Below are 133,790 nucleotides of genomic sequence, written 5' to 3'. Positions count from 1 at the left end.
TATCTATACCATAATTACTAAACACGCTGTTTAGACAGATTTAATAAACAGAAGTGAGTTTGATTCATTTACGCTGGACTTGTACTAGACAAATGATCAGTATTTGATCAGTTATTTATATCATACGTATTTACTGACCACGTCATTGAAGACCGATTTAATAAACAAAGCTTAGTTCGATTCATTCATACGAACTCATACTAAATGGATGATTAGTAATGTGATCAATAAATGTTCTCCATATAACACCAGTCGTGTGAAAATTATGTCAAAATGATGGTTTGTAGTTAATTCAAGGTCTTTAAGGAAAAGAGGAAAAGCAAAAGAGTAATGCGAGAGAAATTAAATTTATAAATTAAATAATGTGTCACTAATAGAAAATAAGCACGTTTATCAATGTTTAAGTAATAATCCACTTATCAACTTTTATTTAGTTTACAAATTTTAATCTATAAATTTAATTTCCCTAGCATCTCTCAAAGAAAAAGACAGTACATAAATTGAAAGCTAGATGCAATGCATGCATAGAGGAAGGTTTAGCTAAATGTGCAGAAAAGTTGATGAACAAGAGTCATATAGATGGGACTTGTTGCATGTGGTGGTTGACTGCAAATGCTTTTAATGAATCGCTTGAGACTCAGATTTCCGAATTGCTTTACGATTTAATTTTTTTTTTTTTGGTAATTTGCTTTATGATTTATTATCACCATTGCGCTTGGCAGTTGGCAGGTTAAAGCCTGCCTGTTGCAGCTACAACATCTCTTTATTTGCTTTATTTAAAAATAAAATAAAAACACTAAGAAATTCATATGAATGAAATATTGGAAGAAAATGTTATTGCTGCAAATGCAGGCATACCTGATGGAGGAGAAATTTTTCAGTATAATCGGTACATGAGATGGTACATCACGTATTATTATACAAACAGTAAAATATATGTGCTAAAAGTTAATAACTTAAAAAATAAAATTTTCTACCATTTCTATTAAAACACGTTATATACTACTTGTGTTCCTGTCACAATTAAAAATTTCTCCTGTTGAAGACCATTGTGTTAATTGTCATTGGGTGACTGTGATTTAATTTTTTACGAGACATTTTAGAATTTAAACTTATCATCACTAAAATGCTCTGAGGAATAAGACTGATTTACCTGATTTACCTGTATCGGACACTGTGGTATTTCGAACGGACCACAAGATGCCATGTGTTTCAATTTTCACTGGGCATCGCCAATGGTTACATAAGGGTGGAGTGTCAGATGGACAGGTCTCTCTTTAGAGACGTACAACAATATCAAATGAATGATAGCAGGGGAGAATCTTATTAAGGGCAAGTGCCCCTTCAAGTTTTTGTCCTCGAACAAATAGTGGTCTGAGCAGAAATCAGGATCTTGCTTAAATTGCAATCATTTTTTGTCACTCAATATAACGTTGAATCGGATTACGGAGAACAATAATCAACTTACTATCACCACCAACTTCACCACTGGCTCCTCGTCCAAAACCACTAGGAGGTAGATATAACAAAAAGTTTAGTTGTATAGTTGATTTTGGCAGCTCAAGAAGAAGAATTCCCTTCTTCCATATGTCTACTAAATTTGACCTTCCAGCCCTATGTATATATATAATTTATCTGTTTGTTTATTATATATTCTATTAAGAGAAGAGGGCTTGTCAACTTTTTGTCCCTTGTTTTCCAATTTTGCCTACACTTTTGAATACACAATGTTGACATGAGGAGGGCAAAATAGTAATTTTGTACCTTTTGACAAAATAACAATCATATCCCAATTTTTCCTAGTTTGACCTCACTTTTGATACACAATATTTACATAAGGAGGGCAAAATGGTAATTTTGTATCAAAATATTTACATAAGATAAAAATATGCACTTATTAAGAAAAATTGTACCACCATCATTTTTTCATACAGGTAAGTGAAATCATGATGTTTTTTGGATAGTTTGAATGAACTGAAGCAGTTGCGCTTGAGGAGAACATGAGAGGAGGTGGGTGGTTGTTCACACACACAAGTTGTTCACACACACAAAGTGTGTGCTATTTGCTAGTAATAATAATAATAATAATAATGCTAAAGATACAATTAAAATGAAAGGGATCCTCTTCGGATCCTCTTTGTGGGGATCCGGGAGATCCATCAATCACGGTGGTTCATTGTACATCGTGCGGTCAAAAATCATTTTAAATTTAAAATTTAAAATTGAATATAATAGTATATAACGAAAACTGACCGCACGATGTACGATGAACGGTTGTGATTGATGGATCCCTAAATCCCCATAAAGGAGCTGGATCCCCTCTGGACCCAAATGAACTTAGCCCACTTATCAAATGATCCAGACCATTGAAATTTGATTCAACGACTACAAACATGGGGGCTTCTAAAAGTTATAATAATTGTAGCCGTTGGTTTAAATTTCAATGGCCCGGATCATTTGATCTTTGGGCTTAGTTCATTTGGGTTCAGATGAAAAGTTATAATAATTGTAGCCGTCGGATCAAACTTCAATGACTCAAATCATTTGATCCTTGAGCTCAATTTCTTTGGGTTTGAAGGGAATCCGGTTCCACAAAGAAGATCCAGAGAGAGGATCATTTTCCCAATTAAAAGAGCACAACTGGTGAGAATGTACACCAAGTGTACACTAAGCACAATGAACATGAGTTAATCAAGTGCTCAATAAAGTGCCTCTTTTTAGAATTGTACAATAACCTGCACCTGTCATTACCGTTGTGCCGCATGAATTGTATTTCTAGCTTCGCTCCGGAATGATAGAGCCTAGCTAGTGGAAGGGAGAAAAAGCCTGCATGGTTTGATCCCATTTCAAAGTTCAAACACCACCTTCCATGTTCTATAGGACACTGTGTCCAACTCCAGCAGTGAATCTTACTCTGCAAGGACCACCACTGGGACAGTTGATTAGCACTACATTCAATTAATTAATTAACCATTGCATAAACAAAGATCAATTAGGGCTTTGCAGTCGCAGGAGCAATTTATATATAATAATCAATGGGTTTATTCTACAAATATAGAATGCTGAGAGGGCGTGAAGGTGGGTGTTGTGGTTTCCGACTAAAAGCAAATCTTTGGTCTGCATCAGAGAGATCTCTGTTGCACACCAAAAAAGAAAAAACTTATCATTTTATATCTTAGGGTAAGTGAATAAATTTCTTGTTTAATTAAACCATTAAGTATAAAACCTAAAGCAAGTTCGAGTGGGAATTGTTGAGACGTGGACTGTAGTATTTTTTACTGAAAATATGACTTTAGCCCCTGAAACTCAAGTTTCTTTACATAAAACCCGACATAGTCTTTTTATCTGAATAAAACCCAATGACTAGGCTCCACATAAGCAAATTCATTAATTTTGTTTGCCTTTACACATTTTACATTTTGCAGATGCCTAAAATACCCCTAATTACCGTTTTAATGTAAACATTTAATTCTATGCAAATTTGAAAGGAGAGATTAATGGAAAAAAATGCATTAATGTTTAAAATAATAATATGTCATAACAAATTGTATGTTAAGGAAAAAAAGAACTAATAATGTTATACTTTCCTTAAGATTTCGTAATTGTTTTTCAAATTTGCATAAAATTAGACAATTTTAATTTAATCTTGTCATTTTCTTACCAAATGAAAATATGAAAGAGCACTATAAAATAATTTAGCTATATTTAAAAAATATAGGTAAATTATTTGGACATGTGTATTAGTAATAAATTTGCCCTGTATATGTAATGATACATGTAAAATAATTTACTTATAAAATAAAAAATGTTATTTGATTTCAAAATAAATTTATCTATATTTTATATAATAATATAGGTAAATTATTGCACACATATATATTAGTAGTAAAATGTGGCCAATATATATAATAATGCATGAAAATAATTCACCTACAAATAAAGGAAATTTGATTAAAAAATAATATATCTACTACTTTTTGTTTATAAATTTCAATTTCTTTTTTTTATATTACAAACATAATGTACCTACAATATAATTCACCTACAAATAAAGGAAATTTGATTAAAAAATAATATATCTACTACTTTTTGTTTATAAATTTCAATTTCTTTTTTTTATATTACAAGCATAATGTACCTACAATATAATTTACCTATTGTTTAATCTTATAAGAAAATAATGTATCTACAGTTTTATTTTTTATTTATTTTTTGTCGAATATCTACTGTTTTATTTTAGTAGAGATAATTTGTCTTGGTTTAATTCTTACGAAATAATTTAGGCACTGTTTAACTTTACCAAAATAATGGAACTACTATTTTAATTTACCTACAAAATAAATGTTATTTGATTCAAAATTAATTTACTTATATTTTACATACAAATATAGATAAATTATTTTTAACAAGCATATATGATAACAAACAAAAAATGCCTAACGTATGTAATAATCTAGGTAAAATAATTTACCTACAACATAAAAGAATATTAATTGGTTCTTTATTGTTTTTTATCCAACAATATTATTTGATGCAAAATAACTGATTGTACAAGGATTTTTTTTTTCATATGAAAAATGTGCCCATAATTGTTTATGAACATGGTTAAATTAATATATATATATATATATATATATATATTCCTAATATTTACCATACAAGAAAGGTGAAATTTTCCATATGGGGTTAATTACTAATCATAATTAGGGTAAGTAATAATATTTATTGACATAATTAGGGTTTTGTGGCATAAGTTGTAAATATGTGATAATAATTGGTTACATATTTGTCTACATGGTACTCTATTTGAAATTTGGGGTTTATTTGGATATTTAATATTAGGTGGGTTTTTGTTTGGAAAATAAGAGTTTCAAGGGCCATTTTCTAAAGAACCCTATTTTTTATTTGTATTATAAAGAGCTTAAGCTATAACATATATAAATTTTACTGCAAAAACTACAGGTCTTTCATTTGAACTCGCTTATAAGAGGCTGGATATCAATAACCAATTTTCAAGTTTTGTGGTTAACGTTGATGGATATATATACCGCCTTACTATTTCTCTATGAGTAAAATCTGCAATGAATATTTTGTTTATTGGAATTTAATTATTTACCTTAACTAGTACAATCTTAGGTTATCACCAACGCACATAAAATGTTGAAGTTAAATATAACCTTTGACTCTATTTCCCTCAAACACATTAGAAAAGTTAGAATTACATATGACCTTAGAGTTAAGTGCAAAGTCATATTTGATTTGGCATTTGACTTAAATAATCAAATATGACATTTGACTTCAAACGTTTCTTACTTTTAACTGATTATATAATATTTAGAATAAAATTTGACTCCAAAATTAACTCCATGAATTTTAATTTTTACCTATTAGATTGGGGATAACCTTAGGTGCACTGTTATGCTTGTGATTACTACTTTATCTTTGCTTAATTATGTGGTGTTAGAGTGGTACCACTTATTAATGAGTTAAATTTAGTGGAAATGTCTTAACTAATCCCAAGAAAAAAATATAACATGAGAAATTATGGTAGGTAATGCTATGAAGACCAAATTTGTCACATCCCGGCCTAGGGCGTACCACTTCCCGGGCCCGCTCCACCACCGTAGTATGATATTGTCCGCTTTGGGCCCCGATCACGCCCTCATGGTTTTGTTTCTGGAAACTCACGAGCAACTTCCCAGTGGATCACCCATCATGGGAGTGCTTTTGCCCCCTTCTCGCTTAACTTCGGAGTTCCGACGAAACCCGAAGCCAGTGAGCTCCCAAAATGCCTCGTGCTAGGTAGGAATGAGAATATACATTAAGGATCACTCCCCTTGGGTGATGTGGGATGCTACAAAATTTTTAAACCAATTTGCAAATCAAATGATGTGGTTGTAGATTATTGGATTATGAATTAAGTGTCAATTAACATGCTTATTTCTTATTGGTGACACATCATTGGGTTTGCAAGGTTTAAAAATTTAGTCTCCCAAGCATTATTCGAGAAATTAATTATGTCGAAACAAAGTAAAATATACCCTTGGAGTTTTGTGGGATGAATGCAATGTGGAATAAATAAAAAATTGGACAAAAAATGGTAAGCCACTGGGATTTGTCCAGTGATGGGGATGTAAAAACGAGTAGACTAAATTCAGTGTTCAAAATTCTTCGACGTAATCAAATAAATAAATAAATAATAGATAAATATTCCTTTGAAATCCATCACTAGCTCACAACCATTCGCTGGAATAAAATTCCAGTCCCCACTTCCCTCCATTCTAAATTGAACAGTATAGCACATCGGAGGTCGCCATCTTTGGTTGCTTGTGCTCCAAGAGACTTGTATAAATAATGGGAATGAATCGAATGATTGAGTATTTCAACCTAAAGAGGTCTCACTTGAAACTGGAAAGGACATTCAGGACAAAGTATGATGAGTGCATTAGTGGGGAACCTTCCACCGCCCTTTGCATGGAGGAACAATCCAGTGTCTAGCTTTAGCGCACATATACATTTACCTGATGTTGATGTGTTACAGCTTATATATATTTCTATAATATCGAAGCATGCAGAAGTGGTGGCGACCCACTTGCCCAATATACAAAAACTCCGGTGGAAAGAAGTGGACTTTCCATCAAATTGACATCCCATCGATGTGCGACTCGAGGCCCCAATGCACCATCATTTGGTCAAGCTTTGCAGGTCTTGTGGTTTCCTTCAAAAGTTTTGTGGATTGGCCACTTAAACCTTATGATCTTTTGAGAAAATTACGCGTGTGCCAATCTAGCCCAATAATGTGTGCACTAAATCATAATTAAAGAGTTCATTTGTAATTAATTAGATTCTCAATAAAAAATGGTTAGAAAGGCAAAGCAAAAAACACGCTTCAATTTTTTCTCTTTGCTTCCTGTTTCTCTCCATCATCTCTTCCTTGATTCTCAACAAAGTAAGCACTTCGAGTCTTCGACTCCACTGTGAAAGATAAACAATTTTCTTTCCTTCTCTCTTTGTATGTAACGATTTATGAACTCATTGATTTAACTTCATATTGGAATTTCAACTTAGGGTTCTGCTTAAGGTTTTTAAAAATCAAAACCCTATGAAAGGAGCAAGACTTTTCATAGCATGGACTGTTATAGCACTTTCTACAACGCTATTGTAGGCCACTATAGCATTTTTGAAGTCCTATAAAAACCTAATTTGTGGTGCAGTGACATGATCTTTTACTCATACATATTCTTAATTCACATAATTTCTCGATACACTAGACTGCCCTGTATATTGTCAATGAGGCATAAAATGAAAGTTTAGATCATTTTATGGTACAAAAATTTGTCTTAGAAAGTGTGTGTAGATAAAGTAATAATGATGGATTCTCAAAAACATAGTTTGGAAATATCCCTATTTCTATATATATCAAAAAATTTGGTAGTTGCACTATTAGGGTAGCTCTTACACCTAGATTTCTCAATTAGATTTCGTAAGATCAAGTGAGACCAAATAGAATCACATAATTCTGTAAGAAGTATTATGAATGACGTGATTGGATTTCCTTTTAAGTTTTTCTCCAAGAGGAATTTGTTTTTTCGTTCTGCACTTCTACTTAAAGGGAATAAAGATTGAAAGAGAGAAGGGTGACCAATGTAGAAGATGGGGTTGACTAACCATGAAAGGAAGTTGAAAATTCTTTTGTCTTGGCAAAGGGTTGCTTTAGAGCAAAGGTTTGACGTACGCCATTATCAAAGTGAAGGAGTTGGGAAGATAGCGTGGAGAAGGGGGTACTTCTAAGGACGGAAGGAGTTCTAATTATTCAACCTCACACACAACTGCCCATTGTCTCATGTCTGCACCTATATTTCCTCGCATTGGTGTTCTTGTCCTCTTCTAGTTGGCTCCTTCACATACCTGTCATAAGGCTTGTAACATAATGTTTATAAAATGAAACATAATGTATTTGGTAGGGATTAAATTAGAAATTTCTAAGATTATGTGATGAGGTTATATATATTTAAAACCACATTACAAACGATTTTCATCCTTTACAATTGGATTCATATGATAATAAGTGATGTATGATAAAACCCAATTTTTCAAATGATATTTAGGAGTAGGACCATGCTGTGAGTACAGTGGGAAGAGTACTTCTTGGATTATGCTGTTTGATCCTACGTGAACGTTGAAAAACATTATTAATGATGTTGAACTATTCAAAGGTCAACACTTACGTATAATGAAAACATGCATGTTAATCTACTAGTAAATGAATGACATTCCAAATGCTCTGTTGTGATTATGCATTACTATAATTGCTATCAATTTCCAATCATCATCAGTTGCTAATTCTTACCCTTTAATTGGACAAGGGCATCCACACTTTTTCGTTCCAGAATTCTTTCTATCCTCATCTTTTGTCATTTTTGCAAACTAGGCTTATATATTGTCCATTTATTTCACAACCCCATGTAAGTCTAGAACTTATGTTACATTTTCGAGCCCAAGCTATTATTATTATATATCTTTTAAGATTTTTATTGGTCCCCTTATAAATAGGCAAATATGTAATTAAACTTTTTATTAAAAAGTGAGGTGAGAAAAATAGCACTCTTTGTTTTTTATAAGGTTTACTAGCAAGTTTGAAGATGTGATAAGATACGTAATACATTATAAAAGCATTGTGGTGCTAAGGTTATTATCATTCCATGATAAATTTTGAGATTTTCAATTTTTAGTGGATTCGAAATTGCTACTGATTTCTGACTTACATTTATAGGTTCGATTTGTCTATATATCTCGATGAGAGCATCACCGTGTTCCCAATCGCTTGTATGAAAGGCCAGGACTAAATTAAATGCAAGAATGAGGCAGGAGCTAGGAGGACCAGCAGCTGATCGTCTTTCCTCGGTCAATTGAGGGGGTCCCCTGCATCCCCAGAAAAATTGGATTTGTTGGGGATAGACAAGGAGACAGCACAAGAGAAACCAAGCCCACTGGTCTAATTTGGCATTTTTTTTTTTCAAACGATAGATTTGTTAGTTTAGATGTTAAATTAGAGAATTGACGGAGTTCGAATTCACACGGTGGTGCAGGGGCAACACTACGTACATCTAATAGAGGCTGCAATTGCAAGAGGTTTGTCAGTGGTGTCTTGATAATTTCTTACATAAGTAGACTGTAGAGACTACACCTTCTGCCATCACTTGCAGCTTGGAACCCTAATTTCACCGACACCAATTTCTGCCCTAGAGGATCAGCTTTCTGCAGATGTTGACATCCCTGTCCAGGTTTAGTTTAGAACACCTCATTTAAGTGCTGCCCAAACACGCCCTATCTTAATCACGTCAACGCCCTAAAATCAAAATAATTGTGTTTTAAATTTCTAGACAAGTTACCCCTTATAAAAGATATCAAACAGGTTCTACGCCATTTTAAATTCTTCCATTCATTCACCTGTCAATATCGACCTAGAACTAACTGTGATATACAATCTGGCCTTGTAATATGCAGTAAAACGGTGGTACTACTGCGCAACGTACATATTGGTGTACTATAACATAAATCAATCGTTTATTAACGAAAATTATTGAATGTATTATTATGGCCTTGTGCTCCACAACCATTGTCTTCTTTCTTCGTATAACAATAAGTAGAGGTATTAAACGGGTGGGCCAGCACGAGCACAGCACATGCCCACTTAAACCAGGCACAACACTATCATGTTCACTTAAATAAGGCATGACACAACACGATTCGTAAGAAATGGGTAGACCAAACCTAAGATTTAGACCCAATGGGCCGAGCACGGCTCGCTGCCCTGACCCATTATGAACAATCTCATTTCTTCATTATTTTTGAATTGCAAACATACATTTTAGGGTTAGTAAGAATTAATGTTAGTGATATTTAGCTTAATAACATGTTCAAATAAGTTTTTTTTTTAATTAAAACTAGCATATGGGCACACACAAAGTGTGTGAGAAATTTTTTTATTTTTGTTTTTGAAATAGAATGAGTGAGGAAGAGAGTGATAGAGAATATGGGAGTGAGAAGTTTTTTATTTTATTTTTTTATTTTTTTAATTAGAGATATGTTAGAATTACATGTAGGTGATGCTTTGAAAAAAAAAACAAAATTTGGTTGTGTGAAATTACATTTCTGCCCCATATTTCTAATTTATGTTCTGTTTTAATTAGAAGGTTAAATTAGTAATTTCATAATATTTTAGTTTGTTTTATTAATTAGTAGAGATAAAATAACTAAACTTTGTTTTGTCGAAGTTAGCCTGTTTGGAAGACCCGGCCCAAGTCTTAATCGGCTAGGGCTAGAACTGAGCTGGACTTAATATTTTATTAGGTAAGTCGGCCGATTTGTTTATTAAGTGGGCCGTTCCAAGCACTGCTCAAGCCCATATGGGCCGACTTTACGGTTCTGCCAGGCCCGTTTGATACCTCTAGGTATAGGTATACAATGAGGCTACAATCATCACATCATTGAAATCATATCACACGGTATCGGTTGTTCTCTAATATACTAATATATTAGATAATCATTGATATCAAGGCATGCCTTCTGTAACGATGCAAAGGTAGTCTCACATTGGTAAAATGAGAAATTTTGCAAGAGCTTCTAAGATGTTGGGTTACTTTTCATATTGCCAATTTGTTTTATGGTGAAACCTCAATTTTTTTAATGATATCAAAACCAGGTTGGCCTATGTGTGAAGTCCAACGGCCACATGTGTTCCACGTCACTCAATTTGAAAATTTGCCACACGCGAGAGGATATGCGAGGATGTGAAGGTAAAAGAGTCTCACAATGGTGTAAGAAGAAACCTTGTAAGGATTTATAAGAGGTTGGACTACTCACCAAACCATTTTCAATCTAGACAACATGTAATGTGCATGCAGCTTCTCCACTATAGATATACAAACTCAGGACCACCATCACCATGCATGTTGGCGTCGTCACTTTCCTATCTACTTTTCAGTACATGTACATGGCATGGATATATATCATAATCAAGGCTTCAAAGTACCATCTTGGAGGCAAGTTTAGATCGTGATCCGTGCTTGCCGATCAGCAAATATTAATTGGGACCAGTAGCACCACCACCACCACCACAGAAAACCACTTTTAACCTCTTTCATGCATTCGTAACCTCATTAACGTATTCTAACAACAATTCGCGATGTTTCATGTCGGGACTAACATTGATATTTTTGGAATGCCACGATACAAGAGTTAGCGTGTCATGTGATGTATATTTTTCTAACACTTTGACATGCTATCCCTCGCATCATGGCACGCCAAAAACATCGTTGTTAGCCCCGACACTAGCCTCGCTTCTAAATTATTCCGAAATAGTGGGCAAAATGTTGGCAAAATGCATGTAAAAAATGAGGATATAGGAAAGAGTAGACCCCGAAACCTTAAATTACTTTTTTGGAAATTACTACAACAAAGTAGGCAATTATGTAGGAAGGTTAGTGATGCATCTGAAAGCTTACAAAGGTTATTACCGGTAAGATCATGTAGAAATTTTCAACTCTACTAATGAACGTGTTGTTACCGGTAATAACACGTTCATATATGACTACCATCCTATTTTGTACAAATTTCTATAAAAATAATTTAGGCCCCAAGATCTACTCTTTCCTAGATCTTTTTTTTTTTAATTATCCGAAATAGTAGGCAAAGTGTTAGAAAAATGCATGTCATAACAAGTCTCGCGAGTTGTTGCCAGAATGCAAGGCATGACTTGTCTTAACACCCTAACCCTCCTATCGTGGCATGTCATAACAAGTCTTGCAAATTTTTGAGAGAATGCATAGCGTAGCATGACATGCATTATGCTGACAATTCACGACGCTTGTCATGTGGGGGCCAATATCAATGTTTTGGCGTGTCACGATGCAAGAGTTAGCATGTCATGCCATGCATTTTTCTAATACTTTGACACACTAACCCTTACATCGTGACACGCCAAAACATCGATGTTGGCATGCGATGGCATGTCACATGTCTTGACAAGCCATGATTTGTCTAACCCTCTCAGCGTGGCACACCATAAAAAACATCGCGAATTGTCGACGTAAACAAATGCACGTATATAAAAATGAAGAGAAATGGTAAGAAGAATCTCTAAAAAATGAGACTCTTCATGACCTCTCATGTTTTTGACACAATATTTTATAATGTTGGCACGAAAATTAATATCAAACTATAAGGTGCTAGAGAATCCATAGGGACTCTGATCAATTTGAGAGAGTCTTCTTATAGCATTTTTTTATAAATTAAAGTGAGACAAGCCGAATTTCATCCTACTCGTCAGTTATGTGATGTACTAAAATCCCAAAACCCTAAACCAAGAACCCTAGAACTCGGAGAAAATTTTGCAAAGTAGCCAAATTTTGAATATCTTAAAGAATTTTAGTAATTCTTTTCAACTTTTAGAGCTTGACCACTTAATGTGAGTTCAAACATTGTTCGAGAGGCCTCAACACTGAACATATTTCTGAATCTTAGAAAAGGGAGCTAAAAGCCCTTAATGTGCTTAAAAAAGCTAGTTTTCCAAATTGCCCCTAGATAATTAACAGCACCCAGTTTCTCATATCCCGTCATAAAATAAGAAATTAGCAAGTCCATTTTCCATCTTAATTTCGCTCTCATCAGATTTGAATATATACCAAAGGGAAAGCTGGCGAAGATGTACATCATGAATTGGCCAGCTTTTGAAGGAGTGCGATACCAGTTGTCTGCCACTAAAGTCTAGAATATCATATCTACAGATACTGAATATTACGGTGACAACAACATAAATTTCATGTAATTATTAGCTAGCTAGTTTAACAGCATATTTCAAATTAACAAGACGAATTTTCAAACTTAGTTAATTATCTGCATATACAACATGCACGCATAAAGTCAAAGAATCTCTCCACTGATCTCTCAGAGGTAGATATGCTAGTTAGAGAGAGAGAGAGAGAGAGAGAGAGAGAGATTAATATGAACTAGCGCATTTTATTTCTACGGCTTGGTCAATTCAATACACATTCATTCACCTTATCTTAGTTATTCGCATGTGAAATCTTCATCACGGACGTACGTGCGTAAAGAATCTCCACTACCTCTCTCTCTCTCTCTCTCTCTCTCTCTCTCTCCCATCCAAGTAGTACTATATATATATATATTGGGAGAATAAACAGTTCCGCTACAGCCAGCATACTATAGTCCAAGGGCATAAATCCCACGTACCTTCAAATCCATATAATTGTTGTCTCCCGTAGAATAATTTCAAGATATGAAAACTATGGTTTTGATCACTCGACCCATCTACTTTTCTTGGGGTTCACATTAGTTTCCACAAAACCTTACTCAATCTCAATGGTAGCTAGCCTAAATGCATGCTCACTACAACAACAACAACTGAGAATATATAGTTACTGAAATTAGTTGTTTAGGGCATATCAATAGCTAATGAGGTTATTGGCCACGATATTAGGCGTTTTACCCACCCCATACTCTGTACAGCTAACCTTATCCTTAGTAGCTATCGTGAAACATCATGTCAAACAGTATCATGTCATACAGTATAGATTCAGATTTTAATGTGAATGGTTTGAAAATATCAGCATTCTTCCAAAACATAATTTCAAATTCAAAACCAGCTAATGATATCATCAACTACAAAGTACAAATTAAGTTGAAACGTACATCATATAAATGAAAAACCAACATATATTACCCACCTTGCAACAACAATTGTCTCCCATCTCTTGTATACCATTATACCAAATTAACCCCATGTTTCCCCTCTAAACACACCATCCCCATGAACAAAAGAAGAAAAACAAAATTAGTTCCTTCTGATCATAGATAAAGTAAACCCACCAACCCCAACCTAGCTAATTATAACCAATACATATGAGATTTAGGAAACATTGTCATGCACATATATACACATACCAAATAAACACACCAACTTACTGGACTAGAGAGGGAGGTGTTTGCACCAATGGAGGAGACTTCAGCTCTGTGTAGAAGATGTTGATTACGATTATGATCATGATGATCGTTGATAGTACTCGAGGCAGTGAGACGAAGAAGATCCGAGGTTCCTCTCAGCGCAATTTACGGGGGATTCTCAACCCTTGATTAATAAAACTTATCAAGAAGCTGATTCTCTTATTGCTGCTGACATGATCACTCCGATCCCAGCTCCTGCCATCTTCTTTCCAATACTGTACCCTTGAACTTTCTTTTACAAGTTTTTCCAATTTTTTTCTAGTTTTTTTTTTTTCTTGAGCTTTCTAAAACCACACACCAATTCACTAAAAACCAATAACCAACCAACTAATAAAAACCTAAAAATGACTCTAATTAAGGAAAAAGGAGGTTTTGAGATCGAAAAATAAAGTTGACGATAAAGTTGGGTTTTGCTAGATCAGTGAAGAGACTGAGGACCCAAGATTTGCCGGATCATGCCAAGTAGAACCGAGAGTCGATGAGTTCCAGTAAAGAGTAGGATCTGAGAGCCCCATCTCCGTGATCTGATTCTGGCAATTCATATTACCATTCACATTACTGCTGCCATTGTTATTATTCCACTCTAACCTGTTTTGGCCACCATGATCTTCTACTTTCACGTCTTTCGAGGCACTACCAGCCTCACCGTTGCTTCCGGCCGCTATTTGAAGATCTTCAAATGGTAGCAAGGACTGGAAGTATTGATTATGCTGATGAGGCCCTCTAGTTTGAATATCTTTGAAAGCACCGCCATTGATGAATTTAGAAGCAAGCACAGAAGCCACAGTTGGAGCTGTGGTGGATGGGGAAGTACTAAACATGGAACTATAATTGGAAGGAAGCGATGAATTTGAAGCGGGATTAAACCGGTTTCGATAATTATCACTGGACATCATATTAGTACCTGAGGATGATGAAAACCCTAATCCCAGCTGAGCCTGATGATTCAACTGATGAAGATCAAACCCTGAAGCAGTATCCATAAAAGGGTTACTAGACAACCCATAAAAGAGCGGATTGATTTGATCGATGTGGGACGGGTGTGAATTAGGGTTTGAATTATTATTATTAACAGCAACAGTAGTGCTAGGAACTGAAGAGGAAGAAGACGGAGTTCCACCATCCATGGCTGATGATGTTGAAGATGTTGAGCCAGGCCTCTTCACGCGCTTGTTCTTTCGGCACCCTCCACCGACTGGAACGTTGCGGAGGGTCCCACCTCGGGTCCAGTAGCGCTTGCAGGCCTTGCAGAAGTGCCTCGGCTGAGACAAGCTGTAGTTGTTGTAGTAACAGAACTTGGTGTTTGACGAATCGCAGCGAGGGCACTTTAGGGCTTGCTGTTGGAGCTGGAGTTGTTCTTGACCTGGTTTCTCCATTATCCGATTCGCCGGCGACGACGTCGATGAAGACATAGCGTTATTGTTGTTGTTCAAGCCCCTTTGATGATCTATATCATCGATTTGAATATCCTGCTGCATCTACAAAGATCGAAAGGAAAGGAAGGAAAAGGGAAAGAAAGAAAGAAGGTTAAGGCGGTGGTGCTAGGGTAAAAATAACTACATCACAGGAGAAATATTCTGTTCCAAGAGCTAAGCAACAAAAGTTGTGTCATGGTTTGTCTAATAATTGAAATCTAGAGAGAGAGAGAGAGAGAAGGGAACCTGTGGCCATTCGTTAGTAGTTGAAGAGATGAGTAGAGCCATCTTCTCATGATCACAGTTGCTCAACATGCTTTTTTCTCTTTGAGAAGGGAATCGTTGAAACGATGAGTAAGAGGACAAAGAGCAGGTGGCGACATGAGTCTTTCTTGATGGAGTTGAAATATTATGACTATGAGAGAGAGGGAGAAGGAAGGGAGGGAATGTAATTCATACCATGTTTTTGTACAACATTTTCATACCATGACATTTGATGTAGACAACCACATCATTTGAATTAATCAGATTTTTAATTTAGTTTATTATTTAATAAACTAATAATTAAGAAAAACTAGTTAATTAAATGATGATTATGGTATACGAGGAGTCTTTCTCCTTCATTTCTTTGGGTTTTGTAAATTTTTCAAATGATGTGGCTGTCCATATTAGATGTTACCTAAGATGCTAAAAAAATATGATATGAATAGCATTACTCGATTAATATTAGATGAGAATTGGTTAAATAATTGTAATTAGTTATTAAGGGTTAATTACTTTGAATCTAATTTCACGTGATGGTTGTGGTATAAAATCGGTTTTGAATATTATAATTGGAATTAAAGGATGGGAAAGAATATTGAGGACATTCGAAATCCGAGAAGCGGACAGGAAGGTAATGTGACATTGGAGATGAATATTTGGGAGGTTCAAGAAAGAGAGAGAATTTTACTAAGGAATTGAAGCTAATCACGGTTAAATACCACATTCCTATGATTAACAACATACATTCCTTTAATTTGCATAGAGATAGCAGCAAACTAGATAAATAGTAGAGGGAGTCCCTAGAGCTCCAGTATCCGATGCGGTCTTCGTAGCAAAATCTCACTTCCTCTTTCTTGCTTTTCTTTTACTTTGTTTATTTGATAAAGTTAAGTATGAATATGTATACTATAGTACAAACGAGAAATGCTAAGGAGATGGTCTTAAAAGTGAGACTTTCATGCATCTTCTGTCATCTTACAATTTAACAATTTTCATGTTAACATTATAAAATATTATATTAAAAATATAAATTAACATAGAGTTCCACTTTTAAACGAATCCCCTTAACATTTCTCAGCTACATTTATGACCCTCAGCTCCCATGTATCAACATATTACTTTCCACAACAATAATCTAATAATAATCCAAACTGAGTTGTGTAATTATTAATTTGATGGGACATCATATTGTGGAAAATGATTTCTCTTCAATAGCAGCTTATAAAAAGTGGATGAAAACGAGCTTACAAATATGTTAATCATCTCGCTAATTATGGAAAGTAGCAAGTGGTATTTGTACTAGTAATGCTAGATAGTCTAAACTTGTAGATTAAATTTGCAAACAAAATGATGGGTCACCAATAGGAATGAGCACGTTTATTAACACTTAAGTAATAATTCAATTATCAACTTCTATGTAATTTAGTTTACAAAATTTAGTTTATAAATTAAGTAGCCCTAGCATTACCTTTATATTAATTGTATTTTTTTTCTTCAATTTATAGGTCTTTCTGCATGAATAAATTGTTGACCATAATCCGTAAATTGCGCTGTAAAAATCAACATAATCAGTTGTTCGGATTAACAGTCTAACAACCCTAACTAATATCCTATGTTGTCTTCTCTAACTTGTGGAGGCATGTAGTGAACTAATGGTAGGTAGGGTTGGAGATTATATGCAATATAAAGGAGGATTATATAATAAGCACAACATATGTATAGGAGGAGAAATTTTTAGTTGTGATGGGAACACGGATGGTACACCACGTGTTTTTATGTAAGTGATGAAATTTTTTAATTTTTAAGTTATTAACCTTTTAACACACATAACCCACCATTTATATAAGGACACATGGTGTACCACTTCGTGTGACGGTTACATTGAAAAATCTCTCGTATAGGAGGGAAATATTCATACCAAATAGGAATTAGTGGAAACTCCAAAAATAAAAAGACAGGAGGGCACCATGTGGCGGTCTACATCCCAGAGACTACTGAAAACACAGACCAAAGACCACCACGCTTTATTACCGAGAAAAATAAAAACAGAAATAAAAAAGCAAAGAAAAACCGTTAATGGTGTCACAAAGAAAGAGAAGGGAGAGATATAACTGTGGAAATCAAACCAAAGCTAGCATACAGAGCTGCAGTTTCAATCAAAAAAGAAAGAAAAAAAATAGAGAGCTGCAGAAGCAGAAGTGAATTGCATGTGGAGGGCAGCTCATCGGCTCCTAAAAAGAAAAGGCATTCGGAGGAGGGAACAAACGGATTTTGTAGTCTCCCAAGGGATCTTCTCCTCCTTCCTTACAACCCATCATTATTCTTCTCCCAGTGAGCACCTCTCTCTCTCTCTCTCTCTCTCTCTCTTACAGGATACACCGTTACTTAATTACACCTTTAATTGGTAACTAAACTAGTACTATTATGCATGTTGCTGCTCTTTACTAGATTGAGATCATGTATATTCTATCATCTGGTGTAAGACTTTTTTACTACAGAATTAAAGTAGCTAGTGGCATGTTAGGGCAATTTAGATCCTACAACTACAACTTGGTTAATTTAATTGTGCAACACCCAATTTACTATTAACCAAAATTGAAGCCACCCACCTCATGAACAATAGTTATCCAAAACATGGATATTATCTTAATCTACTTTGGTTGGTGTTTGCTAATAGTTTTTTTGGGTTTGAATTATGACGATAATGCTGGTAGCTGTTGCTCATGGACAAATGTACTACATTGGAGGTCCACTGATAGGCCTGGTGGGCACCCATATGTATATAGGTGGTCAATTGTGAATTAATATGCACTCTCTAATATATTGTAATGGTACGTACTTATTAGTACAAGAAATTGTTTCTTGTAAAACTTGAGTAAGAGTATCCTATCACATCATGACAATTTGTATTTTGAATTTAGTTAACTTTAGTGGCGGAGACGGAGTTTTATAACAATAGGGTCATAATTTTGGTAAAAAAACAAACTTCATGGAATCATTTCGTCGAGCTTCTGGTGGGTACCCTTTGAGTTATGCTGCGTTCTTCTGAGGCCTATCAAGTGAGGTTTTTTTTATCAAACGTTGTTGCACATCATAAGGTCGCATACAAAAAATAGAAAAAGAATGACAAAAGAAAGAAAGAAGAAAATCTACAACTATACATAAGAAGCCGCAGCTGTATATATGGGTCATACACAAATATATATATATATATATATATATATATATATATATATATGTAAATATATAATGGATGTATTACGCTATTTACCTATGATCCCATACTCCGCCACTGATTAACTCTATTATGATTTCTTTCGGTGTGAGAATTGCGCTAGTTAATAACCTTAGCTAACCAAATTTGTTTCCTACAACAATGTGTAGGAATTTTCATTTTATGTATCTTACATGTAAGTGATGTACAGTAATTAAACAAAAGAAACATTCACACAGTTGTGAGTGTGAGGGAAAACAAGATGACAGGAATGGAGACTGGTTTGAGTAGTCAAGGTAGGGATAGGTGGCGAGTGGGTCCCACTCACCCACACCAATTGTCACAGACCAGTGATGAGGCAGTGACCACACCCAGCAGGCCACAGCCCACCCCCACCACCATCGGACAACACAAGAGATTCCAGTTTGAAAGAACATGAAGGAAACCCAAAGCGCACTAAAGGCTTAAAGCTTAGAGAGAAAGAAGCCTCCTCCACCTGTTTCCATTTTAGAGAGAGAGAGAGAGGATTATGGGGACCAGCTGAGCATCAAATCCAAGCCAACTGTATCCATCACAGGCTGACCACCGTTGCAATTCATGCAATTTGCAGTCGACAGACAAAGATCTCACTCCCCATTTCCATCGTCTTGCAATGGATTTTCTCTCTATTTAGTTAATTTATAAAATCATTTATATGAGCACCTATTTCGATTGAGGGTATGCCTCAAAAACTTAATTAGTGAAGAGACAAATATATAAGGGTTTTTTTTTTTTTTTTTTTGGACGGAAAATATATAAGGATTTCGGGACTCAGAATTTTTTGAAACATATTCTAATACCATATTAGACAACCCTTACTAAAAAATGTACAACAACATGTATATATCAAGCTAATATCTCGACTTAAACCTCAAAAAAAAATGTTCCATATAATTCTAGGGCATATTAACTTTGGTTGCTTCGATTTTGTGCTGTTCATACACGGAAAGGGGTGCGGATCGAATCAGTACCCTCCTTTTGGAATTTAATTTTTGATCTTTAAATATACCATACATGGAATTTATAAATACAGATAATGATGTGGAAGGAAGAATGCGAATGGAGTCTTTCTAGAACTATATATTCCATTTGACGACTGCAGATATATATCCATCATGTACCTGCAGCTGTACTGATATATTGTGTAATGCAACGATAATGTGGCCACTTTTTTACACAGAAGTAAGAAGATTAGGACATCCTCATCGACATGGAGTCATGGACTCGTGTGGAACAATTACAAAAACACATGATGATGACCGACGACCCAAGTAGGGCTAGCTTGGGCATATTCTGCTGGGAGATCGATGACCTAATCACGTCACAATTCCATTTCCACTAACCGATAATACAGATGAGTGCCAAATTAATTAGTACTCAACTGCATGCAATTGCAGCATGTGATTCTATTTCTATATTGTATGCCATTTAAAGGTGCAGTAGTCAAACAACTCTCTCTGCTGCCTAATAAAGTGATTATGGGATTTAAAAAGTATTAAATTCCAATAAGACGTTGGTTTCAAGCATATAATCTCATTCAGCTCGGCTTTACGCATCAATCTGTGGATTTGATCTAATCTTTTACATCACATTCCCTTATTTTTGCTTCAATATGTGTCATTGATTTATATTATTAGAGAATTTTAATTATGAGACTTTTTTTTTGGGTAAGATGATATTCTTTCTTCTAATTTATTAGGGTATGAATTCCAAGTGGAATGTAAGGGGATGGATAAGCATGCTGATTTAGAGATTTAACCATAAAATCAATTGGCAAAATGGAAAATAGTCAAACTACTCATAAACTCATGCAAGGTTCATTCTTTCTTCGATGTGTTCATACTCTCAACATGCCCCCTCATGTATGGCGAATTTTCTAGCTTAACATATGGACACCACAAATCGGTGATGCGGAGCACGTATGGCCGTTGGGCTTTACACATGAGACAACCTGCTTTGATACCACGAATGAAGTTGAGATTCCACCATAAAACCAACTAGTAATATGAAGAATAACCTAACTACTTATAAGCACATGCAACTTCCATTCTTTCTACACGTGAGATTCAAGCTGCAGAAACATGGAAAATTTTGGCCGAACTTACATGGCCTTTACTTGTAGGTCATTAGAGAATCTAATTAAATACCTTTTATTATAATGTGATATTGTTTAGGATTAAACTCAGCTGGAAGGACTAGCTAATTGCTATATAGAAAGTTTCAAGTGCCGCCGGTCCCGTGGGACCTGAGAGTTTTCGGGATTAATAAGGACAGTTATCTAATTGGATGTGCCCTTAAACCATTTTCTTTATTTTCTAATTTGTTGATGAGAGAGAGAGAGAGAGAGAGAGAGAGAGAGAAGAGAGAGAGAGAGAGAGTCCACATGTTGCATGTATGTTGGTAGACATGGATTAGGGCAGCGATGTTGATATATGGAGGTTTCTTCTGTGTGAAAATGTAATTTAGTTGATGATTATACTTTATAGTATAACGTTGGATCAAAAAATTGTTAATTAATACCATAATGGTAATGAGAACCGTCAATCGCTCATCCTTAACAAGTTGTCAACAGATCATTCTTTTCCTCTTATATATTATTATAGGAGAATGCACATAAATTAAAGAACATCGAGGGATTTGTAAATCACATATTATCATTCCTTCATAATTTTATATATGGTTTGGTAATCTTACATTGATATGATTACGTTGCTCTTAAACTCTTTTGTCCATTACCAACAGTACTGCTTAAGGAAAATCAACGACAAAACAAAAAAACATTTATTTTGAGTGGGTATGATTAATCAAAACTATAACAATAATAATAGAGAGGTGTTATTCCCACCCCCAATATCTTATCTTCACACCCACCTTTTTATGAATGTTTAAATTACAAATTTGTCCATTTGTAGAATGACTAATAAGGACCTTAGTTACCCTATTTTGCATTACTTTTTTTTTTATATAGAAAAGAAAAAAGAAAAGTTTGGGCGTGATAACTCTCACGCTATGTTTAGAAAATTTGTCTCCCTTAAACCCTAACTCATCCTTCCCCTCTCCTTTCATTCAAAGAAAGTAAAATCATTTAGAGAAAGCAAAAAGAATGAACTTAGAAGATGACGTTTTTAAGGAAGAAGTAGATAATTATGTTTCTGTCAAATATGTAACATCTCACATTGCCCAGGGGAGTGGATCCTATGAGCCTTATATGTATATTCTCATCTTTACCTAGTACGAGGCATTTTGGGAGCTCACTGGCATCGAGTTCCATCGGAACTCCGAAGTTAAGCGAGTTTGCACGAGAGCAATCCCATGGTGGGTGACCCACTGGGAAGTTCTCGTGTGAATTCCCAGAAACAAAACCGTGAGGGCGTGGTTGAGGCCCAAAGCGTACAATATCGTGCTATGGTGGAGTTGAGCCCGGGATGTGGTGGGGGCCTAGGTCGGGATGTGACAATTTGGTATCAGAGCCAATCCCTGGCCTTATATGTATATTCTCATCTCTAATTATATATAGGGTTATTTTAGGAATAATAGTGGGTGGGGAAATAAGACAACGGGGTGGGTCTATGACACACCCCGACCCGGAATGTCCACTAGGACTCCGAATCAAGCTATGCTGGCCGACACCTGGAAGGTGACGAAGCCATAAAGTGTGATGGTATGGAAAATTGTGAATAAATTTAAACCTAAGAGTGCCTAAATGCCAGAATGCATTAGTGAGCGGGAATGAACCCACTTCACATGTGATGTTAGAGTATAAGCAAGAACATAAAAATGATATAAGAATCGTACCCTCGAAATAGTCTCCGATACTAAGAATCGCCGCGAGTCTTTGGTGATAATAAAACTCAGCTAATAATACCTAGAGGGTGAAGACAAGATAAGGGTGAGTGGCCATGTAAGTAAAATACTAATAGAAAACATATAACACATGTAATCCTTCGTTACAACACCTGTATAATTTCCAGAGAAATCATAATGTACCACAACACAACATCTCATCAATAATATCAAATAATCATGCGATTAATAACTCATAATAGTACGCAAGTCGGAGTCACCTCTAGTGACCTATACGACATAATCGTATCTCATCAATCATGGCTAGCATATAAGTTGGAGTCACCTCTAGTGACCTATATGACATATTCATATCTCATCAATCATGGCTAGTATATAAGTCGGAGTCACCTCTAGTGACCTATATGACATATTCATATTGCATCACATATCTCATCAATCATGACTAGCATATAAGTTGGAGTTACATCTAGTGACTTATACGACATAATCATATCTCATCATATATCTCATCAATCATGGCTAGCATATAAGTCAGAGTCACCTCTAATTATATATACGACATATTCATATCTCATCACATATCTCATCAATCATGACTAGCATATAAGTTGGAGTCACCTTTAGTAACCTATATGACATATTCATATCTTATCACATATCTCATCAATCATGGCTAGCATATAAGTCAGAATCACCTCTAATGACCTATACAACATATTCATATCTGATCACATATCTCATCAATCAACTAATACCGTATACTTGCTTGAATTTACTTAAACTTACCTGAACTTACCTGAATGTCCTACGTTCACCTTTGCACTTCAGAGTGCTCACAGCAACACAATTATATATAATGCATCATATGCCAATTCATATTCGAATTATAAACTTATATGCATGGCATTCAAGGCATAGTCTCATTTAAACATATTTCTGGGAAAATATCAAGTATATAAATATATACTGAAAACCAAAAGCCCACACACATTGCTCAATTCCTTAAACAAGGCTATGATCTCGATTATTTAATCTTATTTCTTATATGGCTGCATCTAACGTCTCGTTAGACTGCCTACGTACCCTAAACAGGGATCAAGCCATTTGTAGTTCGCAAAAATCATTTATAGTGATACGCATATGGATAGATCACGAAGAAATCTAACTCAACCATTTCATAGTATTTTATAACATATATATATATATATATATATGTCATGGCATAAATTTCTTAGTTTTATTTAAAAACATTATAGAATTATAAATCATGAAGCATATGATGAGCAAGGAAAGATCCACTCACCTGGAGTCCGTGCTACAACTTCCTAGCACAACCGTCCGAGAGTCCCGAGCGATCGGCGCCTGCGGCCAATTATTAACCACATCTCAGAATCCTCATCACTAGAATACATAATTCACATAAAACACATCCTCAAGGACATTCTAAAATAGTTTGAGACCCATTGACCATAAGTCAATCGTCGATCAAAGATGTCGGGTCTACAACCCTGTATAACTCGATCCGGAAGATTAGGAAATTAGATTTTCAATCCGCAACTTCCAAAGATCCACATTATGCTTCTAGAATAACATACTAAAATTTTATTGCGATCCAACGGTCGGATCTCCATCAATTACCCAAAATCAAATGGCGGTTAACATTTATTTTATAAACTTACACATCCAATTCGGGAAGATCCATACGTCGGATTCCTGGTCTGTAAGTTTCTATGGTCCTCAAATATTACGTACTATAATGTATTAAAGTTTGGTGACTATCCAATGGTCGGATCGTCAATTACTATTCTAATCAAATGGTGGACCTTAATGGGACTTTGCCTGAAATCTGCAGATTTTGCGGATTTCCTGAGCGATCTTTGGAAGTGCATATCTCACTTGTTTTTCAACCAAATTCAACCTATAATATACCAAATATAAGCTAGAGAAATGTAGAATAAAATTATACCAGCTTGGAGTCCAAATGGTGGCCGGAGGTCGTTGGAAAATGGTTTGAAAGACGGCTATCCGCGAGAAAACTGGTAACTTGCCGGAATTTCTGGGCAACATTTCAACGTCCATAACTTTGTCAATACTCAACGAAAACAAGTGATTCAAAAATGAAAATCATAGTTCTTGACGAGACGAAGAAATTGGTACCTTACACGATAGCTATCTAGCCGTGATTTGGCCGAAAAACACCTCGAAAGTGGCGGAGGCAGCCGGAAACTGGGCAAACTTTAAATTGTTATAACTTTCTCATTTCTCCACCAAATCACACGATCCATACATGAAAATTCATCTACACAACATGAGGAATCGATTTATACCGACCAAGGCCAAATAGGCCGGGAAGAGCTCCAATTTCACTCAAACCCGCCGGAACCCTAAGATGGGTGTTCTTCAATTCGACTTCCTCAATGTTCCAACGACCCTACAACTGATTGGGTCTTGTTCTTAGGTCCAGGGGGAGTTGATTAAGGGTGTTGGTGGGTGAAACTCGCCGGAATTTGCTCGTGTGGGTGCGCGGGTGTACAGATGGGAGGGGAGGTTTGTTTCTTCCTTTTCTTTTCTTTTCCTCTTCTTCTTAATTGATTACTTTTCCCCCCTTAAAAATCTGATTGGCCCTCTTTTTAATAAACTAACTTAACTTTTAACCCATATGTGGGAATTAAATAATTCCCACAATCTATAGTTCACAACTTTAAACGTCCGTATCTATACCATTATAATTCGGACTTAGAAATGGTTTTTGCCTATGCGTTCGTACTAACGAATATTACACAATTATGCCAAAAGAATAAGTCATACGTTCCTCTAGACGATGGTCAACAGAAGTCAAAATCCTCGTCTTTAGGGCATATTCGTAATTTCACATTTTAAAATTTATAAAATAATAAAATTTGGGACGAGTTGTCACGGTCTAGCAGCTCTCTTAATTTTTTAACTTTTTATAGTGGATGTAAATATAATGTGGGTGGGAAAATAAGACAACGGGGTAGCTCTAGCAACTCTCTAATAATATAAAGTTATAAACCTACACTCTTCAATTGGACCTTGGTGCTCCTTGATAAGAAATTATAGAAATAGACTTCTCGTTTGAACTTGAAATCTCTTATTAAATTGAGAAGAGAAATTGTGAGATTCCCTTTTTTTTTTATTGTGAATATTATTTTTAACTAGGATAAGTTATTGATGGATGTAAGCATTTTACCAAGGTGGACGTTTTATGCATGTACCTATGCATATTGACAATACTAATCTGTTTTATTTTTTTTTACTAATACTTAACTTTATTAATTATCACAAGGGGCTCTTTATCACAGTGGTGGAAAGGAGTTAAGCGATTGCATGATGGTGTGAGTTCAAACTCCGTTGGTGGTTAACCTAATATCTAATCTAACAAAATCTATTGTTTAAACAAAAAAAAATTGTATTAATTACCAAGCTAAGTTTATTTCCAAGCACATATTATATCTCGGTAAGTGTCATGAGCAAGCTCACAATTAATTATCATGGGAATTGATTTATATCTATCTATTTTCAAGTCAAGCATGCATGTTTGATTTTGTGTTAATATTTTGACGGACACACACACACACACACACACACACACACACACACACACACACACACAACACACACACACACACACAACACACACACACACACACACACACACACACACACACACACACACACACACACTCTATAGTCTTATTTGAGTTGTTCATGGAGAATGAGAACTTTAATGTTGGGTTATCCAAGGGATATTTATATAAATAATGTTGGGTTATCCAAGGGATATTTATATAAACTGCACGCGGAGACATTAGAGCGGAAAGACCATTAGAGGTCACATGGTGAGTTACATTTATATGAAGGATAACTAACATTTAAAAAGATGATGTGATATAGAATTATGTAGCTAAAGCTTTTGATGTACTTATCATGTTTTCTAGCGTGTGCAAAACAACATCACCTGACTGCATATTACATATTTTACTCATTGGGTGACGATGATTGATGCTTACCTCTCACTCTTTCATTTTTTTTTTGTTAAATTATAGGCAAGCCATAGGGTAGACAAGTTGATGTTGTATTAGATGAGTTGGGATTTAAGGATTTGATTTATTTTTGTACATTCTATAATTAAGGATTTTCGAATTATTTATATCCAAGAAGTTTATTAATTTTCAATCCCATATTTTTTTCAATTTTATTTTTATTTTTAATCGCGCATAAAGTGCATGGTAATTTTTCTACCGATTCCGAGTCCGAAGCATGACGGAAGTATTACTAGATTAAGAGTTCGTGGTTATTTAACCTATCTTTCAACATCAATATTATCATTATGCAACACATGTCTTTGTTTTTTTGGTTACAAGACAGTCCATTTTCATGGCTGACTCCCCATAACTTGTACACATATTTGTGGCTTGACTTTGTTCAGAATGGACAAATGGCTAGTGACATATGATTATGATAGTGAGGGTGGTACTATAGCACTTCAAGGTGTCTCACCCTCGACCCCCTTCATTTTCTCCTCAATTAAAATGTAAATGTGATTAGTGGATATGCATTGCATGGTGATGAGAAGCAATTATGATGAGAGAGAGAGAGGTAATTATGCCAAACATTGTCTTTAGGTGTGATTAACCCTTTCTTCAACCTTCGTGACATGCAAAGGTTGGACTTTTGGTCGGTTATATATCTCTAATTAAATATTTACAAAATCACCCTTTGATTGGTATGATGCTATCATTCTTTCAACATTAAGTAAATTGAATAATAAAACTCAAATTTATAGTTTTAACTTTTCACGAAACTAAAAAAAAAAAACTTAAATGATACGGTTAATATGATTAATAACAATTATTTACTACAAAATCTCTCTTTGCAAGAAGTTTATAGTTGAGTTTGATTAAGAGTACGATCTATGCACCTGAAATTCTGAATTCAATATCCCCCTCCCACAAATTGTTTGTATAAAAAACAACTCTCTTCGACAAATAGCCAAATTTTTCTCTACCTATTATTAAACTTGCAATAAATTTCAATGCATGCATAATATGCGTGGGTCGTTATGATATGAGTACAAATCTTTTACCCTCAAAATGAGTGTGACCTCTATGTGGACTGTCGAATTACTTCACAGACCACCATATAATAATAGGAAAACTAATAAAAAGAGTTTGAAAACTTTGAATTTTAATGATAAAGATAAAATAAATGATAAAGTGAATAATATCATGATTGACTTTTTAGTGTAAAAATATAGTTTTTCGTTAAAATGAATAGTACCAGAAATTTTTCGTTAAAGTTTCCTATAATAATTACTTGAACCCCAGTCCTTCTGAGAGAAGCCACTAACCCAGCCTTGTAATTAGTGGTAACTCTACAAGTGTATTCCACATTGTGTGTTCCCCGACCTCTAATTAGGTGCAAATTTTATTTGATAATTTGGGCCTAATTGTAAAGCAACTTTTGCCTAATATATTGAGGGCGCAATGACTGCTGGTTCCAATGTCGAGCATGTTTTGCCTAGGGGTGTGATATCCATACATTCCATTTTATTTTTCACACACCTTTTTAATTTTTGACCGTCGGATCGGATGAATTGAAGAAGATCAATGAACATAAATTATCAAGAAGTGTGCAAAAAGTAAAATATGATGTGTGGATAGCACACCCCTTTGCCTAACAAGAAAGGCTCAATGATTTTCGCCACCACTGGGTTGGAACTGCATGTAAGATTGTAACCCAAATGAAACTGGGCTAAGAGTGTAAGGCTAACAAAAATGGGTCAAGGATCTTGGATCAGCTAAGGTTTTTGTGCCTAGTGAGCTAGATGGGGCCCATATGCAACATCATCTGTGAACATAAAAGTACCTGATAATATATTATTTGTTTGAGATGTCGCAGTAGTGTACCGAGAGCCGCGACAAAGAAGTCGCTCTCAATTTCTCATGCCATGCGCGTAGACAAGTCCAAAAACAAAAATCAAAGTCAGGGAAAATGATGTGATGGGATGCGTGACGCATGGTGCATGCATGCTGTGAGTGTGTCCTTTCTTCAGAAGGCTCCTCCCCCACTAATTTATCTACATAAACTCAATTATTTAGGTCTACATGTTTGGAGGAAATTCAAAAAACATTTCCATTTTTTCTTTCCCACTATATAAGTTTTCTACCTTTAAATTTCATATGCTAGGGCAACCTAGCCACTTTTCAAATCCCAATTGATACGTTATCTATTTTTACGAATTTGGACACAATTAAACATGTTTAGTAAGTATCGTAATTGTTAAGTATGTGTTGTCTCAGTTGGTAACCAAAAGAAGAAATCATAGTCGGTCAGTGCAAGACTCTTCCTCAATTTTTTTTTTTTTAAATTTTATGTTCACAATCAAAAGATCATTAGATTTGCATGTAGTACAATACATTAGAACAACTCCACCTTTGGTGGTTGCTCGGGGACAGGCAAAGGGAAAGGGCCCGAGGGCCGGTGGATAGGCCTCCAACGTTGGGCAGCCCGAGTAAAGGTGGGAGCCCGAGGACCAGGCCCATGGAGAATTGACAGCCCTGCAGCCCGAGGTGTGTGTGACGTCAGCCTGACGCTAGGCCTGGCGTCGGTGCTTTTTTTATTTATTTTTTGTGTCAGGCGCATGCCCCTCACTCGCGAGTGGGGGCGCGTCAGTCGACAAGTTTACAGGGCACATGGCCCGCACGCCAGGAAATGCAGGTGACCGTTGGAAAGCCATGTCCATTCGATCTCAACGGCTCTTTAATATGTGCCGTCCGATTTGAAACGGTAATAAATAAAAAAAACTATTTTAATATCAACCGTTCAATATGAGATCAATGGTTGATATTAATCTGCTTTATAAATTAAAAAAATAGTTTTAAAATTAAGAAAAGTTACCGTTGTGACACGTGACACAATCTAGAGTATTGGAATTTAAATTTTTTTTAAATCCAACGGTAGAGATTAATTATTTGAATAAAAAAATTTTAAAAATTGTAAAAAATCCGAAAAAAAATATCTAAAAATTTAAAAAAAAAATGTTTCTACTTTTCTATAAATACCTTCTCATTATCATCAACCTTACACCACAATTTCATATGTTCTCAACTACTTTCAATCACATTTATATCTTTCTCCCAAAGTTTCAATTCAATTTTTTTCAACAAAATGACTACTAATGCAGGTACGAATTGGACGTCTCTTGAAGATATTGCATTGTGTACTAGCTGGGTTGAAGTTATTCATAGTTCGCGTACGGGTAATGAGATGCAGTTGCGAGAAATGTGGAGTCTTACTCATACCAATTATCTTGAGAAAATTGGTGGTAGTAGAACCAAAGAATCGATGTCTAGTCGTTGAAAATTACTTAGCCAGTCGTTTACTATTTGGAGAGACACCTTGGCACAAGCTAGTAGTAATCTTCGAAGTGGGGAAAATTACACGGATCAGGTAACAATATATTATTTATTTGTTTGTACTATACCCAAATTTACATTATAATTATTTGTTTGTATTATTTATTTGTTACCTACTTTAATTATAATTATTTGTTTGTATTATTTATTTGTTACCTAGTCTGATTATAATTATTTATTCTCCCCCATTGTGTAGCTAATTCAAGCACAAGCTTGGTATGGTGCCAAAACCAAAACCAAAAATAAATCATTCAACCGGTGGGAATGTTGGAATATTGTCAAAGATTGTCCTAAATTCAGAGTTGTACATGTCGGTCCAGAAGTTGTCATGAACAGCACCCCGCTATACTCTACACCTGATAATGGCTCGCATGAAGATGATGCAGAAAAAGTGCCTGAAACGCCCATCCCTGAACAAGCGTTGGGTTCAACCCGTTATCCAATTAGGCCTCAAGGTAAGAAGGCTTCAAAGAGAAAAGGAAGTTCTTCCAAGCATGATTATGCAAAGTACATGGAAGAACTTACTCGCCATAGTGAATTGACTTTGGCGCGGGAAATGGCGAAATTTGAGGCTGATAAGGCTAGAGAGGAGGCAAAAGCTGCAGCTGTTGAGAGAGAATTTCAAGCTAATCAGAGAGAAAGATAGCTACTTGGGCAAGAAAGGGAATTGGTTAGAGAAGAAAGAATGGTTCAACGAGATCGTGAGATTATGAACACACCTTTAGAGGGGAAGTCTCCAAATTCTAAATATTTTTGGAAGTCGGAGAAAGAGGATGTGGTGTGTAGGAGGCGTGCAAGAGAAGCGAGAGCAAGAGGAGATGGTCCTAGCACGACAAGAGAAGATCATCCTAGCACCACAAATTGGTTAAGTGATGATTATTAGAGTACTTTTTGTAATCCTAGCACCACAAATTGGTTATCCGAAATTACAAATAAATTTATTTAGTATTATTTTGTAAAAAAAAAATTAATAATATTTTATTGCCTATTGTCAGGGCTATTCAAGTGCAACGGTGGAGATGCAAAAGGTAATTACTGTTCATTATGGCAGTTACTGTTCACAGGGTGGATTGAATAGTGGATTGCCTAGGGGGGAGGGCTCCAAGGGTGGAGTTGCTCTTAATGATGAACATGTTATACTAATTGATCCGAATCCAAGGAACTAGATTTGAAACCCATCCATGCATTATGTTGCACAAGAACCTGCTCATGGGTTGGATCGTACAAATGGGGACCTTTTCCTATTTATAAACGACAACGTATATTCGAGGACTGTGTGGTCCAAGCAGATATAGAAAGATCGACAGAAACTGGCTAACATCCATTGCTGCAAAAACCAGTTGGCTAACACCATAAAATGTAGTGTGAAAAGAAAAGAAAGGGAAGAGGGGGCCAACAAATATGAGCGAGACTCGAAGGACACGAAATAGTAGACAATATACAGTACCATATGTGTCAAAACATGATAGGGCACTCTTGCTACATCATTGGACCATATAGGGTTTCTCTTTCACCTTCACTTTCCAATAATACAATGTAAATGAAGGAATCGTCGCACTCTGTATGAAAAAGACTATATATACAGTTAAACCTAACCCTATAATATATATATACACACACACATATATGACTGGCTTGTAGGGTTTTAGGCTTCTAACAAAATCACAGATGTACAAATCAACTTCATCTGTACAACCATTGGGTTGTCGATTAGGTTGATCCAAGTCCAACATGTGTAGTTACCTTTTGCTCCATGATTGGATTAGACATAAACTCTATTCTATATAAAAAGAATTTAATTTCGCTGCTAAAAGAATCAGCGGCCCCTCTTGCTGAGAGCCTATCACGGCGAGACACGAGTCTAAATTGTGATTAAAAATCACAACTTGAACACATATTCAGCCGTGATTGGATCTCAGTAGGAAGGGCTGCTGATTCTTTAGCAACCAAGTCTTGTTCATATAAAAATTAGATGGCGCAATAGTCACACATGCATGCATTTCGGTGTGCTCCAGTCCACCTCTAATTACAAAATATTCTTACCAAATAACCTAGCTCTAGCTCACCCCTAGCCTGCTCATCTGTCACGAGAAATTTTTAATTGTGACGGAAATACAAGTGGTACATTATGTATTTTAATACAAGTGGTGAGAAATTTTATTTTTTAAGTTATTAACTTTTTAGCACACATATTCCATCATTTGTATAATGACATGTGGTGTACCATCTCGTGTACCAGTCACACTGAAAAATCTCTCGTCTCTAATCTAGATGGCTCAATCGACCCCAAATTTAGTTACCTAATTCGTGCCAGTAGCTACTTTATATAATTAGTGATTAGGGGATCGTTTGGAATGAGAAGAAGCATATAAGAGCATATCTAACTCATAGCTTTAAGCTTAGGGTAGAAGAAGATAGAGCCCTAAGTTGCAAAGAAAAACTTTCTTATGCACTCAACCAAGAACCAACCTAAGCTAGTTGGAGCCCAAGGCTAGTTGTGAGGCCAAATTAGCCCTAGGTCTTGCCCAAGACTTCTTAAGAGGGCAGTTTAGGACAATACTAGTAGCCAATGAAAACGAGTCACCTAACACTTTTTAACCTCCAGCCTCTCTCACCGTTAGAACAAGGAAATTTGAAATGATAGATTTCATGAATGATGTCAGTTTGGGAGGCTGGATTTTATCTTTAGCCCATGACCCTTGCCCTTACCATTAGACATGCTCTATAAGTGGTGCTTCTCCATAAAATTACCCAAAGTGATTTTCCATATGAAATTATGGCGAAACACCTCTAAAAGAGCATTAAGGGTGAAAATTGAGGTTAGGTTGGGAGGAAAAAGTTAATTAGTGGTCATGAGCTTGCACTGTGGTTGTGTGCTGTTGTAGTGTTAACATCAGATATGTAGATGATGTGTTGTTGGAGTAAATAAAATTTGGCTTTAATCTAGGCTTTGGAGCTACCATTCACTATTACACTTGTGCTCACAAGGGAACAAAATGGAACTTGTGGTCCTCACACACACATACTTCTCTTCCTTTTTCCACACCTTTGCTGTATGATCAATGTTTTCATTTTAGTCTACTTCTCCTTTGACTATTCCATCACTTCTCCTCTTATTTCTTTCCTTCTCTTTTCGTCTGAAAAATATGGATTCAGGCAGAGCTCATGGAAAGAGGACCATGTCGAAATACGAGGTGGAGGAGGAGGAGGAAGAGGAGGAGGAGGAAGAGGAAGAGGAGGACGAGGAGGAAGAAGAAAGTAGGAGTAGGAGACCATCAATAGTGTATGGTGAGGATGAGGGGAGAACAAGAGTGACGATGGTGAATAGTACTGCTGCTACTCCTACAGGGAGAAGATCTGGTGCAGGAGGGTCTACGGCAGGGCCATGTTGTCAGGTAGATAATTGCACTGCTGACTTGAGTGATTTAAAGCAATACTACCGCCGCCACAAGGTCTGTGATGTTCATGCCAAGGCTCCGTCGATAGTCGTGGGTGGATTCCGGCAGCGTTTTTGCCAGCAATGTAGCAGGTAACAATTTTAGAACCATCTTTTTCAACTACCATGGTTTTGTGAATTTCACTTCTTGCTTTATGTTTTATCTTACATTGGTTAATGTCATCAAATTTTGCGTTTTAATTAGGTATTGTTATCGTACTCTAAAAATATCATCGTGCACTCTATATATAAAAAATTTCTTATGTTTTTGAAAATTAGAGTACAAAAGGACCTTTTCGGATTTGCCAATAACAACTGTATTTCTTAAACATTTAGACAACCTTCAAATTCTTTTTCTCTCTTAAATTTCATCTATATGAGTTCTTCTCTCATGTGGATGCTTATTTATCAAGCCAAAAAATAAAAAAAAAACTACCCTACAGAAAGATCTTTTGCAGTGAAATGTAGGGTTTCATGATAAGTCTTCCGTTTTTCCAAACCCTAAAAGTCTTTTCAGAACAAAGGGTTCCCAAATAGCTTATAATTTGGTTAACCAAAAAGGTAAGAGTTGATGTGTAGTAGGTCACAGAATCAGTATGAATTAAACTTGTCAAATGGCGTTGAGGAGGGGGAACAGCAACAACCCCACAACTTCAATTTCATGCCATTTCTTATATATGGAGATAATCTAAAAGGCTTTCTTAACTGTTGCCTAATTACTATTCATTTTGACATATAATTTCTGTTAATTTCATGAACCATTAAATTTATATATAGAACTGCATAACTTATATATATACACACATACATATTTTTCTGTAGTGCGTTTAACTGTATTTTTTTTAAAGCAAATATTTCATCGATATTATTGATATTGTTGATAGTTTACCTTTATAATTTATTTACAGACGATAAGATTGTCGATATGTCGCTGATAAACTTCAATGCAATTTTAAAAAGGTGCATTAATTGCACCGTAAAAAGTACACTCATGACTCGAATAATGAATGAATGGTGGTGCATCGACAGGTTTCATAGCCTATCAGAGTTTGATGACAGTAAAAGGAGTTGTCGCAGGCGATTAGCTGGACACAATGAGCGGCGTCGGAAAACTTCATCGGAATACCATGGACATGGAGGCACGTCTAATTAAGTAATTAGATATATATAATCTTTTCACGTGGATGCCTGTTTCCACTAGCATATGATATGCTCTCTCTCTTCTGTCAACCCTCAGCCTTGATCATGCACCAGTGAACTCTCTCTCTCTCTCTCTCTCTCTCTCTCTCTCTCTTAGTTGTATGTGTTTGAGGAAGAATTGCTTAGCATTGATCTGTAACCAAACAAATATGCATAGCATGCTTAATGTTTGTTGTTCATTTCTTGGCGGTAATTTGAAACAAACCTACATTGTTTGATCTGTTCAGTTGCTGATGATGATTCTTGTTTTCTTCACATGCTTTTTAATATATCAGTATTTCAACTGTTCAACATGCATTATCATGATTTCTTTTTCCAAGCTCTCACTCTTAAGCTAGCGTTCATTTATATGTTATGGATGATGTTAAAGTAAAATGAACTGTCACACACTGTTAAGTAATGTTACCAATTTAGTTCAATTATAACGTGTATATTATTTGTTGATGCTAGTATAGCCACAAATATGAACCCGTCATTCACTCATAATAGAACGCAAACCTGTAAATTTTGGGTGTGATGGGTCGGGAGGGTTATCGAATTTACTATTTGACATAGCAATGTTCGGACCTTCTTTCGCTCAATCCTTCAAAAAATTGTAAAAGCAAACACAGAAAAATAGCAACCAAAACAGAGGCAGACGAATTGTAGTACCAGAAAATGGATTCATTAAGGGTTCAGCAGCAATCTCTTCTCTTGGATGCTTTGTTTCTATTTCATTTCAGTTGACAGAAACTACAATCAAATATGTGAAATCCGTCGATACAAACTTTTCCGCAATCAGTACAATTGGAAAGGATCCAACAAAACAATCTTACAACAATCACCAAACATTTTCTTGTAGAAAAATGTTAAGCACTCCTTAATTCAAGAAAAAGTGTACAGTACATCCTAGGAGTTCTTCCGGGTGAAAGAATTTTCTCTGGCTAAATGTGCTTCAGGAATTGCCAAATAGGTTAGACACATTTGGTTATAGTAGAGAAGAGAATCCTTAGTCGCGCTTGATGCCTAATAGTTTTATGGCCACCTCCCAGGTGACGATTGCGGCTGCATTAGCAGGAAAAGCCCGAACAATAGTAGGACCCAAGCCAATATAGCATCCTTTCAATCCAGCACTTCTGTAAATCTACAGAGGAGAAAAGAAAAGGCTCGTTGAGTCCATTTAGATATTGGGGGGTGGGGGGTGGGGGTGGGGGGAAAGAGGGAGGTGTTCTTACCGAGCTCAGGATATGAAATGGATTTCTTGAAGAATTCTTATCTTGAGTCGTCTGAATTATGGTTTTTGCCACATCCAAGGGTAGAACAGCCAACCAAAACTGGAAGTAGGGAATGAAGAAAATGAGAATTTAAAATAGTGGAATTAAATGTTAACATGAGTACTAGAGAAGGACAAATTGTGAAGATACATACAGCTATACCACCAAGGCCTCCACTAGCAATCCCAACTCCAACGTCAATCAAGTTTCTGTGGTCGGGTGAAGCAGACCTCAGTTGCAAATGCATGTAATAGCGGACATACTCATAAACACTGAAAAAGACTGAATTCCCAATACCTTCTCTTAGCAATGTTGTAAAACCTCCTCGAAAAATTCCTCTGACCTAAAAAGCATTCCATCAGCTACAAAGATCATCAAAAAATTATGCTGGCCAGAAAGCACAGTATTTTCTCACCCCATCATTTTTCACAGTTGTAAGGGCACAATCAAGAGGACTGCCATATCTTCTGGACATTGGAACCACAGAGTCTGTGCCTTGAATTTGCATCCTACACTGGAAAAGCTGAGTGTAATAAGCATACAGCTAAAAGCAACTGTACAATATGAAAACCCTCCAATTCCGGTTACCTTCACAAGCTCCGACGGGCATAATATAAAACTGATGACTGCTCCACTATAAGCTGCAGACGGAATTATGACTTGGGGCTGTGGCCCTACACCTTGTGCACTTCCCTTCAAGTGTCATTAGGATTAATAAGAATGCCACATTAGAACCATATAACAGATACACAATATCTTTATAGAAATCATATTGATAAAGTCACTAAACTGGTTCATAGTCATGCATCACTGGTTCATAATCATGCATCTAACAGAAGCCATTATCCAGATCATTGCAAATAGCAACAAAGTTTGTCCACTTGGTTTCCGTTCAAACCTGCAGTGACTGTTTCATCTGGGAATACATGCCGAAAAGAAGTGAACTCTCAAAAGCCATTCCCACAAAAGATGATGTTGCCCCCCTGTAAAGTCCTTTAATCTGTCAAGGACCCAACATCAGTCAGCTCAACTGGAAAGGATAATGCGAAAGTTCAAATTCTATAACATCAGCACCCTTTCCAAAAGAAAAAAAACAACGCTAGATCGTTGTGTTAGAGATAACTAACAAGAGAAAGTTCAGAATCATACCCCTTCAGTCCTTAGTACCCTTGCAGTACAATGCAAACTATTCCTGTACGTAATCCCTTGTGCTGAAGTGTTGTGTTTTTGCATCTTTACCTAATTCAATAAGTATTCCACGCATAAGAAATTCGATTTCAAGACGACCATAGCTGAAGGCACAATTTTACAAATGAAGAGAAATGATTCAATTTTCATCCATTCGAACAGTTCACAAAAGATAATCTTCAAGGTAAACAATATCCTAAAATCACCATCTACAGTGTGACAAGACGATGATTAATCGAAAGATTACAGCTTGGCCATGGAAAATTTAACAAAATATTAAGCTAACAAGAAAACAGGCCAACAGTGTAATATTATCTACCAAAAGGAAAATTAAGCTCTGTAAGTTGCTACTAAAACCAAGTTCAGTATATCATCAAAATTTTGTTTTTTCACTAATATCAAACCAATCCAACATTTTCAGTCAAAATTTGAATTACCCAGATTCCAAAAATTAAACTTTGGCATTGTTCATCGATTTTACTTCCTAATTCTATCAAATTACAATTGAAATGAAATTAAAAGCAATGCCCATTAAAGTAAACCTCACCATCTTTAAACCCACTGAAAGTTAACAAAATCAAACAATGTGATTTTACCTTGACGGTGTCAAAGGGATGGCCGATTCCAACGGTGGCCACGCCCGCAATCAAGCCTGCCAAGTACTCCTTGTAACCGGAACTATCCGCCATCTCCCTCTCTCTCTCTCTGCGAATTGCCTTGTGTTATTTCTGGGATTTTATCATGGTGTCCTTGTCCGTACTACTCTTTGACTCTGGAGTTTCCGTGAAACAGCTAAGACCTAAGAGACGAGAGGTGAGTCTCTGGTTCAGTATTCATGACCGCCGCATACAGTCGTGCGCTTGGTTTGGTGAGTGCGATGTGACTTTCAGACCCACTGTTACAAAAGATAACATCTTTACCTATATTTGTTCTTGCCGGTTAATCCTCTTGGCGATTCAAAAGTTGCATAAAATGTGCACAAATCAATCTACATAATTAACCGTGTCCTTAGTACTACGTTGAGTGATATTTTTTCATTTATAAATAAAAAAATTTATGTTTAAATTTTGTGAATAACGGACTTGTAACTTACTTATTCCTTCACATGTACATATATTCATCTATTTGAACTTCTTATCATGATTTCAAAAAGAAATTGTAGCAGTGGTCCTTCAACCTTAACTAAAATGGAGCTGTGATTATTTCAACTAAAAAATATGTGATCATTGTTCTTAACTCATCTAAACGTGTAACTATGATCATTTTCGTCAATTTCGTCAAAACTTCCCTTAAAAAGAGTTATGTGCCACGCATGTAAAGCTAAATTAAGAGACAAATATGAAAAATCAAAACGAAAAAATTATAACAATGGTCCCTCAACTTTAACTCAATTAGAGCAATGATCCTTAACTTTAATCCAATTGGAGAAGTGGTCACTCAACTTTAACCCAATTGTAGAAATGGTCCTTCCACCATAACTATTTTGATGGAGTCAACAAAAACGACCAAAGCTACACGGTTTAATGAGTTAAGGAACTAATGGTCACGAATTTTTAGTTGAGGACTAACGCTCTAATTGGGTTAAAGTTAAAAGATAATTTTTTCATATTTGAATTTGGAAAGAATATTGAATTTAACATTTCACATGTAAAATTATAAGTAAATTGGTAAAAACATATACTACATTATACTCGCAAATAAATTTAAAAAATTATGAACTTAAAAGTAGCTGGAACTTTAGACATTATCCTTCCTTCCATGAAGCATATTGTTCCATACAAGGGCGGATCTATTAAGGGACCATGGTAGTCCTAGGACCACTCGAAGCTCGGAAAAATGACTGTGAGGATCTTCAAGGACCACCCAAGTCTGGGCAATGATGGAGAAGAACAACAGCCATGGCTGCTGCACGCTATGCATTTCAGGAGGAGGAAGAAGAAAGCCAAATTTTTTTTTCAAAATGACTTGGCCAAAACGACGTCGTTTTGAGCCAAGTCATTAAAAAAATTTAAAACCTCACTCACGAGTCACATGAGAACCCTCACATGATAGAGCAATTAGCTCATTTAGCAATCAAAACCTTCACTTTACCAATAATACCTAATCGTCTGCCACTCGGCCCGCTCCTGTTCCTTACGACATCTATCAACTATCCACTGCACTCTAGTTTCTGTTCACCGTTGCATCGACGAGTGGGGCAACGAGTCAATGACATCTTTAGTGAAAATCTGTAACCCTTTTGCATTTTTTCTTTGTGTAAAGCTCTAGTTTGGAGGCTAGCCGCTGATCTTCTTCTTCTTGGTCAAAGAGGTTTTTAGTTTGTACTCTCTTTGACTATGTCCATTAAATAATTTTGCCATCATGTTGTGATGATGCATATACTGATTCTGCATCAGTGATGTTGCATCTACTGATGCTGCACCTACTGATGCTGCATATGGAGTTTACTACCAAAGTGACCCCTAGGGTAAGTTTCCAGGGTAAGGCTCATTGTAATCTTTAGGGTAAGGGTATGTAAATCACCTTTCTCTTGATTTAAGGGAAGAGACTGATTGGGGTAATGTCTTGCATGCCTTCTTCTTTCTTCTCGTCTTGTTTTTTTTTTTTTTTTTTTGAGCTTTTATATTAGGACCACCCTAAGTTAAAATTCTGGATCCGCCACTGGTTCCATAATCCACAATAAATGAATTTTCTACTCCAACAAACGTGTAATACCCTGAAAAATTTAAATATATGAAATAGTTATTCATAATTATGAATATGTGGGGAAAATCGAAAATAAATCGATTTATGATTATGGAAATAGAATTGGGAAATTTTAAAGTTTTGTTTCCAAAAATTATTATAAGTTACGTAAAGTGTTATCGAGATTTTATGTTATTCATTGAGAAATTATATTAATGTATTTGAATCTAGTTTTAAATTAAACTAGTTAAGAAGTTTGAAGTTGGAAATTAATTATTTAAACTCCGTCGACCTTTTTAGGTCACAATTTATATTTGAATAGAGCTCGACCTCACGAAAACGTGGGCGCAAACCATTCATGAAACGGAGTTATAACGAAAGAGTTATTAACGTTTAAAGTTAGGGACAAAATGGTAAATTGGTCATTAATTTGGAAGGCTCTCGATTTCTGGAGAAATCTGATCAGCCACGTGGATGTCCGGGATTAAAAGGCGAGGAGGAATAAGGAGGGAAGGGGACCGATGAGGGAGAAGACTAGGAGGGAAAGGAAAGAAAGGGAGAAAGATGGGGAAATCGGGTTTTCCCCAACCCGTGACCCGACCCGGCGTAATCTCCCAACTCCGGTCACCGTTGATGACAAGGTTGGTGTCAAAATGATCCTTACCTCGAGAACCATCGATCTCACTTCCATTTTCATTCGAAAATGTAGGAAAATTGGGTGGATTTTGGGTGAAAACCGTACGGAGGGGTGCACGGGTTGGGCTTCAATTCGCCACAATTTAAAACTAACTCCTCCCATTTCCACCACCAAAACACTCTCCCTAAACCCAGGAACAAAGTCCATGATTTGGTTAGGGCGTCGGAGTTGTTTTGGAGCCGTATCAAGAACACCCAAAAATAAGGGTTCCGACAGTTCGTGGGCAATTTGAGGTGTTTCCCGACCAAATTGGCTTTGGCCACATATATGAAAGTTGTTCTACTCATTAAGATCTATTTAACTATAAATTTTGGAAATTATTGGAAAAAAGTTGATTTTTCCGGCGAGTTGGGGCCGCCACACGCGCCGCGCCAGTGGGCCGACTCTGCCATTTTTTATGCTAATTTTGATGTTTTGAATCCATAATTTATGTTCACATGGTGTGATGAAAATGTTTGGACTGAATTTGTGATTGTTGGTCACTAAGATGTTAAAGTTAATGGATTGGGAATTGTATGTGAACTACGAGAGGCTAGATCCCGCTCAAGGGTACGTAGGCAGTCTAACAGTGTTAGATGCAGCCTTAAATAATCGAGAATTTTATTTTAGTTGAGAATTATTTTTAGATTGTAAATTTATTTAAGTGCAGTAAAGGTGGTAAATTGATAAATAAATTGTATTATGCTTTGTTAAGAGAATTAAGGTTATAAAACGTGTGGAATTAAAGAACTTAATTAAAGTGTCGTGAATATTGGCAGGTAAATAAATGAGAGTTTAAATGTTTAGGCGTATTACCGATAATTATGGTCGAAAATAAATATTTTTGGGGCGGGGTGTTACAAAACGACCTCAATTCCTTAATATTCTGCCAGGAACACTTGTAGACAGTAGTCCTCGTAAATCAAAGGTGGGCTGCCTGCAGGCAATGACTCGTTCACCGCTCTGATCAAAAGCTTATGATTATGTCCTGCTACGACCTGCGACTCGGCTTCAACCAGATGTTGGAAGACCAAGTGACTATTTTGGGTAACTGACCGCCGTGATGGTGATTGGTTTTTGTTGTACTCGGAGATGGAGAACTTCGTCAGCTGTGTCCATTTTGGGTGCCTGACGTCAACGGGATAAAAACAACCGCACCAACGTGGTACCGATACGGCAGAGGGAAATAAACTGGATGCGACGACAGAGGGAAGGAAAATGGATGTGGTGGCAGAGGCAAAGAAGAGGACGAGGCACATATTGGTGATCAAGTGATGAGGATGACGAGGATGCATGTTTCACAAGTTTCTTGATCGATTGCCCTTTTTTCATGTGATAATGTCATCTCTAACCAACATTGCCAATGGGTCATAGGGCTAAAAATAGTTTGGAATGATACGAAAACAGTTTCTAACTGAAGGCCCCATCAGGCCCAAACCCCCAAATCACACCAGCGGGCTGGCCATTTCCAGCCAGCCGTCCAGCGCCATAATGGCAAGCTTGACATTTTGCCAGCACTCCATCGCCAGAATGTCAAGCTTGACATTTTACCAGCCCTCCACCTCCAAAATGTCAAGCTTGACATTTTACCGTTGGAATTTGAATTATTTTTTTTGGACGAATTAAAAAAAAAGATTTATTTTTCCTATAAATACCTATATCATTCTTACAACATTGAAAGCTAAAAATAAGAAGTGTCACTTAGATAAAAATCTCATCTAAAATTTGCACAACCAATTACATCTCGACACATGGCACTCAAAATCCTATCTGAAAAATTATTAAGATTAACATAAATATAAGAAATCTGGAGAGTTACTCACTATATCGATACGTGTCACTCGAAATCCTATCCGAAAAACTATTGAGATTGCATAAAGATAAGAAATCTGGAGAGTTACTCATGTTAGCAACACGTGTCACTCGAAATCATATCCAAAAAATTATTGAGGTTATATAAAGATAAGAAATCTGAAGGCTTATTCATTTAGCAACATGTAACACTCAACATATGTATGAAAACCTTAGTTTAATTTAATTAACCATATTAATTTAATTAAAATAATAAATTATGTTTGGCCTATGGGCTATGGCCCTTTGGCCCCCTCGGTTGGAGATTTTTTTTTTGTCAAATGGCTATATTTGGCCTATGGCCCTTTGACCCCCTTGGTTAGAGATAATATAAAATATGACATATCACTGTTCATTAAAATATAATTTCTTGCAGGGCTATAGGGTTAAAGGGAGCCATTTGGCCCTCTCTCAGTTGAAGATGACCTAATATAATGGATTTATATAGAAGACTTTACCCTAACCCTAATTGTATTTTTTTTCCTAACCCTAATTGTATCTGGTAGAATACAATCTTATTTAACAACGAAGATTTTTTTTTAATTATTATTATTATTATGAAATGGGGGATGAGAGTTTGAAACTATTACAATAATTCAGACAATGAGGAGTTTTAAACTCGAGACGTATAGGTACAAACCCAACATTCTATCCACTAGAATATTAAACGGACCACATGCAACAACGAAGATCCCACCTGCGAGAGTGGGGCGAATCCAATAAACTAACGTGGGTGTATTATTTTGAGGGATTTAATTCCTTTAATAAATTTAGGGGTATCCCATTAAGATTTAAAGTGATTATCTAAAATTCAAAATGTATCTAATCAGGATTTTAAGAAATATTTAGATATCCGGATGTATTGAATTAGGATTTTAAAGAATTTTATAACATTGTAGATGTATTCAATTAGGAATTTGTTTTATAGAATTTTAAAAATTTGAGCATTTGAAAAGATTTCTTAGTGTATTTTAAGCATTCCAAATCTCACCTCTCCCCTTGAGATTTCGATACACATTCGCATTTACACCCAAAGCTAAAGTCATGAATTCAATAACCTCCCCAAATGGGTTTTGCAAGTGAAAGAGAAGAATTTATTAACCCGTTGCACGTGACATACTGGACCCAAATGTGTTCCTTTCGACAATATCGAATTCAAAACAGGTACAACAACAACAAAGCCTGATCCGACTCAAAATAAGGTACAAATACAATTAAATCGTATGGCTTCACTGCAAGTTGCAACAAATTCATATTGCGCATATGACATACCACATTACAGTCGATATAAGACTGTTGTTCGGAACAGAGAACATTATTTGGCATTGCACAATGCTTTTCCTACAAAGTTCAAAAAAATCAATCCCTAACTGAAAACACTTCTGCCAACCTTAAAGTTATTCCCCTATCTGTGAAGTCAGTGAAGCACAGCAAACAGTTCGAGAGGTACCAAAACCTGATCTCGATTTTCTACAGATGACACCCTTCAGTTCGGTATGAGAAAAATGCAGGATACTCGGCACGTCATAACTTGCTAGGAACAACGTTGTTAGGAAGTCTTCTTTCCTTGCCAAGTTGGTTTGGGTTTTCAAACACATCTTTTCTTTCGGCGACAAATCTTGCAAAACGAGAGCCTTTTGCTTCTTTGTTGTTATCTTGTAGTAATGACTCTGGAATATGAGGCGGCAAAGGAGGGGGCTTGGGAGACAGAGGTGGCATCAACGCCCATACAGAAGAAAGATATTCGTTTGGTTGGTCAAGCACTTGGAGAAGTGACAGATCCTGCATGTCTGTTGGAAGAAAAATTACAGTTGTCAGATCTCTCAGAATTGCTGACCTTCGGCAGCCAAAACAAAATAGTCAAGTTCCACCACACATCTTATACAGTATGCCGCCAACAATAAAACAAATTCAAGCATATAAAATGAATTTAAACGACCAGAACGTGTGAAATAAAACGTTGATAATATGTGTGACTAATTAACCTTTTGAGAACTTGAAGATTGGCAGGAGAGCAGCACATGGAATGCTGAAGTTCAGATGTGGTATAATTGTTCCTCCACCATGCCTTGCATTACTGTTTCAAGAATAAATCTCATTAAATCCAGAAGATCTATCTGCAACGAGCGAGGGACTAATATATATATAATGAACATATCTAAGATCTGAATTGATGATGATGGCACCGAAAGCAGCTTCAATAACAACGTAGATACACAGAATGATATGATTTCTGCCAAATGATCCTTATTATAGTGTTTGATCAGATTTAATAGCATCAGAGGCAACACCGTGGTAGAAATTACAAACTTCAGCGTCTTCAGAACAAGGCAACATCAGATTTCATACCATTGTTTGTGCAGATCTGTAATGTTGATTTAGTTAACCAATTACACAGCTTCTTCGATGTGATTCTTATTAAACATGGGTGTCCACAGAGAAAAAATATTAAAGGCACAATCACCATACAACAATTTAGTTCTTCATACCTTGTAACAAGTCCAATCATATGACCCTCTGAATTAACGACAGCGCCACCACTACCACCAGGATGGACAGCAGCTGTTGTTTCAAGCATTGCAGGAAGATCTCCTTGAGTACTTCGGTTCGTTTGATATGAGTGCGGAAACTTTGACTTTAAAACTTTTGCGACAACACCAGAACAAATTGATGGGGAGAACCCTAATGTGATTAAACTTGATCAGGATTCAGAACATGAAGCATAAGAGGACTTTTTAAATCAAGCAAAGAAACAAGCCAACTATTGGTGGGAAATGAAAATTGCACAACAGAGGTAAGGATATATGTACTGTCCCTCCCAACTGTAGCACTAAGACTGAACATCCATTTTTCAAACCTATACGCATCGGTAATGCAACACGATTACACGAAGAAAACTTCAAGCTTAGGATCTGCATAAATTGTATCTATGCACAAAGTTCTTTTTCAAGTTCAACATTGTCATGCTATTTGTTAAATCACTTATGTACAGTAAATCTAGACTAAGATTGTACAAAGGGGTGTGCTATCCACACACCCCCTTTTACTTCTCACACGCCCCTTGTTAATTACTGTCCTTCGATCTTCTCCAATTCATCCCATCTGACAGCCAAAAATTAAAAAGGTGTGTGAGAAGTAAAAAGAGGTGTGTGGATATCACACCCACCCCTTGTACAGAAGGCCAAAAGAAATGACATGTAGACACAATCAAACTATTCATTTCCAAGGGGCACCCAAATTCAAGAAACAGAAACAAGTAGATCGAAAAAAAGATATAAGCAAGGTCCATACCGCATCTCGGTCCTAATAGTCCATGTCCAATAACATATGCCTTCGATCCTACAGATGGTGACATAAAATCCATGACAATTGGAGAAAGCTGATCAGTGATGTACTTGAGTTGCAACAAGGCAACATCCACGGGTCCCTTGCAAACATACACTACTTTAGCATCACACCAAATCCAAGGGTCTCTATGATCTAGGCGTACACGTATCCTTCTCTGACCTCTGTAAGAACTCAATACATATCCTCCATGTTCATCGCCAACTGAGGGATCTGCATTATTGTGAAGCATTGGGGGACAACCTTCACTCTTTTGCTTGCCATATAGTCCACTATGCCTAGGAGATAATGCCTCAGAAATGGATCCATGCCTTCCATCACTTGCAGTTCTTTTACCAAATCTCCATGGTTCTAACAGGTGAGCATTTGTGAGTATGAGACCTTGCTTGTTTAGAAAGACACCTGATGCCCATGCTCCATCATCAATGTTTATAAGACAAACAGAACCCATTGCCTTCTCAACTGGTGACGGGGAGGAGCAACTAGAATAAATGCATTCCTGAATATGTGTTATGGCTCCATTTGAACCGTGGCTCTCAGCTAAAATTGGCTTCCCTACATCATCTGAGGTTCCCTTGTCAACAGAAATCCCTTTTTCTACATAATGGGGCTCCTTCCGCAGCAAGTCACTGCAAGCAGTTGCAATGGCTTCCCATGAAATCACCAGCTGTTATCCAAGACTAGAGTTTTGGATGACATGTTAACTAAAAGAAATTTCAGAACAGTCACACAAGCAAATGTTCTCAAGTTACCTGAATCTCAGCCCCACTAGTCTTCTGCCTCAACGGTCTAATCAACATACCAATAAGTTGTGCCTGCTCACTCAAAACTGGACCACCTTCCACTCCTGATGGATTTAGAAGTAAGACGTAATCAGAGACCAATGGCATGAAAGTATCAATGGACATTATTACAGGTAATGCTCGCACCAGGAAGACAGCGTATGTCTGCCATCAGCAATGAACTAGAAGATGAATTAGGAGGATAACAGTTGGCAATGGATCCCACTGATATACTGAAATATGAGCCAAAGAATTAGATCAAGAACCAGTAGGATTAAACAATTAGACTTCACACAATAACCAGAGAGAGCGCATAACATCAATCAAACAGTAACAGAAACATAACATATGTCTAATTTGCATGGGGAAAAGACAAGCTACCTGTTAAAGAAGTGCACAGTTGACAAGATACCAAAAGGAGAACCCACAGCCACAAGAAAGTCCCCCCTTTGATTGGAGGGTGATATGGTTATATTTGGCACGTCCTGACCAAAAACAATGTATTATCACTGTCTGAAAACAAAACATACTAGAGACTCATGTTCAGTATCTCATGATATTTATCACCAAAACTATAGCTAAAAGGAAAGATAAGAGCGTAAATTTACCTTGGGAATTAGGGATACTCCAAGAATGGCGATTCTTGTATTTGACTTGCCTGTGAGAGTTAAATTCCCCAATTCTCTGACTCCAAAGTCCACCTGGTCATCCATGACAGTGCATGTATTGTCACAGTCGTGATTAATTAAAAAAATATTGTTTTACATTACATGAAAACATTAAAGGGATATCTTTATCTTGTTAGCTTCTGCAGCTTTCTCCCAACCAACCAGAAAAGGAAGAGTTGCTCAGTTCATCAGTGACCTTTGTTATGGATTTCTCAATTAATTGCTTTCCACGTCACATGACACAATTCTCTCTACAAGAGATCTGCACATGATGATAATATTTGCATCAATTCCCAAAACAGAAAGACCTCATACCTGGGCCTGAGGAGCATTACTATGTGAGGCTAAAGACCAACCGACCTCCCATCCATGATCGGGGGAGCTTAAAGAAGCTTCAATAAGTGATTGGATTGCAGCAGCAGATGCAGGAACGTCAATCTACAAGGTGCATTAGTTTGATCAACATCAGAAGCCATGTGCAGTGTAGGATTTATGAAAATATGAGAAACAAAAGACATATAATGAACCCTAGCTATAAAGTTGACTTTTCGATTTCAGTCGTGTGTCCTTTCATATAATAATTAGCTATTTGCATGTATTTTTAAGAACATGAGTAAGGTTAATTTTATTTTTCTAATACGAATAATAGTTTCATTTCCCCTTAAAAGATGACCGCATATTGATCATGAATATGCTCACAAATTTTTTTTTTCCAGAAATCAACCAACAACGCTATAATTGCATCAAGGATTGTCAACTAGGCACAAAAGAAATAAATGGTTGAAATCTTTCTGACAGTTACGATGGAGCTTCTATAGAATGTCGTTACAAGCACTTTCTACATCAACTGTACACTCAAACGGTTCCTAATGTATAGTGATAGTCAATCAAACAACCGGGTAAGCAAATTCCTACCAGTGTTAAAAGCTGTGCTGCAAACCAGCAGGGATGTGCTTTATCCGAATCCCGAGATTCTTTCTCCAACCTCATTTCATCCTGTCAACAAAAACACCCTCAAATAGTTAAACACTTATTATATCTAACCAAGAATATGAAAGAATTGAAATCAAAATGTTGGGGTTTTGCTATATTGCTATACCTCTACCATAATATCAATCTGAACCCCAGGAATCAACTGATGCCTGCCCTGCAAGGCACCGAAAAAAGCATCAGAAAACGCATAAATTATCAACCCAAATAGCAAATTGAAGCAATTATATAAATCCTAGCATCAGAATTTCAACCTGGGCAAGGCCCTTTCTGTGCTCCAAAGAGAGAAAAGGCTCAACAATGGAAGCAACAGTCACCACGACAACAGGAGACCGTTGGCTGCCGCCCCCACCGCCTCCACCGTCTCCACCGCCGCCAAAAAGTTGCTTAGCAACACCAGAGTCGTAAAGGGAGTCCGGCAATAACATTCCCGACGCCGAAATGGTCGTCGTCCCAGAGCTACACATGCCCAAAATCCAAATTAAATTCAACAAAAACAATGATAAAGAAAAAAAAAAAGGAAATTGGAAAAATTACGAACTTACTGGTAATGGTGGAAAGCGTGGTTTCGCATTTTGAGGCCCTTTGGATCCTGCGTGGGAAAAGGGTAGCTTAATCAGTGAGCAGCTCGGATGAAAGTTTGAAACTTTCAGAGACGATTGTAAAGAGGGGACTTACAGGGCCTTTGACTCTGACCATGACGGCGAAATTGCGCGCGAAATCTACGATTTCCGGCAGACCCATCGGAAGGAGACGGCTGTGGTCTTGGTCTGAGTGCCCGATTTGCAGGGAGGGACGTTTGTCCGAAGAGGGTCAGAAGTCAGGGACTCAGAACAGAGTCGCGTACTTGAGATATATGTATGGCTTTTGATGTATCAGAAAAAATAAAATAAAATTGTACTTGCCCACCAAATTGCATTTTATAATTGGGAGTTTTAATTAAATATTTTCGATATTATTTATTTTTAATGAAAAATTACATTTCTATATTTTTCTGTATTATTTATTATTTTTTTATTTATTATTTTTTAATAAAACTAAAAAAAAATTGAAATAATACTTGTGTAATCAAATTAATTTTTTTAAAGTCAATTTACTGTCAATTTTTGTGGTAATTTGGTCATTCCCCATACACTGCCTTGTCGTACTTTTCGTATGTTTAATATGATTTATTGAATCTGACCAAATTACCCTCGTTCGGTGTGGAATCTGGGCGAAATATAGAGAACATAAAAAGTTGGAAGATTAAAATAATTAGTTGGGTCCTTAATTTTCTAACCAAAAATTAAAAAAATAAATAAATTAAAGGGGAAGTTAGAAGTCGAGTATCGTTTATTTCAATTTGTAAGTGAGAAGTCTCTTTCGAGTGGTTGATGACCTAGTGATTAGAGTTTATTTATTTAATTCATGGTGTCTTGATCTTAAACCCTTTTTTTTATATAAATTTATGTAGAATATCACTTGTAATATACAAATAAATAAGTTTAAAGTCTTGTATTCAAATTACATGGACGAATAATTCAATACTTAGCTACTATTAGTATTATTGGCTCGTTATGTGACTTATCCATATCATGCCACTATAGTATAATATCTTTGTATGAAAAGAAGTGATCTTTTGGTATGGTGGCATATAATTTTTAATCTGTTAAATACATTTTGAATATATTAGGCTATAGGTTATTTATTTTATTATTTTAAAGAAGCGATACTCTAAATTATTTTAATACGTAAAAGTAGAGATTTAGACTGTTATACATAAAATGTTTGGATTAAAACTATTCTAAGAAGATGAATGCTAAGAGGAATCTTTTAAAAGTTAGACTCTCTTTGTTATCTCTGTCACCACATAGTTAACATCAATTTTTATGCCAACATTATAAAATATTGTGTCGAAAACATGAGATAGCAGAAAATCTCTGAAGAGTCCCCCTTTCGAGAAACTCATTCATCCCAAATGAATTAATGAAAGTTTGTGTTGTTAACATAAATTAAATACTTTCTACAAAACAAATGAAGTGAATCCAATCATTTATATCAACTTTTTAAGGAGTGGCCCATACTAGCATTACTCATTCCTTAAGAATTTGGAAGAGCTTTGTTTTAAAAAAAAATTGAATTTGGAAAAGCCTTGAAGGAAATGTCAATATAGAAAGCTTGCTAATACAACAACCCCACCTTTTAAGATTTAACAAATTATCTGGCAAAGTGTGAAGTTTGTTTTCTTCGAAGATCATGCAAGGCTTACTATATTTGGTTATTTGACACTTTAAAGAAATATACAATTTGGATTCACACACTTATTTTTACTTTCCACACATAATTTGTTAATTTCTATCATTTTATATTCTTCAATTCATTCATTATGATTTGATAGCCGAAAATTAAGAAGAATGTGTGAGAGGTAAAAAGAAGTGTGTGGACAACACCACCCTATAATTAATGCCAGCGAAGCAATTTTAGTAGGGTGCTTTTATGCCTATTAATATTGTGACCTAGATTGTTGGAGTTGGTATTTATACTCACCTTTGCTAGTACTAGATCATCCATACAAGTTTAGAATCTTTAGTTTTATGGAATTATTTCTAAATTTCCAATTATTACACAATAGAGATTCCATCACACTCGTATATGCCAAGAAAATAGTTTGATATTATGCATCTTTTAATGATTGTTTAGGAGAGTATTGTCACTCTCAGTTGAAAAAAAAGCATACATAGATGTCAACACATGTACCAATAATCCACATTTTACTTATTTAAATAATTCACAGTTCATTCTGTCAATAATGAGTAATTCTACCAATAACGTTTCAATGATTAGCAACGATAAATTCGTCATCTTTCAATTGATGTTAGGCACATTATGTTGACACATTTCTAGCTATGCTTTCATTGAGCCTGAATCAATAAACTAAACTCTAACGTAGCAAGTTTTTGTGAATCCAAATTTAACGAAAAGTTCGCGGTACTGTTCACTTTAACGAAAAACCACATTTTTATACTAAAAAGTCAAACCTGGTACTATTTATTTTACCCTTTATTTTGTCCTTATCATTAAAACTCAAAATTTTCAAGCATTTTTTCATTAGTTTTCCTAATTTAAAACTTAGATATTTTCAATCAAGTATTTAGCAAAAAAATTCAAAACCAAAACAAGTATGTTAAACACCATGGGACCCAAATCTAACACATTGATTGTGGACTTATAATTGATATAGGGATAGTTTAGTAAGAAAAAATATTAAACAATAACAATAACAATTCTTTTTAAAATGTAAAAGGGATAAAGAACAAAAAGGGCGTCCTGCAAGTCAATGGCAATGGAGAGAAATTTAAAGTAACAAGAAAATTCAGGTGCATTTTAGTTACAACTTACAACTAGTAAATTTACATTCGTTCATTTTATAGGAAGTCCGGTAATAATGAATGTATTGTTAAATAACGTAAATTTTATGCAAAATTTAATTGTTGTAATGATCTATTATATCTTTATATACAAAATTTAACCGTTGAATTTTCAGATCATTAAGTAGTGCATACAATCAAAGAAAACTAATCTACAACGAGTTTTTATTTTTATTTTTCACTACAAAAACAGAAAAGTAAAGCAAAAATGGAAGATATATTTACCATATTACCCCTGTATGTAGTGTTGACTGAATACCCAAGCTTGAATTGTCTCCTTTTTATTTTATTTTTTTATAAATAGAAGAATTTTCGGTAAGACAACGAGCCTGTGAGAACCTCTACCCCTCCGCCTCTCTCTCTCTCTCTCTCTCTCTCTCTCTCTCTCTGGTCAGCCACACTCCACCACCACCACCACCCACCACCGCCACCTTCATCCTTCTCTCTCTCCTCTCTCCGAGACCACCACAATCAGCTCACAATTTCACTCTCACACACAACCGTTTCGTTCCTTGCTAAATTTCCGCCGCAAACCAGAGCAATGCCGGCACAGAAGCGCACGCACGAGGCCATGGAAGATGATCCTCCGCAGAACTACCGAGAAAACAGCCACGAAACGCCGCAAGACGAAGAGGGTACGTCTTATTTCTTCCAACTCCAGATTCGTCCAACCCACCGCTTACAAACACCGTACACGCACGTTTCTTCTTCCCCGTTACATGGTTTTTGGATTTTTGCTTCTCTGATTCTCTGTGCCGTTGCTTCATCTGTTCTTTCTCCTCCCTTTTGCTCCTCAGAGTCCGATCGAAGCCCGTTACAGAGCGCCGAAGAGAAAGACGAGTGAGCCTCTCTTTTTTCTTCATTGCTTTTCTCGTTCTTCTATTTATGGTGGTCGTTTCCGTTGATTGTGTAAGTGTTTGATGTTTGAATGCTGTGTGTGATTTGGGATCTGCATGCTTTTCTTCGTGCTGGGTTTTGTTTTCTTTTGTTTGTATCAATCGAGCTGTTGCTGGGTTTGAGCTGGGTGGATTGACGTGTATATGTGACTGTGAAAGCAATGACTTTTGGGTTGATGTGGGTTTTCTCTTCTGTTTTTCTGGGATGGATTGTTGTGTTTGGGTTGGGAAGAAGGTTGGTGGAGTTGGGTCTTGGATCTTTTGAATTCGAGCTTCAAGTTCCATCGTGCATGGGGGGTTCAAGCATGTTGCCCAATCTGGTTTGCTCATTAGCTGCAGATTCTGATCCGAATTTTCGCTTCGCTTCATGTCTTTTGTTTCGATGATTGTTGGGTCATTTCGAGCAGAAATCCTCACTCTCTCAGTCTTGCTCGATAGTGTCTTGGTTTTGTTGGCGCTTGGCTGAAGGAACAAACAATCTGCTTACTATACCGGGTTCTCATTGTTCTGCTAAACTTCCACAGAAAAGTGTTTTACTTACAGAATATTTACCACCAAGCATGCTAGTTTTTACTCGTTCGATATAATTGTTGCCATGTTTATAAAAGAAAGCAACTAACGTTCTTATTTTCCTTTTTGGGTATGGTAAACAATGGCGACAATAACGTGAATATGCACGCTGAATTGGGCATTTGTATGCTTGCAAAATGCAACCCCACAACATGCAGCAGTCTATGTTTTAGTTTCGATATGCATGTGTGTTGTCCAGGCTGGTAAAATGATATGAAAAGTTTCATGTAACGAGGGATTTATGCTTGAGGATGAAGTCAATATTTTGAAAAGATCAGTGATTTATTTTATCTGATCTTTCTGCAGAAGCTCTGTACTTTCATATTTTTTTTCTCTTTTGTGCCAGCCTCTGTATTTCCCTCCAAGAAATTGAAGAACGGAACACTTGGCGCAAAACCAATCAAAGTGTGCAAAAAATTAAACTTGCACATAGGGCAACCTACATATTATACATTACATCTGCTCTATGATAATATTTTCTTTTTGTTGGTAATGTATACAGATTTGTCATAGTGAAATTGGCGGAAATTCGGAAAGAAGTCCAGTGCCCTATCTGTTTAGGTATGTCTTTGGGATACCAAATTTTGGATTATAACTGAATCAATATGGCAAGTAAGGCATTTTGATCTCTTCTGGTTCTATTTTTTAAGAGATATTATTGCTGGGTACCAGCTTAGAGTAAAGCTCATTATCTATTATCAAAGGGAAGTTGATAGTTCAGTTCTAGAACATCATAGTGGGTTTGCATGCTGTTATGTTGCAGCATTGATATTAGATTATCTTGAAATGCCACTGTCTTAAAACTTTTCTTGTAAACAAGTCAGAAATATTGGTTTTGTTAACTTGTCAGAAACCATATATTGTATGTACCACTTTGTCATGGCCGAAACATCAGCTACCTAAAAGCAGCCTTATTGATGTGCTAAAACCATTCAGATGGTCTTGATCTATGTCAATTGTGCAGGCTGAAATTAATGTACAAATATTGAGAGTTTTCACATCCAAGAGTTCTTCATTCATATTAGAATTTTTCTAAAAACTGAGACAATGAATCAGACTATATAAAGTAAAGTACTCATTGGTCCCTTTTACACTCGTACATTGTATGAGATCTCACCAATGTTGTGGGTGCGGGCTAGTCCTTTTAAGCGTTTAACTCATAACCAGGACCATAGCCACATACTTTCCTTTTCATTTGCATGATATAAGCATCAGCTCTTGTGCTCTTTGGTATCCATAGGGATCATTCGGAAAACAAGGACAGTGATGGAATGCCTGCATCGCTTCTGCAGGGAATGCATTGACAAGTCCATGCGCCTGGGGTATGCTTTCTTGTTATATAAATTTTGTTTGATGATGTCACAAAGTACTAGATAGTTTGAACTCATGGCCTGATTTCTCAATCTAATATTTAGACTGGTAACTGGCTTTCGCTGCAGGAACAATGAATGCCCTGCATGCCGCACCCATTGTGCTAGTCGTCGCTCTTTGAGAGATGACCCAAACTATGATGCCTTAATTGCAGCTATATATCCAGATATTGACAAGTATGAGGAAGAGGTATTATGATGCTGATCATCTCATACTGTGAATTTTTTTTTTTTTGTAAGTTACATTTTAATTGAGAGCACTGATATTTGATTATCTCCTGTAGGAATTGGCCTTTCATGAAGAGGAGAAGGCTCGCAATAAGCAGGTGAAAATTTCAGTTTTCAAGTTTCTGTTGGGGTTAATATGTATATATTTTAATTGGAAGTCGACCCCAAATACAGAAAAATAACAAACTACGAATTATTATAGTTTTCTCGTGCAATTGATGAGTTCTCTGATTTTGTAAAACCCTGGAACAGTAATTCATTGGAACTTTGGTTAAGACTTGATTATCTACTTGTATGTGGGTCTTATCTGTGTCCTATTACCGAAAATAATGCAATTTCCACATAACCTTTGATGTGGTTTTAATAAGGTATTACACTAGAATCATCGTGTTTTCATCATTTAGGTGTTACGTGTCACCACGAAGTTAGTGGCAAAACTGTACAGAGATTTCTTTTTGTTCCTAGTTTGTTACTTCGGTTGCTTGATTTTTGAGCTTATTTGCACAGATCCAAGCTTCCATTGCCCAGACATTTCAACGACAAACCGAGGCACTAGGAAGGAAACGAACAACAGCTAAAGCCACTGCGGCTGCATTTATGAGGAGATCACGGGGTAGCTATCGAAATGCGAGGGGGAGAAGGAACTATAGAAATGTTGCTGAACATCATGGGTCCGATGACACTGAGGATATAAATGGTGATGATGGCAGTAGAGATTTATCTTCTGGTGATGAGCGCACAGAACCAAGACCAAAGAGATCCAAAAGATGGAGAGGAGGTCGATATTATCAGCCCTCGTCGGCAGCTGCTAATGCAGATAGTGATGATGAAAATGATTATGAAATGAACAGATCAGAGATTCTGGGTGCATCTGTGGGGCGTGTTGGCAGCTCAGAGAGGCTTTCCTGGGGAAAAGGTGGCATGCGGAGTCATACACGGTATGGCAGTTCAAGTGGTGGCAATGGTAAAAATGCCAGGAACATCCGCCTCTCTAGGTTGGTAGAGTATCTTCGGAACTCGGGAGATAATGATGACGAGGTAATTTAGAGTTTAGGCCGACGATCTTGTCATGACTCTTCTCTGCTAGGGGACTGAGTAGTACCCTTTCGAGATCATACCTGCACACACGCTATGTATATATGTGTATTTAGAATTTTTATCTGGCAATCTGCTTCGGTACTGTGATGGTTGGATCAAGCGTTTCTCATTTTTTTCAGTTGGACATCCACCTCCTGCTTGTTTCTCTCGATGAGCAAAGAATACCAAGTTTGCAGCGGCCATATCTTTGCTGCAGGTCTACCCTTTCAGTTGGACATTTATGTCAGGTAATTCTTCCACTCACTGCATTTTTCATTTGGTAGCACTTCACTATCTGAAGGCTTCCATCACTATACTGAAACTAGATTTATTTGTATACAGTATGTAGCTCTCCGAACCGCTTCTCAAGCTGAAGAAATTGAAATATACTTGGTGAAAGAGCTGCATGCCGAATTCGGTCATTCAACTGCCACCAATATTAAAATTTCCAAGTCTCTTGTTCTAGATTCAAGCAAAGAAAACCTGCAACTTTTAAAGGAGGAAGAAACTTTGGCAGAACTTAGGACTCACAATCTCATTCCGGGCTATCTGGTGAGCACTTCCTTCAAAGTTCCCACCATTGACAGTCTATAGAGCTAGCGGAAACTTGTGCGTGACAAAGGCGTGCGCGTCAAGAAAGAAAAGTTTGAAGTTCTAAAAAATTCCTACACTTCTTTTAGTATTCGTGCTAATTTGTGTGATTTTTTCAGATTTTGGCATATCAGAAGAAATGGAACTGAAGCCAACGATGGCGAAAAATCTGTAAACAAGTGGTTCTGCTTCTTCTTCTTCCCCTTTAATGTTTTTTTATAGTGTTCACTAAGCTGGCATATGTTGTTGAATAGAAGACAGTGTCTGTTTTAGAAGCTCGCCAAGTACACAAATGGTGTGAGCAATTTAGATGCAGATGAAAATCTCCATGTCATGTTCCGAGCTTGTTACCAACTCAACTCTTATATCATGGACTTTATGGATTTCCTTCGAGTCTTCAAAATAGTCTTTTGAATCAGGCAGCATACCAAAGTTGAAAGTACACTCGCTCGCCCTCTCTCTCTCTCTCTCTCTCTCTCTCTCTCTCTCTCTCTCTCTAGATTTACATGCATTGCGGGACCGCCACCAATAATACAATGTGTGGGGAGGTTAAAAAGTAAAGTATTGCATTATTGGCAAGGAGAGATTTCTCGATACGACCGTTACATGAGGTGGTATATCATTTGCATAAAAACACGTGATGCATCATCTGTAGTTTCATCATAATTAAAAATTTCTCATTGGCAAGAGATGTTACAGTGGGTTTCTGAAGAGATGGGTTGGCCTGGTTGAAAACTTGAAAATAAATTTTTCAATCAATTATATTATCACTTGATGTATCGAATTGTATATTTTACATAAAAATGTCGTACCCAATGCACAAGACTCCCGCTTTACGCAGGGTCTGAGAGAGGTGAATGTCGGCTAGCCTTACCCCCATTTATGGAGAGGGGGCTCCCAAGTCTCGAACCCGAGACCTACCGCTCATAGGCGAAGGTACTTGCCATCGCACCAAGTGCGACCTCTTAATTGTGTATTTTACATACTAAAAAAAAAAAAACATATAAAAAAAAACCATTTCAGAGGGTGTATTGTAATTTCCCCTTCTGATGGGTCCCACTCACCAACCTCCATGTCACGTCTCAATTGCAATACTCTCTCCCTATCCATTCACATGTGGATTCATTTACATTGACGATAATACAAGTTAGAACATTACACATTACAATGTAAGTGAAGATAATTCTTTTTGTCAAATACTGTTTCACTTGTATTATAACATATGATATGACAACCTATATTTTCAATTTACTAAAAAAATTTTGCGTATGATAATCTCCACATCGGTGACACCACCAACTAATAACCCAACATATTTTGTGAAAAAGTTAAAACTGTCTTAGTTTTTTCCTTCTTTAAAATGAGTTATTAATTTAAAATACTTTCGCAATAACGTATTTAGGGGTATAAAGTCCTCCCAATCCTCTTTGAATTCTAATCCCGTTTAGGGATAAAACCAAATAATTAAGTGCATCATAACATTTAATAACATAGAAAATAATATTTATTTATTTAATTATAGTAAAACACGACAGCAACTCCTCACCACCATCCAACGGTAGATCTGACCAACAAAGAGTCATCATCACCGCACAAGTGTTCATACAATCTCACTCACATTTCATAACGCCTAAGAGTCTGAGACAGTGAGCTCTCTCTCTCTGAGGAAGCCCTAGTTAGAAAATTCAAAAGGACACCTAATCACATAGCCATCGGAAAACCCTCATTGGGGCACGTGGCAAACACTGAGATGAAAAAGTTCACTATTTACATGCAACCCCCGGTGGCTGCTGGTCAGTTCAGTTGTTTGTTCATCACCTTAACGATGATGCTTGCTCCTGGTCTCCCCACTGTAGAGCCTGTGAGATCAGATCGTACGTTAAAAGATTTAACCCATGACAGCAACAAGAAAACATATAGATCGAAACCCAACAAACAGATCATTGATCTACGGCTTAGATCTACTAACTTACGTTAATTTTAGAAATATGCACAAGAACCGGCCATAAACCTGTGTTAAACTGTTCTAAAAATTCCCGCTTAACCCTGCTCGACGCTAGACAACTAATCACTATCCCAATTAAACTGTTCTATTTTGTAGTTTATGATGAAATTATATATATTTTAATTATAAATACATTTATTTACACGAAATATAATAAATTTGCTAAAATCCACCAAGACCCCTAGACGTTAGGCTCCAATCTGTTGCCCGACAAGCACGTCCTTAAGGACCCTACGATAAAATGGAATGAAACTAGACCGACAATAAGCCGTAAGTATATAACCACAGTGCATATAGTATCCTTATCTGTATTTTTCGGTTATTATTTCGGTTAAAAGTTTGTAACCAGTTTTGTAAGTTACTAGGGTTAGGCTACGTATACATACCAGTCGTAGACAGTGGGAGAGTTGGGCTGTGGCTTGTCGAAAACCTGGTTACCCATGGATTTGGAGGCAAGGTTGCTACCAGGGTGGAAAACACTCCTCCAAACGTTGTCTTTAGCACGAGCAGATACTGGTGTGCCTGGGGTTCCTGGTGTTCCCGGGCTCATCGGCATCGCCAACTTGCTCGACTCTCCTTCCCCTTCTACACATCACCAAATTAATAATTTTTAAAACCCAGAACAAAAACATCTAAATACATAGCAAGTAACATATTAAGAAGCGGTAAACTTCATGTCAAATAGAAACATGTGCGATCGGATAAGAAAGAACGAACGTCGTGCTCAGAGAATTACAACTGAGTACCTTTTGCATTCAAGGGCCTAGGAGACACCTTCCTAAGCCTGCCGAGGCCGCGTTCCGGCTGAGGTCCGGCGACAATATCATCCCAAAGCTTTTCAAGAAGAACCATTTTTGCTCTCTCTCTCTCTCTTCGTTTCTTCTCTTTTCTTTCTCTCTCTCTCTCTCTCTCTCTCTTTCTATCTGATGGTCTTTGGGGCTAGATGGTTCTATTTATAATACAACTTGAAGCTAAAATATCTCATCCCTCATTAAAATTTTGCTAATTTGCCAAATTGCCATCTTTTGTTTTGCTACTTCCAGCTGGTTGTATTAACATTTAATCACGGATTATTGTGGGCAGTGCGTAGGGTAACGATTAGGGATTGTGTTTTGTTTTCACACCCATTTCACTTCGTACATAATTTTATTAACATTTAGTCACTAGTTCCTTTTAACTTATTCAATTTAACTGCAAAAATTATACAAAATTTGTGAAAAATGAAAATAGGTACGTAATCTAGCGATAATTGTTTTATGATGGCTATAGGACAAATGATAGTAGAGAAAAGGACGAAGGAAACCAACAAGGTCCTTTTCGGATTCTTTTGATGATGATCTTGTAGATTTGTAAATTGTGTTCGTTTATCTTACATTGTACGGTCAGTTTTGTTAAGTACTATTTATGTTTATTTTCAAATAAAAATATTTAAAATAATTTATGATAACACGATTTACTATAAACAAATACAATTCACAAATTTTTAAGATCCTCGCAGCGAGAATCCGGACTCCGAGGGAAATGGATAAGAAGGAAGACTTGGTAAATGTGGGTCCCGCCAAAAAATATCCATCACATATCTAAATGTGAGTGAGTTGGGGCTTTGCTTCACAAGTGTACGCTCACTTTACAAATACTTGTCCTATTCCTCAGAGCAATGTGGGGCCCACACAGTGATGGGAGAGACAGGGCTCAGATTGACACGTTGGAACCTCTTTTGTTGTCAAGTAGACTAAAGTTATCCGTATATTAGTGCTATCTACGTATTCTATTTTTACAGGCTCACGTTTTTATTTTAGTTTATTACCGTTTGATAAAATTGTAGTCAATTCCGTTTTAGTATTGCTATCATAGGAAGTGACAAAAAGGTTAACGTTATCAAGTTTCAATAGTAAATGTGAGAGCTGCTTCTATGAGCTTTTTAATTGAGTTTTTAAGTTAAAATTTAGAGACAAGTTAGCAAAATCGTAGTACAAACAATTAGTCAGTCGTTGCTCCAATAGCATTGTACCTAAGGAATACCAAGTGCATATATGCGTTTGATTTTAGGGAGTTTTAACGAAAAACCCATTGTACTGTTCACTTTAACGAAAAACCACATTTTTACACTAAAAAGTCAAACCTGATACTATTCACTTTACCTTTTATATTGTTCTTATCTTTAAAACTAAAAGTTTTCAAGTCATTTTTATTAGTTTTCCTTTGATTTTATTGTCATGAAAACAATTAGGTCATCCCTTCTGCATGACAAAATTTGGCAGACCTGAGGCCCCGGCCCAAAACCCACCTTCCAAATCCACCTCTCAAATCCAACTAATAGACTCGGTTTCAAGGCCCAACAATCAATCCAATTTGCCCTTTCAAGATCATTCATTCACACGAAAATTAATGAATACTTGAATTTTGATTATCCAACGTTATATTCACATTAAGTGATAATAGAATAAATTAGTATGGCATTTTTTATTTACAAAATTCAAATCTAAAATTTAAGTTACGAGAAATTTTTTAAGAGAAACCAAAACTTGCACATCTATTGGAGGAAATATTCTTCAATATGTCAGCACACGAGCCAGTACGTCATATGTTATTATATAAGTAAAGAAAAATTTATTTTTTGAAGTGTTCCTCATGTGGTGTACCGCCGGACACACTGAAAATTTTCTCCTATTAGAGAGAGTTGAGATCCCTATTTTAGACAAAGACCACTCCGCCAACAAAACCATTAAGCTAGTTCTTAATTAGGCGATTTAATTTAATTAACATTGCCATCCTCGGTAACATCAGCTTCGTAAAGCAAAGTTTTGTAACCAAGCATTAAAAAACATGTTGAGATCAAAAGCACCAGACACAACTTCCATGGAATCTGGAACCCTCTTTCTTTTTTTTCGATTGTCTGGAATCTTTTTCTTTAAGGTTTTACAGTCGGCATCCGGCCACCCCCACAACCACATCATATAAAATTACAATCTCACCAAATTCAATACCACCTTATTCTTTCTTTACCTTTTGACACCGGCTAATTCTTTGGTTTCATCCACGCCCATACCCTACAAGCCTACAAATTGCTTGGCCTGCTGTGAACATCAACGAGCCTTTGTCGCAATCAAGTACCGAACTCATCACAAATGTATAGACTTATTTTTAACTACATTTTTTTATTTTCATTTTCATTTTACTTTTCTCTCTGTAACTCAAAAGTCACCCCTTTACTCTCTGAAACTCAAAATTAATTATACTTTAACTTGTGGACTCTCGTCTCCCTGAAACTTGTAGATCGCCTCCTGAGACATATGTGGAACCCAATAGCCAATAAAATTATACCACAAGTGTAATAAATTGATTATAAATCTTCATTATGGGTTAACATTCAACAATCAAAGAATAAAAGTTTAAAAGAAATTGAAGAGATGAAAGAAAAAAAAAATTGATTAGCTTACCCAAATCAAAATCGAATTTTGAGTTTTTATAAAGACGAATTTCATGTTTCAGGAGGTAAAATAGGATCAAAATCGAGTTTCAAGAGGCAAAGTGGAGCGAACTATGCGTTTCAGGGAGTAAATGCGAGTTTTGAGTTACAAGGACTAAAGTGAGATTGAAATCGAGTTCTAGGAGGTATAGCTAAAAATTAGCTAAATATATATTACTTTGACATTTATGTGAGTCGAACTTGAACGACAAAAAGGACAAAAAAGAAATAGTTAAATCCACACACGTTCCCCTTAACCAGAACTGTATATATAGAACCTGGAAGCTTGAAACCATGAAGCATCATCGAAACAATGGCTGCCCGCCTGCAAAACAAGATTGCGGTGGATGTTGCAGCCGATAGCAGTTCGCTCGATTCCTTCTCATTCGCTGACCTATTGTGTGTTCAGGATCAGCAATCCAAGTGCCTTCCTGCTAACAAACCCAATCAAATTCACAAACAAGGCAGAGAGTTTGAGTTTAGTTACTCAGAGTCCATAGTGACCGACCCAATCAAGCATTATCCGGCAGACCTGTTGATCTCGAATGGTCAGATCATACCAAAAGCAACCGAGCTTGAATCGACACAGTGTCCGGAGACAGAGCAGCTCAGCATCAAAGGTCCAGTACGAGCAACAAGTACCAGAAATATGAGATCGACTGATACCGCCAGTGTCACAGAAGCATATGCTAAGCCACATCCAGAATCCAGAAACCAAGAGAAAAAGGAGAAGCCTGCACCCAGATCATCGTTCGGCAAGAAAATGTTCAAGTCATTTGTCTTCCCTTGCAATGAATGCAAAGTTGCTAAGCCAATCGAGGGAGCACATAGAGTGTCGAGAAAGTCACATTGATATGAAGCTCCTTTTCCTTTCAATTCTTTCTATTTCAGCTAATCAAAAGTCCATAAATTAGTAGAGAACAAACTTATGACTTTGAAGTGAGGCTTCAATATAACCTGAGTCTGTTTCAGTTAGCAACAATCAATAAAAATTCAGACATGAATATCTTTTCTCAAGCTCTGATCACTAAACGACTCGATGGCAGATTCTCAACAGTCTCAGGTCACTTGAAGTCACTAATATAAATCTGTTTTGCAGCAGTCAATGCCATAAACCGATAAACAGCCCCGACTTCTTTATAATCCAGTTCAAGCTTCATCATAACGACACGATGCATTGTAAAGAGAACTACAAAAAGTATAATTCAACCTACCGAAATCACGGGAAATTAACTAACATCCTACAGGATTCATGGCATCTCAGTATCATTTCCCTCTTCTTTTTCTTAATCCTAAATCTTGATCATACCAGGACTAAGCTAGTGGTTGAAACTGGTTAGGCCTTTGATGCTAAAAAAATACCTTATTCTAGAGATGGGAAAATGGAAAAAACATTACAGCATGATTGATTTTACACTTTCTGCACACTGACCCTGATTTAGTTGCAGGCTTGCAGCTATCAGACCTCAACAACAATCCCATATGTAATTTATTTTCCCAAAGAAAATCGGGGTTTTAGGACTCCATGATGATGAAATGATCTGTTAGGGACAAATACAGTAACAAGGTACTAGGACATCGATCTTATTCTCCTATTATTATGTACACCTTAGTAAAGAAAAACAACTACTTAGCTCAAAGGGTCCGGCCCTTTTAGGCAGTGGGTATCGGGTGCGAAATACAGATATTAACACTTGAGAATAGAACTCCCAAAAACATTTTACATAAATAATGAGAGTAAATTAACAAAGTATGAATTAACGGCATGTCATAAATAATGAGAGTTTACCTTAATCCACAAATATCTTCAAATAATGAAACATTGTCCAGAAGAATCTGAACACCACAATTACAGATCATTATAACCAAAAATGAGGATGGAGAGAGTAAAACTTCAAGTTACACATATTATACGTCAACTTGAATTTCATAAATTTAAAACAAACATCTTTAAGCATCTATAATATCAGAACCATACATTTTACTATCCTAAAGTAAAACTGCCACTCTTCCAAGTTCTTTGTAGGCAGTAAAAGAGTTTATGCAAATATACTGAATCAAGATACCAAAATTTTGATCAATTACATATCCAGCATAACTTGTGGAAGATAATGTACAAACTGTAAGCTCAACTAGAAGGGTCCCATATGGGTGATCATTAATTCCCAAACCAAAAGGTCTCATTTTACCATGTCACTCCACAGTGCCTCTGAATTGAAGCAGCGAAGGAATTGAAGACTGACCTTAGAAAGAATAAGAACCAGCATTCAGACTCTTTGATAAAATTTGCAAAGACCCTCAAGCTGAGTTAGTTCAAGCCTAAGGCAATCTTCCTTGCATAAAAATGAAATGAATTACAACCATTTTTCTATAACACAGACTAGGATTAACACAGACCTAGATAAGTTCCAGTCATGACACCGTTTACCTCAAAATATATGAAATGTCGATAACATAACTAACTTATGAAACAATAAATCTTATAAGAAAATTAACAACTTTCTACAAAAACTCAATTCTGATTATATAAAACAGGGGATACTAAACCAACTGTCCATAACCTCCAATTAGTAAACTGCGTAGGAAAATTTGCAAGAGAAAAATCACTGCCAAACATCTCAAGATTTTCCATATTTTTCAACATATCCCTGCAATGAAACAAGTGGCTGTCAGATTACACTCAAAACCCAATATCTGCTTCATCACATTATCACCAAAAAAATTAAAGAAAAAAAAAGAGGCTAACCTCAACAAGCTTTGAGATTTTTGGACGGCATGCAGACAGGTATTGCACAACTGTTTCTACGGTAGATGGGATTTGATGGGGCTGAAAAGCACTGATAATCTTCTCTACTGCTCTCTTAACTATCATGTTATGTGCATCCTTGCTGAGACTACCTTCGCGCCATTTTGGTTTTAACAATTCTTTCACTAAATCTACAAGAGCCGCACGGAAATTCTTCACAGCTTTTGATTCTTGCTGTACATCTCCGTCTGTCAAATGTTCACCATCCACTTCATTTTTTTCTCTAAATCTACCTAATTTTGTCCCTTCTTGGTGTCTAGAACCATCACTTTGATGTCTAGAATCACCAGTGGCACTACTGGCTTTGTTTTGTTTTGTACTACATTTGGGATGAGGAGGGCCCAAGGGATTTTCTTTTCCAGTCATGGTTCCATTTTGGCAGACAGCAGAAGTCCCCGCTGTCTCTGCTTCAGTTACAGGGGAATTATGGTCACGTGTATAGCAGCTATTATCTAATACCTTCTCATGATACGTATTATGTGAAGACATAGAGTTTGTATCACCATCACAAGCTGGCCGCGTGGTCCCACTAGCAGATTCACCATGTTGCGGATGCAATTTATTCCCAACGGTTGCCCCTTCAGGATAGAAAGAAGCTTCACCAGAGATGTTTGAGAACTTTGGTAACTCAATGCTGTCACGAAGAGGATCATACTGCCTCCCCGAAGATGATAGAAATGCACGAGGAAGAATAAAAGATGGCTGGAATGGCACAGATGGCTCCCAATCATTTGAAGAAAGTTTTGTTTTAATTTCAGCAGAGCGCAATGACACGGTGGTCGGCAAACTTTTCAATTCAGAACTAGAGAAGGGGGAAGAGCTTTTCAGCAAGGGAGATGATCTAGTAGAAGAACGGTAATCCCTACTTTGATCAAAAAGCTTAAGAGTATCATGAGGACTTGAATCGAGATTGGAATAACTAGACGGCAACGAAAATCCAGTCCAAGATGAAATTCGGCTAGTTGGAAACAAGGCAGTAGTTGAAAGATTTCTTGAGCTTGAATTCAAAGCAAGGTTCACAAGTGGGGAACTATGGTCACGGTGCATACGCTGGCTCCAAATTCCAGCTGGTTCCTCCATACTGCTCGAATGTGAAGAGTTCTTCCCTATAAAGTACTTTCCTGATGATGAAATCGATCCAATTGAAAAAAATCCAGGCTCAGGATGCAAACTGCTCATGAATATGGAATTATCTTTAACAGCAGGCCAATTTCTCTGATCATCCCTTTCTATATCCTTAAGTGACGAGAGAAAGCCTGGATCATCTTTGGATGAATGCAATTTCTTTGCATCAGTGGACACACCCACATTTGACTCCTCTCCAATAACTGTTGGAAACTTGCGCTTTTCATGAAACTGGTGCTGTCTTCCTATGTGTTCCAAAAATGGGATCTTTTCAGAACTGAGATGTGAAGAAAATGCAAAATCACTTCCACTTGAAGAAGCCAGAGGGTCACGAAAACGAGGTGACCTTGTTCTCACAGTAATGTCTCTTAGACCTGTTACAGTAGAAGGTTGTTAATAAGATGGTCATAGGAGAGTACTTTTTGACATTCCTACCCAAGTAGATAATACAACGTACCTTCATCAAGCTCGACTTCTCTTGTAGAATTAGCAACATCTCCCTCAGGATGTGGTTGAGAACTGTTCAGATTATCTTTCACATGGAGGAACTTACAAGAACTACCTCTAATGCACCAACCCTTCGCATAAAAGTCACATATAATAGCTGGGGGCTTGCTTCGACCACTAGTCTCAGCAGCAGGAGACACAGTTGTGGTCCCTGTCTCAAGAGCACCTGACCTGAAAAACAGTTAGTGGGATGGGTATAAGTTTGGTTCAAAAGGCAAATAATTAGCCACCAGGTACACACGTTAATCCAACACTCAAGTTTTAAAAATGCATTGCCTTTGGCTCTAAGATAAGAAAATTTTAAAAGTACAAGGGGCCAACATATCACCTCACCTTGAATCCATTTGCTTTCTACCATTCCTCTGCTGCATGTCCACTTGTTTCATCTCATCCCCTGGATTCACAACACTTCTAACCTCCTCACCTAAATGATCCCTAATCAGGGTGGCATCAGCCATCTCTTCCCCGCCAACTCTACATGAGCTGGCCGCTTTAGCATCCATAATCTCACTATTACACAGATGACCATTGACCTCATTGTGTAAGTGTACAGAGGTTCTCTGGCCTGAAAGGATTCCAGCATCCTTGTTAGCAACCATATAATCATCTTTTATACCAAATGTTGGTGAGAGATAGAATGCTGATACGTATTCGATAACAATCAAGTAAATCAATCTATCATTGAGCTAAATTTTGGCAGTAATTTCAATAAAACGGGAACATTCAGCTTTCTAGATAAGGGGGTAATGACTGGACCAAATAACGGATTGACATCGAATCAAGTAGATGCTTTACCTATAAGCTCAAACACGCAAACGAAACTTTTCCCATACTCCTCAAACTACAGTTCCAAGTTTACAACAATTCTTTATAACCCAATTGCATTACATAATTTTCCAAATTAAGCTAAAAAGGCACAGCATTGAAGTATGAATTGCTACAATCAAGCCATAATTAACAGAATCAATCCAAATGCATAGCAAATTTGAAGTCAACAAAGCAAAAACACCGATATCCCAAAAAAATCAAACGAATTTTAATTAATTTAAATTGAAAGTAGGTTAATAGAAGAGGTAAATAACCGTTGTGATGATCACGGGATCGAATTGGTGAATCTGAAAGATCCATATCCACTTCAACCCTTCCTTCTAATTCGTCTTCCATATTCTCTTCCTTCTCCGCCTCTTCTTCTTCCGCCTCCGCCTCCTCCGCCTCCTCTTCTTCCTCTTCTTCTTCTAACAATTCGGGGTCTTCTTCTTCTTCTTCTTCTTCTTCTTTTTGTTCCTCGATGTCGGAGCCGGAGAATTCGGCCGGTTCCGGAGATTTGTCATCGGCGCTGTGAGGCATTCTGAGTGCGCGACTGTGTAGGTTGGTACGGTGCGCCTTCGTGCGGAGGTTTTGCGGGGACGCTGAGACTCAGAGCTTCCTCACTGGTCTCCGTTGGCTACAGCACACAAGGCATTTCGGATACGTGGAGTGCTGTGATTAGTCGAGTACAAGAGTCATCCCTGCAATGTGATACATGTTAAACCATTATTTGGAGATATATAATTACTGGCTTTTTATTATTAAAGATTTGACATATTGATTTCAATTTTTAACCGTTTAATTGAATAATTGAAAATAAGTCATCGATAAAAATAAAATAAAAGTGTGTCAAAGTGTCAAAGATGAAAAGGGTGTGTGGATAACATACCGCGAGAAATGCTCAAAGGCCCAACACATTTCAAAGCCCAAATAGTGTTGGATTCTACATTGTCTTTTCTTAGTAAAGCCCACAAGGATTGAGAGCCTTAAAGTGATCCCATTTTTATTTTAGTGGTTCATTGATGTAGTCTTCTGAGAACCGTTAGATTAGTTAGATGACTATGATCTCACAAATACACACTTCCAGAAGGCAGAAGAACCCAATCCGCTTAGAACGTACCAAGACCATGATGAAATGACATACCAAACTAGTATTGACTGCTGCTCATGCGTCCAACACTCCTCTGTCTAGCTCTTTGTGTATAAAATCATCTCCAACTGAAGAGTTCAGAGGGTCAGAGGGTAAAAAATAGCCTGAAAATCATCTCTAACTAAAGGCTAAGCCAAAGAGCACACCATTTCTCATATATTTTTCACCATTCCATACTATCTTACCTCATTTTATTTCAATTATTCACATTTCATAATATAGTCCTTTGACCCTTGGTTAGAGATAATTTTTTGTCACATGACTATATTTGGCTTATGACCCTCTAGCCCCTTGGTTGGAGATGGTAAGAAATATGATTATGCACTGTTCATTACAATATTAATTTCTTGAAAGACCAAAGGACTAAAACGAGTCATCTGGCCCTTATTCGGTTGGAGATGGTCTAATTTGGTATCAATGAGATATCATGTTCTTATTTTTAGAAAGAAAATCAAGTGTGTTTAGGGTTTAGTGTTTAGAGTGGCGAGTTCGAAGCTCGCAAATCCGAAAGAAAAATCAAAAGGCACATGAATGTAGCGAGTTTTATTGAAAAAACAACGAATTATCCTTTTTTTCTTCTTACATTCTACTCAGGAGTGATCACAAGCCTCTCATTATCCTTTTCTTCTTGCATATATTGATATGACGATCAATTTGGAGCCCGTTTAGTGAGAGAGAAATGAATTTGACGTGTATAGAGAGTCAGAATTATTGGTTACGATTGCGAATTTGCTAAGTACTTGAAGATAAATTATACTAGTCTAGTTAGCTAATTAATTCTGTCAATTGTGTGACGCACTATGGTGGGAACTTGATCGCTAACAGACATTGACATCAATTAGTGCGCTAAAATGATCCTAATTGCATCAGATTTGGGATATGTGGAGGGAGGAGCTAGCATTAGGCATAGTTGATCCATCTTTGGATCAGTCATATCCTGCACACGAGGTTTCCAGATGCATTCAGATCGGGCTACTTTGCGTGCAAGAAAGTGCATCGAATAGGCCAACCATGTCGGAAGTTATTTTCATGTTGAGTAATGAAACAACTCTTCCTCTCCCCAGAAACCGGCATTTATGTCACAATCCAGAAATCCAAACTCAGCAGCATCGCAAGGAGAAATTTGTTCACTAAACGAGTTACCGAAAACCATGGCTGAAGTGCGCTAATGATTTAGGGTTGTACATCTTATTCAATGAAAATTTCTTACAACCAAGAGCATGATGAGTGGTGATGAAGATAATTAGGGGATTTAACACTTGAAGTAACAAATATAAACGTACTTATCAACTAGGGCGAATCGTACCATGTCAACCAAGCTCTGAGCTGCATCCAAATTGCCCAGCTTATGTGTGCAAGAGTATGCCACTGACCGGACAACAATGCATGTCGGCGGTTTTTCTCATGCTAGGTAATGCAGAAGCAGCTCCTTCACCAAAACAACGAGCATTTTTATTGAAGAGGAGGGATAATAGTGGAGACCCATCACCTAGTTTTTTTTAATATTATTAAGGGGAGGGGAGGGTTCAAAACTGTTACAACAACTTAGGAGATGGGCAGTTTCGAACCTAAGATGTATGGATGAAAACCCAACATCTTATCTACTAGGATATTGGACCACATGCAAAGTCCCCATCACCCAGCACTGAAGAAGAAAATTCTTTAAAGATGTGACATGTAGTAGCATAGAACCTCGCTAAAGTTAAACTCTTTAAGATATTTTGAGTGCTTTGATGTGTATAAGGAGTCAGAATTATTGGTTACGATTGCGAATTTGTTAAGTACTTGAAGAAAAATTATACTAGTCTAGTTAGCTAATTAATTCTGTCAATTGTGTGACACACTATGGTGGGAACTTGATCGCTAACAGACATTGACATCAATTAGTGCTGAAGAATGAGAGGTTTGTGGTAATCAAACTTCAGCATAGCATGGGAAACAGGTAAGTTTTTTTGTCTAGGTTTGGGCTGCTGGGATTCAGACAGGAGAAAAGATGTTGACCTGTGATTCTTTGCATGCCAAATAAAAAATCCTAGGACTTTTCAAATTGGTTTATCATTTCATTTTATCACGGATCACTTTTATCATAGTGTCCACTACCAATCACACCTAGCATCTTACCACCTAGGAGCACATTATATATATGTTGGACTTTATCGATTTTTCGATGTGAGATATTTTTGGTTCGCTAAATTCGTGATTGGCTCCATTCGGAGCCAATTGAGCCCTGCCATTCTTTCGCATGCACAGAAACGTTAATAAGAATTGTGTTTATCAATCGACTGGATACAACTGGGGTGTGGTCAGGATTAATGAAGTGGAGCTTTCTAGCTAGGATCAGTTTGACTGGAAGTTGTGGGTGAGTTGACCGTAGCATCAACGACTGGAGCTCGCCCATGAGCTGTTAGCATTACTCAATCTCCAAAGAAAAAAATCCAACCTTTCTGGCTTTTTGTTTCTGCTTGCCATTAAAAGAAGCAACCTTTTTAGCACTTAAACTCCTCAATGAGAAACTAAACATGAATTCTACTAAATTATTTGTTGTCATAATTATATTGCTTATCTTCCTTGTGATTCTTCCCTCTTCCCTTTCGGTTACCCTAGACGCCATTACACCAAACCAACCCCTAAGAGATGGCGACGTTCTTCTATCCACCACTGAAATCTTTGCACTAGGGTTTTTTAGCCCAGGGAATTCTCATAATCGTTATGTTGGAGTTTGGTACAACAAAATTCCAATCCAAACCATCGTCTGGACTGCAAACAGAGACAACCCCGTAATTCCTATTGCTGGAGCTGGGCTCTTAGCTATTCTTGGAAATCATGGAGGCCTTGTTATTTATGGGAAGGACCAAAGTACCCCTCTTTGGTCTGCTAATGTCACAGTCTCTTCGCCAAACAATTCCGTAATAGCCAAACTTTTGGATACAGGAAATCTTGTATTGCTTGAGAATAGTGGTAGTAGCCAAAGGATGCTGTGGCAAGGCTTTGATTACCCCTCAGATACACTGCTTCCATTAATGAAGATTGGGCTGAACCGGCGGTCAGGGCTGAACTGGCTCCTAACATCTTGGAAGTCCCACGATGATCCCAGATCGGGGAATTTTTCGTATGAGATTGACCCAACCGGGTTTCCACAGTTCATTGTTTACAAGGGTCGAACCAAATGGTTTCGAGTCGGAACTTGGACCGGCCAGAGATTGAGCGGGGTCCCCGAATACACACCTAGTAGTTTCCGCAGCTTTGTGAACGATACAGATGAGATATATACAGAATATACTGTTACAGATGGCTCGGTACTCACAAGGGGGGTGCTAGATGAATCAGGAATTTTTCAACGGTTCGTATGGCGAGGTCAAGAAAACAAATGGATCGAAGGAAGTTTCAACCCTAGTGAGTGGTGTGACTACTATGGACAGTGTGGTCCAAATAGTAACTGTGACCCATACAGTAATTTTAACTTCTCTTCCCTTTGTCTGCCCGGATTTGAACCCAAGTTCCCCCAGGATTGGAATCTGAGAGTTGGATTGGGTGGATGCCTGAGAAAATCGGGAGCATCTACATGCCGAAAAGGGGAAGGGTTTGTTAAGGTGGCACGCGTGAAGGTACCCGACTCATCTAGGGCACGCGTGAATATGAGTTTGAGTCTGAAAGGGTGTGAGCAAGAGTGCATGAAGAATTGTTCTTGCATGGCATACACGAGTGCAGATGAAAGGGGAGGAGGGACGGGTTGCGTGATGTGGTACGGGGACTTGATAGACACAAGAACTTTTTCAAATGTTGGGCAGGACTTGTATGTACGAGTTGATGCAGCTACTCTAGGTAGTCACTTTATGTTTCATATACTCATATCATTTTGTATTCTACATTTTTTACCAGAATTTCTCTAATACGAACAAATCTTGTTGGATAGTAGTTGCAAGTTGATAGCTACTTACATAGTTTCCCTTGATTTTTTATGGTGATTTGCTACTGTTTACAGTTCACAACTGTTGATTTCTTTGGATTTTTATTTTTGTTTTATATGCTTGTAGCTCAATTTGCAAATGGTTCTGTAATTAGCAAGAAGGGTTCTGCAATTGGCAAGAAGGCAAGGCTGGCAACTTCACTAGTATCCGCTCTCGTGTTCCTTGTCCTAGTATTCCTTTTGTGTTGGTTGGTAAGGAGGAAGAGGCAAGGTAAATAAATTTTCTTTATCTATCTTAATTAGTATCCCCGTGGTGTACGGTCTTCTGTAACATCAACACTACGTTAATGAGATGGGTAGAAGACTCATTATGTACAACTAATGCCAATGGTTACTGTAAGTTTTCTTCTAGTGTCGGGCAATACTGATTGTTAATGACCAAAAGGCTCTAACGTTGCATTGCTTGTTATGCATTTCATGACAGCAGGGAGGCAGAGAAAAAATATGTTCTTCATGGAAGATGGAACAGATCTCAATGATCAAAGTAAAATAAACTCAGAATTACAATTCTTTGATCTAACAACCGTCGCAGCCGCCACGGACAACTTTTCGGTAGCGAACAAGCTTGGGAAAGGAGGTTTTGGCTCAGTCTATAAGGTAGTTAGCCTCCTATAATTTTCCGAATCATGCATAACTTCAGGTTAACCTAGAAGCTTACAAACAAACATGACAATTCATGTTTGATGCTTTTAAAAATGAATTGTAACAGAACTACTTGGATTATAATTTCAGGGTGTACTTCATAATGGAAAGGAAGTAGCGGTGAAACGACTATCGAATAATTCTGGTCAAGGAATTGAAGAGTTTAAGAATGAAGTTGTGATAATTGCGAAACTCCAACACAGGAACCTTGTCAAGATTATAGATTGCTGCGTTGAAGATGGAGAGAAGATGCTAATCTATGAATACGTACCAAACAAAAGTTTGGACTCTTTTATTTTTGGTACCTCTTTTTCCTTTTTTCCTTTAATTTCGTTTTGAAACTAAAGTTAACAAGAATTGATTTGGTCTCAACTTCTTATTGTATCCAGATGATACAAAAAGAAATCTTTTAGATTGGACAAAACGCTTTGAGATTATTTGTGGGATTGCTAGAGGGATTTTATATCTTCATCAAGATTCGAGAATAAGGATTATCCATAGGGATCTAAAGGCCAGTAATATTCTACTGGGTGCATCTATGAGCCCTAAAATAGCAGATTTTGGTATGGCAAGAATATTTCTAAGGGACCAATGTGAAGCAAATACACATCGTCTGGTCGGAACATAGTAAGTTAATTAAATTTCATCAAAACTGAAGATATAAATTGGCTAGAGCTTACCAAAATAGTAGGTTAATAGTTCCAACTTCCGAGTACAAGTCTCACCATGATCTCTTTATATTGTTGCAGTGGTTATATGTCACCGGAGTATGCAATGGAAGGAAATTTTTCAGTAAAATCTGATGTGTATAGCTTTGGCGTTTTACTGCTAGAAATTATAACTGGCAGAAAAAACTACAACAGAAACTATCCCCACTCAAATTTGATTGGATATGTAAGCTAACTATAGCCTATTTGTAAACAATGATTTTCCCACAAGTTTATCCCCTACTTTATTCATGCTTGGTTGATTTTTTTCAAAACTCTTTTAGGTTTGGGACCTGTGGAGAGAAGGCAAAGCCTTGGAAATCGTTGATCCATCCATGGGGGAATCGTACCATGTCAACGAAGTTGTGAGATGCATCCAAATTGCCCTCTTGTGTGTGCAAGAGTTTGCTGCTGACCGGCCAACCATGTCGGCGGTTGTTTTCATGCTAGGTAACGAGGCAGCAGTTCCTTCCCCAACACAGCCTGCATTTTTGTTGAGGAGGAGTTGTACTAGAGTAGATCCATCAACGAGTACTGAAGGAGCTAGTTCTATAAATGATGTGACATGTACAGAAATAGAAGCTCGCTAAAGAAAGGCCTAGGATTACCCGACATGTTCCACAATATATATGTACTTGTAGCAGCTTGCAAAAGATAATGTATTAACCACATACAATTTGTTACCGTATGAAGAAAGGGTGAACGAAATTTACCATGCCTTGAAAGTGAAGATTCTCCAAGTAAAGTGAAGCTTGTTGATGTTAGAACTCATAAAAATTAAATATAATAAGAATAAAAAAGCTTGGACTTTTTTAAAAGTTGGCGGACTTTTTGGGTGCGTTTGTTGTACTGGATTATCTAGGACTAGACTAGGTTCGGGGGCTAATCTAGACTAGCTTAGACTATATTAAGTTGGACTAATTTAGCGTAATGTTTGGTGTGGTGTTGGATTAATATCTAAAATAAAGAAAATCAACATACCCTTTAATTTGCAAATAGCAACAGTTTTTTCATGGGAAGTGTTTCCGCTCACCATTTTTCTCCTCATGCGCATCCCTTTTTGTTTGAAGTCCCTTGATTCTTTTTTAGTCCCTTGATTTATTCACCTCATATTTAAATGATTTCTATAACTCGAATGAACTGAAGTCTATAACGAAGAACTAATTACAGCAGAGCTTGTCAAGGCTATCTTTCGCTTTATTTACTCTTCATACTTTGAATTTATGTTTTTGGACAAGATGAAAGTAGAAGGTCATTGTTGGAAGGGGAAAAGCGCAGTGAGATTATTGTTGGAATCGCTTGAGGGGTCTTATACCTTCATCAAGACTCAAGACTGAAAGCCAGCCACAGGGATCTAAAAGCTAGCAATGTTCTATTGGATTCAACTATGAAACCCAACATCTTAGATTTTGGACTGGCAAAAATGTTTGGGGAAGACTAAATCCAAGCAAACACAAACAGAGCGACTCAACTCACTCGTTAAAATAAGTATCTGGATAGATGCTTAATAGATCAGGTGGTTAACAAATGAACCTCACTATGACGTACATTGCAAGAAAGAAAAATAAAAGTAATTTGCTATATTTTAAACCGGATTCGATGCCGTTGAAAAATCCAAGAAAAAGAGAAGAAACGTTCATGTAGGGTGTGCCTAACACGTTTGTTTTCTTCCTTCTTCCCTTTTATTATTTATTCTGTGACATTTTTCTTCTGTTCGATCGAATAATATAATTATTCGAAACATCTTTGAAACATCTTATAACTAAGAGTTGGATCATGAAGTCGATCGCTATCGCATCTTCCAACTCTTTGCTTGGTATGGGTAATTTTATTCAGAATCCAAACCACAACGATGATGAAACTAAAGGCGAGATGATCAAAGTTGTGCGCAACGATGACAGCTCTGATCTTTGTGATATATATATATATAAAGAATGGGAGAGATTTTCTGTACTCTTACAACTATGTCTAGTTGACATTTGACATGTGGTGAATTAATTTGGTGACAAAAAACTCTCTCTCGAATGATGAAGTACCTACATGCGATGCATGACATACCTTAATTATGGTGAAACGATTGGAGTTGTATTTGATAGAATGTACTTTTATTTTCGCATAAGTCTTTAGAATGTTGTTTTGGCTGAATGCAACAATCATTGCTTATTAAAGGGATAAACTTTTCAGGTAGATAGTGTTTTACGGCTGTGGTAGAAAGTAATTATACTTATGCATGTGCATGTTTAATTTCCGCCGATTCTCTCTCTCTAACAACTAACAATTTAACCCACTAACACTGTTGTTTGTCAAAAAATAAAAATAAAAATAAAAGGGTTGTTCTAGTATTGATGTACAAAGCTAATTCCTTTTTATCTTAAAAGTTAAACCCTAAATTTACTAGCTAATGTCGATTACTCGAATGTTGTGGTATGACATAGGAGTCCTAATTTATAACACATTTACTTACTTGAAACATATATTAAAATAATTACGAAATATGTGTCTTAATTCTCTAACCACAAAATTTATATCAAATCGTCCCCATAAATGAAATTTCATGCTCACAATAGTAAATGTCAATAAAATCCCACCACGACTAAATTGAAGGACTCCATCCGGCCAAATTAGTGTGATAATTTTGTAGACATCGAAATTTCGGTAAATAAATGTTGACCGATAAATCAAAGTGTCAACGCTCATGTATTGCATAAATTTTACACGTAGCATGTGACTCAACGAAAATTGAAATGAGTTGGAAAAGTCATCAAATAAGACACGTGTCAACACCTGGCAGAAACGACTTATTTCATCTGGGATATTATATTCAAAATTAGGCCTTGGAAAATTCTATAAATACAAGCCCATTTCATTCATTTGAGGGGGGAATTCATATTACACCTTGAAGCTCTGAAGCTCTGAAACTCCGAAGCTCTCAAGCATCCAAGTTCCCGAAGAATCAAGAAAGCCTTCTTCGTTCTTCGTTCATCGTTCTTCCAAGATCAAGCCCCGACGGCCCTTGGATCAACAATCACCAACTCAAGATCAAGCCCCGACGGCCCTTGAAGAAAGTGTTCATCATTCATCACCCGTTCATCCTAAGATCAAGCCCCAACGGCCCTTTGGATCAACAACAGCAACAAATCCACACATCCAACTGTTCTTCAAGATCAAGCCCAAAAGCCCTTGAAGATCCGTTCATCCATCAACCTTCAAGATCAAGCCCAAAAGCCCTTGAAGAAACGCTCATCCTCAAGATCAAGCCCCAACGGCTCCTTGAAGACCCGCTCAAAATCCACCTTCAAAGATCAAGCCCACGACCCTTGAAGAACGTTCATCCTTAGATCAAGCCCAACGGCCCTTTGGATCAATCACACATCCACAAATACACACCTTACGGAGATCGAATCAGAGGATCAAATTAGAGAGAGATTGTAACCCAAAATCATCAAACACAAATATTTGTTTGTGCGCGTTGTTCTTGTCTCTTTCGTTTCAGGAATTTTCCGTGTTCACAAATTGGCACGCCCAGTGGGACCTCTCTACCTCTCATCTCTTCCTCCGTTCAAGGAATATAAGCACACTTCCAAAATCAATGACGTCAAGGAAGGCTCAAGCTGTTCCCATAACCGGCGCAAAGAACAAATGCGCCCTCGTCACAAGTGGTGTCACGTTGGGTACCACGACTCGAAGCATGGCAAGAGCTACTTCTGCCGCCTCTTTCACCTCTGCATCAACTCTGCCAAGGGAACAAAAGCACCCAAGGCACGAGCCTTTGATCACCTTAGCCTCACTAAGGGCACCAAGGGGGGAAAGCCCAAGGAAATACGCCGAATCCATGCTCTCCGATGCCGATTCAAGCGACAGTTCAGCCATGCAAGTCATGACTATTGGAGCAACTTCAATCGATGAACAGCTGGCTCAAATGAATGAAGCAATCGCAAGGCTAACCCGAACTGTGGAAGAAAAAGACTTGCAAATTGCAGCACTAGTCAACCGACTGGAGGCGCAGGACGGCGATAAACCCGACCCAGAGGATGATCCACTAAAGGGAGGAGCTGGCGGAGACGAAGAACCCCCGGTGAAGAAAATCGATGGGAAGCCAGAGCCGGACCAAGCAGCGGCACTCATGGGATCTCTTTCTATCCAGCAGCTGCAGGAGATGATCACCAACACCATCAAGGCACAGTACAAAGGGAGCTCACATACCTCATTGTTCTACTCGAAGCCCTATTCCAAGAAAATTGATGCCCTAAGGATGCCAAGGGGTTATCAACCACCAAAGTTCATGCAGTTTGATGGAAAAGGAAACCCAAAGCAGCACGTTGCACATTTCGTCGAAACTTGCAACAACGCGGGGACGGAGGGAGACTACCTCGCCAAGCAGTTTGTGCGCTCGCTGAAAGGAAATGCCTTTGAGTGGTACACGGACCTAGAGCCTGAGTCCATCAACAGCTGGGAGCAATTGGAAAGGGAATTCCTCAACCGCTTCTACAGCACCCGCCGCACTGTGAGCATGCTAGAACTAACGAGCACAAAGCAGTGGAAGGACGAGCCAGTTATTGACTACATCAACAGATGACGCACTCTAAGCCTCGACTGTAAAGACAGGCTCTCGGAAACCTCTTCAATCGAGATGTGCATCCAAGGCATGCAATGGGGTTTGCAATACATCCTTCAAGGCATTAAACCACGGACCTTCGAGGAATTGGCCACTCGCGCCCATGACATGGAGTTGAGCATCGCCCATCATGGGAAGAAAGAATCGATCGCCGACTACAAGAACGACAAAGTTCTTGGGACAAAGGTGGAAAAGGCTGCATGGAAACCCACCAAGGAAGCGATGACGGTCAACACATCTCCCGTCAAAATATCCACACGAGGCAAGGCGATTCAAACCGAAGCTTTTCGTGATCAAGAGACACGTAGACGCACTTTGAAGGAGCTTGAGGAGAAGACTTATCCATTCCCCGACTCTGATGTGGTTGCCATGCTAGATGACCTGTTGGACAAGAAGGTGATCAGTTTGCCTGAGTGCAGACGGCCGGAAGAGATGAATCGTACTGACAGTCCAAGATACTGTAAATTCCACCGCTTCATCAGTCATCCGACAGAAAAGTGCTTCGTGCTGAAAGATCTCATCATGAAGCTGGCTCAGAAAGGAATCATCGAGCTAGATCTTGACGATGTGGTGAAGTCAAACTATACCACCTTCACTTCTGGCTCTTCCGACTCAAAATTTTCACCTCAACCGCTGGGGGCATCGTCCAAGACAAGCAAAGTTGAAGGATGGGCTCAAGTCACTCCTAAGAAATTGCACAAGAAGCATACGTCTCCTCCACATGTCCGCCAATCGGAAAGGGGGCAAAGCAGCTCTTGTCAACCTTCAAAGCAACATGAATGTGTTGAAGATGATGAAATTTCGACACATAGATCGTCCATCCCCATCACGATGCGTGATTTCTTTCCTGAAGACTTCTTCAATCACTCGGTCAAGGCTCCTTGCTATGAAGATTGTGAGAAACGCCTCTCCAAAATTACTTGACAAATTCACCATGCTCCTTGTTCGCAAGAGCCTAAAACTGCACGAACCAAAGCTCTTTGTCTGTAAGAGCCTAAACTGCAAGACACAAAGCTCCTTGTTCGCACGAGCCTAAACTGCACGAACCAAAGCTCCTTGTCTGCAAGAGCCTAAACTGCAAGACACGAAGCTCCTCGCCTGCACGAGCCTAAACTGCATGGCACAACGCTCCTGGTCTGCACGAGCATAAAAGGCAACAACGGTGCTCCTTGTCTGCACGAGCCGAAACTGCAACACGGCACCAAATGCTCCTTGTCTGCACGAGTTGAAACTGCAACACGGCACCAAATGCTCCTTGTCTGCACGAGTTGAAACTGCAAACGACACCAACGCTCCTTGCCTGCACGAGTTGAAACTGCAAACGGCACCACCAAAAGAAAATCCAAAAAAAATATGTATTTGAACTACGTTACGACTTGATCTCTTCTTTGGAGGGGTACGTAGGCAGCTTGAATATTCAAAATTTCGAGTTCAGTCACATCAAATAAAAAAATAATAATAATGTTTTATTAGAAAAAAAATATATATATACATATGTTTTATGTATTTAAAAAGAAAGAGAAAAAAAGAAAAAAAAAAGGGAATACAAACGTTATTACTTGTTTACAAAAAAAAAAAAAAAAAAGGAGTTCTTTTACATACATACATACATATATATATATATGTATATCCATTAGCAGCAAGCCTCTCAAAAGGAGGCCATCCAGGCCCAAGTGGCAACCTCCAAGCCCAATCCGCGGTCAAGTCCAATGCCTGCTCAGACTTCAGTTACAAATCAAGGCCCATCTCCCATTTCTTGCAGCATTGTTCAAAGCAGCCCATCCAAAATGAAGCCCAATTGCTATCGAATCTGCCCCAAGTGCAACACTTTGGTGCTTTGCTGGCCCAGCTGAGTTTTTGAACCAAATGTCTTGGGTTATGAACCCATCACCATCAGCAGCTAGAAGTTGCAGAGTCGAAAGGGGGTAGGGCAGCGCCGTGTTTCTCTGCTGATGCTTCCGCCTCCAAATTCCAAATATAATCGGACCATTTCCGATCAGGTGGACGAGGAAATAAAGGCAGTCATCGGCAACGACCTCTCCGCCAAATTCGCTGCTCTCAAGCCTTCACCACCATTCCGCCGCTATGCTACCTCCGTGCTCTTCAGTGCCGGCGCAACCCAATTCCAGCAACCGCTGGACCTGTGTCCTTCTTCACCAACCTCGCACTCACCACCTTCGGCTTCGGCGCACACGCCAACATCGATTGCTCCTCCTCAGATCCGAGAGCTGCGAGCACTACCACAATCGGGTCTCTATGCTTGATGTCGTCACTGCCTTTGAATCGAAGCTGCATCAGTCAGGCGACAGATTCCAATCGAAGATCTCGGTGCCCAAACAGGTGCTGGTTGACCATTACCCAGAAGGCGAAGAGGCAAGGGCTGCCACGCCGACGTTTTGAGCTTTCTCGACTATTTTCCTCAAAATTGGGATCGAGCTGGAGTGGGACGAAGCTCAAGACTCTTACTTTTCCAGCTGCAGAGCTTGCAAGTCCAACAATGGCTTCTGCGGCTTTAACTCCTCCGACCCAAATAAGCAATTCCTCTGTTTCCTCGCCTCCTCGCCACCGCCGACATGGGCAAGGCCAAGGTCACCTTGGAGATCGGCAACGACGGCGTTGCAGTTATCACCATCTTCAATCCACCTGCCAACAAGGCGAAACAATGGCGTTGACAAAAAAAAAAAAAAAAAAAAAATTCGAGGAGGCCACGAGGTGAAACGACGTCAAGGCGATCGTTTTGATTGGCAGTGGAGGAAGGTTTTTAGCCGGTTTCGATATCAATGTTTTCGAGAAAGTTCACGAGTCTGGGGATGTTTTGGTTATGCCCGATGTATCTGCTGACTTTGTGCTCAACAAACTTGAAGGTTAGAAAAAGCCTGTTGTTGCTGCTGTTGAAGGACTTGCACTAGGAGGTGGCTTGGAGTGGGCATCGGGGTGCCATGCACGTGTTGCTGCTCCAAGGACTCAACTTGGTCTTCCAGAGTTGTCTTTTGGAGTGATTCCTCGATTAGGAGGCACACAACGTCTTCCAAAGCTTGTAGGGCTTCAGAAGGCAATTGAAATGATGCTGTCATCGAAGCCAATCTTGTCTGAAGAAGGGAAGAAGCTAAGCTGGAATGACATCTGCCGCAGAAAGCATCACAGAGCTCTTCCTCACTCCACTCAAACCCGACCTATGGTGCGCACACCCGGAGCAAGTTGGGCTGCACTCTCGGCATCGACTCCTTCCACCGCAGCGCCTGGCCCCCTCGACTTCGTCCTTCCCTGCAAGTTCCTCCTTGCTCCGCTCCCTGCAAATTCCTCTACCCATCACCCGAATTTATACAAAAAAAAAAAAAAAAAAAAAAAAAAAAAGGGATGCTTTTGGCAAAAGAAAAGAAAAGAAAATATAAAAAAATCTTGGTGGATCAGCACCACCATGTGGAAGAAAAGATGGGGCATCAGGCACCAGAAAAAGAAAATATATATATATATATATATATAAAACATAAAGGAAAATTTGGGGATAGTGGACGGCAAAGAGGTGTGGTGACATGTGTGTATATATTTGTTATATATAAAAATATGATTTGTGGAGTTGCGTCAGACAAGCAGTGGCCATCACTTAAGTTATGATGGTGGATGTGAACACCACCGAAAAGCAAAAGGAAAAAGGTGGGTGTGCGTGTGTATGTACATTGTGTGGGTATATATTATATATATATACATGGCACCGCATGAAAAAAAAAAAAAAAAAAAAGCATTAAGAGAAATAGAAGTCCATTTTATTTTTCTAGGAAATTTTACATAAATGTGTACATACCTTAAAAAAAAAAAAAAAAAAAAAATCAAATCAACTCAAAATTACAAGAGGGGATCTTCAAGGATGATTAGGTGGCGCCTCACAACTCGGCGGAGCTCCAGGAAGAGTAGGTGCCGGAGGTTGACTGTTTGAAGCCTCAGCAATCGGTAGAGCCTCAGAAGACGAAGGCAAATGCTGCTGGAACAAACCCACAAACCTCTGATGATCAAGTAAAATCTGACCATCAGATTCCTGCATCTGGTCAATCTTCCTCTTCATGTTTGTCGCATAGCTATGTGCGAGCTTATGCAATTGTTTGTTCTCCTGCTTGAGCCCTCTAATCTCCTGTTTGAGACTCATCACTTCAGCCGCCAATGATTCAACTTGACGGGTTCGAGCAAATAGGCGTTGGGCCATATTAGACACAGAACCTGCACACTGCACACTGAGAGCTAGAGAATCCTTAACAGCCAACTCATCAGACCGTTTGGAAAGTAGTCTGTTATCTCTGGGAGTGACAAGGTTCCGGGCCACCACCGCAGCGGTCATATCATTCTTCACCACTGAATCCCCAACGGTAAGAGGACCAGTATGGGATATGAAGGATGGGCGCCATATGTTGTCTGGAGAAGAAGGGACTGCCTCTTCACCAAGATTCAAGTCAAAACGACGATCGGAGGGGCCAGACATTTTCAAAGTATTGAAGGAAGAAGAAAACAGACAAATCAAGATCTTAGAAGTGCAAGAAGGGAGTTTTCACAAGCGAAAATTCAAGTGTGCTTTGAAATGAACTGCATGCCTCTATAAAAAAAATCAACACTCAACTGGATTTCAGAGATCGAAGAGGCGAGCTCAGAGTTCGAAAATGCCGATTCAAAAATCGAAGAGGCAAGCTCAGAAATCGGAGAAGCATCTTGCTTTTCCAAACGCGTTAGCACCCGACACACGCAAACTCAGCTTTGCGGAAATCACGGGCAATTTGTTAAAGCGCCAATCCCAGGTATCGAAGAGGCGCCAGTCTTTTTCAGCCTCGTCAGCACCCGTCACGCGCAAACTCAGCTTTGCGAAAATCACGGGCAATTTGTCGAAGCGCCGATCCCAGATATCGAAGAGGCGCCAGTCTTTTTCAGCCTCGTCAACACCCATCACATGCAAACTCAGCTTTGCGGAAATCACGGGTAATTTGTCGAAGCGCCGATCCCAGTTATTGAAGAAGCGCCAGTCTTCTTCAGCCACGTCAACACCTATCACATGCACACTCAGCCTGGCAGGAATTACGGACAATTTGTCGAAGATTGCTGATAAAGAAGAAAGCACGTGAAGCCATACTGATCAATCACGCATTGGCTACTGACACGAGTGAAAGAACAGTACCTCTACAGGTATTAAGGAACTCCCTATAACTGTCCACCTTCGCCCTCCATAGCAAGGCAGACATACGGAACCTTTCTTCATCTCCGAGAATGCCTTCCCAACGAAACCTCTCGAGTCACTCAGTGTTCCTTATTCCTTGGGGTACCTCAGCAAACAAATGACACCAAAGCAAAAGTATCTCGTATCACCAGGGTAGAAAGCAAAAGTATCTCATATCATGCGTTCTCCCTGTCCTTTCCTTTGTCCTTGTTCTTACCTACAAAGACAAGGATAAAGAAAACAATATGCCGGAACTTCCACTTAAACTTGGGTAAGGAACCGACTGCTTGGAACCCTTCCCTGATTGCCTACCTAGCACTGCTCTCGAGTACTCGTTTCCCACTGCTGCTGTACTTCCAAAGAAGCTGCCACATCTGCCTGGAGAACAGATAAGGCAAGTGAAAATGATACCTTGCAGCATGTGGAGACAAGGTGCAGAAGGAACAAGCAGAGAAGAATGCGGTCTGCACAGTCAACTCAGCGGAAGGAGTCCGAACTGAGGAACTCGAGAAGCTGCCATATCTGCCTGAAGAAACAAGCAGAGAAGAATGCAGCATGCACAGTCAACTCGGCAGAAAGAGTCTGAGATGAAGAACTCGTTTTGACCCTCAAATTCTTGGGTCAACTTACTAGGCGTTGTGGGCTGCACGTGCCGATTCACCACCCTTGAATCAAATCCTTAAAGATCAAGTCACCAACTGGAAGAATAGCCCATCAATCTTGAAGATCATACCGCTGACCAAACTGCTCAAGTGTGAATTAGAAAGATTGAACAAAGCAACAAGTCGTCACCTTCACCTCGTGCCTGCTTGCAATATGTTCGAGTCAACCTTCAAGAATCAAGCCTCAACGGCCCTTGAAGAAGCTTCCAGCCAAATTCGAAATCAAGCCTCGACGACCCTGGAAGAAATCACAAGTCCGATTCAAGATTAAGTGTCTACCACCCTTGAATCAAAACCTAGTTCAAGAATAAGCTGTGGAAAATCAACAATTGGAGGAATCTAGAAAATCCTTCAACCCAGTTCAAGATCAAAGCTGTGGAAAGTCAACAAATCGCAACAAAATACGTGTCGATTCACCCACTACCAAAGCCAAAGATCATCTACCACATGAAGCTCATTGTGGTCCAATTTCAACCTTCAAGATCAAGCCTCGACGGCCTTGAAGAAATTTCAAACAACAATTCAAGATCAAGCCTCGACGGCCCTTGAAGAAATTTCAAACAACAATTCAAGATCAAGCCTCAACGGCCCTTGAAGAAATCTCAAGCCCAATTCAAGATCAAGCCTCAACGGCCCTTGAAGAAATCTCCAGCCCAATTCAAGATCAAGCCTCGACGGCCCTTGGATCGACATCTACAGTAAGGGACTTCAAAACGCATCTCCTACACGTGACAAGCACATGTATACGACGTGCCTTGAAGTGGGGGCATTTGTAGACATCGAAATTTCGGTAAATAAATGTTGACCGATAAATCAAAGTGTCAACGCTCATGTATTGCATAAATTTTACACGTAGCATGTGACTCAACGAAAATTGAAATGAGTTGGAAAAGTCATCAAATAAGACACGTGTCAACACCTGGCAGAAACGACTTATTTCATCTGGGATATTATATTCAAAATTAGGCCTTGGAAAATTCTATAAATACAAGCCCATTTCATTCATTTGAGGGGGGAATTCATATTACACCTTGAAGCTCTGAAGCTCTGAAACTCCGAAGCTCTCAAGCATCCAAGTTCCCGAAGAATCAAGAAAGCCTTCTTCGTTCTTCGTTCATCGTTCTTCCAAGATCAAGCCCCGACGGCCCTTGGATCAACAATCACCAACTCAAGATCAAGCCCCGACGGCCCTTGAAGAAAGTGTTCATCATTCATCACCCGTTCATCCTAAGATCAAGCCCCAACGGCCCTTTGGATCAACAACAGCAACAAATCCACACATCCAACTGTTCTTCAAGATCAAGCCCAAAAGCCCTTGAAGATCCGTTCATCCATCAACCTTCAAGATCAAGCCCAAAAGCCCTTGAAGAAACGCTCATCCTCAAGATCAAGCCCCAACGGCTCCTTGAAGACCCGCTCAAAATCCACCTTCAAAGATCAAGCCCACGACCCTTGAAGAACGTTCATCCTTAGATCAAGCCCAACGGCCCTTTGGATCAATCACACATCCACAAATACACACCTTACGGAGATCGAATCAGAGGATCAAATTAGAGAGAGATTGTAACCCAAAATCATCAAACACAAATATTTGTTTGTGCGCGTTGTTCTTGTCTCTTTCGTTTCAGGAATTTTCCGTGTTCACAAATTTATAGCACACCCACAAACTGGTCCATGATCAATGGAGACAAAAAGATGTCTATTTCTCATCATTTAAGAAAAGAAATTAAAAGGAGATACCTATCAAATTACCCACTTTTAATGAAAATTTAATAATTAATCGAATGCTACCATCCACATCTTAAAGCATCCTGTAACTAATTTATCGTTCTTTTAATACAAACGATATTTTAATTTAATTTATATTGTTGGAAGGTTTAAACTACGACGAGTGAGTTAAAGATGATGACTTTAATAATCATGGCAATCCATCACTTGCAAATTATAATTTTATTATAAGACACTCTTGTATGATTTAAACGAGTCAAAGCTCTAATACGTAGCTCGCCACGTCTAATTCTACAGGGATCAAGTTTTTACTAGTTCACTAGTAAATGCTTTTCAATTCTCTGAAAGCGTCTTTTATGAAAATATTTTTGAAACCAATTCTAAATGAAAATTTAAGTGGATCTTGAAAATGTGCCTTTTCAAAATAGCACTTTGGAACCCAAAACAATTTCACCAAAACCACTTTCAGTTATTTTAAAAGCACTTTCGAGCTCTTACTTATTTGTTATTTGCTCAAGATTGTATCTTTCTCGAAGAAAATCATATTAATTCTCTTTTCAAAAAAAAAACAAGTGAATTTTTTTTATGGTTTTCTGCCTCAATATCCACAAAATACAGAAAAAATATGAAAGTGGAGTGGGATTAGTTGGGTTTTGGGTGGGTTTGTTCAAGAATTTGCGAGATATGACCTAATAGTGGACTTTGGAGGTCAGCTGTGCTTGCTTATTCATCACAAAACCCTCCCCCGACGATTGCGCAATGCGCACAGATTGATGCTGTAAAGGAGTCAAACTTCAAAACCGGAAGTCCACAGACTCGAAATATTTTGGTTGGTCATTATCACATAGCGTTATCAATTAACGTGTTATAATATTCATAAACAATATAATTTATGTTTCATTGGCGGGACAGTTAAAACTTTATCCAACCAACTCGTGACCACCCTTAACAGTCCGATCAATACAACAACTACAAACAAACAAATCCAATTTATTGTATTAAATAGTAAATATATGTAAATATTATTGTTAAATCTTAAACAACTAACATACAAGTGTAAATTCGAATAATACCAATTTTTTAATTTTTAAAAACAAACTATCCTTATCTGATTAAGGACAAAGATCAACATAATCCTAATTTAATATTAGAATGTTAGAATTTGACAAGTGTTTCTTTACTACAATGGTTGAAAAAAATTGAATCCCTTCATAATACGTGAATTCTAACTCTGTCGATAACTAATTTAATATCTAATTTAATAAAATATATCTTTGATAAAAAAATAAAGTTACAATTTGCACCCAAAACGAAACCCAATCGACACTGACAATTTGGCAAATTGGCTTTAAATATTCCGACCAAAAAAAAAAAGGGACATAAAAGAATAAACCGGTAATTCCACGTGAACCTCCCTCATTATTCACCATGTTATCTTTGTCACGTGCTTTGTCGTCTACACAAAGTCCGGTTGTGTGGCGCGGGGCCCACCCAACCATCGAACAATAAAGAATATCTGGTAGACCGAGGTGCCATCTTCGCCGTCCGATAAGTGCACCTTCACGAAGATTCCGTAAAACCACCGCAGGAGATTAATGAAATCTCCTCTATTTTTCCGGGAGTCAACAGATCAAGGAAAATAATTAAATCCCCCACTGTAATTACGCACGCTACTCGCACACACGTCCATTTGCTCTCTCTCTCTCTCTCTCTCTCTCCTCACTTCTCGCTGTGAGTGTGAAATCGGAAAGCAAAATTACAGGAAGAGAATGAGAAAAGCAAATGGCACATGGGCGTTGCGTGGTTCGGAGCTAAAGCATTTGGCTAGGTCTGTTCATCGTCTTCGTCTTCGTCTTCCGTGGCTGCTGCTTCTGCTCTGCTGCTCGGTGTTTTCAGTCGCTTCGGCCAGACCCGGTGAGTGCTCGTGAACTTTTGCCTTTGCTTTTCGATTCTCGATTGCATTGCTGCTTCGCAATTTGTGGTGCTTATTTTGATTCTTGGATTGTTGAAAATTGAAGTGAAATTTCAGTGTGTTGGAGTCAATTTTGGACTGATGATTTAGTTTGAACTGCGTACCGTTGCTAATTCATTAAGTTTTTAGTGTAATTTTGGTGGAGATCTCGTGATTTTTCTCTATTATTTGTATGGAATTTGATGTTTTCGGAGAAATGGAAGTGAATCGGAGAGTAAAAGTGGAGAATAATTAAAGTGTTTTGCTTTCAATGAACTCGAATTACTTATGGAAAAGGAAAGGAATCTGCTAATTGGAAACAGAGAATGGCCTAAAACAATGCTTAATGTAGGTTTTGTTTTGTCATTAACGGGAAACGCAAAGCTCATGATTAAGATTTTTTACTGGAAACAGAGAGCTTCGCATTTGTGTATTAATTGCAGATGGTGCATTTTTCGATTTTTATCTTGCTTTGTCTTTTTAGTGAATGAGGCGATTACCACAAAATGCATAAGTATCGTTATCCGCTTTCACATCAGTTAGCAGTTAGGACACTGTAAAATGCATACTCAAATTTGGAGAAGATTTGGTCTCTGTCACATGTTTGGTGAAGTTGGTATTACGATTTGTTAGCCATGATGCACACAACACATGTTTATAAAGCTTAGAGATATGACCTGATGCTTTACATTGTCTTCCTGTTCGGATTTTGGTTTTAACTTGTGTAATATGCTTATGAGTACAGCGCCATTTGCTATGCGCATAAGCTGTGGAGCTCGGGAGAATGTGATTACAAAACCATCCAATACCACATGGTTTAAGGATTTTGATTATTCAGGGGGGATACCTTTTAATGCGACCCCCCCGAGTTTTATCACTCCTCCACTTGATACGCTTCGCTATTTTCCCCTCTCCTCAGGTCCTGAAAATTGTTACATGATCAATAGAGTTCCCCATGGGCACTATGTAATCAGGATTTTCTTTGGGTCGATTGCACTACCAAACTATGACACCGAACCTTTATTTGATATTTCTGTTGAGGGAACTCAAATTACCTCTTTAAAATCTGGTTGGAGTACCCACGATGATCAAGTATTTTCTGAAGCGCTTGTACATCTGAGAGATGGATCTGTGTCTATCTGCTTCCATAGTACTGGTCACGGGGATCCGGCAATTCTTGCCATTGAAATTCTTCAGATTGATGAAAGAGCATACCAGTTTAGCCAGCAAGTATCTGAAGGAATAATCCTTAGAACAGCAAAAAGATTGAGCTGTGGTGTTGAAGACGCGAAGTTTGGTGTGGATTACAACGGCGATCAATGGGGTGGGGATAGATTTTGGAATTATATAATGACTTTTGGTCAGATTGCTGATACACGCAGATCCACTCAGGGAACCATTAAGCAGGCTTCAAGTCCACCAAACTTCTACCCAGCTGCTCTTTATAAACAAGCAATTGTGAGTATTGATAGTCAGCTCGACTTAGAATATACCCTGGATGTGGATCCCAACAGAAACTACTCCATTTGGTTGCACTTTGCTGAGATTGATGCTTCGATCACTGGTGTAGGCCAAAGGGTATTTGATATCCTGATTAACGGTGACACTTTATTTGAAGATGTGGATGTTATAAAATTGAGTGGGGACCGTTATGCTGCTCTTGTACTTAACACAACTGTTGCCGTAAGCGGGAGGACCTTAACCATAACTTTGCACCCTAAACAAGGTGGTGCCATAATCAATGCCATTGAGATCTTTGAGGTTATAATGGCCGAGTCAAAAACTTTATCAGATGAAGGTACATTTGTGCTACTCTTTGTTTATCTAAGTTTCGTTTCAACATTCTCTAGCGTCTCTACCAATATGTATATGTCATACACGAAAAAATAATGCTGATCATGTAGTATGCACACAATTAAATAATGCTTAATGATGTAGTTTTGCAAGTGTTACAGATGAACTATTTGATATTTCACAAATCAATTAATCTGTTTTTGTTTATCTAATGCTTTTGAAAACATCTTGACCACATGTTATCTGTTAGAGATTTTTTTCAGTGCATCTTATTTATATCTTGAAAAGCTATAGAATGTATATATCAGAAGTCAAGGCGTTACTGTAATTGAAGAAAACTCTATTGAAACTGTAATTAATTTCTCTCCCTTTACTTTTTCACAATAAAAAAATTCCAGTTAATGCGTTACTGTCATTGAAGAAAACATTGGGGCTTCCTGTTCGGTTGGGGTGGAATGGTGATCCATGTGTTCCCCAACAACATCCATGGAGTGGAGCCGATTGCCAGTTTGATAGAACAAGCAACAAATGGGTCATCGACGGACTGTAATTTCTTGATCCTTAACCTCATTTCTATTCTCTTATTTGATCTTATTTCTCATTTATAGTACAAATGCATTTATGCTTCACATTGCTCTTGTTCTTCAGTTTCTAGTCTCTTTATTTTTTAACTGCTAGATGTGCAAACATCAGACAATAAAAAGATATGCAAACAACTTTGCTTTCAAATATTTAAAAGGCTGATGAATGTAAGTCTGAATAGTGTGGATCTTCAGACAACCATAAGCATGACAGGTTTTATACCAGTTGATATATTCTGTTACTTTTCTGAGATTTATTTATAAGGAAATCGTATTAATTTAAATTCTTTGTTGCCTTATGAAAGTATGTTTATTTCGTACTGTATACCTTCAAATTTGAAGTACACAAGGTGTTAAAAGTAAGCCAGTTTGGCCCACTGAGCATCAAGTTTAGCCCTTGGCATTTAATATCGAGTTTTATGTATCTTCAAAACTACCTTCCTCAGTTCCTATTGTTCTTTGCTGTGAACAAGTAGCTTTTTTTTTTACTCCTGTTGGACTTGGTAAAGAACAAGGAATAAATGCATTGGAACAAATATCATATACTTAGTTGCTTATTTCACAGGGGAAGTATCTGGCCAACTATGACATCATGTACTGAACCAATGCGTGTTGCACTATGTATTTCAATGCATCGTGTTAATTTAGCTATGGCATTTCATGATGACATCTTGTGCCCCCTCGTTATTTAGTCTTGACCCATTCCCTATATTTGTGTCCTAAATTTCTAATGGCTTCTCGTCAGCCGAGTTAATGTTTAATTCTCTATTGTTTCAGTTATTTCTCTAGAGGAGGCTGTTTGGCCTTTTCTATTTGACTTTTGAGAGCCATAACAATTGATAACTCTGTGGGTGAAAATCATCTAGTCTTCATGAATGTAGTCCTGATGTGCTTCAGCCACTTGAATTGTGTCCATTTGGCATAATCTTTAGTCTTCTTTCGCTACCATAATTTATTCATTTCACTGATTCCTTCTCATCACACAAGTCACAAGAATATTTGCTTCAACAAATCGGAATCTTAGCACTTTTTATGTTCCAGCACGATTTCCCACTACATAAGTCATTGTTAATCTGTGTATGCATGGGTGAATGGAACGGAAATGCATTTTCAGATTAGCTAGATTTGTATGCAAAAGAAATACCTTTCAGTGCAGTGTTAAGAATTATTCTCATAATGCCTGAAGAAAGCACCTTAGCATTTGTTTGTTCCATTGCCATTCGTACATCCTTTTGGCAATGAGTGTTTAACTCTGCATGCACAGGGCTCTGGACAACCAAGGGCTTAAGGGATTCTTGCCGAATGACATATCCAAATTACGTCATCTACAAAGCATGTGAGTTCCTCTCTAAGACTTGCTTTGAATAAAAATTTAAACTTTCTTAGCTTCTGTTTGGCATCGTTGTTTTTTTATTCAACTTGACATGCTAAACTTGGATGAAATGGTCCTCTTTGCATAAAGTGAGACAACTAGGCATTAGAAGTGTTTTACGGCCTTTTCAACACATGTTTTGTTTTACCTTGTGGACTCACAGAAATTTGAGCGGAAATAGCATGCAAGGGCCCATTCCTTCCTCACTTGGAAAGATAACAAGCTTAGAAGTATTGTAAGTGCAGCTCATATATTCTCTTATCAGAAAGTGTTAATGTTTTATTTATTTATTTTTCCTGGGCAGCGTATCCAAGGGTTGTGGTTACCACAGTTCAATTCCATAATTAAAAACACTCATCCTCCCTCCTTTGCAGGGACTTGTCTTTCAATTCCTTGAACGGGTCAATTCCTGAAACGCTTGGACAGTTGACCTCGTTGCAAACACTGTAAGACATATTATAACACAACTTACAGTTGTATGAAACCAAAATGCGTAGGAAGAAGACTCTTAACTTAAGTTGTCATGTTGCAGTAATGTCAATGGCAATTCTCTGTCCGGAAAGGTCCCAGCTGCTCTAGGAGGCAGGCTTTTGCACAGAGCAAGCTTCAAGTAAGAATTAAACACGCACAACCTGCACGCTTTTTGGGCTTTTGCATATGTTAACATAAATAGAAATGTATGTATACTGATCCTGAACTCCACATTTGGTTTTGGTTCAGTTTCACAGATAACCATGGACTCTGCGGTATACCAGGACTACCTACGTGTGGGCCACACCTCACTGCCGGAGCAAAGATTGGAATTGGGTTTGGTGTTTTGGCTGCCTTCCTACTTCTCGTTATCGGTTCGATATGCTGTTGGAAAAGGCGGCAGAACATCCTTAGAGTACAACAAATTGCAGGTAAGGATGTTCAATCTCTTAAGCAAAATCCGACTGCATAAGACGGTCCTCGAAATTACATTACTTCCTTGCATGTTACGTTACAACTACTGGAAGGGTTTAGAGAAGCTCCGTACACTAATGTTTTCTCAAATTCTGATCTGGCTTGTGCAGCAAGAGAAGCTCCGTATGCAAAGGCGCGGACGCATTTGTCACGTGACATCCAGATGAACAGGCAGTACAATCATCACGGCCAATCTAGAACGGCAGCAGAGACTGGGCCTATTTTGCTTACATGATTAGAGACAACGTTCGGCCCAGGGCCCAATATAGTTGAATTATGATCTGTTTACAGAAAGATCATCCCCCGTGGGATTGCCATACATGCTGTAGAAGAGAGGGAAAAGAAAAAAACTTGTACATTTGGTCCAATTATTTTCTTTCTTTTCAGTTTTGGTAAAGATTTTTAACAGATAGCGGAAGTGATGCATATAGAATGTAGAATACTAAATTAGACTTATAAGGAATTGTTCAACGTTTGAATGTCACACATTCAGGTTTTGGGGATCTTCGTGCACAAAAAACTTACTTGCAATGGGGTGTACGTCTTTGTGTCTTTTTCTCTCTCACAACGTTGATATACCAAAGTAAACGAGAGAACTTGTATGAAAGATATGTACAATCCATACCCAATATTAGAGAAGAATTTATATAATATGAATGTCATGTTGACAGTATTTCAAGTCAATCAGATCAGGTTGACAGTGTTTCAAATCCATCACATAAAGGACAATAGTAAATTGCAAAGCTCTGCAAATTGCCAATTACATTAACCGCTTGTTGCTAATACTGAACTACCCTAGTAAATCCAAGTTCGACCTCTACCGTCAACAGTTCTCGTTGGTGCACAATCCATGATTTTCAACGTAAATCCATACATGTGGTGGCTGGTAGTTATGTTTCACGCGTAAATCCTTTCGACTTAAAGTTATGAGTATAATGTAGCGCTGATGGTGAGAGTAGTCATTCTTCTCCTAAACTTCTTACGCACGATAAGCACATTCCACTACCACCACACGTGTCAACCCTCAAAAATTCAGAAGTCGAAAACGATATTTAACAAAACAACTAAAAAAATAGCTCAGGTTCCCGTGAATTGCTTACGGAGGATGAGAGCTTTAGTTCTTTACTGGTTTACCAACCGTACGATTACCTCCATTGGTTATCTGTACGTTGGGTCAGCAGTCAGTGGGTCAGTGGTCGCACACCCGCACCCTAACCCTAAAACCCAGTCAAACACGCCATTGACGCAAGCCTACCCAGCAGCAGCCCATCTCAGAAACCCGCCCCAAACTCAATTCAACGGGTCGACCCAACTCGCCCTCTGTCTCCTCCAACTCAGACACCGCCTCCATACCCGCCACGTGTCCCCTCTCCTCACTACCAAACAACCCCTTCTATCCAATCCACTATCCGATACGCCACCCCGGGCCCCACTTCACTATTTTCTTTCCCAAATAATAATAAACAAATAAAAAGGATAAAAATGGCAGGCGCCGCGGAGCCTGACCACAGCGCCGTACAATATCTGTAGGGCTTACCTCACCGCGCCACACGAACCCACACGTCTGCTCAGGCGGCGGCACGCTTTACTATTGGGCCCCACGCACCCTCCTCACGTGCAACGCTCTCTCGCGCTCACACCACAACCGTTCGATCGCACATGACCTCAAATCTCCAATCCTGATATCAATCCAACGGCCCAAGTAATTAACAAATATAAACAAACCGCATAATCCAATCAAAACAATCGGTATATATATATATACGTTGGATGGAGCCGTGCCGTCCAGCCGACGATTACGGGTGTCTGAGTGGGACCCCCTATTTTTCACTTTCCACAGCCATTCAACTTCTCTCAAAGCCCCCAATCTCTCACACTTTCTCACTCTCTCTCTCTCTCTCTTTCTCTCTCTCTTCTTTCTCTATCTAGATCTTTCCATGGCGACTGCAGCTGCTCCGTCTTCCTCCCGCGAGGGGCACTACCGGGGTGTTAGGAAGCGGCCGTGGGGCCGGTACGCAGCAGAAATCCGGGACCCGTGGAAGAAGACGAGGGTCTGGCTAGGCACATTCGACACGCCGGAGGAAGCCGCCCTAGCATACGACGGCGCCGCCAGGACGCTCCGTGGTGCCAAGGCCAAGACCAACTTTCCTGCGCCGATCCCCAGCGGCATCTCCCTCGACCTCAACGCTCCTTCGGCCACCCACTGGGCCTCCCACTCCGGCCGCCTCGTCGAGTTCCTCCACACCGGCGTCCTCAACGACATGGGCGGCGATGGGGCAACGACTGATACGCCGCCGTTGATGGCGAGGAGGGAACCTCAGCAAACTCCGGTTGGTGTAGCGGGAAATGCCTCCGCCGGCGGCAGTAATGATACGGTCCCGGAAGGTTCGGGTTTCGGCAGTACGGCGTTGTTTCTGGGACTGGTCCGACGTGGTTTGCCTATTGATCTCAATGAACCACCTCCCATGTGGCTGTGAAGAGAAGCACTATTCGTTACGCCGCCGTTCTGTGTTTTTCCCTCTCACCGTTCGTTGTAATTCTCTCTCTCGCCATAATCTTTCTTTTTATTTTTAGTATTTCACTAATTATCTAAAGAAAATCTTCACTGTTATGTTTCGGATGTATGAAGATATTAAAATTTGAGAGGCTTTTTTGTATATATATTTCCATTTTTTTTATTTATTTATGAGTTAGAACTGTCATCTGGTTTTTCCAGTGCGAGTGGGATCGTCTGTTTCCGATAATCTGAGCAGTGAGCAGCCCCATGAAATTTGAAGGGAAAAATAGACCCACTTGCAGTTTGGGGCGCGTGGGCGTTGAGAATGTCCATGTCTGTCCCGACATGACGAATGCTGTAACCCTAATTATTAATTAAACTAGTTTAATTAAGTTCTTCATATCTGTCATACAACCTCTCGAGTCTCGACTCACCTCACCTTGCATGATTATTAATTTTCTTACGTACTATACGTAACTGTAGGGTTTATTTTGCAAAGAATTTATAATTGAAGTGGTAAACTTTTATTTATTTATGCAGTCGAGTTTCTGTGTTGATTTTTCGTTTTCTCATATCCCTGTATACGTGCAACAAATGGAATATTGATGGGCATCGGTATATTGTTTGTCTCGTTACCAATTTTCTCAAATGAGTAATGCTACGAATATTATATATTGTAAACTAAATTATATGTAAGTTGATGATTAAATTATTACTTAAACGTTGATAAGCGGATAAGCTTGCTCATTTGGTAACACATCATTTAGTTTGTAAATTTTAATCTATATACTTAGTCTCCTTAGCATTACTTTTTCCCAAATATAATTTTTGTATGTTGTGCGATAAGTAAACATAACAGCTAATGTAGTGGCTAAACTTTGGCGAAGAGTATCATAATAGTTGTAGTTGATTTTAATAATTTCCTAGTGTAATGCAAAATACATGGATCGTGACTACATACTTGTTAAGATCCGTAAACCTGGACCATCATTCACTATAATTCGAGATTGTGATTGTGATTTGTAGAAATTATTGTAGGGCCTTATCAATAAAATGGCCGCGTTCTTCACGTGGGTGATGTTGCCGGCCGGGTTCGGGTCCCTTTCTCTTCTCTCTTTTTCTATCTTCTGGGAATCATCTACTGTCCATCTCTTTCCACCCAGCCAATATTTGAAAAATAATATTATTTATTTATTGACTAATATACAAAACATTGATTAAAATGTTAATGATAAAAAAATAAAAAAAATTCTTATGCATTATATATCAATTTCAACCCCAGTGAGTGACAACCCTTGGAGTTTTCCTTTCCAGATGTATTCTATAAAATGATTCTTGATCACAAATCTCGAACCAGTCGCGAAAGACAAATTTATAATTACATATATGCATGACACCACATAGTAATTTTGATGGATATTAGGGTTGGTATTTAAGACGTTTAAAGTGGGAAAAATGAATCCTCAAAGATACACGATTAAGCAGAGGTTACATATGATGATCGGTTGGTCTGAAGTTCAACTTAAAGAGTAAAGTAAAGTTAGTTAGATCTTTGTTATAATTCTTGTGTAACTTGATAGATTAGACAAGAGCATAACTGTAATTGGTGTATTGCTTATATATATTGAAGCACCATTGTAATTTTATTACACTGAATGAAACAATTGAGGCATATTCAGAAACTGTGTGTTCTTAGAATTCTACATGGTACCATCGCCAACCGCCTCACGGCTTCTTCGATCCTACCGCATTCTTCTTCTTTGATGTTCCGTTCTTCTCCAATTTTCTTCTCCGGTGTGTTGATTGAGTAATTGTTTTACTTCGATTCGGATTTTCGACTTGTTAACCTTGAATCTTGATGGCTTCTTCGTTCGATTCCTCTTCTCCGATTGAGTCGGTGCTTCCCCCCAAACCCTAACTTTTCTTCCTCAAATCCCAATCTTTCTCAGTCGTATATACTTCTCTCATGATCCAGAATATTAGCAGTATGGTTTCGATCCAGCTTCGGCGGTCCAATTACCTGCCATGGCGTGCTTTATTTGCACCAATCCTTCGTTGTTACAAGCTCCTTGGTATCTTCGATGACACTAACCTTGTCCATCGCCCTTTCTCCCTGATCGCTTGCTACATCTAGCCTTCGAGTACTGGTACGAGAATGATCAAAATCTGCTCATCTGGTTCAACTCGACTATCTCTGAGGAAGTCATTTCGTTCACTATTGGTGTCTCCTCTACTCGTGATCTCTGGTTCAAACTTGAGCAGTGATTTGGGGGTGTCTCGGATGCACATATTCATCAATTGCGTTTGCAGCTTTAGAATATTTAAAAAGGCTCTCAGTCAATGTCTGATTATCTTCAGTAAATCGAGGAGATCTCTGATTCCCTTATTGCTGCTGGAGCCTCTATCACTGATCGTGATCTCATTGCAACAACTCTTACTGGTCTTCCTGATGATTTTGAATCATTCATTGATTCCATATTACTTCGTCTTTTGTCCACTTCCTTGGATGAATTACATGGCTTGTTGCTTACTGAGGAACTATCCATGGTGCGTCGCAAGAAAACTTCATCCTCTGAGCCTTTTCAGGCGTTCTCTGTGCAAGCCCAACCGCCACTTTTTCCCACACCACCACAAGCTCTTGCTGCTCATAATCATGGAACTCAACCACCTCAGCATTCATTCCAGTATAATTATAACAAATGAAGGCACAATCGTGGTTTTCAGGGTTCCAATCATGGCAACCATAACTCTGGTTATAATCGTGGCACTTATAATTCTAGATTCAATCGTAATGCTTCTTCTTCTTGTTACAAATCTCCGTGTCAAATCTGTGGATCTCACAGTTATGAAAATATTGATTGCTTCGATCGAATGAATCCAGAGATCTCAGGCAAAGTCCCTCAAGCTGAAATTGCTACCATATGTGCCCATTACACTGCTAAGCCATCACATTGTTGGCTCATTGACTCAGGTGCTACCTCTCACATTACAAATGATATCTCCAATATCCAGTCTCCTACTCTTTACAATGGTGAAGACAAGGTGTACATGAGAGATGGTAAAGGTCTGTCTATAGATCATGTTGGCACATCTATTTTGCATACTCCTGCTCATTCCTTTAAATTGCAAAATGTTCTTCATGTGCCTTAAATGCAACATAGTCTACTTTCTGCCAATCAATTTATCAAAGATAATTATTCTTCATTGACCCTTCATATTCATGGATCCTCTGTCAAGGATCGTTTCATAGGGATGACGCTTTTGCAGGGACAAGTTAAAGATGGTTTCTTTCCTCTTCAAAGTTCATCTTTTCCCTACAAAACTACTCATTCCACTCATGCTGCACTAGTAAGTACTTCTGCCAATGTCAAAATCTGGCACATCCGGCTTGGACATCCATCTTCTATTATATTTCGTAAAGATTTTTCAACAAATAAAGTTGTTGTACAAGGCAAATCCTCTTTGGACTTCTTCTGCAACGGTTGTGCTGTAGCAAAGAATCACAAGCTTCCATTTGGTGATCCTTGATCTGTGTCTACTAGAAGTTTTGAATTGTTGCATTGTGATGTATGGGGGCCAGCTCATGTTGTTTCAGTGAGTGGCTATAGGTATTATTTGCTTATTGTTGATGATTACAGCAAGTATAGCTGGTATTTTCCCTTAAAGTCTAAGTCTTCTGTATTTTCAATAATTGTGGAGTACAAGTCATATGTAGGGAATACTATTGGAAATAAAATCTAGATTGTTTGATCTGCTTCAGGGAATAAGTTTACTAGTTATCAATTTCAAAATTTTCTTAAACTTCATGGCATTTTACAACAATTTAGTTGCCCTCATACTCTGGAGCAAAATGGATGTGTTGAAATGAAGCATCGTCACTTGGTTCAAACTGCACGAACATTATTGGTTGCATCTAGAGTTCCTCATGTGTTTTAGGTTAAAGCATTTTCCACTGCTACTTATTTGATTAATCGGCTTCCTCTTGGTGGCTTATTGCAATCTCCTTCGGAACTTCTTTTTTGTACCCTTCCATATTACTTTCGGCTTAAAAATTTTGGTTGTGGATGTTTTCCTTGGCGCAAGCCATACACTTCATCCAAGTTGGACAACAAGAGTAAACAATGTGTATTTTTAGGGTATAGTTTTCAACACAAGGGTTATCGTTGCCTTGATCTAGTTACACAAAGAATCTACATATCAAGGCATGTGCTATTTGATAAACCTAATTTTCCATTTCCATTTCATTCTATATCAACTCTTACAAGTTCTTATAATGGTTCTTCATCTGTGAATCCCAATGTCACTTTACAATTTACTATACCCATTACTCCTCATGCACCTATTGCCCAACCTACCACTTGCAATGTACATGGTGCACATCATATTTCTCCTACATCTTTAGGTTCACAATCTGTCCCTTTGGATGCTCATCATTCCCCTGCACCTCCTATAGTCTCTCAACCTCCAGTTTTACCTGCAGCACCTAATATACATCATATGATCACCAGATCTAAGGCTGGAATCTCTAAACCAAAAGCCTACTACGCTACCAAGCATCATTTACCTGAATTTGTTGATTTTATCCCCACTACTTATCTTCAGGCTTCGAAACATGCTCATTGGATATCTGCTATGAAGGATGAGTACAATGCCTTGCCGTACCTTTTAAACCTCATCAGAACATAGTTGGATGTAAGTGGGTTTTTCGAGTTAAGAAACATCTAGATGGGTCTATTGATCGATATGAAGCTCGACTTGTGGCCAAAGGCTTTCAACAGCAAGCTGGTTTGGATTACAAAGAAAGGTTTAGTCATGTAGCAAAGCCAGTAACAATTCGAATTTTTCTTTCTTTAGCAGTTCAATACGATTGGTTTCTCAACCAATTGGACATCAGTAATGCATTTCTGCATGAGAATTTTCAGGAAGATGTAATATGCACCAACCACCTGGTTTCAATGTTCCTAAGTACCCCAATCATGTCCGCAAACTTTGAAAATCTTTGTATGGCTTGAAACAAGCCCTTCAAACCTGGTTTGACAAATTATTTGCAGTTCTCAAATCTTTGGGACTTCATCATTCAGAATCTGATGCTTCTTTATTTGTGCTCAAATCACGTGTTCTTGTTATTGTCTTGGTGTATGTCGATGACATACTTGTCACATGTCCTAATCCTGCAACTTGTTAACAATTTATTCAGAAATTGGGCACTGCCTTTCCTGTGAAGGATTTGGGACCCTTGCATTATTTCTTGGGTCTTGAGGTTCAAAGATCTTCTGCAGGTATCTTCTTACATCAAAGTAAGTACCTTCTTAACTTGCTTCAAAAGACACATATAGAATGTGTTAAATCGTGTCTCACTCCTATTGGTTCCCTCAAACTTGATCACACAGGCCCTTTGTTAACTGATCCAAAAGTGTACAGGTCCACTGTAGGTGCGCTACAATACATGACTTGGACATGACCTGATTTATCGTTTCCTGTAAATCAATTCTGTCAATTTATGCATGCTCCACGATAAACACATCTCCAAGCAGCCAAAAGAATTCTCCGGTTTCTCAAAGGCACAGTGAGTCATGGTTTGTGGTTCAAGAAAGATGATATCTATCTTAGTGCTTACTCTGACACTTATTTGGCTGGATGTATATTTGATAGACGATTTACTAGTGGGTACTGTATATTTATGGGGTCGAATCTTATTAGCTGGAGTGTTAAGAGACAACCAACGATTGCTAGATCTTCCACAGAAGCAGAGTACAGATCGTTAGCCCATGCAGCAGCTGAAATAACATGGATCTGTAAAATGTTCAAGGATATTGGTCTTCACCTTCCTCAAGTTCCTCATCTCTGGTATGACAACATTTCTACAATTTCACTTGCCTCCAATCTAGTTTTTCATGCTCGAACCAAGCATGTTGAACTTGATTATCATTATATCCGAGAGTTAGTGCTAGCTAATCCTCTCAAAGTACAATATGTGTGCACTCAGGACCAACTAGCTGATATTCATACTAAATTTTTGTCTAAATCCAGGTTCTTATACTTGCTATCCAAGCTTTCTCTTGGACCTATGGATGCATCCAAGTTCAGCTTAAGGGGGTGTAAAGAGTCAAGTAAAGTTAGTTAGACGTTTGTTATAATTCTTGTGTAAATTGATAGATTAGACAAGGGCATAACTGTAATTGGCGTATTGCTTATATATACTGCAGCTACATTGTAATTTTATTACATTGAATGAAACAATTAAGGCATATTCAGAAACTGTGTGTTCTTAGAATTCTACACAACTCACTCTTTGTAATTTGTGGTCTACTGTCGCTTTTTGCGTTGTTGTAAATGCATCTTATACGATGATTAACGTAAGTGTACATGTTGTGGCTACAAGCCGTTTGATTACTAAATTTTCATGTCACAAGAGTTGCTTTTAGTTAACTGTATCCGACCATCCCATAAGCGCAAAGTAATTTTAACTAGCATATTTTTACGAAACTAATGTGTTACAACTTCGAAGACAAGAAAATCCTAAAGTACTCATGTTGTCATATTGTTTATTTTAGTTTTAAACTTAACTAGTGGTTCAATGCCATGTTTATTCTTAATGAGTGTGAAAATGAAGTGGTGATAAAAAATTATTATACACCAGAAACACAATTACTTCTGGAACTTGTATTAGATTAGACAAAACAACCATATTAACCAATAAATTAGTAGAAATCAAAGTCTATGGACTCACTCGCGGCACCAAGTATTTTGATTAGTCGATCAAACACTGCTTTGAGCATTTTGTGACGCAGCCAGCTGATGTGCAGGTGGAGTTCAATAGGCAGCAGCAGGAGGTCGCTTTAAGCATAAAAGTAAACAAAGATTGCAAAATCTAGCTAAAAGCTTGATTAGCAATTGTTAATTAATTAAATTAAGAATTTGGAAAAAGAAGGGAAAAGGAGAGAAAGATGGTTGGATTAGAGTAAAGAAAGTGGATGAGACGGCCATTAATTAAGCATTAAGCATAAGCATTATATTGTTGGTCAATGTTTTCCTTTTTCACAGCTTCCTTTTAGGGCGGCGGCTTTGGTTGCAAAAAATATATGCATAATTCTGCATCTCTCTCCCTCTCTCTCTCTCTCTCTCTCTCTCTATATATATATATATATAGGTAGCCTATCATGGTATGTGTGTCCCCTTGGGCTACATCTTTCAAATTTTCAAAATGTAATGTCGTTTTTATGTGTAGCACAACCAGAGTCTAAATATTCACGAAATTATTGATATTTTTATTGAAATATTTTAAAAATTAAAGATTGATATGAAAAGAGGGTGAAATGGAAACTTCACTCTCTATCAATGAGTTATAGGAATATAATTGAATATCCATGATTTTAACGATTCACTACGAAACTTTGCCAGAACCAATTGTAGGTTTCGAAATTTTGAATTTTTTTAGAATTTTTTTTCTAATTTCGACTAAATTTGAAGGAGTTAATACCCAATGCAATTTTTTCTCGAAGGCAATCGATATATTTATCGATATTTTTACTTATATTAATAATTTAAATGTTGAGCACAACAAACAAATTAATGGATAGGATGTTGAATTTAAAATAATAAGCTTGGAGTTCAAAACTCCCTTCATGTGCATCAACAATTAAGAATCGTGCGTGCTTAGATAATTATTGACATTCTCTCTGCGCAAGCTTCTATATATTAGAAGAATGGTATTTAGATTTTTTTTTTCTTAATGTATTTTGTAACCGGCTTTTAACTTTAACGGTCGGAAACATTTGATATACCATCTTATATTTCGAATGCTAAAATCTCTAAATATAAGTACTAATTTGGTACTGAGGTGTTTTTATAGAAAGTGGGTATAAAAAAAAGTTGAATTCAAAAAGATGTTTGGTAAACATTTAAAAACAACTTATTTTCACAGTTTTAGGTGAAAAAAAAAGTTAAAAACATGAATGAGTAAAAATAAGCTTATTCTTACAGCAAAACAGAAGCAATTTTTTTTTTTCAAAACACAGTAATACCAAACTAATCTAAGTTTAGGGATAAAATAAAATAAAAGGGGAAATAAAGAAGAGTAAATATAACACGCAAAGGAGATGCAGGTGCAGGTGGAGCGGCAGACCACCTCACTTTAGTTAATTACTTGAAGATATATTTTCACCTAATTCCGACGTTACCACTGGCATCATCACCACTGAGCACCCATGAGCCGCTCCCTCCTCCAACTTCTGCACAAACTGTACGCTGCATCTGTTTGTCATTGCTCCCACTCTAGTCTCTTCTGCGTGGCCACACCTACCCGCGGTCGTCAAGGAGTAAGATTTTCTCCCTTCTTTTTTTTCTTCCCTTCCATTCCTTCTTATTTAAATGATCACGGTTAAGTTATGTTAATATATTACATTAATTTATAGAACAAGAAAGACAAAATAGAGAATATGAGAAAAAGAGACGAAGAGAAATGAAGAGAAGAGGAGAGAGATTTCTAGTCCGACCGTGAATTCATACACTGACCGATTTGACCCTTCCCAATTGGTCACCACCTCCCTTTCTGTGCCTCCCCTTCTTTTTCTTTTTTTTTTTAACTTTTGGTTGAGTTTTATAATTATCCTGGACGTGGGACCCATTTCCCGCGTACGTGTCGGCTTCTCTGCGCAGGCAGTGGCTAGTGTTCAAAGTGTGGCGGGTCCCGTAATCCAACAGAATCTTGTCGGAACCGAAGGCGTCACGGCCGTCTCTCCAACTCCAACGTTTGGTTACGTTGCGCAGCCAACACCACACTCGTAATTAATCGATAAATTAAGAAAAGAAAAGAAAAAAACAACTAAATTGAGTAATGCTTTTAGAGAAATTTTTCAGTGTGTCCGACACAAACGATGCATTTTTACATGCTATAGCTTCGGCTGATCGTTTAACCTTGTTTATCTTTAGCGCAAGAGGCTCGATCAATGAGCTATTACACACTCTTTTAAAATGATTGCTTTTAAGCAAACCTCCTAGCCGTCTCTGCACCCCTAGCTGTTTTATCATTGAGAGGTCATTTAGAGGTCTTAGTTGATGATCCAAGCTGTTTTTCTCTTGACAATAGGGGGTTTTTCATTTCAGTATAATGTTTACGGAATAGATTGTAATGAAAATAAATAACGCTTTACATGTAGAAAACCAAACATTGTGGCATGTCGATGCATCATTCTATGTGACTCATGTGCTCATGATAAGAAATGACATGATGATGATGATGATGATGATGATGATGCAGCAAGGAGGTTTTTGTTATTTTGATAGTGAGGGTGTGACTCATGTGCTCATGATAAGAAATGACATGATGATGATGATGATGATGATGATGCAGCAAGGAGGTTTTTGTTATTTTGATAGTGAGGGTGGTGACGTGGCAAAATTAGCAAATCGCATGAGGGAGGGAGGGAGAAGGGCTGCCGAGTAAAAAGATTGTTGTGTTTGGCATGTCGTTTTCAACTTCCTTTTTTAATAAGCTCCGAATCCATTCCAAAATTGTCGAGAATACAAATATTACATAAATAGACCACCACAACAATTGACAACTCACAAAAATTGAAACAAAAGATAAGTGACGTGGCTTAACTTTTTTTATAGAAATAGAACACCACAACAATTCCACGACGGTGACATTTTATTTTTTAAAATTTTAACGAAACATTTTCAGTATTATTTATTTTTAACGAAAAATTATATTTTTACTTTTTTGTACTATTCATTACATCTTTATTTGTCATGTTTTATTAAAACTAAAGTTTTTTTTTATTTTTTGTTAGTTTTCGTTTTATTTTTTTATTTCTTTCTAATTACCCGCTCATTCTGTGGTCCCCACCTCCGTGGCTCGGTCCAAGACTCGATCAGACAATACTCATGGAGAGGAAAAGCAAAGCTAAATACTTTTGGGGACTAATAGGAGGAGAACGACTTATATGAAACAAGTTCACTGTTATGTAGTGATTTTTAATAACCTTGACATGTGTATATTTTTCTTAAATGGGAAGGCTTAGTGGCGGTACACTCTTTATGTAAGTTGTTCTAAGCAGGTGTGGTTCTCTTCTCACTAATCTCACTAGTCATAAATCCAAGTTTACTCACTATAATTTAAAGGAAAACTAATGAAAAGGGCTTGAAAACTTTGAGTTTTAATGATAAGGACAAAATAAAGGGTAAAGTGAATAGTAGCAGGTTTGACTTTTTAGTGTAAAAATGTGGTTTTTCGTTAAAGTGAACAGTACCATGGGCTTTTCGTTAAAACTCCCATAATTTAATGCTCAAAATCGTTCATTCTATAGATCCTTATTCAAGCATTATTCACAAAATTTCACCGGATGGTCATCTGTTTCTTGAAGAAACATTGTTAAACAATGAAACGATTATTGATTAGAAGTTCAACGATGCAAAACATGGTAATGTAGATCTAAACGAGTGGTTAGCACCCTGTAACTTACTAATCAATTAGCGCTCGAATCATGTTTAAATATAATAATCCAAGGCTCCGATTTAAAAGAAAAAAAGGAAAAAAAATTCAAGAATTGAAAAAACAATTATTTATATGGTAAGTTAATTTTTTTTATGATGTTGGACGGCAGAACACCTAAAATTAAAAGTCGTCAACACAACACTTCAGTGAGATGGCTCGAAAGGAGGAGCAGCCAAAATGGGGCCCAGAAAAATGATACCCCATCCTTCTATGGAGAGATTTTTCCATGTGACCGAAACACAAGATGATACATCACGTGTCACCATACAAATGGTTATATATGTGTGTTAAAAAATTAATAACTTAAATATTAAAATTTTCTACCACTTATATAAAAACACATAATGTACCACTCGTGTTCTGGTCACAAGTAAGAGAGCTCTAACTTTTCAAGTGCTACAAAAGCTTTTCGGAAAATTGCAGCTTCGATCCAGATGCTACAAAAGGCTGTCATTTGTAGGGTATTTTCGTTCACATATGGATTAACCGCAAGTGCTTAGCTTTGCTAGGGATTTCCTGCGTCACTTGAACAAAGACGAGCCCCCAAGTTGAATTCCTCAGTTACATCCTCCAGAAATACAATTTTTAAAACCCTTTTCGAATTCTCCCAAAACGAAACAAGCTTTCAATCTTTTTTTCACATCATATCACAAATTAAGCCTATATAACTTGTAGTTATGCTCTTATATCATTCTAAAAGTCTCACAATAAAAATATAAAAAGATGCAAACTTGAGAGAGAGAGAGAGAGAGAGAGAGAGAGAGAGAGAGAGAGTACCCGAGAGAGGACATCATTGGCAAGGGCAAGAGCGCTGTCACAGAATCTGCATCTGTAAGTTCTGCCATCCATTCTTTATTTTCTGGGATAAGATGTAGCTTTTCCTTGTCATGCGAAAGAAGAATATACAATAGCAAGGTGATGTTGCCGGCTTTGGGGCTCTCTCTTTCCCTCCCTCTCTCTCAAGCCAACCAATATTTGACAACTAATATTATTTATTTATATACAAAACCTTGATTAGAATGTTAATAATAAAAAATTCACAAGCAATCAGTTTCAAGCCTTGAAATTGTCTGTATTGATAGAGAATGTTAACACACATAAAAAGATCAAGAAAAACTCTTGAAATTGTCTGTATTGATAGAGAAAATAACCGTATAGCATCCAGCTCTTATTATTTGTATAAGTGCTTAACTTTGCTAGGGACTCTCTGCATCACTTGAACCAAGACGAGCGTCCAAGTTGAATAACTCGGCTACATCCTCCACTATCCTCCATCTGCCATTGAGACGGGCACATTTAGTTCAATAGAAACCATAAATAGAGACAAAAGTAAAAGATAGCAAGTACCTTTCAAGCACAAACTTTCCTTCCTTGTATTTTTGGGTTTGGTCGTGTGCAATCACCTAATAAAATTCACCATCAGTATTACATGAGATTGGTTTGTGTTCAAAATAAAGGTGGTATTCAGTCCACAAACCGCACTTTACTAACATTGATCAAATACCACATGTAAAGTTTGCCTCGAATAATCTTTACTAGTTCAAAGGTAGAGTGGTCCAGGTCTAAAAGTAAATTGATAGCACAGACATAAGAGTGCATTTCAAGTACCTGATTTTAAAAAATATAGGCTAGCTAAACGTGACACTGTCTAGTCCTGCTCCTACCTACTCGTGCTAACAACAAAGCAGAAAACATTCAAGCAGAAAGATGAAGAAAGCATACATATTTCCAACCAAGAATCTGCCCGCAGCAGCAACAAAATATATCTTCTACAGTATGCAAACCAGAGAGCATTAGCCTCTCTTCATCAGGACCGAGTGTTATGTTCACCCTGGATAGGATTTTCATAGGTCAGATGAGAAGAATGAGGATGAAGGAAAAGCCAATCAACATTTACTCATGGCACTTGAAGTTGAAGATAATATAACATCATTATTTTTATTAGAACGAATGCGGCAGCATCAAATTTATATTATTGTGACCAAAAGGTTGAGAATGGCTAGTATGTACAGTGGTATCGTCCTTCAACTACTGCTTAACATATGATGAATTGTAACAATCAGCAAACTTACAATTTAGAGAGTAAGCGATTCCTATAAAGAAATTGACGCAATATGGCCATTCAAGAATTAATTAGTTCACTAAAGGATATTTGTTCATTGTCTGGCAATACGTCGGCCAGAAAATGACATGTAAATATGAAAGGCAACTAAAAGCAAAGGCTATAATAGCAAAGAACTTACACATTGCTAAACAGATATGCCCTTCTTCGACCACAGTTGAAATTCTAATCAAATTGCAACAAAATAAAGTCAAATTGTTAAACACTAAAGCATATTACATTGGCTCTCTGCACACATAAATGAAAAAGCAACAATGAAAATAAACATCTCAAAATATTGAGAATAAGCTCCATGATATATAAGCAACAGAATAAAAATTGAACACAGGAAAACATTACTTAAGATCCATATCTAATGCCTCACTTGTCACTCGTCACAACAACAAAAGTTAATAGTTCGGCCGCAGCCTAGTGACGAAATGCTTAGTTTCTCCACGTATCTATGTGTGTATACATTCTAGTCCTTACCATGGCACTAAGTGGTTTTCTCCCCCCAATTGACCTGGATTTTTTCAGCTTTTACAATCTGTAATATGCAAAAAATCTCAAATCTCACAAAAACGATATTGTACTTACTCCTAACTGTGTTTATTAACTCGGTTAGGTCAACTTGGTTTTCTTCGGGTTTTTTGGCCTCAGTTCGGTGCGGTTTCTCAGTTCTTCGTTTTTTTACCCACCCCTACCACACCCAATCTAGTCCTTTTACATGTGTCTTTTCTCAGATCACAAAGCTTCTTCACCAAGAAACACCCCATATTCTCTAAAAAAAAAAGGGCCTTAATCCCAACTCCCAACCCAGAAAAACAATGCTACATAGAATCTTGTCCATGCAGGACCTGAAAATCCCAATTCACTTTATGCAGGGCCTGAAAACCCAATTTCTAAAACCTTTTTCTACAATCAATACAAACCCATTTCAAATTCCATCAAAAGGAAACAAATTTTCAATCTTTTCCTCCATTCTATCACAAATTAAAGTTGTAATCATGCTTATATCAATCTACAGACCTCATAATATATAAAAAGATGCAAACTTTAGACAGAGAGAGAGTACCCGAGAGAGGACATCACCGGCAAGGGCAAGCGCGCTGTCACAGAATCTGCATCTGTAAGTTCTCCCATCCAATTCAATCAGAAAAATTCTCCCCATTTGAAATTTTGATCTAATTCTAACATAAACCCTAACCCTATCACTCTAACAGTGTCTCCCAAATTATTCACTACCAATTATTTTACCAATTTCATCCCCAATTTTGTTAATTTACTCAAACAAATCAGATCCCAATTCGAATCTCGCAAACTGGGAGTGTTCCCGTTTCATACGAGTGGTGGCGAATCCGGTGCGTCCAAATTTCCAATCTTTTTCTTTCCCTCCTCCTGTTTCAAACACGTGGGGGCGTGTTCGTTAGTCGTTGCATATACAATCGGGCGACGTGCCGTTCTTTGGTAGATGACACGCCGTTCCTCACGAAATTTTTTTTGTGTGCGGCACACACGACTCGGCACAACTTTGTAATTATTATCCGTTGAATTTTTTTCGTTGAAATTTGCAACTATTTATATAATTACATTTATTTAATCGAGTCGTGTGTCTTTTATGTTGAAAAATCTCTCGTTCTGCATTATACCACCTCTTCTCAAACTTTTTTTTCCTTAATTAAAATCAACTCGTTACGAATTGTGTTTTTTGGATTTTTATAAAATAAAGCAAATTATGTTGTTTGGTAACAATCATCTCATTATGATGGATGACTTAGAAAAGAAACGATCTTTCTATTTTTTTTTAAGCAGATATGATCCTTTTTATTTTTTTATTTTACCAAATGTGATGATATTTCCACAATAAACTATAGGGATGGATGGAATTTATCCGTCTACGAACATCTCCAAATGAGATGTCAAATTCTAAATGAAAAATATCGTTGTGCATAATTTGACGTAAAAAATTATTCTAACCAAAGTGTTATTTGTTGACTGAATATTAAGCTTTTGGGATTAGAAATTAAATTTAAGGTGATTTTTTTAAATTAATTTTAATGCAAATGTGAACAAGTAAAATAACAATATGGGAGGTCGCCTTCTGTTACAAATTGGTGCATGGGACCATCAAACTAATGGCATAATTACAAGAGTAAATTGTAGCAATTGTCCCTTACTTTTAATTAAATTGTAGCAATGATTCCTTAACTAAAAATTCATTATCATTGGTCCCTCAACTTATCAAAATGTGTAGCTATAGTTCTTTTCATCAATTTCATCAAAATTTTGTCCAAATAAATTATGTTAGAATAACCATTTATATAATTAGGGTCTCTCAACTCATCAAAGTGTGTAATTATGGTCATTTTCATCAACTATGTTAAAATTTTTGTCAAAACGAGTTAAGTTGGAATGACCATTGCTATAATTGGATTAAAGTTAAGGGACAATTTCTCCAGTTGAATTAAAGTTGAGGGACCATAGCTGCATGTTTTGATGAGTTGAGGGGCCAATGGTAATAGATTTTTAGTTGAGGGACCATTGCTCCAATTAGTTAAAGTTAAGGGACCATAACTACAATTTACTCTAATTACAATTTTGAGGCTACTTTCATACCACTATATTTTTGTGAACATATTCCTTTTTTATTTAGTAGTTTCTAGATAAAGTTTCTCAATCAAATTTCAATAAACGTTAGGCATCCATCTAATCTTTGTTCGTAGAGTTGAACGTGAATACTCTTTCGGATTTTAGTGCTCAATGTCTGAAGATTAGAAAATTTGAATTCTTAGTTTGTGTAAAAGAAAGATCGAAGCTTCTTATTTATGTAAAGTGACTAGTGAAATGAGCTGATTACAACCATCGAATTTACTTTGAGTTATCCGAGTGGTTTAATCTTTACGTGCAAACAGAAAAATCCGGATAAAATCTATATCACAGAGTTCGGTGGTGAGAAAATAAGACATTGAGAAAGTCATATTACATTACGTATCCACCAAGTTGGTGCATGACATCTGTCTCTACACACACACACTCTCTCTCTCTCTCTCTCTCTCTCTATAGATGCTAGAAGTAGAGTACTAAATACACCAGCCTACTCTACACACACACACACTCTCTCTCTCTCTCTCTCTCTCTCTCTCTCTCTCTAGATGCTAGAAGTAGAGTACTAAATACACCAGCCTACTTATGATTTGTTCGTCCATAGATGCCATCTCACGGAATATGATTCACTTCTCTGTTTTTTGTTTTTTACTTTCTATTTAAACGGTCATAATTAAACCATATTAATGTATTATATTCCTTTTTTATAGAAAAAAAAAAGATAAAATAGAAAATGTAAGAGAATAAGATAGAAAGAGATAAAAAAGAGAATCTTAGGGGTAGTTTAGGAGTGAGGTGATTAAAAAAAGGAAACTTTAACGAAAAGCACCCGGTACTGTTCACTTTAACGAAAAACCACATTTTTACACTAAAAAGTCAATCATGATACTATTCATTTTACCCTTTATTTTGTCCTTATCATTAAAACTCAAAGTTTTCAAGCCTTTTTTATCAGTTTTCCTTAAAAAAAAAGCACCCATGAAAAAAAAGCTGTGAGGGTTTTAGACGTTTGGTAAACTGAAAAAAAAAGCTTATTTTGGAAGCTGCTGTGAGAATAAGCTGAAATCAAAGGAAAAAGCTGAAGCTGCTATTTGCAACTTTGGAAAACTGGCTTTTTTCAAGGGAACTTTAACGAAAAGCTCCTGGTACTGTTCACTTTAACGAAAAACCACATTTTAATATTAAAAAGTCAATCCTGATACTATTCACTTTACCCTTTATTTTGTCCTTATCGTTAAAACTCAAAGTTTTCAAGCCCTTTTCATTAGTTTTCCTTTTTTTCAAAGCACACGGAGCTACAGTGCTCCTTTAATGAAAAGACCCACTATCAGACTGCTTTTTTTTTCAAAAGCACTTTTACAAAAAAGTTTACCAAACACTATGCGGATTTATTTCACAGCCGCTTATTCTCACAGCAATTTTTTTTCAAAGCACAACAATACCAAACTAGTCCTTAGTCCATCCCTCACACACCTAACCAGATTTGATTTGCTAAATATTATTATTATTATTATTATTATTTATTATATGGTTTGTTTGTGGTCAAATCATGTCTCCCACCAGATTTTTATTTTTATTTTTTTAATGACAAGTATTAGTCCATGTGATTGTAACAGCTAAGTGTCGCGACTCCATTGATTCATTTTATCTTAAGCTTCATCTAATGACATTTTTTATAATTTTATAATAACAGTATTGTCAATCACGATCGAATAGTCGAATTTTTTGTAGTTTATTTTTCATCGTATAGTTTAACGTTAATTTTTTATATTAATATTATAAAATATTATGTATAAAATATAAGACGACAAAGAGTATGGAAAGTTCTATTTTTGTGAAAATTTCTTTAGCATTTTCTGAATAGATATATCCCATATTCCTTCCAATATGGGTCGCATAGTACTATTATTACTAATATTGCTCGACAATTGGATACTACAAAGAATGTTAGGGATTTGATTACAACCTCCTAACAACATTATATATGATATTATGATAGTATTTTGTTTTTATTTTGTATTGCAATTTGCAATTTTCATTGTCCAAATAAACTAAAATCAAAATGTTATTTGTAAACTAATCGAGAATTGACATTTATGATTTAGATATCACTACTTTTAATGTAGTTGGCTATCAAATTCTTAAAATACAAAATTATAGTAACGGAAGGAGCATCTCAACTTATTATAAATTTAAATTAAGTGACATAGAACATGTGTAGTCATTGAACTTCACATGTGCGTTAACCTAATTATGAATCTATAATATATCATTATAAAAGTTGAGATTTCACTTGAAAGTTTGCATAGTATTCCGATGACGAACATTTCTTTACACCTTCACACATTAATATATATATATCTATGTATATATATCATGCATACATATTCAACGGTTGAATATGCACTCAGATATTAAAAAATATTGACAAGTGAATATGATTCACTTCAACGACAGTGCAGTGCGTTCATACAATTAATTAATGTACGTAAAAGGACTTCAAATAGTCGCATTAGTTGCTAAACAAAATCTTGACAACGAAGTCTTAACCCTAAACTCCCACAAATAGTTATCCGAATCAATAACCATTCAACAAAATTAAAGCTACGATACGAATGACATTGACAATGTCAATAACGCGTTGTGTGGCAAATGCATGCTTAAAATAGAAGGTAGCCTTCAATTCAAAATCTAGCTAATAAGGTCATCTCCAATTGAAAAGGTAAATATTGTTCCGTCTAAAATGATAGCATTGTAAAAAAAAATAGTTTGAAATGAACAATATCAGGTCATACTCATATACGATATCCAACAGAATGAGCTAAACATAGCATCCTCAATAATATATTAGTTTTAAAGTTTATACTTTAAATTTATTAGTTAATTTAATTGAACTACTATTAAATATTTTCAAATCTAGCTGTTAAATTTGAATTAATTATTTAAAGAGTTGAGCGCCAAAAAAAGCCAAAAGGGGGCTACATTTGACCAGCTTGATGGTCCTTTGGCCAAATAATAGTCTAGTGGACTCCACCGAATTATAACCCAGCCATTTGTTGAAGATAATTTTTTGGGCAAAACAGACATTATTTTGCTTTTGGACCTTTAGCTAAGTTTCAGTCGAGGAGGAAAGATTTTTTAGCTTATCTGAAATACGGGATGATACATCACGTATAACTATATAAGTGATGAGATATTTATATTAAAAAATTAAAACTTGAAAAATAAAACTTTTATCCATTCATAAAAAACACGTGATCTACTACTTGTGTTTCAGATACAATAAAAATTTCTGGTCGAGGAGGACCTTGAGGTTAATAGTGGATCATTTTTGTGGGAAATGGAGAAAAGGGGGTTCCAGTTTCACACGTAGGGTTGGGCCCCAATAGGCATACGTAAGAGTGCGGGAGAGAGTCTTGTTTGGTTCTCCAAAGACCAAACTCCAAAGCGCACGTACCAACACAACTCTCATGTGCATGTGAACCTTTTACCGTGTCCGACGGCTTAATTTTATCCAAAATTTCTAATTACAACGACTAGTGTATTACAGGATGATATTTACGTAATAAATCAAACGGTGCAAGAGAGATTCCGTCAAGCCATGTAATAAGTCAATCATAAGTTATAATTAAGTGTTCAAACTTGAAAAACCCTTGCTCATAACCTACATTTTTTACTTAACTTGCCTTTTCATTGCAAAATTTCATTGTCAAAATGCATTCCGAAATTATCCGAGCTTGTTGCCAAATTTTTCTATGTGACAGAAATTAAAACAAGTGGTATCACTACTTTAGGTAATATTATTTTCTTTTTTTGCCTACATATGGAATTTATTAAATTCTAATTGTTAAGTTTACATCCTCAACAAAAATATTGAAGAAAAAAAAATCGGGACCAATGCAATCCCAATTGAACGTTCTCCTAACTAATTGAATGAAAGCTGCCATAACGTGTGTTGATCTATTGCTCTTTCAGTGAGAAAATACAAATTCCAACACCGTGTACCCAAAAAAAAAAAAATTCACATCAACCCCTGCTCTTCAATTAATCTTACCAATTAAGTCCTGAGCATCCGACTCTATAATCCGCCTTGTAAAACCTTCATAAACATTTCGTACCATAATTCGAGTAAAACACCAATATTATGTGACCGTATTTTAAATACACCGAAAACTTTATTTGAGATTGAGAAGAGATAAGAGAGCGAGAGGGGGTCATCTCAGAGGCAACAAAGTCCACTATGGAGAAAAAGGCGGCAACAGCAGCCCACACCTATATCCTTTTATTTAATTATTTTATTTATTTAATGCCATGATGTTCGCTTTTATTTTCTTTTATTTTTTATTTTTTTTCATTTTATTGTATTCATGTCACCAGGAGGCAGAACGTGGCGCATCGCGAGACGTTCCAGTCTCTCTCTTTGTTGGCGGGACAAAAACCGCGGGTCCCACACGCGGCAAACAGCTTTGAACTAAAACACGCCGACCCGCCGGACTAACTGTCTGTCCCTTCCCGACACGTCACCCCATCTCTCGGCTTCTCTGCGCCGTACTCCATTACTTTCTCGTATATATATATATTTTATTTAATATTTAATATTTCCTTAATTCTTGTTCCTCCTACGTTGCTACCATTAATTATCGTAAATCTTAATCCATTTGAATTAAAAATCATTTGTGCCATGATCTTGTTGATTAATTTAAATACACGCATGCGAAGTTAATCCAGAATTATCTCAATAATCTAACACTCCAACATGCACATCTCTCTAAACCCATGCATTGAACCACCCTACTCTACCCTAATCTATAGCTTATGTATTTTAATAATTTCAAAACAATGTTTGTTGTTGGATAAGATAAATATTTAGGTCGGCTGCTCATGTCTTCCTCAATGAGATAGGTCATTACATTTTAGTACCGAACTAACTATTTACAAAGGTCGAATTTAAGATTTTTTACTCATAAATAAGAAAAAATACAACTAGATTATGTATTACAACGCCAAAACATAACTCCATTTTAAGGTTGTGAATACAATGTGTCCTTATTATTAGTCTATGCCATTGGACAGAAATACAAAAATAAGTAACAATTTCAAGCACAGTTTAACAAGATAAAACCTTCTGAACAAAAAATGACTATAACTTCTCTTTGACGTCAATCATAATCTTATCGATTTATTGTCATACACTTAATATGTGCAAACAGTGATTAAGGTCACAATGAAATCACAACTGTTTAGGGTGCACAAGATTTCATCGTCGGTTTAACATAATTTTTACGTATTAATCGAGTAAAGCAAAAAAGGATGTGAAAAAAAAGCCAATAAACAAAAATAACTTTTATATATCGAATTTTGACCCATCATAGTTTGAAGCATTGACCAATTATTTTTTGTCGATTATCTTTTCGTAATTTGGAAGCCAATGGAATCGAGAAACAAAATGGAGGGGGTGCGCAAAATATTCTTCAGCAAAAAGGGAGGTGGGCTCCACTAAAAGCGGCAGCCGCGCTTTCCCACCTTCACTCCTAGCGCCCGCCACCACGTGGGGCCCGCCTTTGTCTGTTTCCTCCCACCTGTTCCGCGTTGCTAACTATTTATTTTTCGGGAAAAAAAAAAATTAAATAGGTACGTGAGATCGGACGGCCGTATGTCACGTGCAATCCCGACTCGAATCTCGAGAGCTTACCGAGTCAACGTGGAATTAACTTTCGATCTAAACTACCCTCCAAAACCGGCTGCTAGCATTACGCGCCCAACCTCTAACCACCGCTTACGCGCCTGATCATTTATTTTCTATTTAATCCCAATATTTCGCAATATTCAGAAGGAAGGGGACAAAAGCGTAATTATAGAGAGTTAAAACAACTCGGTTTTCACTCGTTTGAGTGCCGTAAGGGCCGCCGACGCTTGGGAAAAAGACGCTGCCACGCGGCCGCCAGTTAGGACACCCATTGTGGGCAAAGCTGTCGTTAACTACGCGAATCAACAAATTTCGTGCTACTTATATGAAAGGAAATTTTATTTAAACCAATCTTACTTATTTCTACGTCTAATTTAAATTTTATATGTTAATTATTTATTTTATCTTATTACGTAATTACTATTAAATACATGTTGATTCTAAAAACTATCAAGCCTACGTGACACTCAGGCCGAATAACTAGTGAGTTAACTACGTCATTCGTTTGATACGGGGCGTGCCAACTAGTCGGCCGAACTCGGCAAGGAGTAAAAATGTGTTGATGTTGCGTTTAGCACGCGGCTGACGTCTCGATCTTACGACTGCGGTCAAGGAAAGAACACGTCATGGCCTTTGGGTTCTAGAGCCTGAAGACAAGGCTGTTAATTTTGTGAAATTCACAAATCGTCGGCGTCGAATTCGGTCACACTGATTATATTTGTAAGGGTATAAGCACGCCGAATCGACACAAGAGTATAGGGGCACAGATACTCAAAACATATATATGTCTTGATGGTAAATGTGGTTCGGCCGTCAGAATGCCGAACTCTAAAGCTTACTTGTGATTATCCAATCATAAAACAACTCGGCTTTTAATGTGCCGAGCCCTAGTAGACTGTAACGCCTCACCTCTTCGAAAAGGCTAATGAGATGACCTCTGCCAATAAAAACCCGAAAGTTTTTCCTGACCGAGACTTGGATAGATAACCAGTCGGCTTCGACGCAGTGCTGTTTATCTAAACTGAAGTTGTTTTACGGTCGGCTGGTTCTACGGCGATAATGCTGTTTATCCAAACTGAAGGTATCACCAGTTGCCTTCATAATGCTGTTTGTCCAAACTAAAGATGTGTTTGCGGAAAAAAGAAAAAAAAATCTCAAGATTGTTAAGACAGTTTGCGCATGGCAATTTGTGTGTTGAATTGGAGAAGCTTTGAATGATGCACTCCTCCCTCTATTTATAGTACTAAATCTGCTTCTGATCGAATCAAAACTATACTCGGAACAGGACTTCTTACCCCGATCCAATCTTATCTCAGCCAGTCCTACTCCTATTAGGACTTTGAACTCAACCCCTTATCATGCTGCATTCATTCCCAAGTTTCAGCATCCTCATCCTGTTGAAACTTTTTATTGCGTCAGGATTCAACTACCTCATCCTGATAGGACACGGCCGGCCCCTAAGCAACGCGTCCGGGCCGAGAACAATTCTAAACTTAGCCCAAACCAGTATTTTGGGCCTAAACAGTACAAAATGAAATTAATAATAAAAATCAAATTTATCAATAGACCCACATATAATTAAACCCCAGCATCACTCTTTGTTTATCCTACGTTCATTCTGACTAAAACCCTAATAACTCTGATAGAGAAAAACAAGATTTTCTATTGATAGATGGTGATTTTGAAGTTTTTAATCCTCCAACTAAGGTATGACTCGATTTATTGATATTTTGGTTGTTTGCTTTTTCTTTGGATTAAATTTAATACTTTTTATATTAAATTGTGTTTGTTTTTCTCTACCGTCTGCCTGTGCTCCAAAACACCAATGCAAGGATTTTTTATTAGTACTGTAAAGACATAAAACTTGATTCTTGGTGCAAATAAAGATTGTTCAACCTTAACCACGAACTAGCTGGTGACATGTCTTGCACCTTTTTTTATTCAAAATAGCTCTAATTTGTCTATTTGTTTATTAACATGATAGCAAAACACACAGCCCTATATCACTTCAAAGTTTCTTAAAAAGTACATGAAAAAGCTTGATTTAAAAAGCACTAAATTGGAGCTTGCATAACACTCTCTTAGCAAATTCAAGTCTATGTAATGATCTCTTAGATCCCAAGTCCATGGATGGGTTACGGTAGCAGAAAGAAAAAAAAACAACCATGGAAATGCTAGTCATATACGGCATATGCAATTATAGAGGGGCAAATGACAACTTTTTGAAAAGAAAAAAACATTCAATCAGAGACGTTTTAATTTTACAGCAAAAAGTTCAAAACAAAAATCTTCACAGATCTTAAAAGTACACATGATAAAAGTAACAAACCTTCCGATCGGGGAAAAAGGGACAAGATTGATCCGAAAACCAAAATACAAGATTTATGGAGAAAAGATCGAAAGCGTTACATCTAATATCGAAAAAACGATCAAGAGCGTTACATCGCTGGATCATAATATCGTGTGGTCAAAGGACAACGGAAACAATTTAAATAATTAAACTAAATAAAAAGAAAGGATCAGCTTGGTTAGATTGAGGGGAAAATAATTATTGCTGACACGAGAGATTACAACTGAAAATTGACATTGAAAAAAAGGGGTGTCTAATTCCGAACAGATTGAAACACGGTGGAGTTTCGCTGCTGCTGCTGCAAAAAAAAAAAGGGATGATGATCCGATCAGCTACGTATTCACATGGAGCTTCTTTAATTGGTTGCTCTCACAGCGTATTTTTTGTTTTTTCTTTTTCTTTCTTAGAAATTCGAAAATTATAAAACTAAAATTAGAAAAGGAAAAAAAAAAAAAAAACTGAAATTGAAGATTTCCTATTAACTCAGCCGGCCGCCGCGCTCTTCTCCAAAAACAAAATCAGGTGAGTTCCGGTGGAGGAGGGAAGTTGAGATCGAACCCTCCGCCGCCGCGAGGCAGATCGTTCTGGTTCAGATCGACGACCGAGGACGAGTCGGAGTCGCTCTGGGCACCACCGGCGAAACCACCACCACCACCGGCGGCTTGGATATCATGCTGGTGGAAGTTGGCCTGGTCGAATCTCAGCCGTTGTTGAATTTGGTGGTTCTTCAACATGCCGGCTCTGAACACCGAGTCGAAATAGAGCATGTGATTCGCGGCTGCCGCGGAGGAAGCCGGGACTCCGATAAAAGGTCCGATTCCCGGAACCTGGTGGTGCTGGAAGGGGAACCTCATCGGCGCGGAGCCGAATCCGCCGGAGCTAACACCGTGAGCGAGATTTAGATCAAACGGCGAGGAATCGACCATCAGAGCCGGCGGCTCACGGCTGGAGGACTCCACCGTGCTGCTCTGGCTCGGGCTTTGATTGTTGCTTCCGCTACTAATTTTATTATTAATATTTATATTATTAATATTATTATTTTTTGTAATACTCAGGCTAACATTTTCCGAAAGGAGAGGGAAGTTTGTCTTGGCCTTGGCACCGCGGAAATCTCTGGCGGCGTTGTCGTAGGCCAGGGCGGCTTCCTCCGCCGTGTCGAAGGTTCCGAGCCAGACCCGGCTCTTCTTGCCGGGATCTCTGATCTCGGCGGCGTACCTTCCCCACGGCCTCTTCCTCACGCCTCTAAAATGCACCTCCTTCACGTTTCCGTTACCGTTCACCCTAACGGCCGTGGCCGTCTTCTCTCTCGGCGCCATAACTTAACGGTGGCGATTTTTGCTTGTAGTGTTTGCGTGGTCAGAGTGTCTGGTTGCAGTGAGAAAATATGGGTGTGGGGATGGCAATGGAGGAGTATGGGAGGGCAGGCTGTGGTTATATATAGAGGGGATGAGCGAGGAACCGAAGAGAGAGAAAGAGAGAGGAGAGAGAGGCGCACAGTCAACAAGCGATTTGACTGAGCTGGGGTTAGGGGCGGCTCTCCAATGGTGGCAATTTAGTAATTGTACAATTTTGGTTCCCCGTATTACGTGGCATGTGGGTTGTCGAGAGATCACAGCACACCCTTCATTTTTATCATTATCTAACGGCTGCGGATGCACTCTTTCTGATTGCGTGCGGTGCTCCCTCCTCCCATCTCCCACGCTCCACTCCCTGCATCATCTCCACTCGCCATTTATTTGTCTGTGTCCGGACTACGTAACGTTTTCTGTCAATGATATTTAACTGAAATATTTTTATAATTATTTACTTTATTTGATTGAAATATTACTGTAGTAAGCTATATAAATTATTATTCAAAACCGAGAGTCGCAAGAGAAGGATATCACTTGCACTTTTTTTTTTTTCCTTAGATGCTCGTTTTTATTTTATAACTTTGGATACATGGATGAAAATTAGACGTCTAGGAAAACTATGAATGGGTAAATTTTTTAGACATGAACGTTACACAGATCATAAACTGTACAAATAAAGAAATAACCTGTATGTGATTTAACAAATTAAAAACACAGTTCAAATAGTTAATCTACTATCAAATATATATATTTTTTTATAACTCCTACACTCATCAACTACTAATCTATAATTTAACACGAACGAGATTGAAATCGTTTGGTAAATACTTTTAAACAATAAAACGTTTTCGATCATAAAAATAATACATTTTCCAAACCAGCCCTTAGTTGCCTAAGTCAACATGTTTGGGCAGCATTAGCCGGTTGAACAAGTTGTCGGCATAAACTGCCATCACGCCGCGTGAATAGGATTATTTTTCACTTTTTTCACTTTTCCTTTTATTTTTCAAAATTTTAAGTAAATTAAGGCAAGAGCATCCCTTTCCTTCAATTGGGCCCACGCTTCTATCCTCCCTTTGAACCGCTCGCGCGCTTGGACCAAACGAGCGCCGCCTCTCGCCCATTCCCTCTCCAACACGTGTCCGTTTCATACGCGTGTCCAGTGGAAGCGGAGGGCAATCACGCAACCAGCCCCGCCCAGCGTTTCTTACAACACATGGGAGTGGTTTCTGACAGCAGTATTGTTTTTACCCGACAGCTCTCCTCCCCACGCTCTCTCTGTAATCGTGGGCCACACGCGCATAAATATTTACCGTCTTTCTGTGCCCGCATTTCGTCACCGTGCTGCGCTGTCCGGTCAATGGGCTGCTTTTAGCAAAGCTCGTAAATGGGAGCTAATTTACTTTCTATTTCGTTTTATATTTTCCTTAACAAGGAAAATAAGTAAATTTGTTTTATATCGCATATAATCCCATTTACATTCTCATTTTTTAGGGATTTTTTTCTTCATTGGTGCACAATACACAACGTAATTCTTGGCTTTTTAACGGAACATCTAACGCTTCATTCATTTAGTATATACCTTACAGCATAATATAAGTGCACAATTGTATGATATTTAATTAATTGTACGTTGTTTTTTTTTATGTAAATAATATATGGAGTTGTTATTATCTTTCGAAAAATAAGCTCTACATTACTCATTTCAAGTGAAAAAAGAAAAAAAGAAAAAGAGATAGGTACATAAATAATAATTTTAGAGTGGTAATAATTTGGAGCTTTTGAATTTAGATGGCTCATTGGAGAAATTTTTTAGTGGGCTGGAAACATAGTCTGGTACAAAAAATGTTATAATATAAGTGGTTGAAGATATTTTTTTTGAAGTGTCTAACCACTTTTATTATGCATTTGGTGCGCCGAATTATGTTCCCTACACATCGAAAAATCTTTCGTTAGCTTCAAAACAAATTAATTGCCCTATCCACTCTTGGTAAGAGTTTTAAGATGCAACTATAAAGGATCGTCCCTTAATGTGAGCCAAATGAAAATCTAGTTGATGATAACTCTTCATTGAAAAATTAACGAGTGTGTTTGAGTGTCACTCTTTTGATAAAATCTTCTTCATTAATGAATATTTACTTCACTTGGTGAGGGTGTAGTTGTTTGATTTTTTTGGATCCACTTCCCTTGGTGTGCTGAGATCGTGGCGGTGATCAGGTGATGCAATTAGACTAACGGGCATCGTAGTCCCCGTCCCAATATATGATTGGATATTTTTTTTTCTCACATGATCTTTGTATAACACGAGGTTTAATAGTTTTATTGGTCTGTATAATCTTGCGGTTTTTCTGATGAGCCTGGACGATTGCTTGACATCTACTCATCATTTTACGATTAGTAATGCTTTATTGTAATATTTTTAAATCTAGTTTCTTAATACCCTTTTAGGGCCGAGTTCTTCAGGATATGCATTATTTGTTGAGTTTCAATGTATAAGAAACATCCATTTCAATCACGGTCAGGCATTCGTTCGTAATCAAAATGTAGTTAGGGTATGGTGGTTGCTTCCGTATCAAGTAACACGTAGTATTCATGCATGATTCGTGCTAGATTATGCATTTATTATGAATGCTAGTAGAATTTGATTATGACTTATGACCTTTAAACAAAACATAATAAGCAAAAATCGCCTTTTAGTTAAAACCGATCCTTGCTTAACGACCACACATTATTTAACCAATTCTCTCTCGATATGTTTTCTCAAAAAGTCCGATTCGTGCATATTCTCCCCCCAACTAAAGAAGAGATCTTGGCAGAAATGCCGCATATGAAATTGAGTACAAATTTGCATAGCTCACTTGTTTCTCGAGAAGAGATGGGAAACTCTCAACTTCATTTGATTGAAGTTGACCCAGCTCTTTGTTGTTTGAAAAAACCCTCTACTTCAATTGGTATTTTTTCACAAAAAGAAAATATGAGATAACAAATCCAATCTTTCACAAAGATTTTGAACAGCTGTCTCGAATTCAAGTTGATTATGTTTCGCCTTTGAATTGATTAAGTATTAGTAGAATGAAAAATGAAAGCAAACAGATTGTGTAGAAACAGTGTCTGGAAATTATTTCCCAAACAAGGTATTTCAAATTTAAATTAGCATGGTCATAAAACTTGTGTTTTTGGCCCCTCATTATCTGTCTGTGTGAGTGTAGGGGTGTAGGTGTCATATTTGGACCAATTACGTTGTCTGATTGTCTCTTTCATTTGATGTGCATTACAGCCTTCTCTAGCTTAAAGCTTGAAGCATGATGACGATGAAGAAAATAATGCTGACTCTATGAGTTTTAGCCACAGCCACAATTTTTTTGTGGACCTAGAAATTGAGAAAACAACCCCTTCGTTTTTCTTTTTCTAGGAAATAAAAAACGCTCGGCGTGTTTCACTAGGAAGTGCCCTATCCCAACTACAAACATTGTCAACGTTGTGATTAATGGATGTAATGGGATCAGCTATGAAGTTGGCTTTTCTATAAATATGTCACCACTAAAAATAGAATCCAAAGAGGTCGCCGACCATTTTGATGTACTCAAAACAGTTATGAGCCTCTAAGAGATCTTGCATCGGTCGAGAACTTGTCTTTTGAAATAAATTTGAGTTACTAAATATTACTTGCATTTTCTTTGTTCTTGAAGATAATAAGCACAAGCTATAAGAGACACCATCACAGGCAAATAAGGTTTAAGCGAGTCAGATTACGCGAGATAGCTGAATAATCAAACTACAATCTACACTTCATCGCACTCAGCGGTTTGAGAGAACTGAAACTCGTGATAGAACACATTTCGTGGTTCTAATACCCTAACTCAAATGAAACATTAAAAATTAAAATAAACAATTCGAAGAACAAGAGACACAATCACTATGAATTTAGAACACAATGTCAAGTTGTTTGCCCAACCAACAGTTTAAAACTCTCTTCCACTATATTGTTTAATTTCCCAATTTAATTTCTTATTTATTTTTTGTATGGTTGGACTTGGGAAACAAGAAAGAACCCACCACCTTATCCTCCACCGCCAACAAAAGAAAAACAAAAAAAAACATAAAATCCCAGAAGGTCATATAAAACTTATTTTATATGTTTCCTGGAACCACCACCAAAAGATATACACAGTGTCCCAACTACTCCATAATTTGGCTGCCGGAGATGGGGACGCCCACAAACCAAAAATCAAGCTTCCAGATTGATTGGATTTTATTTTATCTGTGTGCACGATATCTTCTGAATTATATTATTAAAAATAAATCAAACATATAATTTAAGGAAAATCAATGAAAATTTTTTGAAAATTTTGAGTTTTAACGATAAGAACAAAATAAAGGGTAAAATAAATAGTATCGGAATTAACTTTTTAATGTAAAAATATGATTTTTCGTTAAAATAAATAGTACCGAAATTTTTTCGTTAAAGTACCTTATAATTTAAGGTGATTATTATTATGTGTAGATTTGGGGTGGAAACATCACGAATCAATCATGATTCGTGGAACACATGACTAATAAGTGGCCTCTTGTTTTTGTTGAGAAATTTAAATGTGGCTTTCAGCAACTGGCAGCCGAATTAAGCACGTTAATATGGGTTTAATTATCAGCCCTAGCCGTAAACAAAGAAAATATTTTCTGCCGCCGGACTCCGCCTTTGGTTTTGGGGTAATCAATCTTCTACACAATCATTCTTAGTGTCTTTCCTCTTTCCTTTTTAATTTTTTTGTTTTGTTGTAGAGTAGTCGTCGTGATAATCATCGAATTTTGGCCCACGCACACAGTGAATATACAGCTTTGAATCCAATTATCACCTTCGATATGAGGTTGAAACCATAAGCCATGGAAGATGTCAAATGGTGTTGAGATCAAGTTTAGTCGGTCCAGTGATCTGGTTGTCAGATGTCCGGAGGATGTGGGGCAACGACATTGTTTTATCCTTTTATTTTGTTTCTGTTTAATAATTTCCAAGAATTGTCTTGGAGTTTGGTTTTGCTTCATTTTAATTTTCGTTTTGTTGTGTTGCATCTCTTTTGGATCTTGTGTGAAGACTGGAGCTATTTGATTCGTTGAATCTACTCCACTTAGTGTTATGGAATCGGGCGGTGATAAATTTTTGTTCTTGCATGATCTTTGTGTAACGTGAGGTTTAACGATTTTATTAATCTATATAATCTTGTGGTTCTCGATGAGCGCATACTAGTGCTTGATATCTACTCATTGCTTGTGATTGATGATGGTTGTTGTAATAGTTTTAGATCTACTTTGCAATGACCGTTTTGGGACCAAGTTCTTCATGATATGTATTTGTAATGTCATTTTTCAATAAATGAAATATTGTACTTTTCTTTTAAAAAAATGAAATTTAATTTTGTTTGATGACCAAGGCACAAAGTGAAGTGATAGGAAGCTGTCAAACTAGAGTTGGAGCTATGCCTCTCTATCTATAGGACAACATATTCTTAGTGTAATATGACACAATCACGGAGCGTTATTAGTTCAGCCATATAATATCACTTGTGTTATTTGGTTAGAGAGTTCTTTATACGTCTCTAATTTTCTTAAAAATCATAAACTCATCATACATGCATGTTATCACACGAAAACTAAAATAATCTGGCAATCACGTAACCGCATCAGGATCCCCTCCCACCTTGAATTGTTTCCATTGTTAGTTTGAGTGGATGATGACATGTGGTGTGGTGTGGTGGTGGTGGTGGTGGTCCTGGTGATAGCCAGACCCAGAGGAGTTTGGGTTTTTGCTTTTGAGGGCAAATAGATGAATATCATACAAAAAAGCAGACAGATAATTAAATGAAGGGGGGCTGTCGAAAGTGTGAAATGTCAGTATGAAAGTGAGTGTGTTTAGTATGTGGTGGTGGTGGTGTTGACTATAATGTTTCCATGAATTTTTCAATGTGTTAATTATGTGCATGTAACGCTTTTGGAGCCTAGCTTGGTTTGGACTTTCTTCCTCTTGATATTCCTTGCTTGGTCATAATTAACCCCGTCCAATTCAATACACGTTTAACAACAAAATAGTGTGAGTTAATGCGACGATAAATCACACGTTTGGTGGTCAAGAAAACGTGAAATGTTTCTGTGAGTCTTCCTCACTCTTAAAAAAATGAACTGCGTGACTAAACCATCAGTTAGTCCCTAAAAAAGAGACTTAATGGTGGAATTAGAGACAATCAATGAGTTAATAACGACTTAACAAAAAGTTCCAATGGGAAGAAACCGAGTAAGAAGTGGTTGTCCCCTGTGTATTGGCGTTCCCACTTACTCTTAATAGCTCAACCCATAAAAGACCATGCATTCATTCCTCAAGAAAATTAGGGAAAACCATTGACTTGACCAATTCTTACTTTAGTAGTATGTGTAGTTGGCATCAGTTTTTAAAACATCCACCAACTCTTACTTACTTTATTTATTTAGTATTACAGTCTGGTGATATTCTTGTTCTGAGAGGTTTTAGGTTTGATTTTCATCAATGACGAATTTGAACCACATAATTACTAACTCATTGTGCGATACTTTGGTTGAAATGTCCGAAAATCAAGAATTGATAAACCGAGGGTGAAAATTGAAACATATTATTGGGGTTGGTTGGGCCTTTATCTCTAGGGGTTTAGTACTTCGGCTCCACACTCACGGCAAGTATTAAAGTGAAGCCCAATTTGAGTAAACAAACAACTCAGTTGTCTTGGTCAACGATAAATAAATATCTATGGGAAACACCGAGGGAAGGACAAAAAGGTAAAACAATGCATGACAGCAGAGACGTTGACGCCTGGCGCGAAAAGAGGAGGAAGTAGCCGCCAGCTCCAGCCGCCTTCCAAGTCTCTGCGTTCCCACTTTCCGTCTTTGGGGGGAGTCCTCGCAATTCAATATCCAGGCCTTCGTCACTGAAACCCAACGAAGAAGGTGAGTCGCTTTCAGCAAGCAATCAACGCATTTAACCAAAACAAATATTCCAACTTTTTGATTAATTAGTTGTTAAACTTAATTAATTTAATTTAATTAAAAGATTAAACAAAGAATTCAACTTTGTCTCAGTCTCTCTCTCTCTCTCTCACATCGTTGAATCCTCAAAACCGGAGACTCCAATGGGTCGTCGCCCCAATCTATCAAAACCCTTCAACACTCCCCAAACCTCGACCTCTCTCTCTCCAGCCACTTGTTCGCCGTCCGGTTGGGTTCGTTCCCAAATCGATGGCTCTCAATGGGTCTCGCTCCGACCCCCAATCAGCTGCCGAGAAGGCCGTCGCGGTGATCGGGTCCGGGTACAATCTCTGCAACGATATCCGGCTCACCGCGTGCAAGTCCATGCTCATCGAGCTGGACTCGACCCGGACCCGCGACCTCGTCGTCCCTGGTGGTCCCGTCGTGCCCGACGTCTCCACCTCCATCAGGTGCGATAAAGGCGAGCGCACCAGTTTCCGCTCCGACGTCGTTTCGTTTAATCAGGTATGTTATTTTCTTCTTGGGAAATGAAATTCATTAACTTTTTGCTTCTTCTTTTTTTGGCGCGAATTGGTTTCTGGGTGTTGATTGCAGTTGTTTCTTTGACTGGATGGTGATGAAGAATTGGAGAAATTCGATTTTTTAGTTTTTTTAATTTTTATATTACAAGTTTGAAATGGCATATGTTGAAGTGGATTTTGTTTAATATTACAATTTATGGACTTATTTTTTCATGTTAATTATCATGGTGTTGGGAAGTTTTGAATTAATTGTGGTAGAAATTGAATCACAGAAACTCAAATTTGAAATTTCAGTTCATATCCTCACACATTTTTGTATTCGATCGTTCAGATAGTGTTCTGTTTTGATCCATCAGACATTGCTGGTGCCTTACTTCTTACTCGAGTCGATTAACGGGACTCTGGTGATTGTTTGTTTGACTCTTAACAGTATCTGCATTGTTTGTATTTCCAGATGTCAGAGCAATACAACAAGGAAGTGTCCCTATCGGGCAAAATTCCGTCCGGTCTGTTTAATGCTATGTTTAACTTCACTGGCTGCTGGCAGAAGGATGCAGCTCCAACAAAAGCTCTTGCTTTTGATGGTTGGTTGATAACTCTGTATAACATTGAGTTAGCAAGATGCCATCTAAAACTATCCCAGCATGTGATACAAGAAGTGCCTTCTACATGGGACCCTGCTGCCCTTGCTGAGTAAGATTTCGTCTGATAGCTCAATACTTTGAATTTTGCATATTAATGTTCTTCAACATTTTCTTCCATTGTTCAATGCGCACAACACTTTCGTTGAGTTAGACACTTGAAACTATATTGCAAAATTTATGGATGCAGTGTAATTTATTGAAATAAGCACCCGAGCGCGGATATAGCTCGCATATCAGAGATGATAATATAGAGGATTAAAATCGGAATGAATATTGTTTCTCTTGCTGGATGGTTATTTATCTACATTTTCCAGCCAAGGATACAACTGTTTTGTGCCACTGTATGTTGATGTATAATAATTTGAATTCCAGGTTCATTGACAAATACGGTACTCATATTGTTGTTGGGGTGAAAATGGGTGGAAAGGATATAGTTCACATGAAGCAGTTACAAAATTCAAATCTTCATCCCACAGAAGTGCAGAAATTGTTAAAGCAATTAGCCGACGAGATGTTTTCTGAAGATGCAACTGGATCAGAGTCCGATGGTTTATCAGGAAAAACGAAGGTAAGCAGAATTTTTAATTGTATAACCTTGCCTCTTTTTTCTTGGAATTTTTATGCGCTTATGTTTTATCTTGATACAAAATTATGAAAATGGAAGTTGTGGAAATTGAGGAGGTGACTTACTTTTACTGTAATGTTTATGCCCTTTGTTTCAGGATGATGACTCTATGCCCCGGGAGGTTCGTAGAACGCATGCGGCCCCAATAAGGCCACCTACTGTCAGACAAATAAATGATGTACGCATTTTGGTATCCATTTTAATGTGAAACAATCAACCTGCATTGGATGGATGAAGATATCTTGATGTTGTTTGTTTAATGCAGGGTATAATTACTGTCTGTGTTCGAAGGGGAGGTGTTGATATTGATCAAAGTCATAACAAGTGGCTTTCAACCGTATCACAGTCACCTAATGTCATATCGATGTCCTTCGTGCCCATAACCTCTCTGTTGGGTGGTGTCCAAGGAATTGGATTTCTAAGCCATGCAGTGAATCTCTACCTTAGATGTGCGTATCCCAGTTAGCTAAATTACTTTCTCATAAAAAGTCTGAATGCACTCATAATTCTATGATAAACCTTGCAGACAAACCACCAATAGAGGAACTCCAACTATTTTTGGAATATCAGTTACCACGTCAATGGGCTCCGGTGTATGGTGATCTTCCTCTCGGTCTCAGGCGCAGAAAACAAGTATCCCCATCACTGCAATTCACCTTTATGGGCCCAAAGCTATATGTTAACACTTTGAAGGTAAATATCTTGTGATGTAAAATATTTTGACATATTAGTTGTTGATAAATGGGGGTAAGGCTAGCCGACCTTCACCTCTCCCAGACCCTGCGTAAAGCGGGAGCCTTGTGCACTGGGTACGACCTTTTTTTATTTTTTATTAGTTGTTAATAGCATGTTGGGAATTCCTTGTTCCTTGAAGACTTCCATTGCATATGTTTTATCTAGCGATGGACTCTTAAGAAATCCCTTAAAACTGGAAAATTGCTGTGTCAATGAGTTGAAAAGATGCGCTATTCTTTGGCTCGATTTTCAGAAAATGAAATGTCTTTTGTGCAACTGCTGTTTTATTGTTCACATTTTGATCGGTTCCATTACTCAAGCGTATTATTACATACACTGGTTCATCTTTGGATTGTGGTTTCTAATGTTACAATTTTCAGGTTGATACTGGAAATCGACCGGTGACAGGAATGCGTTTGTATCTTGAAGGTAAGAAAAGTGACCATCTGGCAATCCATCTCCAGCACCTTGCAACTCTTCCCGATACTCTCCAACTCTCATACGATCACAGTTACGAGCCCATTCACAAGCCAGAGGAACGAGGCTACTTTGAACCTGTCAAGTGGAGCATATTTTCACATGTATGCACTGCCCCAGTAGAGTACAACGGGGCCTGTATTGATGACTCTGCATCAATTGTGACAAAGGCCTGGTTTGAAGCCAAGGCCATCGGAATGAGGAAAGTTTTGTTCTTGAGGCTTGGATTTTCAACGGTGGCATCTGCAAAAATCCGCAGATCAGAGTGGGAAGGACCCTCGACAACTTCTCGAAAATCAGGATTCATCTCAACCTTGATCAGCACAAGGTTTAGTACGGCATTGAATCCACCTGTGACACCAGCAAAAGTGGATTTGAATTCAGCAGTTTACCCTGCAGGGCCACCTTTACCAAGCAAGGCACCAAAAATGGCGACGTTTGTAGATACCAAGGAAATGTTGAGAGGTCCTGAGGACTCGCCAGGATATTGGGTGGTCACCGGAGCCAAGCTTTGTGTAGAGGGAGGCCGAATCTCGGTGAAGGTGAAGTATTCATTGTTGACAATAATGTCGGAGGATTCTATGAATTAAGAAACCAGAGAGTTACAAAACACTATACTTTTGTTGTAAATGTTATACCATGTACATCATCCATTCTTAAAATCGGTTTGAGGTCCTGCCGCAGTGACATCCTTGTTGCATGGAAGTTCTCTTAGCGTCCATACTTTGAACGCCGTTAGATTATAGAAACTATTTAGTTCTAAAGCTGTGTAAGAACAATCTCCTTATTCAAAAACAGAAAAGAACAACTCTTAATTTATTAAAATTACACTGTAATAGTACATAAAATGGTACAAAAATTCGGTTCGAATTCGAAGGAAGAAGTAAAAGTTCGTTGCAGTTATGTCACCAATAATCCCCACAAGAGCAAGAACCATCTCTGAAATGATGGAATCTATTGACGTCCCTCACAATAATCTCCCTGGAAACTATTTTACTGATGAACTTGAGTGCTGTGTGGCAGTCAACGCATACTCTTAGATTCTTCTTCACCCTAATGGGAGCTCCCCGCGGAGTGGCAATCAACGCGAAAGCCACTGCAAGCTTCTCGCTGTGGTAGCGCAGAAGCCGCTGCTTTTCACTTTGTTCCACATCATGGAGGTCCATCTCCACCATTGGAACATAGCCGGCTTTATACATTAGGTCGAAAAGCTCATCGAGTTTCGCATAAATTTCATCACTTCTTGAATGGTTTCTATCTCCTACTATAAACGTGTGTACCTGGTCCTTGACCTCAATCCAACTCATCCCAGGTTCCTTCTTTACCTGGTCATCTTTCATAAGTTTTCTCATTTTCGCCACATTATCCCACATGCCGGCTGATGCGTAAATGTTTGCAAGAAGTACATGAGTACCAGATTTCTCGGGCTCAAGAACTAAGAGCATTTCAGCAGCGCGCTCGCCAAGCTCAACATTTTTATGGATTCTCGCAGCACCAAGAAGTGCCCCCCAAACAGATGCGTTCGCTTGAAATGGCATTGTGTTGACAAGCTCCATTGCCTCATTTATCTTCCCTGCTCTGCCAAGGAGATCAATCAAGCAAGCATAATGCTCTTGCCTCGGCACAACTCCAAACAACTCTCTCATGGACTCAAAATACTTTTTGGCTTCCGTTACCAAACCTGCGTGATTGCACGCACAGAGGACACTTACTAAAGTAATATGATTGGGGGGAACGCCATCCTTGAGCATCTGAGTGAAAAAGTTTAAGGCCTCTCTTCCATGCCCGTGTTGAGCCAGTCCTCCAATCATTGCAGACCATGAAACTATTCCTCTCTCAGGTACCTCAGCGAAAGCACGATCTGCATCTTCTATGCTTCCACATTTTGCGTACATGTTAACAAGAGAGTTCCCGGCAAAAGCATCAGACATGAATCCGAACTTGAGAATGTGAACGTGGATCTGTTTCCCTTGCTCGTATGCAGACAAATTTGCACAAGCATTCAGAAGAGAACTGCATACAAATGAATCTGGTTTGTTTTCCCTCTCCAGCATTTGCAAGTAGAGTTTTAGAGCTTCTTCTCCTTGTTCATATTGCGAATAGGCTGTGATCATCGATGTAAAAGCCACCACGTCCTCAATTGGGCATTCTTTAAAAATTCTTGCCGCGTCTTCTACTTTGCCGCATTTTCCATATGTATCGAGAAGGCTATTTATAACATACATATCAGATTCGAAACCTGTTTTGACAGAAAGTGCATGAACTTGTTCACAAACATCTATGGCCTGCAAGCTCGCCGTGGCTTTGAGGACTGTAGATAAGGTAGTCTGGTTAAATTCTACCCCCTCCTTATACATTTCAGAAAAGAGGGATACCGCTTCTATATCTTCCCCATTCTGCGAATGTCCTGAGATCACAACATTCCATGCAATCATGTCCTTCTTTGGCATCATATCGAAAAGAACCCTTGCATTGCTCATCATCTCACACTTGCAATACATATCTATCAGTCCAACATTGACAAATGAATCTGATTCCGTATCCATCTTTATCAAGAAAGAGTGCAACTGCCTACCCAATTTCTTGAACCCCAGTCCGGCACAGGCTTTAAGTGCGCTCGATAATGTGAACATATTTGGACGGATTCCTGACCCTTTCATTTGCCTAAAAAATTTTAGAGCCCGACCATGGTACTCGTGAAGAACACAACCAGCAATAACAGCATTCCAGGAAACAATATCGGGCTGTTTGATTTTCTCAAAAACTGTCACTGCATCTTCAAGACTTTTGACTTTGGCATACATGTCAACAAGTGCATTTGCTGAGAATGAGTCAGATTCATATCCGAGCTTTATCATATATCCATGAATTTTCCTTCCTCGACTGCCATCCCCGAACCCAGTGCATGCGTTTATTATACTAGACAGACTGTACTCATTAGGTCCTACTCCGCTCAGAACCATTTCCTGAAACAAATCCATTGCTTCTCCATGGAAATCACTCTGTACATAACAAGAAAACAACGCATTCCACGAAACAACATTCCGCTCTGGAATTGCATCAAAGAGCCTCCTAGAATCCCCAAACTCACCACATTTCGCATACATTACCACCAAAGTATTCCCAACAAACTCATCGGACTCAAACCCTGTAAGCAGCGCAACCCCGTGAACCTGCGTCCCCAATCCCAAATCTTTAGTAATAGAGCACGCCTTAAGAACACTCGGAAACGTAAACTCATTACACTTAACACCCAACGAGTGCATCTCACGAAACGCCGAAAGGGCTTCTTTACCAAGCCCATTTTGGGCATACCCAGATATCAAAGCAGACCAAGACACCAAATCTGGTTCAGGACTTTCATCAACCAGTTTCCGGGCGTGCCTGAAGAACCGACATTTCGCGTACAAATTGATCAGATGGTTCCGAAGATTTGGGTCTTCGGAACATCCGAATCTGATCATGTGGGCATGGATTTCTCTGCCCACACCAACAGATTTGGAAGCAGTGCATTGTGACAAGAGCTTAGAGTATGATACAGAAGTGGTTGTTAAATTAGGGTTTAGGGTTTTTGCCTCAGTGCTGAATTGAAGTGAGGTTTGGATGGGTTTAAATGGCAGGTAAATCCGTTGGGGAAGAGGGTTTTGGAGGGAATCGAGGAAGAAGCAAAGCTTCATGGTCCATTTGATCATCGACTATTTTCTTCTGGGTTTTTTACACCTGTGTAAATACATTGGCAGGATCACCGTAAACGTTCAACACCCGGTAACGTTAGCGTTTAAAACCCACGCTTATTATTGTAAGATTGTGTCACGTGAGTGAGTTTGCCACATCATTTTATTTGTGTTATATTAAATAAGAAATAGAATTATACATGTATTAGGAAATAAATAATATTATTATTTATTTGTATTTTAGTTGGAATAGAACTCTTGACGAGTGGTTTTCAATCACTCACATTGTGGATGACAGTTTCCTTAATAGGTGGAAACTGTTAACTGTTGTAGATATATGTTTTGGTCTCTCCTCTCTGCAATCTTGTGTTCAGTTCTCAATAGGATGAACTTCTGAGTATGAACAATAGATTGTAAGAGGAGAGACCAAAACATATATCTACAACAGTTGACAGTTTCCACCTATTAAGGAAACTGTCATCCACGATATGAGTGATTTGAAAACCACTCTTCAAGAGTTATATTCCCACTAAAATACAAATAAATAATAATATTATTTATTTCCTAATACATGTATA

The 133,790-nt window shown here is 37.7% G+C and overlaps 14 protein-coding genes and 1 long non-coding RNA gene across 24 annotated transcripts; 7 read left to right on the top strand and 8 right to left on the bottom strand.

Moving 5' to 3' along the window:
- Positions 1–13,633: 13,633 nt before the first annotated feature.
- LOC126587172 (dof zinc finger protein DOF1.4) lies at positions 13,634–15,853 on the bottom strand. The gene is made up of 2 exons (XM_050252165.1): positions 15,687–15,853; positions 13,634–15,503 (listed from the first exon to the last, which is right to left on the bottom strand). Exons 1-2 carry the CDS (start codon positions 15,753–15,755, stop codon positions 14,439–14,441), a joined length of 1,134 nt encoding a protein of 377 aa, XP_050108122.1. The 5' UTR covers positions 15,756–15,853; the 3' UTR covers positions 13,634–14,438.
- Positions 15,854–17,672: 1,819 nt separating this feature from the next.
- LOC126587171 (uncharacterized) lies at positions 17,673–20,516 on the top strand. 3 transcript variants are annotated; one of them, XR_007610997.1, is made up of 2 exons: positions 17,673–18,035; positions 20,138–20,516. It is a non-coding gene; the product is annotated as an uncharacterized LOC126587171 (long non-coding RNA). The 3 variants fall into 3 exon arrangements; XR_007610999.1 differs by lacking the exon at positions 20,138–20,516 and adding an exon at positions 19,130–19,633; XR_007610998.1 differs by lacking the exon at positions 20,138–20,516 and adding an exon at positions 19,089–19,633.
- Positions 20,517–33,139: 12,623 nt separating this feature from the next.
- On the top strand, positions 33,140–35,059 carry LOC126587170 (squamosa promoter-binding-like protein 3). Its single transcript, XM_050252164.1, has 2 exons — positions 33,140–33,732; positions 34,669–35,059. The coding sequence occupies exons 1-2, from the start codon at positions 33,350–33,352 to the stop codon at positions 34,790–34,792; spliced, it is 507 nt and encodes a 168-aa protein (XP_050108121.1). The 5' UTR covers positions 33,140–33,349; the 3' UTR covers positions 34,793–35,059.
- A 422-nt stretch (positions 35,060–35,481) lies between these two features.
- Positions 35,482–38,215, bottom strand: LOC126587169 (mitochondrial arginine transporter BAC1-like). Of its 3 annotated transcripts, XM_050252161.1 has the most exons (9): positions 37,877–38,214; positions 37,242–37,331; positions 36,991–37,092; positions 36,681–36,785; positions 36,508–36,606; positions 36,390–36,430; positions 36,247–36,301; positions 36,054–36,152; positions 35,482–35,962 (listed from the first exon to the last, which is right to left on the bottom strand). In XM_050252161.1, the coding sequence occupies exons 1-9, from the start codon at positions 37,967–37,969 to the stop codon at positions 35,828–35,830; spliced, it is 819 nt and encodes a 272-aa protein (XP_050108118.1). In that variant the 5' UTR covers positions 37,970–38,214; the 3' UTR covers positions 35,482–35,827. The 3 variants fall into 3 exon arrangements, with proteins under 3 accessions (XP_050108118.1, XP_050108119.1, XP_050108117.1); XM_050252162.1 differs by having other exon boundaries at positions 36,247–36,435; positions 37,242–37,384; positions 37,877–38,215; XM_050252160.1 differs by having other exon boundaries at positions 36,247–36,435; positions 37,877–38,211.
- A 5,348-nt stretch (positions 38,216–43,563) lies between these two features.
- On the bottom strand, positions 43,564–49,152 carry LOC126587166 (glyoxysomal processing protease, glyoxysomal). Of its 3 annotated transcripts, XM_050252157.1 has the most exons (14): positions 48,956–49,149; positions 48,823–48,869; positions 48,532–48,736; positions 48,387–48,434; positions 48,203–48,283; positions 47,603–47,725; positions 47,228–47,320; positions 47,001–47,104; positions 46,767–46,852; positions 46,590–46,684; positions 45,784–46,504; positions 44,982–45,174; positions 44,478–44,569; positions 43,564–44,282 (listed from the first exon to the last, which is right to left on the bottom strand). In XM_050252157.1, the coding sequence occupies exons 1-14, from the start codon at positions 49,019–49,021 to the stop codon at positions 44,017–44,019; spliced, it is 2,220 nt and encodes a 739-aa protein (XP_050108114.1). In that variant the 5' UTR covers positions 49,022–49,149; the 3' UTR covers positions 43,564–44,016. The 3 variants fall into 3 exon arrangements, with proteins under 3 accessions (XP_050108114.1, XP_050108116.1, XP_050108115.1); XM_050252158.1 differs by lacking the exons at positions 43,564–44,282; positions 44,478–44,569 and adding an exon at positions 44,595–44,857 and having other exon boundaries at positions 48,956–49,152; XM_050252159.1 differs by lacking the exons at positions 48,823–48,869; positions 48,956–49,149 and having other exon boundaries at positions 48,387–48,429; positions 48,532–48,677.
- Positions 49,153–51,996: 2,844 nt separating this feature from the next.
- LOC126587164 (putative E3 ubiquitin-protein ligase RING1a) lies at positions 51,997–56,803 on the top strand. Its single transcript, XM_050252154.1, has 10 exons — positions 51,997–52,319; positions 52,482–52,524; positions 53,653–53,711; positions 54,391–54,472; positions 54,590–54,710; positions 54,805–54,846; positions 55,256–55,786; positions 55,966–56,073; positions 56,168–56,377; positions 56,536–56,803. The coding sequence occupies exons 1-10, from the start codon at positions 52,226–52,228 to the stop codon at positions 56,563–56,565; spliced, it is 1,320 nt and encodes a 439-aa protein (XP_050108111.1). The 5' UTR covers positions 51,997–52,225; the 3' UTR covers positions 56,566–56,803.
- A 1,094-nt stretch (positions 56,804–57,897) lies between these two features.
- On the bottom strand, positions 57,898–59,363 carry LOC126587165 (auxin-repressed 12.5 kDa protein). Of its 2 annotated transcripts, none has more exons than XM_050252156.1 (3): positions 59,168–59,363; positions 58,808–59,003; positions 57,898–58,275 (listed from the first exon to the last, which is right to left on the bottom strand). In XM_050252156.1, the coding sequence occupies exons 1-3, from the start codon at positions 59,271–59,273 to the stop codon at positions 58,236–58,238; spliced, it is 342 nt and encodes a 113-aa protein (XP_050108113.1). In that variant the 5' UTR covers positions 59,274–59,363; the 3' UTR covers positions 57,898–58,235. The 2 variants fall into 2 exon arrangements, with proteins under 2 accessions (XP_050108113.1, XP_050108112.1); XM_050252155.1 differs by having other exon boundaries at positions 58,808–59,006; positions 59,168–59,360.
- Positions 59,364–63,953: 4,590 nt separating this feature from the next.
- Positions 63,954–67,852, bottom strand: LOC126587148 (protein FRIGIDA-ESSENTIAL 1-like). The gene is made up of 5 exons (XM_050252133.1): positions 67,411–67,852; positions 66,662–66,893; positions 66,279–66,499; positions 64,637–66,195; positions 63,954–64,538 (listed from the first exon to the last, which is right to left on the bottom strand). The coding sequence occupies exons 1-5, from the start codon at positions 67,673–67,675 to the stop codon at positions 64,509–64,511; spliced, it is 2,307 nt and encodes a 768-aa protein (XP_050108090.1). The 5' UTR covers positions 67,676–67,852; the 3' UTR covers positions 63,954–64,508.
- Positions 67,853–70,395: 2,543 nt separating this feature from the next.
- On the top strand, positions 70,396–74,381 carry LOC126587147 (G-type lectin S-receptor-like serine/threonine-protein kinase RKS1). Of its 2 annotated transcripts, none has more exons than XM_050252131.1 (7): positions 70,396–72,107; positions 72,320–72,463; positions 72,677–72,849; positions 72,985–73,195; positions 73,284–73,521; positions 73,644–73,788; positions 73,886–74,381. In XM_050252131.1, the coding sequence occupies exons 1-7, from the start codon at positions 70,805–70,807 to the stop codon at positions 74,189–74,191; spliced, it is 2,520 nt and encodes an 839-aa protein (XP_050108088.1). In that variant the 5' UTR covers positions 70,396–70,804; the 3' UTR covers positions 74,192–74,381. The 2 variants fall into 2 exon arrangements, with proteins under 2 accessions (XP_050108088.1, XP_050108089.1); XM_050252132.1 differs by having other exon boundaries at positions 70,397–72,107; positions 72,680–72,849.
- A 13,085-nt stretch (positions 74,382–87,466) lies between these two features.
- Positions 87,467–92,946, top strand: LOC126587149 (receptor-like protein 4). Its single transcript, XM_050252134.1, has 9 exons — positions 87,467–87,714; positions 88,497–89,549; positions 89,944–90,091; positions 91,391–91,462; positions 91,662–91,733; positions 91,873–91,944; positions 92,031–92,108; positions 92,219–92,400; positions 92,554–92,946. Exons 1-9 carry the CDS (start codon positions 87,570–87,572, stop codon positions 92,676–92,678), a joined length of 1,947 nt encoding a protein of 648 aa, XP_050108091.1. The 5' UTR covers positions 87,467–87,569; the 3' UTR covers positions 92,679–92,946.
- Positions 92,947–94,237: 1,291 nt separating this feature from the next.
- LOC126587158 (ethylene-responsive transcription factor 12-like) lies at positions 94,238–95,100 on the top strand. Its single transcript, XM_050252144.1, has one exon. It carries the CDS (start codon positions 94,381–94,383, stop codon positions 94,918–94,920), a length of 540 nt encoding a protein of 179 aa, XP_050108101.1. The 5' UTR covers positions 94,238–94,380; the 3' UTR covers positions 94,921–95,100.
- Positions 95,101–106,489: 11,389 nt separating this feature from the next.
- On the bottom strand, positions 106,490–108,948 carry LOC126587162 (protein yippee-like At5g53940). 2 transcript variants are annotated; one of them, XM_050252148.1, is made up of 5 exons: positions 108,615–108,941; positions 107,682–107,725; positions 107,161–107,269; positions 106,786–106,841; positions 106,490–106,713 (listed from the first exon to the last, which is right to left on the bottom strand). In XM_050252148.1, the coding sequence occupies exons 1-5, from the start codon at positions 108,708–108,710 to the stop codon at positions 106,635–106,637; spliced, it is 384 nt and encodes a 127-aa protein (XP_050108105.1). In that variant the 5' UTR covers positions 108,711–108,941; the 3' UTR covers positions 106,490–106,634. The 2 variants fall into 2 exon arrangements, with proteins under 2 accessions (XP_050108105.1, XP_050108106.1); XM_050252149.1 differs by lacking the exon at positions 107,682–107,725 and having other exon boundaries at positions 108,615–108,948.
- A 9,387-nt stretch (positions 108,949–118,335) lies between these two features.
- On the bottom strand, positions 118,336–119,604 carry LOC126587156 (ethylene-responsive transcription factor 4). Its single transcript, XM_050252141.1, has one exon. It carries the CDS (start codon positions 119,493–119,495, stop codon positions 118,698–118,700), a length of 798 nt encoding a protein of 265 aa, XP_050108098.1. The 5' UTR covers positions 119,496–119,604; the 3' UTR covers positions 118,336–118,697.
- A 6,877-nt stretch (positions 119,605–126,481) lies between these two features.
- LOC126587150 (MACPF domain-containing protein NSL1) lies at positions 126,482–130,225 on the top strand. The gene is made up of 8 exons (XM_050252135.1): positions 126,482–126,497; positions 126,630–127,040; positions 127,512–127,750; positions 128,074–128,269; positions 128,424–128,504; positions 128,592–128,775; positions 128,853–129,019; positions 129,442–130,225. The coding sequence occupies exons 2-8, from the start codon at positions 126,786–126,788 to the stop codon at positions 130,126–130,128; spliced, it is 1,809 nt and encodes a 602-aa protein (XP_050108092.1). The 5' UTR covers positions 126,482–126,497; positions 126,630–126,785; the 3' UTR covers positions 130,129–130,225.
- Positions 130,226–130,322: 97 nt separating this feature from the next.
- On the bottom strand, positions 130,323–133,310 carry LOC126587146 (pentatricopeptide repeat-containing protein At5g04780, mitochondrial-like). Its single transcript, XM_050252130.1, has one exon. The coding sequence runs from the start codon at positions 133,228–133,230 to the stop codon at positions 130,444–130,446; it is 2,787 nt and encodes a 928-aa protein (XP_050108087.1). The 5' UTR covers positions 133,231–133,310; the 3' UTR covers positions 130,323–130,443.
- Positions 133,311–133,790: the final 480 nt, after the last annotated feature.

The sequence above is a fragment of the Malus sylvestris genome, chromosome 10 (genome assembly GCF_916048215.2).
Source record: "Malus sylvestris chromosome 10, drMalSylv7.2, whole genome shotgun sequence".
Lineage (NCBI taxonomy): Eukaryota > Viridiplantae > Streptophyta > Magnoliopsida > Rosales > Rosaceae > Malus > Malus sylvestris.
This window is presented reverse-complemented; position numbering and strand designations above follow the sequence as displayed.

Coding starts and splice junctions, on each gene's coding strand:
- LOC126587158 (XM_050252144.1), top strand. CDS start 94,381: ATGGCGACTGCAGCTGCTCCGTCTTCCTCCCGCGAGGGGCACTACCGG.
- LOC126587164 (XM_050252154.1), top strand. CDS start 52,226: ATGCCGGCACAGAAGCGCACGCACGAGGCCATGGAAGATGATCCTCCG. Junction 52,320..52,481: donor AACGCCGCAAGACGAAGAGG/GTACGTCTTATT, acceptor TTTGCTCCTCAG/AGTCCGATCGAAGCCCGTTA. Junction 54,847..55,255: donor AGAAGGCTCGCAATAAGCAG/GTGAAAATTTCA, acceptor TTATTTGCACAG/ATCCAAGCTTCCATTGCCCA.
- LOC126587150 (XM_050252135.1), top strand. CDS start 126,786: ATGGCTCTCAATGGGTCTCGCTCCGACCCCCAATCAGCTGCCGAGAAG. Junction 128,270..128,423: donor GTTTATCAGGAAAAACGAAG/GTAAGCAGAATT, acceptor CCTTTGTTTCAG/GATGATGACTCTATGCCCCG. Junction 129,020..129,441: donor TATATGTTAACACTTTGAAG/GTAAATATCTTG, acceptor TACAATTTTCAG/GTTGATACTGGAAATCGACC.
- LOC126587170 (XM_050252164.1), top strand. CDS start 33,350: ATGGATTCAGGCAGAGCTCATGGAAAGAGGACCATGTCGAAATACGAG. Junction 33,733..34,668: donor TTTTGCCAGCAATGTAGCAG/GTAACAATTTTA, acceptor GTGCATCGACAG/GTTTCATAGCCTATCAGAGT.
- LOC126587172 (XM_050252165.1), bottom strand. CDS start 15,755: ATGTTGAGCAACTGTGATCATGAGAAGATGGCTCTACTCATCTCTTCA. Junction 15,504..15,686: donor CTACTAACGAATGGCCACAG/GTTCCCTTCTCT, acceptor CGATCTTTGTAG/ATGCAGCAGGATATTCAAAT.
- LOC126587147 (XM_050252131.1), top strand. CDS start 70,805: ATGAATTCTACTAAATTATTTGTTGTCATAATTATATTGCTTATCTTC. Junction 72,108..72,319: donor AGTTGATGCAGCTACTCTAG/GTAGTCACTTTA, acceptor ATATGCTTGTAG/CTCAATTTGCAAATGGTTCT. Junction 72,850..72,984: donor GTTTTGGCTCAGTCTATAAG/GTAGTTAGCCTC, acceptor TTATAATTTCAG/GGTGTACTTCATAATGGAAA.
- LOC126587149 (XM_050252134.1), top strand. CDS start 87,570: ATGAGAAAAGCAAATGGCACATGGGCGTTGCGTGGTTCGGAGCTAAAG. Junction 91,734..91,872: donor ATAACAAGCTTAGAAGTATT/GTAAGTGCAGCT, acceptor CCTCCTTTGCAG/GGACTTGTCTTTCAATTCCT. Junction 92,401..92,553: donor TAGAGTACAACAAATTGCAG/GTAAGGATGTTC, acceptor TGGCTTGTGCAG/CAAGAGAAGCTCCGTATGCA.
- LOC126587162 (XM_050252148.1), bottom strand. CDS start 108,710: ATGGGGAGAATTTTTCTGATTGAATTGGATGGGAGAACTTACAGATGC. Junction 107,726..108,614: donor CCGGTGATGTCCTCTCTCGG/GTACTCTCTCTC, acceptor CAATTTGATTAG/AATTTCAACTGTGGTCGAAG. Junction 106,714..106,785: donor GGAAAGTTTGTGCTTGAAAG/GTACTTGCTATC, acceptor TCTCAATGGCAG/ATGGAGGATAGTGGAGGATG.
- LOC126587165 (XM_050252155.1), bottom strand. CDS start 59,273: ATGGTTCTTCTTGAAAAGCTTTGGGATGATATTGTCGCCGGACCTCAG. Junction 59,007..59,167: donor TAGGCCCTTGAATGCAAAAG/GTACTCAGTTGT, acceptor GGTGATGTGTAG/AAGGGGAAGGAGAGTCGAGC. Junction 58,276..58,807: donor TCTCCCACTGTCTACGACTG/GTATGTATACGT, acceptor CTGATCTCACAG/GCTCTACAGTGGGGAGACCA.
- LOC126587169 (XM_050252160.1), bottom strand. CDS start 37,969: ATGGCGGATAGTTCCGGTTACAAGGAGTACTTGGCAGGCTTGATTGCG. Junction 36,786..36,990: donor AGATGAAACAGTCACTGCAG/GTTTGAACGGAA, acceptor TGACACTTGAAG/GGAAGTGCACAAGGTGTAGG. Junction 36,436..36,507: donor CAACTGTGAAAAATGATGGG/GTGAGAAAATAC, acceptor AATGCTTTTTAG/GTCAGAGGAATTTTTCGAGG.
- LOC126587146 (XM_050252130.1), bottom strand. CDS start 133,230: ATGATCAAATGGACCATGAAGCTTTGCTTCTTCCTCGATTCCCTCCAA.
- LOC126587166 (XM_050252157.1), bottom strand. CDS start 49,021: ATGGGTCTGCCGGAAATCGTAGATTTCGCGCGCAATTTCGCCGTCATG. Junction 47,726..48,202: donor CAGCACAGCTTTTAACACTG/GTAGGAATTTGC, acceptor TGCACCTTGTAG/ATTGACGTTCCTGCATCTGC. Junction 45,175..45,783: donor ACTATTAGGACCGAGATGCG/GTATGGACCTTG, acceptor TAATCACATTAG/GGTTCTCCCCATCAATTTGT.
- LOC126587148 (XM_050252133.1), bottom strand. CDS start 67,675: ATGCCTCACAGCGCCGATGACAAATCTCCGGAACCGGCCGAATTCTCC. Junction 66,894..67,410: donor ATCCCGTGATCATCACAACG/GTTATTTACCTC, acceptor GAATCCTTTCAG/GCCAGAGAACCTCTGTACAC. Junction 66,196..66,278: donor AGAAGTCGAGCTTGATGAAG/GTACGTTGTATT, acceptor CTACTGTAACAG/GTCTAAGAGACATTACTGTG.
- LOC126587156 (XM_050252141.1), bottom strand. CDS start 119,495: ATGGCGCCGAGAGAGAAGACGGCCACGGCCGTTAGGGTGAACGGTAAC.